Here is a 144,179-nt window from a genome sequence, read left to right as displayed (position 1 = left end):
AGTTATTCATAATTGATTACGATGTTCACGTAATCACCTCATCTCTTGCTAGCTCTCCATTCTCTTAGACATTGCTCGAAGCGTGTTTTAGTTGTTGAAAAGCAATGTAACACCTGTGTGTCTAGCATATCATGGGAAGTCTGGATTGAAGAAATCATGTTATTTCTGGGCCCAGTCCATACATTATTGCCATTCACTGCTGTAGTATAGTGTTAGCTAGTACAATTCCCATACTCGAATCATGCAGTGATGTAATTCCTGTGAATTCAATGAGGTAAAGCTCAGAATCCGCCGTTTTGAATGGTCTTGACCACATTTCTCTAGCCCATAGCCAACCAAGATACCACTGTCCCAGTTTATGTACCTTCAGGAAGAGAGTCAGGCTTTGCTTGAGCTATGATGGCATCATAATAATTATGATATAGTTGGGATCACAGAGACATGGCTCCAGGGTGACCAAGGATGGGAGCTCAATGTTCAGGGATATTCAATATTCAGGAGGGATAGACATGAAGGAAGGGGAGGTGGGGTGGCGTTGCTGGTTAAAGAAAAGATTAACGCAATAGAAAGGAAGGACATAAGCCGGGGAGATGTGGAATCGATATGGGTAGAGCTGTGTAACACTAAGGGGCAGAAGACGCTGGTGGGAGTTGTGTACAGGCCACCTAACAGTAGTAGTGAGGTCAGAGATGGTATTCAACAGGAAATTAGAAATGTGTGCAATAAAGGAGCAGCAGTTATAGTAGGTGACTTCAATCTACATGTAGATTGGGTGAACCAAATTGGTAAAGGTGCTGAGGAAGAGGATTTCTTGGAATGTATGCGGGATAGCTTTTTGAACCAACATGTCGAGGAACCAACTAGAGAGCAAACTATTCTGGACTGGGTTTTGAGCAATGAGGAAGGGTTAATTAGCAATCTTGTTGTGAGAGGCCCCTTGCGTAAGAGTGACCATAATATGGTGGAATTCTTCATTAAGATGGAGAGTGACATAGTTAATTCAGAAACAAAGGTTCTGAACTTAAAGAGGGGTAACTTTGAAGGTATGAGACATGAATTAGCTAAGATAGACTGGCACTTAAAGGATTGACGGTGGATATGCAATGGCAAGCATTTCAAGGTTGCATGGATGAACTACAACAATTGTTCATCCCAGTTTGGCAAAAGAATAAATCAAGGAAGGTAGTGCACCCATGGCTGACAAGAGAAATTAGGGATAGTATCAATTCCAAAGAAGAAGCATACAAATTAGCCAGAGAAAGTGGCTCACCTGAGGACTGGGAGAAATTCAGAGTTCAGCAGAGGAGGACAAAGGGCTTAATTAGGAAGGGGGAAAAAGATTATAAGAGAAAACCGGCAGGGAACATAAAAACTGACTGTAAAAGCTTTTATAGATATGTAAAAAGGAAAACACTGGTAAAGACAAATGTAGGTCCCCTACAGACAGAAACAGGTGAATTGATTATGGGGAGCAAGGACATGGCAGACCAATTGAATAATTACTTTGGTTCTGTCTTCACTAAGGAGGACATAAATAATCTTCCAGAAACAGTAGGGGACAGAGGGTCCAGTGAGATGGAGGAACTGAGCGAAATACATGTTAGTAGGGAAGTGGTGTTAGGTAAATTGAAGGGATTGAAGGCAGATAAATCCCCAGGGCCAGATGGTCTGCATCCTAGAGTGCTTAGGGAAGTAGCCCAAGAAATAGTGGATGCGTTAGTGATAATTTTTCAAAACTCGTTAGATTCTGGACTAGTTCCTGAGGATTGGAGGGTGGCTAATGTAACCCCACTTTTTAAAAAAGGAGGGAGAGAGAAAACGGGGAATTATAGACCAGTTAGCCTAACGTCGGTGGTGGGGAAACTGCTGGAGTCAGTTATCAAAGATGTGATAACAGCACATTTGGAAAGCGGTGAAATCATCGGACAAAGTCAGCATGGATTTGTGAAAGGAAATGTCACAACTCTGACGAATCTCATAGAATTTTTTGAGGATGTAACTAGTAGAGTGGATAGGGGAGAACCAGTGGACATGGTATATTTGGATTTTCAAAAGGCTATTGACAAGGTCCCACACAGATTAGTGTGCAAACTTAAAGCACACGGTATTGGGGGTAAGGTATTTATGTGGATGGAGAATTGGTTAGCAGACAGGAAGCAAAGAGTGGGAATAAACGGGACCTTTTCAGAATGGCAGGCGGTGACTAGTGGGGTACCGCAAGGCTCAGTGCTGGGACCCCAGTTGTTTACAATATATATTAATGACTTGGATGAGGGAATTAAATGCAGCATCTCCAAGTTTGCGGATGACGCGAAGCTGGGTGGCAGTGTTAGCTGTGAGGAGGATGCTAAGAGAATGCAGAGTGACTTGGATAGGTTGGGTGAGTGGGCAAATTCATGGCAGATGCAATTTAATGTGGATAAATGTGAAGTTATCCACTTTGGTGGTAAGAACAGGAAAACAGATTATTATCTGAATGGTGGCCGATTAGGAAAAGGGGAGGTGCAACGAGACCTGGGTGTCATTATACACCAGTCATTGAAAGTGGGCATGCAGGTACAGCAGGCGGTGAAAAAGACGAATGGTATGCTGGCATTTATAGCGAGAGGATTCGAGTACAGGAGCAGGGAGGTACTACTGCAGTTGTACAAGGCCTTGGTGAGACCACAGCTGGAGTATTGTGTGCAGTTTTGGTCCCCTAATCTGAGGAAAGACATCCTTGCCATAGAGGGAGTACCAGGAAGGTTCACCAGATTGATTCCTGGGATGGCAGGACTTTCATATGAAGAAAGACTGGATGAACTGGGCTTGTACTCGTTGGAATTTAGAAGATTGAGGGGGGATCTGATTGAAATGTATAAAATCCTAAAGGGATTAGACAGGTTAGATGCAGGAAGATTGTTCCCGATGTTGGGGAAGTCCAGAACGAGGGGTCACAGTTTGAGGATAAAGGGGAAGCCTTTTAGGACCAAGATTAAGAAAAATTTCTTCACACAGAGAGTGGTGAATCTGTGGAATTCTCTGCCACAGGAAACAGTTGAGGCCAGTGGCTATATTTAAGAGGGACTTAGATATGGCCCTTGTGGCTACGGGGATCAGGGGGTATGGACGGAAGGCTGGGGTGGGGTTCTGAGTTGGATGATCAGCCATGATCATAATAAATGGCGGTGCAGGCTCAAAGGGCCGAATGGCCTACTCCTGCACCTATTTTCTATGTTTCTATGTTTCTATAACTTCCCCATTGATTGCAGTGTTTAAGGTTGGGCTTAAATAATAGGTTTGGTTTTCTTCTGCTATTTCCCTTATGGATTAAGGGCAATGAAAAGAAATGCAGACAGTATAGTGCAGAGTATCTGAAATATGGGTTTATACCAGCACAAAGCAACCAACAGCAGCCAATGTGTTTGTTTTGTGAAAAGGTTTTTTTCCCAAATGACACAATGAAACCATCCAGGCTCCTTGAATATTTGAAGAAAATGAACATTTGAAGAAATTTTGCTCAGTGACAACTCTGTTCAAAGGGATGAAATGTGGGAGACGCATTGAGCACCATACATAGTACAACAGAATTTGCTCTGCAGCTGAAGGAGTCAACTTTGCCAGGCAATGAATTTTGGCTTTTTGGTTATGTTCACTTCATAAAAGATGAAAGCATGGTTCAAGAGGTGTTAATTGTAAGGGGCCTAGAAAGAGATACAAAGGGAAGTCAATATTTCGAGTTGTGGAGCAATTTTTCACAGAGAAGGACATTCCACTCGCCAACACTCTTGCTTGTTCAATCAACAGGTGAGGCACCATCAATAGCAGGGTGCCACCGTGATGTTATTATTTCATTGAAAAAGTCTCTACCTAACATATTTACAATCCACTGCGTAATTCAAAGACAATATCATTAAACATTAAATACTGTTATCACGATGTTAAATAAAATGAGGTTCCATTCTGTCAATTCTCAGCTATTGCGAGAGCTTTGTATTGAGAATGATCAACAGCATGAATGTTTGCTGTTGCACACAAAAGTCAGATGGCTCTCCAGAGGAAATTGCCTGAGATACTTTTATGCGCTTTTTGATTAAATTCTTTAGGACTCGAATGCTTCATTCAGTAATCAACTCAGGAATATTAGGTATGATATCGTTTATTTGTCAGAATTATTTGCAAAGCTTAATGAAGTCAATATTCAATTGCAAGGAAATGGTGTGAATTTTATCAAAGTCAAATCAGTTGTCTCCACATTTCTGTCCAGGTTTTCCCCATTCAAGTGTAACATGGGTCATTGAGACCTTTTCCAATTTATGAGCCTCTCTAAGTTGAAAGAGAAAGAAAGAACAACATATAATAATCTTCAAATATACTGTGCTTTCTGACAAGTATAAAGACATATGAGAAAGATTTCAGGATCTTCTCTCAATCCAATTTCCAAAGTGGGTAATAGATCCATTCCTGGACATGTGTAATGAGGATGTAATTTATAGCAGTCAGGATGGAGGAAGAACTGACCTCTCAACAAAATGACTTTAAGCAGAAGCCGAAGTTCAAAAAAAATCATATCAAGACTTGATTACAGAAAGAAATCTCTGAATGTTATCCTGCACTGTGGAAAAGGGTCAAAATGTTTTTATTGCCTTTGCAACATCATATTTACTGTAGTGTGGTTTCAGTGCAGTTGCCCAACTTCTTTCAAAGCAATGAAACAGATTGCAAATTACTGAGACTCCTGAATGACATTCAGCCTGATGTTGAGAAGCTGATATCACTGCACCAAGACCACCCATCTCACTGAAAGCCGAAAAAGCAATGAAATAGTGAATAATTGGACAACTAACGTACACTCTCAAATTGTTGATGAAAATTGGTTTTACTGTAACTACATAAAGTAATAATTTTATTTATAGCTTTAAGTAGATTTGAATCATCTTTGCAAATATTTGTCACTGCTTTGTATTTGTAGTTCCTATTATCTTTCACTGTGTGTTGTAAATTAAAATTCTTTATAGTTTTTATGTAATGGCCAGAAAGGGAGAGAGGAGGCACTGACGATGTAGTCTGGGAGCCAAGTAGGTGATAAGCTAAAAATCAAGGAACCACTGATGTAGACAGCTCAGGTATGCTGATTGGTAGGAAGTTTGGGAGGGCCGTTTGGAAAGGGCAGGACAGGGACTGGAAATAGGATCAGACTTGTAGTTTGGTAAAGATCATGGGGTGATTATCTATTGCTAGAAATCATTAGGGAATAAATCAGGAGCTGGGTGAAGTTTTAGTCTGAAGGATTATTATTCAGATATGGATTTGGGAGATGGGTCAAATGTTTGGGAAGTGTGGTGATGTTGTGAAGGCGGTGATCTGCTTGTTAGTGAGGATCACTATAGTGAAAGGGTTGGGAGCCCCAAGGTGATTAGAGTAAAGGAATCTATAAACTTTCTGTTGCTGCCCTGACAGATTTAGACTTGCTTTGGCATGTACTCCGAAAGGAATGCTGAAGCATTCTTTGCTGGCACTGTGAACCTCTGCCACAGTCTAAGAGTGTCCAGGAGTAATACATGGACAGCTAGAAAAACCCAGAAAAGATATCCAAGCTTGAGAGGCAAGCTAGTGGTTTTTGATCGTATGAATTCAAATTCCTATACTCCTTGGAGCATCAAATATGTGGAAGAATTTTGTTGTAATGGGAGCATTATTAAAAGTAAGTTAACACTCAGTAGGATAGTGGAGGGTTTTACTTCCATTCTTTTTACTTCTGGTGCTTTGTATATAGTGTTCCTGCCATGCTGTACGGGTTGTGAAGCCTCTGTATATACATATCAGATTTGACATTCGAGATAAAGTTGTTTCTTTGGGCGTGAACTTGTCGAGTGTGCCTTTTTAAAAGTAGAAGTTACCACATATTTTTGGTGATGCGGTAAACTGGTTTTGTGGATGTGGCGGCACGTTTCGAGCGGGAGCAGCAGCGCCGATAAGGGGCCTCACGTTCGGATGGCTATGTTTGGGACTATCGTTGAATTTGTGGAGTTACCGGAGGACTGGCCGGAGTATGAAGAAAGGTTGGGACACTTTTTCTGTGCTAATGGAATTACTGAGGAGGCTAAGAAGCACTCTATTCTCCTGAGTGTGTGTAGGGCAAAGACTTACAAGCTAATAAGGAATTTAGCCACATCGCGGAAAGCGGGAGACATTCCATATGACGAACTGGTCAAGCTCGTGGGGAACCACTACAATCCAAAACCTTCTGTGATAGTCCAATGGTGTAAGTTTCACAGCTGTTTCAGGAAGCCGGGTAAGTTTGTGGCCAATTTCGTGGCCGAGCTTCGGCAGCTGTTGGAGCATTGCGATTTCAGAGCGGTGTTGGATGACATGCTCCGTGATAGATTGGTATGCGGCATTAATAATGACGGCATACAACGCCGCCTGTTAGAGTAGACCCCACCGTTGATTTTCAGGAAAGCCTTAGAGATTGCCCAAGGCATGGAGATGGCTGCTAATAATGTCAAGGATATCCAGAAAGGACACAGGGGGCGTCGCAGTTAGAGGCAGTGCACAAGTCAGGAGGAAGACTGGTAAACAGGCAAAGCAGGTGGAATGTTTCCGGTGTGGAGGGACGCACTATGCAAATGATTGCAAATTCAAACACACTGTCTGACATGCGTGTAGCAAAAAGGGACATTTAGCAGAAGTTCAAAGGGTAAGATTAAGCCTGGGCGGGGGAAAGCTCAACAGGCCCAGGCAGCCACACACCATCTAGAAGATGCAGATGAAGAGGCAGCGTGTGCCTACAACATGTCTGGAGTGGAAACAGATGAGGAACCACCTGAACCATATTATGCCACAGTCACTGTCAGGGGAAAGGACATTAAGTTTGAGATTGATTCAGGGGCTACTGCATCAGTCATTAGTGAGGAGACCTACAGGAGGACATGGGGGTCCAACCTGCCTCCCATCAGACCATCAAAGCTCAAACTTAGGACCTATACGGGGCAGCCCATTCCCCATTTAGGGGTGTTATTTGTGGACATTACAGCCGGGGGTCAGAAGGCTGAAGCCAGGCTAGTGATAGCTAAGGGCAGCGGGCCCAGTCTTTTGGGTCACGACTGGCTTTGCAAAATCCGGCTGAACTGGCATGAAATTAAGTATGTGCACATGACAGAGGACATTCTGCAGCAGTAGATTAGATTAGATTAGATTATGAGGACATACAGTCCTCTTTTATTGTCATTTAGTAATGCATGCATTAAGAAATGATACAATGTTCTTCCAGTATGATATCACAGAAACACAAGACAAACCGACTGAAAAAACTGACAAAAACCACATAACTATAACATATAGTTACAACAGTGCAAAGCAATACCATAATTTGATAAAGAACAGACCATGGACACGGTAAAAAAAAAGTCTCAAAGTCTCTCGAAAGTCCCATCATCTCACACAGACGGTTGAAGGGAGAAAATCTCCCTGCCATGAACCTCCAGTGCCGCAAACTTGCCGATGCAGCACCCTGGAAGCATCAAACCACAGATGACTCTTGAGTCCGTCTGAAAACTTCGAGCCTCCAACCAGCCCTCTGACACCGAGCACCGAGCACCATCTTTGACGAGCGCTTCGACCCTGGCCCTGGCAACAAGCAATAGGCAAAGCCGAGGATTTGGGGCCTTCCCCTCCGGAGATTCTCAATCACACAGTAGCAGCTGCAGTGAAGCAGGCATTTCAGAAGTTTCTCCAGATGTTCCTCCGTGCTTCTCACATCTGTCTCCATCAAATCAGGATTGTGCACGGTACCTACTTAACAAATACAATATCATTTTGGAGTGGCTGCGCGCGCTGCATCACGCCACCATCTTCTCCTCCCCTCCTTTCATGGTAGTGACGTTTTCAGGGACGAGCTAGGATCACTGAAGGGTGTGACAGTGAAACTCCATGTCGACCCTGAGGTTACACCACATTTATTTTAAACCCAGGTCGGTGCCCTATGCCATGAAAGGCAAATTCGAGGAGGAGCTGGAACGCTTACAGAGGCTGGGCATTATTGAGCCTATCCAGTTTTCAAGGTGGGCAACTCCCATTGTTCCAGTTTTGAAGGCAGACAAAACGGTGAGGATATGTGGGGATTATAAGCTTACGGTGAATCAGGTCTCTAGGCTGGAGGAGTACCCATTGCCACGGGTGATGACCTGTTTGCGACCCTGTCAGGGGGTAAGCTGTTCACAAAGCTGGACATGAGCCACACCTACCAACAGCTGCTGCTCGACGACGATTCAAAGGAGTACGTCACAATTAATACGCACAAGGGATTATTCAAGTACAATCTCCTGGTGTTTGGAGTGGCGTCCAGCCCTGCATTTTCCAAAGGACAATGGACACTTTGCTGCGGGGTATTCTGCACTTAGCAGTGTATCTTGATGATATTTTGATCACAGGAGCTACGGAGCTGGAGCATCTGGCTAACTTAGAACGGGTGCTGAAGAGGCTCTGAGACGCAGGGCTGCGGTTGATACGCGGAAAATGTGTGTTCCTGGCATTGACTGTGACTTACCTGGGGCACAAGGTCACAGCTGAGGGGCTTTGCCCTGTGGAGGACAAAGTGAGAGCTATTAAGGAGGCCCCAAGCCCCAAGACCGTCAGAGAAATCAGATCATTTTTGGCCATGGTGAATTATTATGGCAAGTTTCTTCCTGACCTCTCAAGGGTTTTGACCCCAATGTATAAGCTGCTTCACAATGACACTAAGTGGCAGTGGAGTGAAGAGCAGGAGAAAGCTTTCAAGGAAGTGAAAGAACTCCTCCACTCAGCGAAGCTGCTTGTTCACTATGACCCAGACAAGGAGATCACTCTTGCATGTGATGCCTCGCCCTGTGGAGTTGCGGCAGTTCACTCACATGTAATGGAAGGCCGTTCAGAGAAGCCTATTGGTTTTGCTTCACGTACCCTCACAGCTGCTGAGAAGGGTTATTCACAGCTAGGCAAAGAAGGTCTGGCCATTGTTTTTGCGATCAAACGCTTTCATCAGTATCTTTATGGACGCATATTTACAATTTATACAGACCATAAATCACTGATGAACCTGTTCAGTGAGACTAGATGCATCCCACCATTAGCCTCAGCCAGGATACTGCTTTGGGTTCTTACATTATCAGCCTACCAGTACACCATAGTGTACGGAGAGGATGGGGAAAATGCAAACGCCAATACAGGATCAGGATCTGGAGAACAAGGTAAAATCATGCACGCATTGCCAGACTAATCAGAATATGCCACCACCAGCTCCTTTGCACCCATGGGAGTGGCCAGACCACCCCTGGTCTAAGCTACATTTGGACTTTGCTGGCCTTTTTATGGCGCAGATGTTTCTTGTAATGGTAGATGCACATTCTAAATGGATTGAAGCTCACATCATGAGCAACATCACAGCCCCCTCAACCATAGACAAACTCAGGCAAGTGTTTGCAGTTCACGGGATGCCTGACACTCTGGTCACTGATAATGGCCCGACGTTCACCAGTGAGCTCTTCAGTGAGTTCATGCAGCAGAATGGCATTCATCACATTCCGATGGCCCCTTTCCACCCAGCCCCAAATTGTTTGGCTGAGCGGCTGTTCAGACAGTGAAAGAGGGCCTGAAGTGGGTGACAGGGGATTCTCTTAGCATTCGGCTTTCACATTTCCTGTTTAAATACCGCCTCACGCCACAGACTACGACTGTCCGCACTCCAGCAGAGATGCTGATGGGACGTAGGCCCAAGTCAAGATTGGACCTGCTGCGCCCGGACATGAAGACGAAAGTGGAGGGAAAGCAGGAAAAGCAGAAGGAGGGACATGATCAACATGCGCGAGAGAGACAGTTAAAACCGGATTACAATGTCTATGTGAGAAACAATCAGCAATGGCTGCCTGGGGTTATTCTTAAGCAGAGTGGTCCTGTCTCCTATGTTGTTAAACTGACTGATGGGCGTGTTTTCCTCAGACATCAGGACCATGTGCGCCTGGGTCATGGTACCGGCTCAGAGGCAGACGGTTCCATGGAGTTTCCATTTGTGAGACAGACTATGGTGGAAGCATGTCCACCAGTGACTTTGCCAGAGGGCGAGACGCTGGCAGAGGAGTTGGGGTCCCGTAAGGAGGATGGACATTCTCACGCAGACACACAGACCCCTCTCCTGCACCCAACACCAGATCCACCCAAAACACCATCACCAGCGGTGCCCACTGGGTCACTGGGTTAGTGCGCAGATCACAGCGCACTCGTAAACCTCCTGACAGACTGAATCTTTGACGGGACAGATTTTTTTGTTGTTGTTAGATTGAATGTTGAATCTGTCTGTCATGTTTTCCAGATATTTTGTATTGATAAACCATTGCTTAGATACTAGTATAAGTTTTCAGGGGTACACAAGTTAATAACACCACTGTTTTTATTTCCTAGTTTTTTACATTTGGGGAATGTTGGATTTTGAAGGAGTGCTGTAATGTGAGCATTATGAAAAGTAAGTTAATACTAAGTAGGATAATGGGGGGTTTTGCTTCCATTCTTTTTACTTCCAGTTCTTTGTATATAGTGTTCCTGCCATGCCGTACGGGTTGTGAAGCCTCTGTATATACATATCAGTTTTGCCGTTTGAGATAAAGTTGTTTCTTTGGGCATGAAGTTGTTGATTGTGCCTTTTTCAAAGTAGAAGTTACCACAAATTCAAATGCAGAGATTGCCTATTGAAATTGAACTGTGTTGTGTCTAAACTTGTGGTCCTTTTGGATTCAGTGTCTAAAGAATGTTATCATAAAGCATCAAAAATAAGAGTCAAACAAGTTCATTTTACTCTTTGAGCCTGTTAATGTTTATTGTTTTCATAGCTGAACATCTAAATTTAGTATCCTGTCTCTGTTTACTCCACCTACATCCCTTCAGCTTTCTCCTTAACCTTAAGAGTTACACTTTTTGGAGATAAAAAATGATTTAACCTCAACCACCTTTTATGACAGTGACTCTACAGGTTTGCCACTCTTCAGTGAAGAAACTTATCATCTCACTACTCGGTGGTATTCAGTAATCTCTGACAGTCTACTTTCTAACCATTTGAAACACCAGTGGTTCAGCATCTGACTCACTAGGCATTGCTTGCTGTACTCCCTTCTGACTCGCCGGAAATCTGGTTTTCGCACTCTCTTCCACTCACTGGAGCTCCTGTTCTTGTACTTCCTTCCACTAAGTCTGCTGCAATGCAGGTACTCCTTTCTGATTCCCTGGATCCCTGATCTTATACTGCATCTCCACTCTCTTTTTCCCAGTTACTGCACTCCCTTAAACTTATCTGGCTTACAATCTGGAGATTGATTATAATACTGTGACATTTAAAAACTGAGAACTGAGAGCATGCTGGGTTACTAATACGACTAGCATTTGATAGTTTGGAAAATATGTTAATCTGGAACCAACAATGTCTGGATTGTCAGAGTTTTATTCTACTCTATTTCTTTTGGCTGTGATGCTGGGTTCCCGTCTTTTCCACCAGGAACATCAACCTGCATCTGATCTATACAGTTTTGAAAAGTTTTAATATTCTAAACTCTGGTGAACATAAGCCCAATTGTCTCAATCCTTTTTCATGTGTCAGGAATTGGTCAGGTGAATATGAACTAGAGCACAATTGGGCTCGGTTATCTCACCAGTCTTGTTCACACTGTACACAGACGACTGCAGAAACTCACACCCAGGCATGCAGTACATCAAGTACTCAGTTGACACAATCAACATTGACACTGCCAACTCTGACAGCATCAATGCAGAAATCAATAAATTTGCTGGATGGTGCACAAACAACTATCTGGACCTGAACTCCAGTTAAACTAAGGACCTTATAAAACGACAGTACACTGTCCCAATCCAAGAAATAAGTGGCCAGTCGATAGAGCACGTTGGAGAATACAAGTACCTTGGCACAGTTATAGATAACAAAATCACCTTTAAGACCATTGGTGATTTGATACTCTCCAAGTGCCAACAACAGCTATTTTTCCTTGGGAAGATGTGAAAACTTCAGGTCTAGCCATCGATTCTCCAGACATTTTATAAATGCTTTATTGAATCAATAATTAACCTTCAATATCACAGCATGGTTTAGAGCAATGAGCACTATCAACCTCAGCACACTCAACAGAATTGTCAGAATAAGTAGTAAAACTATTGGCCAAGAACAAGAATCACTCAGCAGCATCCATAAGAGACGGAGAAGAAAGAAGACTCAACAAACAGTAGATGACATTACACATATACTTCACACATACGACACTCTCATGCCATCTGGACACCGCTACAGGTCCCTGCCCATCAGCATCAGGAGAGCCTTTTCCAGTTTTATGCCTTCATCCAGTTGCCTCCTCAACACCCAACTTTGAATATATAGTATGCATAGCACCTTTGACAGTAAAAGAAGTCAATTTTATTACGTGTATTTGTATTTTAAATCGCATGAATTAGTTCTTAGTATTTATTATCTATTGTGAGTATTTTATATTGTTTTTAACTATATGTAGTGTGGTATTGTGTATTTTAAGTTCTGTCGCGTTGTCCTTACCACTGTAATAACAAAGTTCCTCATGGAAAGTAAAGTGAATTGAATCTAGAGCTGGAGCATATTTCCTCAGATAAGGAGACCAAAACTGCACACCACGTCATCACAACATCCTTTGGTGATGAAGGCCAACAATTGCCTTCCTGACTAATTGCTGCACCTGAATGCCAATGTTCATTGATTGGTGCATTGAGACAATTTTTCTTAATCTATTGCCATTCAGATAAAAAATGGCTTTCATATTTTTTGCTATCAAATTGTATAATCACACATTTATCCACATTATACGACATCTGTGATGCATTTGCCCTCCTTCAATCTGTCCAAACCACTTTGGAACCTTTATGCATTTTCCTTAGAGATATTTATTCAATTCCTTTATCTAAATCACTAATACATATACAATGCCAATAGCTAGGATCTAAGCCAGCAGTATCCTTGTAATCACTGCCAGCCGCTTGGAAAAAGAAACATTTATTCCTACTTTACTCCCTGTGCTCTGTCCAGCAACCAGTTCTATACTGCAGGTGCTGAAAATTTGGAATGAAAAATAAATTAACAGAAGATGCGGAAAATATTCAGCACGTCAGGCAGCATTTGTAGAAAGAAAAGCCGTTAACATTTTAGGCTCCTTCATCAGAACTGGGAAATACTGAAAGAACTAGTTTTCAGTTGGAGAGGTAATGGGAGAGGGTATGTAGAAGAAATAGATGATTTTGATGTGGAGTGACAAAAGAACCTAATGTGGTAGTTAAACGGTAGTTCATGTTTCTTCATCTGTGTAGAAGATCTGTGGGATATGCCCAGCAGACCATATGCTACAATACTGTAAGTTAGAGAAAAACTGAGCCAAGGTAATGAACAACTAAAGTGGCAAGTTCTGATATGAACAGAACGAAAAAGGTGAGCTCCTTAATGTTTGAGTATTTGTCACTGAAGGCTGTAATAAGCCCAGATGGAAGATGGTTTTCGTCAGTTTTCTTTGTAATAGAAGCAGAAGATCAGAGAAAGAGGAACTGAAATGATAGAATTAAATCTTTATAGGAGGCAGGGTGGAAGGAAGCATAGTTAAGGTAACTATGAGATGCTTATGGCTAATCTATCCCCAAAGATGGAGATGGAGAGATCCTGAAGTTTCAGAAATGAACCATCTGTGAAAACTTGCTGTGTAAGTTCAAAGATTCAAAGTATGTATGCATTTTCCAACCCTGAGATTCGTCTTCCCACAGAGAGCCATGAAACAAAGAAAATCATGAAACCAATTCAAAGAAAAACATCAAACCTCCAATGCACAAAAAAAGAATAAATCACGCAAGCAACAAAAAAACAAGTGAAAACACAGACCACACGGTTATTAAGAGTCCAAGCATATCCAGTCCAGCTCAGTACAGCCTAACACAATGCTGGGTCTTTGTAATCTGCAGACTGCAGAGGACAGTCCACCCCCATCAAAATCGCACAATAATAGCAACAAAAAAGGAGTGACCAGAAACCAGAAGATACATCATAACATGAACTACAGAGCCCAAATATCAACAGTGACCACGTTTCAGAAGAAAAGTTACTTAATTGACTGCAAAAGCAGCATCTCAAAAGTGAAAACGTATTTGAAATTGGACTTGTTACATATTGGAGTCAAACGGATTTGGGACTTTTTTTTACAAGTAAGATAATTTCCAAAAGCAAATATGGATAACTAATACACTTCTAAGCAGAGACAGGCTGATAGATTTCCATTTCCTATTAGTTTGGTCCTGAGATGGGAGTGTTGTGCTCTCTATGTATTAGGTGAACCATGTACCTATTTCCAATTATTTTTATTTTTATTTGATCTGGATAGTAGTTTATAATATCACAAAATACGTCATATTTTCTTTCTTTTTCAAAATAACAGGCAATAGGCAAGGGAGAGTGATTAGGGTTGGGGTGTACCTGAATATGTCATCTGATTAGAAGTTGTCAGGTAAATGTTTGCTGAGATAAGATTGGTTATTCCAGGCCTTGAATTAAACAAAGCAGAATACTTACTCTTCCAGTTTTCTTGTTTTCTATTTAATTCCATCATGATTGTTTTGTAAACAGCAAAACAGATTTTTGATCTTTTTTGAAATCACAAATCACATTTCACTATTTAATTGTTAAAGATACCTTAACCATAAAAAGTAAAACAATCCAGTGGGACAATCATGTAACTGTGGAATAATCCAATCAGAAAATAGTCCAACATTGGAGTAATCCAATGGGAGAGTTAACTAAGTGTAGTGTAATCTATTTGAAGAAGAGTTTAATTATGGGATAATGCATCTGTTTAGTTATTCTAGCTGTAGATTGATCTAATGGGAGAGGAATTTAAATGTGGTTAATCCAACTGGGAAAGAATCAAAATCTTCAATGATCCCATTGGAAATTGCAAAGTTATTAGGGTGAGGAATAAGCTAACTGTGAAATAATTCATCTGCAGGATCATCTAAATGGAGTATTCCACAATGGAGGACACTGCCAGTGGAATAACTTGGATGCATTTAAACCATCTGAACAGTAATCCCTCAATGAAGACATCTAATTAGCAGATACAGTATTATAACTGGAATAATAATCCCAGGCAATAATCCAGTAATAGACTGGTGAGAGTGCACAGAAATTTGAAGAAAAAACAGCTAAGCTCTATAACAGTAACTATGAAACAAATAGTTTATGCTAATAAAAGATCTATTTAATTAAAGATCTTGAGGGAAGGGCAGCAAACAGAGTGGTTGACTTACAAACAGGAGAAAATCTGTAGATGCTGGACATCCAAGCAACACACACAAAATGCTGGAGTAACTCGGGGGAGTGGGACTAAATGGGAGAATGGATCAGCTCATGATAAAATGGTGGAGCAGACTCGATGGGCCGAATGGCCGCCTTCTGCTCCTTTGTCTTATGGTCTTATGGACAGGCAGCATCTATGGAAAAAAGTACATGATAAGGAGTCTTGGTCCAAAACGTCGACTGTACTTTTTTCCATAGATGCTGTCTGGCTTGCTGAGCTCCTCCAGCATTTTGGTGTGTGTTGAGAGTGGTTGACTCTTAATTTTTTAGCTCAACATAAAATAGGGATGGGTAATAAATATATCATTTCCATTTATGTCCGTATCCTTAGAATGAATAAGAGTTTTACTGCATGAATTGTTCAGGAAGGAAAATTGACTTAATGACACTTCAGTTATATATGCAAGTTCTTTATTCCTTTATCACTGTGCTATGAAATTCATGCAGACAATGAGCAGTGAATTCATTTATTTACCTTCACTTGTTGATAACCCTTATAAATACTTCAGAAATGAATGCCAAGTGCTATTCTTATATTATGAGATTTTTAAATTGCATTTTTATTTATTGTGGCAGAGGCTTCATTTTGAATGATACTGCACTGTTCAGGGTTTAATTATTAATAAATTGTAAAGGTCTCATTTTAAAAATATACAGCTGGCATGCTCTTATAGTATTAGAACTTGATCTGATAATCCTTTATATCTGTGTTTAATGTATCCATTTATACATGAAGCTAGTAGTCATTTTAATTTTGAAAGAATCCTACAAAAACTCTATTGATAAGTTAGTGAAATTGAGAAGGATAAATATAATAGTGGGATGTAATAAAATATCAACAATATATTATGGAACTGCATATCTCTAAATTGAATGGCTCCATTAAATGTGCCTAAATGGATTATTGAGCAATGGGCCAACATTTTTTCCAAGGGCTAAATCCTGCAAAATATGAAGACGCATTATGCAAGAAGCATGTAGGCTACTGTCCAGATCTTACTTTAGATAGTAAGTTCAGCTCTGGGTCTTGCATCATGGATGGTGAGGACAGAGGTCCATTGGACAGATAGAGTCATTATGGATTTGAAGCGTTCCTGATCAATTGCCAGAGAACATGAGGGACATCCAGGCATAAAATTGAAAATGGGGTTTTAGGGCAAATACCTAAAAGAGAGATTGTTGGTTGAGGGCAGCTCAAAAACAAAATGAATAAAAAGCAACTCAAAAAAAATTTTTAAAAATCCTTCTCTTTCTCGTTCTGCTGTCTCACATAGTCTAGTGTAGATTGTGTTGTTTCATGCAGCACCACGGTCCTGGAGGAACGTTGCTTCATTTTTACTATGCGCTGTACCAGCAGCTTATGGTCGAAATGACAATAAACTTGACTTGACTTGACTTGAACTACCTGGGACATTGATGATGGAGCTCCTTAGTCCTCAGCCAATGCCTTCTATACAACACTATTAGGGGCAATTTTAAAATATCCGAGGACCAGTTAATTGGGAATAGGTACATGGTTCACCTAATACATAGAGAGCACAACGCTCCCATCCCAGGACCAAACTAATGGGAAATGGAAATCTATCAGCCTGTCTCTGCATAAAAGATTGAATGACCAGAAGTCAAGTCCAAGTGCCTATGACAGACCAATGGGTTAAAAGTTCAATAAAGTTCAAAAGTAAATTAATTATTAAGTTCACATATGTCACCACATACAATCTAAGATTCATTTTCTTGTGGGCATAATCAATAAGTTTATAGAATAATAACGATAACAAAATCAAGAAAAGACCACACAATTTGGGTGTTAAACCACTGTTCAGAAGACAACAAACTTGGCAAATATAAAAAGAAAGAAATAATAATAAAACATAAATAAGCAATAAATATCGAGCACATGAGATGAAGAGTCTTAGAAAGTGAGTCCCTAGATGGCGGGAACATTTCAATGATGGTGCAAGTAAAGTTGAGTGAACCCGGTGATGTGAGTCCTGAGGCTTCTGCACCTTCTTCCTGATGGCAGCAGTGAGAACAGAGCATATCCTGGGCGATGGGGGTCTCTGATGATATATGCTGCTTTCCTGTGATAGTACTTCATGTAGATGTCCTCAGTGGAGTGGAGGGCTTTACTCATGAAGGACAGGCCCTAGATTTTGTCAGATCTTTCATTTCCAAACCAATCTGCAATGTACCCAGTCGACATATTCACCACTACACATATATAGCAGTTTGTCAAAGTTTTAAATGTTAAGTCGAATCATCACAAACTCCTAAGGAAGTAGAGGTGCTGCCATGCTTTCTTTGCAAGTGCATGTATACACTGGGCCCAGGACAGGTCCTCTGAAACAATAACAGCAAGGAATTTAACGTTGCTGGTCCTCTCCACTTCTGATCCTTTGATGAGGACTGGCTCATGGAACTCTGATTTCCTCCTAAAGTCAATAATCAGCTTCCTGATCTTGCTGACATTGAGTAAAAGACTATTGTTATGGCACCACTCAGCCAGATTTTCAATCTCCCTCCTATATGTTGACTCATCACCACCTTTGATTCAGCTTCAACGGTAGTGTTGTCAACAAACTTGAATATGACATTGGACCTGTGTGTAACCCAGTAGAGTGAGTAGAGCACGGAGCTAAGCATACAACCTTGTGGTGCACATCTGCTGATGGGGTTCATGGTGGAGATATTGTTGCCAATCCAAACCGACTAGGGTCTGTAAGTGAGGAAATCCAATTGCATGAGGAGGCATTGAGGTCAAGGTCTTGAAGCTTTCTGATTAGTTTTGAGGGGATGATGGTATTGAATGATGAGCTGTTGTCAAAAAGAGCATCCTGATGTATACATCTTTGCTGTCTAGATGTTCCAGGGTTGAGTGAAGAGCCAGTGAGATGACATCTGCTGAGGACTTTTTGCTCTGGTAGGCAAATTGGAGCAAATGCAAGTCATTTCTCAGGCAGAAGTTGATATGTTCCATCACCAACCTTTCAAAGCACTTCATCACTGTGGACGTAAGTGCTACTGGATGATATTCACTGAGGCAGGTCACCACATTCTTCTTAGGCACCGGTATAATTGAAGCCTGCTCGAAGCAGGTGGGTACCTCAGATTGCTGAAACACAAGATTAAAGATCTCAGTGAACACTCCAGCCAGTTGATCAGCACCGGTCTTTAGTACTTGGTCAGGTACCCTGTTGGGGCCAGATGCTTTTCGTGGGTTCACACTCCTGAAGGATGCTGGCACTTCAGCCTCAATGACTGAAATCACAAGATCATTGGGGGTTACACTGGGATTTTAAACATTTGTTGTTTGAAATAAGTTGGAAAATGGGTAGCTCAAGTGGTCGATGAATGGGTTGAGTTATTCTCTAATATTGACAATTTACTTACAAACATTTCATCACCAGACGAGGAGACATCATTATTGTAAGGTCAAAGTGCAAATTCCAGGTCAAAGTGCAAGGGAACAGCCTACAGTCATGGCAGGTCAATGGTGAGAGCAGGGTCTGATGGCATAAGTAGCAAGAAGAGTCACTTTTTTCAAATTGTCAAAAACGCAAAGGAAGTCTTAAGTGCTGCAAAATAAACAAACTCGATTTCAATATATATATAGTTGCTAGACAGAGACAGTACGTTGATTTGTAGTGGTAGTATTGTTATGGCTGATACATTTATAAAACAAAAGAGACAATAATTGCAATTTTTCAAACAAATACACTGCCAATATGAATTTATATCATTGAAGAAGGTCATTTGATTATTTTAATGTCTAAGGTATACTTATAAAAGATTTTCACTTCAATGATATGTTCCAACAAGTACATGCTAAAGAGAGTTTATATAAATGAAATGGACCTTTAAATTATTTTTAGCTTTTTAAGCAGAGTGAAACAATATTTTCTAGATCAATGGTGCACAACATTTTGCAGAGAGGACCAGCTTTACAAACCAAACCATTTCCAAAGGACAGGCACAAGAAAAAAACATTTTATTTTAATTGTACACAATCAAATACTAATACATTTAGTCATGTTTAAAGATAAGAATGCTGTTGTTCTCTCTGTCCCATTCACTTTCTGATTGCCACGCTCTGACCTGTTCAATTGCTCCTCTTATCATCTCTCCACTACCTACTCACTGTTCCAATCACAACCTCTTTGCTGCACTAATCTCTTATGATATTTTCCACCCTTCCAACAATCTCAGAGCCTCCCCTTAAATGAAAAAAGGAAGTCTGATATTACTCAGCAGATCAGGTGGAATTTGTGCAGAGAAAAGCAAAGCTAATGTTTTAGTTTGGTGACCTTACATTAGACCTTATTACATGCTAACCCGATGGTTGCTAAATGTATTACTCTCCCCTGATGTAACTACAGTGTTGACCAGCCATTACTGATGATGAGCTGCAGTGCAAAAGTTTCGTAATTTTGACTAAAGTTTGGAGATGATCCATGGGAAGTGTGTTTTGCGCAGAGGTTAGTTGTTTAAGCAATGGATGATTGACTGGGAAATAGGAGAATTTGAATGCCTGGGTGAAAGTTTTACTGCCAATGTTGCAGGGTATTTCATGTAGTGGTCTTTCTGTAGAAGCAGTGCTTGGAACACTATAGGAGATAAGGGATCCTTAGGAATGTGGGCCATCCAATCAGGAGAGTGAAACGGGGAGAAGGTTCTAGAGAAGGCTGGGGGAGCGGTTTTGTGACTGACACAGGTGGTGGGTCTTTGTCTTTGTTGGGCAGGAGATGAAGAGAGGAGATGCTGGAGAAAACCAGTTTCAGGATGCGATCCAGTGAGGAAACGCAGTTCGATGGAGCTCAGGTGCGGAGGTCTGCGAGGATCAGTGAATCTGACTTTTGGAAGATTTGAGCTCTAACCTGTGAACATTTGACTGTTTAATTATAACTGGTCCTTTTGTTTCTTTCCTTTCTTTTCTTTATTAACATTTTGGTTAAGTTAACCTTCACAAATTTACTTCTTTATGATTGTATACAGGAAGCAATCTGTTATTTCATGTTGTCTGGCTATTGCAGGGCAGTAAATCACACAGCATTCACACAGACCAGGTCTGGGTGGGTGAGACATCCCAGCCCCACTGATTTGGTGGGACCAAAGTCATATACACCCTGGACGTACAAAGCCAGAGAAAGGTGGGTTCTCACTGTGAAATCCAATGGCTGTTACCAAGGGGCTAATGAGCTGCATCTCCAGAGATATCCCACAAAAGGGAGTTTTATAACTACTAGCAGCTATAGAGTCAGAGACTCGTTCTCTGAAGTGTTGCACTCTTTGCACATGGATCTGCACGTCGGCATGTGAGGGAACTTCAAGCATCATCTGATTCTATTGGCTATCTATTGGCACATAGGTTGTCGTTATACATCATCTGATCCTATTGGCTATTTATTGGCACATTATGCATCATCTGTTTCTATTGGCTATTTATTGGCACACAGGTTGATATTATGCATCATCTGATTGCACTGGCTTTATATTCATGCATACTGTACATTCATGTAAGGATTATTGCTGGGAAACAGCCAATGGTCTGCACAAAGGAATTTTATTCTCTTGCCTCTGCTTTTTGCCTCTCAGACTTTGGTGTTCCTTGCTTCTCATTCTCTTGAACTCATTTGCTGCCCATAGCAAATGGTGAGGAATTTTCCGCACCTCCTAGGTGAGATAGTGTTAGAAGACTTGAACTTGCGAATATTTTGTTTACCAGAGCAGTTATGCAGGATGTACTGCCTCAGCAAACTCACAGGGAGTAGATTGTTCGTTGTTGAATATATATGTGCTTCCTGTCCTAAGGTTGCATACCCTACTTTGAGCAGCCAGTCCCTACATTTAATAGACTTCTGCCAGTGGAGTCCCTGCCAATGCACTCATTGAATGAGTACCTATAGTACATGTTGGAGAAACCACTCCCTTATTCTCCAATAGTTTTAGCATCCTCCATGGACTTCACATGTTTAAGTACCTGCAATTTGTTCTGAAATCACAGTAAGATCTCCTAATTGCAACAAGCAGCTCTTTAAATAACAAGGAAAGCAACTACATGGTATGGATGAAGGGTCTGGAACCAGGAATCAAAAATCAAAGGAAGGAATATTTAGAATTGAGGTGAGATAAAACTATTTCACTCAAAGTATAATGAATCTTCAGGATTTTCTAAACACAAAAGATTCTGAAGATACTGGAAATCCAGAGTAACACACACAAGATGTTGGAGGAACTCAGCAGGTCAGGCAGCATCTATGGAGAGGAATAAACAGTCGATCTTTCGGGCCGAGACCCTTCGTCAGGACTGGAAAGTAGGTGGGAAGAAGCCAGTGTAAAAGGGGGGAAGTGGAAGGAATACAAATTGGCAGGTTTGTATGGTGAGGCCAGATGAGGAGAGAGGTAAGTAGGAGAGGGAGGGGTGTAAAGTGAAACATTATGAGATGAGAGGTGGAGAAGGTAAAGGGCTGAAGAAGAGGGAATCTAATAAAGGAAAGTGGACCATGGGAGAAAAAGAAGAAATAAGAGTACCAGAGGGAAGTGATAGGCAGGTAAGGAGAAGACAAGGGGTAAGAGGGGAGCCAGAATGAAGAATGGAAAAAGAGAGGAAGGGGAGGGGGAGAAATTGCCAGAGGTTAGAGAAATCTGTGTACATACTGTCAGGTAGGAGGCTAAACAGAGCAGTTGCTTCTTCAACCTGAGAGTGGCCATGTTGTGGCAGTAGGGGAGGCCATGGACTGACATGTTAGAATGTGAATGGGAAGTGGAATTAAAATGGTTAGCCATTTTCTACTTCATTGGAGGTCAGTCCATGACTGTGTTTGAAATAGAGATGGACAGGTTAATAGGAATCATTTCCAAGTTTGTTCTGAGTCTGTATCACCATGACTGTCAACTGAACCTTCATCGATCATCTAAGAACACACCATACAGTCCATGCCATCTTCTGGCAGTTACCTTTGGGCAGGAGGTGCAGATGCCTGAAATCCCACACACCACCAAGATCAAGAACAGCTACTTCCCTTCAACTATCCATTTCTTGAACCAAGCAATACAACACTAATCACTGGAGTTTAACTTTGAACCAAAATTGACTGTTTTCATCATCATTGTGTTCATTTTTGTAAAAATTGTGTCTAATTCAGATGTTTCTTGTGAATGCAGCTTCTGCAATGGCATGTGTCTATGGTGCTGCTACAAGTAAGTTTTCTGATTGCATCTGTGCATGCATGGACTTGTGCATGTGACAATAAACTGAACTTTGATGTTGAATGCCAGATTTTGCTAGGAAGACTACAAATAGATTTTGTGTGGATGGTACATGTCTGATGTCAGGAACAAAACAGACATATGAGGATGATTCAGGCGTGCAGCTGCCCCATCAGTTTTGCAGTCAGTGTGATTTCACCTGGAAATAATGTACTGCAAATTGCTCTGGGAAAAATTAGATATGGAGCCTAAAATTATGTATAATAATATCATTGTGGTCTTACCAAATCCTTTAATCATCAGAGTCACTGAGTCATTGAGCATTACGGCACAGATATATGCCCTTTGGCCAACTAGTCCATGCCAACAATGATGCCCACTCAACTAATACCAATTTCCTGTATAAATTATAGTATATTACTATTACTTCTGTATTCAAAATCTCTTGCAATAAATACCGACATGGTACTTCCTACCAGCCTGATGCACCTGCATGTGGAGAAACCATCTGAGGCTGAAGAAAATGGTCCTGACACAGTCTGGAGATATAGGCACAGAGCCCATTTCAAGCTGTTCAGAGTCAGAGCCCCAGGCAAAATCATCTGCTCCAAGCCATTTGAGAGAGAAAACTGCTCAAGAAGTTTGGTATTTACATAATGTGAAAGGAATATTAGATGACCCCATGCTGGTAACACTCACAATGTACCAATTACAGTTTCTGATTGTTTTTTATTATTCGTTTGCAGCCTGTTCCAGGGGGTCTGGAATAAAAACAACTATTAATTATTGCACCATTTGCAACTGGCCTCCAACTGTAAGCTTTAATGAAGTATTAAAATACATAACAGAAAATTCAATTGGTGAGTATAATCTCATTACTGAAAAATCATCCAATTTATTATGGGTTATATCCTTATTTTGAATAGTTTCTGTGGCAATGGAAAGAAATGGTAGTTAAAGAAATAACAGGATATAAAGTGGGCATATGCATTGACATACAACCATATGCAGCATAATCTATGCATTTACTTATCAGAACATGTCAGAAAATTGTAGGTTAGTACCTACAGTTTGCTCAAATACACTGTTGACAGATGAACTTTTGATGATGTATTCTGGTTTGTATCCATATCAATTTGCCTCAGTGGAATTACTTAATTTGTCTTCCAGGTATTTTGATGCATTAATCAAATAAAAAAGGCATACCTAACTGTTGTGGATGGTTAATTGTACTTTCAGAAAACATTTTTATTATTTTAAACGTAAATTTAGATATAAATATATACGTAATATTCATACCTAATTAAGAAAAATTATGTTGCAAAAAACATTGAATTTTGTTTACAATTCTGATAAGTATTTCTCTGCTTAAAAAGACTTACATCTCAAATTCACTTCTGTGCAGTTATGAATGTGTATTAACTGCATTAACTTGTTGAATGCAATGTTATCATTGATAGAAGGAACTGAATTACAAACTATACCGAGTCTACCTGAAGAGTGTGTGATTTATTTGTACTGGCCAATTGTAATCGGCTCAGGGAGGACTATTAACCTTTAGATTAATACTATAAATTGCACTGTGAAAACTGCCACTCTCATGCACAACATACAGATTGTTGCAGTTCAGAAAAGTTTCTGTCCACCACTTTCTCAAAGGAACATAAGGATAGGGAATAAATTGCAAGCTATTTTTTTTTTGTCAGCAGTGCCTATGTGCCATGAAAACAAAACACTCTATGAGTGTCTGAAATGGTTTGAAATGCTGTTGGAATTACATTTTTGATTTTGCTGCAACACCAGTTGATATGCTAACCATGCAAAATCTTACAAGGCAAACTCCTTTTCATAATTTGAGAACATTGAGAGCCTGACCAAAATGATAAATAGACAGAAAACGTGAATATGAAGCCTGGTATCTTATGCTGTGTACTTGGGATGCTCCTGCAACCAAGTTCTTCATTACACCTGTGCATATGACAATAAATTCGACTTTAGTTTTGGTCAAGTTATAGTTCTTCAAGGGTTGCCATAGATCATAGAGGTCCAGAAAGCTGCTTGCTGGAATCCCTATTAAAACTTTCAAAGGTGAAATTTCTTCATATGAAAATGTTTGATTTCAGTGAGGATAAGCTATCTTTCCTTAATTAGTAGTTCTACTGAAATATTAAAGAAAAACTTTCAAAGATTCTTTTGCTCAGAATACTCAAAGTGGGTCTTTAGTAGGTTGAAAGCCTCACTTGCCCTTCTCAGTGTTTCATGTAATGTTGGTATTAAGGTTTGGAATTGGGTCTGATCTGGACAAGAGTAGTTCAAATCAATACAGCAAACTTGCACAGCAGAGTGAAGCTCCAAGAATATACAGTTCAAGAACTTTGAATGATAGAAAAATATAACAGCAGGCTTCACACTTTGTGGATTGGAGTCTACACTACTGGGTGGAAGTTCAGAAATGGACTATAGATAATCACCAAGCAACTTGTAAGTGAAGGAGATCTAGGTGAACAAGATTCAGTATATCAGCTGTGTATTTCATAGATTTGGGCATCAGACAAGCAATTCCTTTGTTCAGTTACAAAATGCTTTGTAGTCAGTGGTCAGTCCAGAAGAGGCACAAGAAGCCAAACAGGACATACATCTGACCTCACTGACTGCAGCGCACACAATGAAAGGCCCAATGTGCTGCTGTCTGCAAGATCATTAGCTAGACACCAGGGAAATCCAACACATTGTAAGGGGAAACGGTGTAAGTATATAAAAGGACAAAGGAACTGAAGGATATGCAGTTTCACAATGATAGAGATTCAGTGTTAGTGTACACATTTGGACATGCCTTTTCTCTTCTGTAGTTTGATGCAATGGAAAAAGCATCTGAGAATGGAGTAACACCAGAGATAAATGATTGAAGATAGTTGCCAAACGAGGAAGTAGAGCTGAGGTGAGAAGGATTTTATTATTGCCGAGGTCTGGAAAATACTGCTGGAGAGAGTTTCCTTCATCTTATGACCATCCACCAGGGACATAGTTCCTTCTTTTGGCAGGCACAGTCAGCAAGACAATTAGTTTCACAGTACTAGGGTTCCAACTAAGAAAATGGTGGCAGCAGATCCAGTAATGACTCTTGAAAGAAAAGTACATTTTTGCTTGAAACAAAAAAGAAATTTGAAAGGAAGCACATACAAAATTCTGGAGAAACTGAGCAGGTCAGGCAGCATCTGTGGAGGGGAAATCAGGCTGAGATCCTTCATCAGAACTGGAAAGGATAGAGGAGGAAGCCAGAATAAAAGTTGGAGGGAGGGGAAGGAGTAGAAGCTTGCAGGTGATATGTGAAACCAGGCGAGGGGAAAGTCGGTGAGTAGTGGAGAGGCGGGAAGGCTGAAGTCAGAAGCTGGGAGATGATAGCTGAAAGAGGAAAAGGATTGAAGAAGGAATCTGATAGGAGAGGACAATGGACTATTGGAGAAAGGGAAAGAGGAGTGCGAAGCAGTAACTGAGAAGAAGAGTAGTGGTAAGAGGGCAGCCAAAATGGAGAAAGGAAAAAAGAGAAGGAGAGAGGAGAAGTTAACAAAAGTTCCAGAAATTGATGTTCATGCTGCCAGATTGGAGGCTACCCAGATGAAAATAAGGTGTTCTTCCTTCAAGCTGAGAGAGGCCTCATTGTCATGATAGAGGAGACCATGGACTGGCATGTCAGACTTGGAATGGCAAGTCGAGTTGAAATAGGTGGTCACCAGGAAATCCCACCTGTGTGACAGATGAAGTGGTTCCCCACTCCAAGTCGGGTCTCGCCAATGTACAGGAAATCACACACAGTGAGCACTAGATCCAGTTGGTGACTTGGACAATCTTGCAGGCAAAGTGTTGCATCACCTGGAAGGATTGTTTGTAGTCCTGAATGGTGGTAAGTGGGCAGGTGTAGGGACAAGTATAGCACTCGTCCTGCTTGTAGGGATAAGTGCCAGGTGGGAGATCAATGGGGAGGAACGACTGGACAAGAGGGTCATGCAGAGAGTGATCACTGTGGAAAGGGGAAAGTGGGAGAAGAGAAAGATGTGCTTAGTGATGGGACTCCATTGAAGATGGCAGAAGTTATGGAGAATGATATGCTGGATATGGAGACTCTGGAGTAGTATATAAGCAAAACATTCCTGTTATAGTTATGGGAAGATGGGGTGAGAGTGAATGTCTGGGAAATGGAGGCTCTGGAAATAGAGGGATGGTGACTAGAGCAAGTTGAACAGCATTTCCAAAGGGTCAGCACATGCAAAATAGTATCAATCTGTGCTGTACAATTCAATAATTATGGTGAATATGATTTGTTTTAAAGACCAGTGCTTAAGCTAACATTTGTTCTTTAAATAAATAAATAAATTGCATCTGTGAATTTTTGAATAAAGCTTCTAATTGCAATGCACCTGCACCTTTAATCAAGTATTCATTTATCTGAAAAGACAGGACAAAAATTTGGCATTAAGGCAGTTTTAATAAGGTTTTTGAGTTTTTTTATACTCAATTAAAGAACTGAGGACAAACAAAAGGATTACTCTGTAAAACAGAAAGGGACCATTTGTGGACCACTCCATCTGTTTCATTCATGAGTTTGTGCTTACCAAAACATCAGTCATCTCCTTTGGGATACTTTGAAGGTCTTAACAAATAGCAGATAACAATGCGCAAGGGCATTTATTTTTTAAAGGAAAAATAGTTGGAGAATGAGTAAGCTAGAAAGGGTTACAATATTTTACAGAATAGGTTTACATCAGAGCAAATGTGACACAACAGATATTATATTTTATTATATAATTATTATATTGTGTAGCTATATAAAAACCATAAAACCATTAGATATAGGCCATTTGTTGACTTGGCCTTCACAGCTGTCTCTGGCAATGAATTCCACAGATTCACCACCCTCTGACATAAGAAATTTTTCCTCTTCTCTGTTCCAAATGGATATCCTTCAATTATGAGACTCTGCCTCATGGTCCTAGACTCCCCCCCTAAAGGAAACATCCTCTCCACATCGACTCTATATAGACCTTTCAATATTCAATAGGTTTCAGTGAGATCCCCCCTCATTCTTTTAAACTCCAGTGAGTACAGGCCCAGAGTCATCAAACACTACTCATATGTTACCCTTTCTTTCCTGGGATGACTTTAGTGAAGCTCCTCTGGACCCTCCCCCAATGCCAGCACATCATTCTTCAGATAAGGGACCCAAACCTGTTCACAACAATCTAAGCAGAGTCTGGCCAATGCCTTATAAAGCCTCAGCATTCCATTCATGTTTTTGTTTTCTAGTCATCTTGAAATTAATGCTGACGTTGTATTTGTCTTCCTTACCACCAACTCAACCTGCTAGTTAACATTTAGGTAATCCTGCACAAGGACTCCTAAGTCCCTCTGTGCCTCTGACTTTTGAATTTTCTTCCATTTACAAAATAGACTACATCTTTATTCCTTCTACCAAAGTGAATGATCTTGTAATTCTTTACATTACATTCTACCTGCCGCTTCCTTACCCATTCCCCCAATCTGTCTAAGTCCATCTGCAGACACCCTGCTTCCTCAACACTACCTGCCTTTCCACCTACAGTATCTTTGTATCATCCACAAACTTGGCCACAAAGCCATCAATTCCTTCACCCAAATCATTGATATATGACATAAAAAGAAGCAGTCCCAACTCCGATCCCTGCAGTACACCATTAGCTATGGACAGTCAACCAGGAACTGCCCCTTTAATTCCCACTCTTAACCTTCTGCTAGTCAGCCAATCTTCTGTCCATTCTAGTACCTGTCCTAATACCATGGGCTATTATTCTGTTAAGTAGCTTCATGTGCACATTGCGATACTTGTTGGATTCTACTATTTACTGGGTCAGCACACTTCAAGTCAGGCTATTTAACTGATCATCAATTTATTGCAAGACTAAAAAGGGTGTAAATTAAACTTATAATCCTGTAATTGATGATATGTCAATATAAAACTGCAGTAGTTATTTTGGGCCCTGAACAGAATGGAATAATATTTTGCACATGAGGTTACTAAACAAGATGAAAGTTCTTTTGTAAGATAAATTAATTAATGCCCTTGCCTACCTTTTTCCTCTGGATCACCACTTTTTTTTAATATTCCAAGGTAAAAAAACAACAAACTCTCAAACAAAAGTATTCTCCAGTGGCTTGACTCACTCACAATGAGACCTAAACAATTGATCCGCTTTCTATAACTTAGCTGATGTGTGCCAAACAATCTATCACTTGCATACAAAGTGACCTGAGGAAGCTATCACGGCAATCAGCCCTCAGTTTGTGCACTGGACCTGTCTGTTCCAAGTCTGATTATGAAATTGCTCTAAAATTATTCTTCTAGTTATCACAGACCACAGAGGCCCTACATAAGAATAATTCATTGTACATAAGGAACTTGGGACCCCCGGAGAGTCTTAATGGTGGTAAGCAGATCCAAATGAAATTGTAAATTGGAAAGAAGGATATGGGGTAGCACATATACTCACCTTTATATAGGAAGAAGAAAGAAAACACTTGCATATATGTGTAAACTTCATGCCTTCAGAAGATACAAAAGCAATTCATGAACCTTCTAAAGTGCATTTACTCTGTGAGTCATGGAGCCATTCAGCAAAGGAATATGCCCTTCGACTCATGTACACCAAATCTACTTGCCTGCTTTAGGACTATCCATCTATGTCTCACCAATTTAAGTTGTGCAGGAGCACCTGAAGTTAAGTTACATACAGTAAAGTGACAACTGCCCAACTCATTTATCATAGTGTAACACTCCGCCTCCGTCAGCTGCGTAAGTCCAGGGAAGACAGCCTCTGGCCCTGCCAAACCTGGGAGATTGAAGTGCAAGCCCCCCAAATCCCCCTGTTTGTGTGCATGTTGCGCGATTTGCTACCCTGTAACAAATTAGTACCATAAAGTAACCGAAAGTACACCGCATTCAACTAAAAGATTTAGCTTTATAATGCTTAATTTGACTAAAGGGTTAGTAAAGAAAAAGCAAAAAAAGAAAAGGGCCCATTTTAATGAAACAGTCTAATGTGCACAAGTTGGAGCTCACGGTTTCCCCATCGCTGATCCTCTTTCAATCTCCCCGGGCTTCATCAAACCATTGCCCCAACTCCTCCGACCTCTTCTCTCCAGCGTCTTCTTTCTTCTCCGCCCTCAGAAGCCCCCTTCAATAGTGGTAAGGGTAAATGTTGACCAGGACATCAGAAGATCTCAACGTTGATGGATGGCTGACATGATCTCAGTCCTACAGATGGAGAAACTTAGGTTCTTGAGAACCAATTCAATTAAAAAATTTTCGGCTATCTGGGATCCATTTCTTGTCTACCTGGACGAGGCCGGGGACAGATGAGCAATTTCCCCCCAGCTGATTTCTCAAAGCCCTCATTTGAGACTTAATGTTTAGTATTTTTGAGCACTTTGTACAATAGGCATCCCTCTAATATTATGTCCCTTTTATTTTGCTTATTTCATTTTTACATGTCTGAGCTGGTATGTTCTTGTTGATTTCATTTTTTTTTTAATTTTGAAAATAAAGTATTAAAAAAAAGATCTCAACATTTTACAACCAAGAGGGCAGCTGAGTTTTGCTCTTTGGTTCGAGTTGCTTGATTAGATGACAAACCTTCAGGCTCAGTGCAGCCATTGGGTTGGGGCTGGCAGCAAATACTGTGCTGAAAGCAAAATGCAACATATAGAAGGAACTGACGTGTTTCATCAAGGAGCAAAGAGAAACCTGGCAATAGCAGCTGAGTTTGAAGGTGAACTAACAGATTCTTTGATGCTTATGTGTGCATGCGTGTGGGTACATACATCTTCAAGGGTGCACAAGCATGAGTGTAAGCATCTGAGTGTGTGTGTGTGTGTGAGTGTGCATGAATGTATGCATCTGAGTGTGTGTGTGAGTGTGTGTACATGAATGTAAGCATCTGAGTGTGTGTGTGTGTGAGTGTGTGTGCATAAGTGTAAGCATCTGCGTGGGTGTGTGTGTGTGAGTGTGTGTACATGAGTGTAAGCATTTGAGTGGGTGTGTGTGAGTGTGTGTGTACATGAATGGGTGTGTGTGTATGAGTGTGTGTATGAGTGTAAGCATCTGAGTGTGTGTGTGAGTGTGTGTGTGTGTGTGAGTGTGTGTACATGAGTGTAAGCATCTGAGTGGGTGTGTGTGAGTGTGTGTGTACATGAATGGGTGTGTGTGTGTGAGTGTGTGCATGAGTGTAAGCATCTGAGTGGGCCAGTGTGTATGTGTGTATGTGTGTGTGTGTGTGCATGAGTGTAAGCATCTGAGTGTGTGTGTGTGTGTGTGAGTGTGTGTACATGAGTGTAAGCATTTGAGTGTGTGTGTGTGTGTGTACATGAATGGGTGTGTGTGTATGAGTGTGTGCATGAGTGTAAGCATCTGAGTGTGTATGTGAGTGTGTGTGTGTGAGTGTGTGTACATGAGTGTAAGCATCTGAGTGGGTGTGTGTGAGTGTGTGTGTACATGAATGGGTGTGTGTGTATGAGTGTGTGCATGAGTGTAAGCATCTGAGTGGGCCAGTGTGTATGTGAGTGTGTGTGTGTGTGTGAGTGTGTGTGTGTGTGAGTGCGTGTGTGCATGAGTGTAAGCATCTGAGTGTGTGTGTGAGTGTGTGTACATGAGTGTAAGCATTTGAGTGGGTGTGTGTGAGTGTGTGTGTACATGAATGGGTGTGTGTGTATGAGTGTGTGCATGAGTGTAAGCATCTGAGTGTGTGTGTGAGTGTGTGTGTGTGTGTGAGTGTGTGTACATGAGTGTAAGCATCTGAGTGGGTGTGTGTGAGTGTGTGTGTACATGAATGGGTGTGTGTGTGAGTGTGTGCATGAGTGTAAGCATCTGAGTGGGCCAGTGTGTATGTGTGTATGTGTGTGTGTGTGTGTGCATGAGTGTAAGCATCTGAGTGTGTGTGTGTGTGTGTGAGTGTGTGTACATGAGTGTAAGCATTTGAGTGTGTGTGTGTGTGTACATGAATGGGTGTGTGTGTATGAGTGTGTGCATGAGTGTAAGCATCTGAGTGTGTATGTGAGTGTGTGTGTGTGAGTGTGTGTACATGAGTGTAAGCATCTGAGTGGGTGTGTGTGAGTGTGTGTGTACATGAATGGGTGTGTGTGTATGAGTGTGTGCATGAGTGTAAGCATCTGAGTGGGCCAGTGTGTATGTGAGTGTGTGTGTGTGTGTGAGTGTGTGTGTGTGTGAGTGCGTGTGTGCATGAGTGTAAGCATCTGAGTGTGTGTGTGAGTGTGTGTACATGAGTGTAAGCATTTGAGTGGGTGTGTGTGAATGTGTGTGTACATGAATGGGTGTGTGTGTGTATGAGTGTGTGCATGAGTGTAAGCATCTGAGTGTGTGTGTGAGTGTGTCTGTGTGTGAGTGTGTGTACATGAGTGTAAGCATCTGAGTGTGTGTGTGAGAGAGAGTGTGTGTGCATGAGTGTAAGCATCTGAGTGTGTGTGTGAGTGTGTGTGTACATGAATGGGTGTGTGTGTGCATGAGTGTAAGCATCTGAGTGGGTGTGTGTGAGTGTGTGTGTACATGAATGGGTGTGTGTGTATGAGTGTGTGCATGAGTGTAAGCTTCTGAGTGGGCCAGTGTGTATGTGAGTGTGTGTGTGTGTGAGTGTGTGTGTGAGTGTGTGTGTGCATGAGTGTAAGCATCTGAGTGTGTGTTTGAGTGTGTGTACATGAGTGTAAGCATTTGAGTGGGTGTGTGTGAATGTGTGTGTACATGAATGGGTGTGTGTGTGTATGAGTGTGTGCATGAGTGTAAGCATCTGAGTGTGTGTGTGAGTGTGTCTGTGTGTGTGTGAGTGTGTGTACATGAGTGTAAGCATCTGAGTGTGTGTGTGTGAGAGAGTGTGTGTGCATGAGTGTAAGCATCTGAGTGTGTGTGTGAGTGTGTGTGTACATGAATGGGTGTGTGTGTGCATGAGTGTAAGCATCTGAGTGTGTGTGTGTATGAGTGTGCGTATGAGTGTAAGCATCTAAGTGTATGTGTGTGAGTGTGTGTGTGCATAAGTGTAAGCATCTGTGTGTCTGTGTGTGTGTGTGTGTGTGTGTGTGTGTGTGTGTGTGTGTGTGTGCATGAGTGTAAGCATCTGAATTGGCCAGTGTGTGTGAGTGTGTGTGTGTGCATGAGTGTAAGCATCTGTGTATCTGTGTGTGTGAGTGTGTGTGTGTGCATGAGTGTAAGCATCTGTGTATCTGTGTGTGTGAGTGTGTGTGTGTGCATGAGTGTAAGCATCTGAGTGTGTGTGTGTGTGAGAGAGAGTGTGTGTACATGAGTGTATGCATCTGAGTGAGTGTGTGTGTATGTGAGTGTGTGAGTGTGTGCATGAGTGTAAGCATCTGAGTGGGCCAGTGTGTGTGTGTGTGTGCGTGTGCGTGTGTGCATGAGTGTAAGCATCTGAGTGTGTGTGTGTGTCTGTACATGAGTGTAAGCATTTGAGTGGCTGTGTGTGTGTACATGAATGGGTGTGTGTGTATGAGTGTGTGCATGAGTGTAAGCATCTGAGTGTGTGAGTGTGTGTGTGTGAGTGTGTGTACATGAGTGTAAGCATCTGAGTGGGCCAGTGTGTATGTGAGTGTGTGTCTGTGTGTGTGTGTGTGTGTGTGTACAAGAATGGGTGTGTGTGTATATGACTGTAAGCATCTGAGTGAGTGTGTGCATGAGTGTAAGCATCTGAGTGTGTGTGTGTGAGTGTGTGTGTACATGAATGGGTGTGTGTGCATGAGTGTAAGCATCTGAGTGTGTGTGTGTGTAAGTGTGTGTACATGAGTGTAAGCATCTGAGTGAGTGTATGTGTGAGTGTGTGTGTGCATAAGTGTAAGCATCTGTGTGTCTGTGTGTGTGTGAGTGTGTGAGTGTGTGCATGAGTGTAAGCATCTGAGTGGGCCAGTGTGTATGTGAGTGTGTGTGTGTGTGTGCGTGCATGAGTATAAGCATCTGAGTGTGTGTGTGAGAGAGAGTGTGTGTACATGAGCGTAAGCATCTGAGTGAGTGTGTGCATGAGTGTAAGCATCTGAGTGTGTGTGTGAGTGTGTGCATGAGTGTAAGCATCTGAGTGGGCCAGTGTGTATGTGAGTGTGTGTGTGTGTGTGCGTGCATGAGTATAAGCATCTGAGTGTGTGTGTGAGAGAGAGTGTGTGTACATGAGCGTAAGCATCTGAGTGAGTGTGTGCATGAGTGTAAGCATCTGAGTGTGTGTGTGAGTGTGTGCATGAGTGTAAGCATCTGAGTGGGCCAGTGTGTATGTGAGTGTGTGTGTGTGTGTGAGTGCGTGTGTGCATGAGTGTAAGCATCTGAGTGTGTGTGTGTGAGTGTGTGTACATGAGTGTAAGCATCTGAGTGAGTGTGTGTGTGAATGTGTGCATGAGTGTAAGCATCTGTGTGTGTGTGTGTGTGTGTGTGAATGTGTGTGTGTGCGTGTGCATGAATGTAAGCATCTGTGTGTGTGTGAGAGAGAGAGTGTGTGTACATGAGTGTATGCATCTGAGTGAGTGTGTGAGTGTGTGTGAGTGTGTGAGTGTGTGTACATGAGTGTATGCATCTGAGTGGGCCAGTGTGTGTGTGAGTGTGTGTGTGCATGCATGAGTGTAAGCATCTGAGTGTGTGTGTGTGAGAGAGAGGGTGTGTGTACATAAGTGTATGCATCTGAGTGAGTATGTGTGTGTGTACATGAGTGTATGCATCTGAGTGGGCCAGTGTGTGTGTGAGTGTGTGTACATGAGTGTAGCATCTGAGTGGGTCAGTGTGTGTGTGAGTGTGTGTGCATGAGTGTAAGCATTTGTGTATCTGTGTGTGTGTGTGTCTGAGAGAGAGTGTGTGTACATGAGTGTATGCATCTGAGTGAGCCAGTGTGTGTGTGAGTGTGTGTGTGCATGCATGAGTGTAAGCATCTGAGTGTGTGTGTGAGAGAGAGAGTGTGTGTACATAAGTGTATGCATCTGAGTGAGTATGTGTGTGTGTACATGGGTGTATGCATCTGAGTGTGTGTGTGCATGAGTGTAAGCATCTGAGTGTGTGTGTGTGTGTGTGTGTGTGTGTGTGTGTACATGAGTGTAAGCATCTGAGAGTGGGTGAGTGTGTGTGAGCATGTGTGCATGAGTGTAAACATCTGGATGAGCGTGTGTGTGTGTGTGTGAATGTGTACATGCGTGTAAGCATCTGAGCGGGCGAGTGTGTGTGTGAGCATGTGTGCATGAGTATAAGCATCTGACTGAGCATGTGTGTGTGTGTGAGTGTGGTGTGTGTATGTGTGTGAGTGTGTCGTGTGTGTATGTGCATGGTGTGTGTGTGTAAGTGTGGTGTATGTGTTTGCGCATGTGTGTGTGTCACATGCCGTGTGTGTGTGTTTTGTGTGTGCTAGTGTTTCGTGTGTGTATGTATGTGTGTATGTATGCACGTGTGTGAATGTGTCATGTGGATGTAGTGTGTGAGTGTGTCATGTGTGTGTGCATGTAAGTGTGTATGTATGTGTGTGTGAGTGTATCGTGTGTGTGTGTGTGTAAGTGTGGTGTACGTGTTTGTGCGTGTGTGTGTATGTGTGTGTGTGCATGTGTGTGTATGCATGTGTGTGTGTTGTCTGTGAGTGTGTAGGTATGTGTCATTTGTATGTGTGTGTGTGTGTGCACGCGCCTTTTGTGTGCACGTATTTTGCAGCACACGAAGAATGCCTTGATTCAAGATTATCTCTATTTTATCACAGTCGTCCACGTGCACTTCAGCAAAATGTCTGTATGTATATAAGATGACAATCAAGAAAGTTGAAATGTCTTTTTCTTTGACTGAGGAAGAATCACATTGTGTGCTTGTTGAAGTCATGTCAATCATTGTGCAGCGTGCTATCACAGTGGACTGCACAGTCACTGAGGAAAGACAACACAGAGGAAATTTAGCCCTCTCAGAAGGAAGCTGAACATTCATTCCATACTTAAAGGTTTCAATATTGCATTCATCAGACTGGAGAATTTGTTTCCGCATATTTTAACGTGGCAATAGAAAAGAGTCAGGCAAAGTCTACGTATGATTTTTGGGATAAGCACTGTCCTAAAGGGTTCACTTTAAACCATTCCACAACTCTCCAAGAATAGTTGCTGATCAACTCCATCTTCTTGGATGTTCCAGCCTTAAAGTCACATTATGTTGGTCACTACGTCCTGAAATGATGCCCAGTGGAATGTGCAAAATAGTACAAAAGTCGGGAGGAGAGAGAGCAGCGCGCCTGTGCGTGCACAGCCCTCCGGTTAAAAATGATATTGTATCTGTTAAATAGGGGCCGTGGACAATTCCAATTTGATGGAGAATGGACGTGAAAGCACAGAGGAACATCTGGAGAAATTTCTGAAACACTCATCCACTGCTGTCGTTACTGCGTGGTCAGGAATCTTTCGGAGGGTGGGCCTCAAAATCCCCGGCTTTGCCTGCTGTTGATGACCGAGGTTGAGGTTGAATCGTTCGGACAGAGATGGCGCTCAGTACTCGGTGTCGGAGAGCTGATCAGAGCTCGAAGTTTTTGGATGACTCAGGGTCAGACTGTGGTCGGCATGGCAGGGAGAGTTTTCCTTCCTTCTCCCATTTGCGTGAGATGTGGGACATTTGAGAGACTTTGAACTTTTGCTGTGCTCATGGACTTCTTCATCAAGTTATGGTATTGTTGCACTGTTGTAACAATATGTTATAATTATGTGGTTTTGTCAATGTTTTTCAGTCTTGGTCTGTCCTGGGTTTTGTGATATCACACCGGAGGAAATATTGTATAATTTCTTAATGCATGCATTACTAAATGACAATAAAAGAGGACTACCTGTCTTCATAATTTAAAAAAAAGATCTTGGATCGTGCATAGTGTGTGTCAATGAACACTATTCCACAGTGATGTTATAGTGAACCAACACAGCTCCGTTGAGCAACAGCATTTTAGTACATGTTTTGCTATGGCACTGGCAGCGTAAGTTAGTATTATCAGAATGGGATGAATTGAAGCTGATATCTTATCTTCGGCTTGATTACCTTCTATAGACCGTTTTTGCCTCATACATCTGATGTGTATGTTACTAGACGAGTAATGAGCAGATGAGGGGAAATCCTAGGTCATCCCTTACATTCAAATGGGCCTCTTAACTCTGGCAGGGTTCTGTAGAAAAGTGGAAATGACATTGTTGAACTCAGAATCTTTATTTAGCCAATGAGCCAATGAACCATCAATTTCTAAGGTGACTGCTGTCAGCCACTTCTCATCTTTTCCCTTTTGTTTCAGAGAAGCCAAGAGAGAAAAAGGCATTTCCTCCCAATTCTTTAAAATTGTTATGGTCCATTATTACCCACAAGCCACTCCACTTGGAATTAATTTTCTCCCGTCCAGTCTCTCCTGATCACGGCCTTCAGCCGGCTCAATGAAAGTTCAAGCCAATTTTATGGATCAAACAACGGGAAGCTGCAGCATAGGTTCAAGGACAGAACATGGACAGAGATGGAAAATAGCTCCAGTGTTGCTCATTGACGAAGTACCTGAGATAATACCACAGGAATCAGGAATGTACAGTAAAATATTATACATTCTCACCAAATATGTGACAGGGTTAATTCATATTTTCCAAGGAGGCAAAGGATTTGGTGAAGTGAGAAACATATAAAAAAAATCTCTGGTGCTGCTGTGGAAACGAGGTAGCAATTACATTTTGTTGACTTTTTAATCACACAGCAACAGGAGGAGAAATCACTTAACACTGTTGCCTGATGTCCTTTGATCTTCCAGCAGTCATCCAAAAGCTACAGCAATGGTATTATAGATGAGCATCAGGTTGACACTGGAAATTACCCTTTAATTTGTCACACAGGTCGTGCGTTAATTGCTTATTAAAAGCAAATCTCCAGAACCAGTGGATGCTGGATCAATAAAACTAATGGAAATGCTTGTAACTGTATTTAAGCCTAACTCTCCATGCTGAGGCTGCCTCTGACACTTCAGCCATTTTGAAATAAGAACAGAAGCTTCGACTAATAGATGCAGAAAATTCTGCATGAGCATTTACTTCAGAGAATGGAAACAAAATTAAGTTAGAAATGAAAGTCCTTGCTCTTAATTCTTTCTCAAATCACTTTGGTGCATGGCACTTGTGCTTCATTTACACAGAGTACTGCTTAATATTTGAAAATAATTGAAACAGTTATGTCACATATGAAGGAAAGGTACTCTGAAATGATGATTTGCATTTATATTGTGCCTTTAATACAGCAAATGTCAAATGCCACATCCTCAAAGAAATAAAGAAATGGCTGCCAAGTCTTTATGGGAGTTAAGAGATCAGCACAAAGCCTCTGTTGAGGAGAAGATGAAGGCAATTTTATTCTGAGTCTCTGAACTGATGTACTGACCTGCTACAAATTGTGGCAGCAATAGGGTGTTGGTAAGGCGAGCAGTACATCTCTTTGGTGATCATAAAGATCCTGCTCATCCAGGGAAAGCTGTTAAAAACAAAGGCAGTGAAGATCAACATCATGTTTCAGCTATGTAAAACGTTGGTTGGGTTACTCCTGGACTACTCTGCTTGCCTCATGTGAAGGATGTGGATGAAAGATTTGGAAAGGGTACAGAAGAGGTTTACCGGGATGCTGCCTCGATTAGAGGTTACAATCTGTGAGGCGACGTTGTAAACACTTGGGTTGCTTTCACTGGAGAATCGGGAGCTGAGGGGAGACCTGAACAAATTTATGAGTGGCATAGCTAGGGTAGAGAGATTTATTTCCCTACTGTAGAAATGTCAGATACTGGAGGATATACAGTTAATGTTGGGGGAGGAGGAGCTTAAAGTAGATGTACGTGGCAACTTTTTACACAGAGCTGTAGGTGACTGGAACAGCCTACCACAGGTGGTGCTGGAAGCAGTTACAATAGTGGTATTTACGTCTTTTAGATAGAAATATGAATATACAAGTAGAGCAAGAATATGGATCATGCACAGGCTGAAGATTTAGTTTAATTTGGCACCATGGTTGACACATTTTGGTAGCACTGACATCTGTGATGAAGTGCTTTGAGAGATTGGTCATGGCTAAAATTAACTCCAGCCTGTGCAAGGACCGAAATCCATAGCAGTTTGTCTACCATCTTAACAGGTCTACAGTGGACACAATCTCACTTGCTCTCCACTCTGCTTTAGAGCACCTGGACAACAGTAATACATACATCGGGCTGCTGTTCACTGATTACAGCCTGGCATTCAACACAGTCACCCCCTCACTACTAATTAAAAAGCTACAAGTGCTGGGCCTCTATACCTCCTCTGCAATTTGACCCTTGACTTCCTCATCAGTAGATCACAGTCAAAGCAGATCAGTTATAACATCTCCTCACTGACAATCAACACAGGTGCACCTCTGCGATCCATGTTTGGCCATTGCTCTACTCACTCATTACAATGTGGCTAGGAATAGATCAAACACCATCTATACATTTGTAGATGACACACTACAGCTATTGGTGAGATCTCAGAAGATGTCAAAGAGGCATATAGGAATGAGATAAATCAGATGCTTGTGTCATGTCACAACAACAACCTTGCAATCAAGGTCAACAAGACGATGAAATTGATTGTGAACTTCAGAAGGGGAAGTTGGGTTATCACACACCAGTCCTCATTGAGGGGGGTCAGCGGGGGAAAGGGTGAGCAGCTTCAAGTTCTTGAGCCTCAATTTCTCAAATGAACTCTCCTGGACCCAACACATTGACACAACTATGAAGAAGGAACATTAATGGTTTAACTTCATCAGCAGAGTGAGAAGGTTTGGTATGTCACCAAACATACCAACAAATTTCTACAGAGCTACAGTGGAGAGCATTCTGACTGGTTGCGTCACTGTCTGGTATGGGAGTTCTAATCCACAGGATTGAGAGAGGCTGCAGTAGGTTGTATGCTCAGCCAGCTCCAACCCTCCCCACTTTCAAGGACATCTTCAAAAGGTGCATCTCAAGGGGGTAGTATCCATCCTTAAGGACCTTCACGATCCAGCACGTCCTCTTCTTATTATTACCATCATGGAAGAGGTACAGAAGTTTGAAGACCAACGCTCAACATTTCACCAAAAGCATTTTCCCCTCTGCTATCTTATTTTTGAATGGTCTATGAAAACTAACAATTGGACTTCTGCACAATTTATTTAATTATCTATTTCTCTGTTTATTTACTTATAACAACTTACAGTAATTTTTTATGATTTACACTGCACTGCCGCCACAAAGCAACAAATTTCATTATGTATATCAGCGATAATAAGCTTGATTCCGATTCTGACAGCCATCATAGGTCAAGGGGCCTATTTATGTACTGCCCTGCCCTCTGTTCTACTGAATGTTCAATGGATAACCATCCTTCATCACATTAAATGTAAACCTGATCTTGTATGTTTCTTTATAGTCATGAGCTCCGTCCAGCTGGATCTTACACCTTTACTTAGCCTGAGAAATCACTTTGATAGGTGCATTATATGTTGCTGATACGTTTGTGGCCTTCAACTGTGCCTTGCTAATATTAAATACTTTGTTTTCTTTCCTTGTCACCCTTCACGATGTCTTTGATGTTCAACATGATTAAAGTGGCCACTGAACATTCTGCTTGGTGACATGAAACTGAAAGGGGCATTGCTTTTGAGAGAAAAATGTGTTTTGAATTACTTTAATTTACTTTATTAATTAATTACTTTACTCTATTGTCACCAAACAATTGATACTAGAGCGTACAATCATCACAACGATATTTGATTCTGAGCTTCGCGCTCCCTGGAGTACAAATCAATAGTAAATATTAAAGATTTAAATTATGAATCATAAATAGAAAAATAGAAAAGGGGAAGTAAGGTAGTGCAAAAAAAAAATGAGAGGCAGGTCCGGAAGGCAAAGTAATTGTGTATAATTGTGTACAAAACTGAGATAATCCAAACTAATATCAACTGAATGCATTAACTTTGTTTACAGATGCTCCCAGGCCTGCTGAATATTTCAAGCATCTTCTCTGTTCATTTCATATTTTGGCACCTGCTATTTAGTGCTTTTTAAATCAATAACAGGGATGTGCTTAAACATAATTAATATAGAATGCGGGCACATTGGTCTTTCTCCAGCTGGCAAACCCCAAGTCCATTTAATTCAGTTTTTTCCACCTAGATTGCCATATAATTCAACAAAAATCATAGCAGCCAATCATGATTAATTATCTTACAACAGACCCAGACAAGAGGTGAAGAAAATTGTACTGATGAATACATTTGGCAAAAATTGGCCCAGGATCATCTGCTCTTCCCAGAATTGCATTGCAAACTATTAATTTGTTCATGGTTGCATGTAAGATAAAATGCCTCAAACATACATTTTTATGAAGGTTTTGTCCTTTTAATTTCCGGAATATGCAAGGGCAACTTTTAATTACCCTGGCTGCTCCTAATTAACTGGATTTGATTAGGTTACACTGTCTCAGACTTGTCACAAATTAATTTTCTCACTATAAACATGCACTAAGATAGTGTTTGGAATGTGTATTCATTGGCAAGACTATCTGTAATAAAGGTATTCATAGTTTTCCCACAAAGGTCAGTTTCAGAAATCATGGTTCACACACAATTTACTCTGCTGCTTGCTACTGTGTTCCCGCCAGTCACAAGTCCAACGTTTCCCAGGAGACCAACAGAGGTTAGTTGAGTAGATACACAAAATATGCATTGCTAAAGGTGGTCATCCTGGTGAAAACATGAGCTTCCTCGCAATAAACACCAATAAGAAGAGAGGGGTGGGGCTTGGAAACAAGCCGCTATTTGTTTCTTAGAGAAGCGTATTGGAGTGCAGGAATAGGAATGCAGCGAAAAGATGGCTAGAAACAATAGCCAGAAATATCTAGCTTGATCTGAACATCCATAAGAAGAAAGAATTTCATTTCTTTGGTCTTTTCACAGGACGACTTAGGAACTCTATAACCAATGAAATACTTTAATGTGTAACGATCCCTTTAAAAAGAAAAATATCTAGCAACCCATCAACAGTGAGGGTTCCTAAATAAAAAGTAAATATTTTCAAGTACGTATTTAATTCCCTTTTGAAAGTCACTATTGAGTCTGATTCCACTATGTTTTCAGGTAGCACAGAAGTAATGATATATAAGACTGTATCTTTGTAATAAGGAGGACAACTTGTATAACTTGTGTTTGTTTCAAATTGTAAAATACTTTATTTGTTTTTACTTCCCTGGACATAGCTAATGTGATGTTTATGGCAATGCACCAGGTGCACTTAATTTAAGCTGATACTTCATAGCAAAAGACTTTGTATTCTTCTAGGAAAACATTAAAAAGGAATTGATTCTTGGTGGCAGCAAGTTTAAAACAGCTGTCACTTAATTTTTGTGTGAGAAAGATGGCTTTGAGAAATTAACCTGACTTTAGAGAAAGCAGATGAGATTTGTCATGTGGTCAGTAGCACAGACAGTTTGCTTAACCCCTCATTAAGTCAACAAATCTGAATCTGAGAGCAATGTGTAAACCCAACAAAATGTCTAGGTGACAACAAGCTAGGGCCAAGGACAAGAAAGTGTTGAAACATGGGAGGAAACAAAGGAAAATTGTCTCTTGTAAAATACATAATGAGTGTGAAATGAACAATCATTCTTCACATAAGTAGAGTATCCACAGTAGAGTATTAGGAATGTTTAGTGCAGAAATATCTTTAGACATTTATTGGTGGAATTGACAACTTGACAAGTAAGACAAATCTGGCTTGATGAAAGAGTTAATCAGGTGTAACAGGTCCCTTGGTTGCAGCAACAAGATATTCTACCTCCAGTTATACCCACTGCTTAAAGTTGTCCAGCCATTGCAGTATCTAAGGAAGATGAATCATTATGTCAATAATTAGATCCTTGAAACATAACTAAACTTGCTGCCACAAAGTTAACAAATTTCATGACATATGCCAGTGATATTAAACCTGATTCAGATTCTGAACTTTTAGATGAGAGCACAACGAATTCCCAAAGGCAGGAAATGTGGCTTTCTCTTTTCTTTCAGATATTTGGCATGAGTTCAGAAAAACAGTGACCAGATTTAACCTCTCTTAGTACACCTTCAAGAATATTCCACTGTAAACATATGCCATTTGGGATTAATAGTGTACCAAACATTTTGCAAAGGAAAATGGATGTTTACAGAAGGACTTTAGGCATGAAAGTCATTGTAGATTATTTGATGGTGTGTAGTTTGTGGAGAAATGCTATAAGAAGAAATTCAATATCACAGTAAATATCTGGATGCATTTTTCAGTGGTGGAGAGTATAGAGTTCTATTAAAGTAAGATAAGATGAAACTTTAGAGGTAAGCAGTTGCCATCATTGGGCATTGTGATTCAGGCCAAGAACACTGTGTAGTTCCAGACAAAAAATATAAGAGCTTTAGACGTGCCACAGCTGACAGGTGGAGCAAGGATCCAGTGTTTGAACTTTTTCAGTGCCTGTAGTTTTTCCCTTTTCCATCTGATATGCTGAACTCACCCAGAAATTTAATGAGGAAAGAGACTGATTTTGGGGAGAGTCCCAAGAAGTGGTGCTGCAAAATCTCAAGCAGTGACGAATGCAATATCTTGGATATTATAATCTTAAAGAAGAGTAATGTATTTCAGACTGGATGGAGCAACAAGGAAAAACAGTTGCCTTTACATCAAGAATATTAACAGAAGCAGAAACAAAGACCCAAATTGAGAAAGAACTCTAGGCAATTGCTTGTAAGTCTGAAATTTGGTAAACCGATTATCATCCTTTGTAAAGCTGTTTGTATTGAACTCTAAGTACTACACCAGGAGACTTCAGAAAACGCGGTTGAGATTAAAACAAAATTATTTACACAGAATAGGGGGAAATGGTTTTCATCATTGTATTAAGTGATGAATGATGGCTAAAACTTAATATTTTGATTTTACAAGTGAGTTGGAAGAAATTAATCACCTTCAAGCTGAAGATACACCTTGGGAATGGCTTACACATGATGTTGTAGTAGGTCAAGTTCAGAAGTGATTTCAGATTGTTCTTTAGTAAGAATGGTTTGTGCCAAGTCTGAACTCTGTATCTTTCCATCCTTACTTTGATTTTTGAGATGAACCATGTAATGAAATCTCATATTCAAATGATAACCAGCTGTGCTAAAAACATTCTTGTATAAGGAACAGTGTTGCATGTTGAATTGCCAGCAACCCATTTTACATTCATTTGTATATAAACTTGTATCATAATTGTGTAGAGGTCAAGATCGTCTCTGCTGGCTTTGGATGACACTTGAGCTTACAGTAAGTAATACAGTATATGACTGGATTGTAATTGAGCTTTGGGCATCATTTAGAGTTGATCTTGGTGTATGACTTATTGTACACAATTATTGCAATAACTTTATTGTATGAGAACGGCTAACTTCAGCTACCACTGAATGTTTTGAAGGAAGTTGAAATGATGCTCACTTGGCTTTGATTATATAAGGGTGTAAAAAGTTACGATGGTTAGACAGGAATGTGGACTTAAGGTTACAATTAGATCAGCTATGATCTTATTAAATGTAACAAGGTTGAAAGACCAACATAATTGGAATGTCCATATGCCAGAAGCTCATCATACTGAAGGGATCAGCATCAATTGATTTATGCTGATGAACTATCTGCAGAAGTTTGAGATTAAGGGTTGTGCTGAAACGTGGAGCCTGGTGGTTCAATCAAATGTCCATAAACTCCAAAGCAAGATATAATAAGAAAAGGAACAGCTGCAGATCTTTTGAACATAATGCCAGACATCGACCACAGGTAGGACAGGCAGAAATAGCTGTCAGTATGTTGGAAGGTCCCTGTTTCTGAAAGCATTAGTTTTATGTGATTTTATGTGTTCTGGTTAAACAGTAAAATGTAGCTATATTTTTGGCGAAAAATATAAACAGGTAGTTATCATCACTGAATAACTGCCTTGATGGTGGCCAGTGCAGTCACATAATTATTTCTGTATTTAGGTTCAAGTTCATGTTCAAAATCTTGTTTTATGAACTTATTGGATGAGCCCCTGGGGGAAGTAAATCGGCAAGTCAGGGTGTGTGTAGTTACATCATTTTACTTTAAATAAAGGTTCATTTCTCTTTCTAACAAACCTCAAGTGCAGAGTATTCAAAGACTTTCAAGAACTTCTATGATGTTGGAACAGCACTTTAACAAAGAGGCATTTGAAGTAGTGGAATGTTATGAATTCATCCTATACAATTCCAATGTGAGAGATACACTGAGTGATTTATTGTATCACTGAAAGATGCATCAAGACACTGCAAATTTTGAAGAGCTTTGAACAATATGCTGCAAGATATTATTGTGTGGAATGACGAACAGATCTATTGTAAATTGTTGGATATAAACAGCCATAGACTTGATCCAAGATTGCAACCTTGGTTGGAAAAGTGGTGAAAAATGCGGCAGAATTATTTCCAGCACTGGGTGCAAATGTGACATTCAAAGCACAGAAACAGAGTCTGTATCACTTGGCTGTAAGTGGCATGCAAGTTCTAATCACAGTTCCAAAAGCAGCCATATTCCACATGTTTACCAGAAGATTAACAATTGGCTTAACCTCTCAGTGGTTGGGAAGATGTTGGAGTCGATTGTTAAGGACGTGGTTTCAGGGTACTTGGAGGCATAAAGAAAATAGACCAAAGTCAACATGGTTTCCTTAAGGGAAAATCTTGCCCGACAACTGTGTTAGAAATCTTTGAGGAAATAACAAGCAGGATAGACAAAGGAGAATCAGTTGATGTTGGATACTTGGATTTTCGAAGATGTTTGATAAGGTGCTGCACATTAGGCTGCTTAACAAGATAAGAATTTATTGTATTATAGGAAAGGTACCAACATGGATAGAGGATTGGGTGATTAGCAGGGGTCAAAGAGTTGGAATAAAGGGAGCCTTTTCTGAATGGCAAGAGTCAATGTTGAGACCGCTTCTTTTTATGTCAATGATTTGGATGATGGAATTGATGGCATTGTGGCCAAGTTTGCAGACAATACAAGGATAGGTGAGGGCATAGGTAGTGTTGGGGAAGCAGAAATGCTGAAGAAGGTCTTGGACAGATTCGGAGAATGGCCAAAGAAGTGACAAATGAAATATAGTGTGGGGAAGTGTATGGTCATATATTATGGTAGACTATTTTCTATACAGGGAGACAATTCAAAACTCTGGTGTGAAAAGAGACTTGGGAGTCCTCATGTAAGATTCCCTAAAGATTAATTTACGGGTTGAATCTGTGGTGAGAAAGGCAAAGACAACGTTAGCATTCATTACAAGGGGACTAGAATATAAAGAGAAGGATGTAATGCTGAGGCTTTATAAGACACTAGTGAGGTCTCACTTGGAGTATTGTGTGCAGTTTTGGACCCCTTACTTAGGAAAGGATGTGCTAACATTGGAGAGGGTTCAGAGGAGGTTCATGAGAATGATTCGAGAATGAAAGGCTAATCGTATGAGGAGTGTGTGATGGCTCGGGGCCTTTACTCATTAGAATTTAGTAGAATGGTGGGGAGGGATCTCATTGAAAACTATCCAGTGTTGAACGGCCTGGATACAGTGAATGTGGAGAAGATGTTTCCTATGGTGCATGAGTTTAAGACCAGCGAGCAGAGCCTCAGAATAGAGGGATGTCACTTTAGAACACATATGAGGTGGAATTTATTTAACCAGAGAGTCGCGAATCTGTGGCATTCATTGCCACAAGCAGCTGTAGAGGCCATGTCACTAGGTGCATTCAAGGAGGAGTTTGATGGGTTCTTGATAGACAGGGTGTGAAAGGTTATGGGGAAAAGGCAGAAGAGTGGGGTCAAGAGGGAAATGGATCAGTCATGAAGAAATGGCAGAGCAGACCCGATGGACTGAATGGCCTCATTCTGCTTCAAAGTCTTATAATCTTATTACAGCATACAGCTGCAGCATGCAGATCCAGTCATCGAGTGAAATATGCAACACGTGCCAAGGAGATTCTTTAGCAATCTAATTGAGAATCAGTACTGAAACTAAAGCAAACCAGGCAGAAAAATTGATTTTTACAGAATTTGTACCATGATAGACAATGGTTGATGCAGAGAGCAGAGAACAAAGCAGAACTCAGATTTTTTTTTGTTCTCTGGGAATGACTCAGTAATATCTTGGTTCTTACTGGATTTAACAATAATGCTTACACTACTGCACCAGGGTATGACAATTGAATATGGGCCAATTGTTTTTTTTTAGATGGACTGTGCAATGGCTCATTCTTTTACAGTTTATTTATGTATTCAGAGATATAGCAACAGGCTCTTCAGGTCCAAAGAGCCTGTGCCTCCCAAATACACCCAAGGAACCAATTAACCTACTAAAGGCCAATTTATACTGCCCTGTCAAATATACGCTGTAGGTACGGTGTAGCCGCGTACCCTACACCATAGCCTGATGCGCACCTCCCCAAAAATGTACTATGCGTCGCCGCGACGCAGACCGCAACAACTGTGACTGGTCCGCTTGGTAGCATCGCATTTCCTCCTACGCAGCAATAGCTTCCCTTTGGGTGACTGAAGGGCAGGGAAGGAACACTGGCTGCAATGCTTTCCATAAAGCTTTACAGACCTCCGAAATTATGGAGGACCCTGTGCTTGACGCCAGTTTGTAGCTAGCTGCTACAGACCTGTTGACTTCCATCTGAAGCTAAAACTCGAATGGTGATTGCCAGTCTTTGAGTATACTGTGCGTACACTGATGCGAAATAAATGGTTGGCAACGATGAACCAAATAGTCAAATCTACCTGCCGACATCCGAAAATATTTGAAATGCGTTTCCTCGTCCATGTCTCTCAGTGGCCGGACAAGCACAGAAAATTCACCCTCCTTCAGTTTCAGTCGCCATTGTTTGAAGTTTGAGTTTCTTCGTGTTGAGTTTCAACTTGAAGAAACTCAACACAGTGACATAGAAGCCCCACCGCCAACTCATGTTTTGGCGGTGAATTGCAGAGTGTTGCAGACTCACCAACGCACAAGTATAAATGCTCACAATGGTGTAGGCCACTTGCATAGGCTACTACGCAGAAGTATAAATTAGCCTTTAGCCGCATGTCTTTGGGATGTGGGAGGAAACCGGAGCACCTGGAGGAAACCCACGTGGTCACAGGGAGAACGTACAAACTCCACACAGACAGTAGCAGGAATTGAATCCATGTCGTTGGCACTGTAAAGCGTTATTGTAACTGCTACACTAAGATGCCGCCCCAAGAGAGCAGTGGTCAGTGAGAGCTGACTTAAGATGTCATGTATTCCTCAGATAACTATGAGGCCAGAGACTTCAGATCTCAGTATCTGAGGAAGATAGCTTACAGACGTAAATTGCAATTATGTACATAAGAACTTGACACTATATTTCAAAGGGATAACGAAGGGTCGTGCATCTGGATGTAGGTTTATGAAGCATGCTATGTGAACATTTAACATGAGGTCATCATATGTATGACATAGCACACATATTTGTCACCATGGTTACGATAATGCGCACACACTTGTTTTGAGTTTTTGGTCTTCCAGAGATGATTACCGTTAGAAATTAACAGCAATATAAGACTAGTTTGCAGATCAGTTCAAATATAACACCACCAGGCATTTAACTTTGCTGAATAATGTGTAATTATTTGTTTAATTGTGCAGAAGGCCTAAAGTTTGCATAATACACAATGGTACACCACCTTTACAGTGTCGTCTTAGACTATGCTCTTCAGCATGAAAAATTATTGGCCACCAACCTCCCCAAAATGCTTTAATTTTTCATTAATCGTTGCAAACGAAGGAAAATGTGAATCTACTTGAAAAGTAGATAATTTGCAAATTATCCTTACATATTTTATATTGATTCAGACTGTCATTTATCTGCAAAACCCCCTTTCCCAGCTCAAGGGCTCTGATCAATTGTCCTCGAAAATCACACTTAAGCATTGTGAATTACAGTTGATCAGCTGTCCAATTGTTATTCAAAACCACTTTGAGCCCAGTTAAGCCCTGTCGCTAGGATTTATTGCAGTGAACCGGAGATGTAAAGCAAATTCATAAATGAGAAACTCTGCAGATGCTGGAAATCCAGGCAACACATACAAAATGCTGGAGGAACTCAGCAGGCCAGGCAGCATCTATGGAAAAAAGTAGTCAACATTTCGGGCTGATGAAGGTTCCGGGCTTGAAATGTCGACTGTACTCTTTTTCATGTAAAGCAGATTGAACGTTTGGAAATGTCTCTTGATACTGTGATGAAGTTTTTAACTACCATGAAAACAACCTCACTACATTTTATTTGGTTTTTGAAGAACTTATTTTAACTTAACTGTTTAATAGACATATATATACACTAATGCAATCCAGTTTTTTCTCTATATTAATTTGTCATGTATTGCATTGTACTGCTGCCTCTAAGTTAACAAATTTCACAACAAATGCTGGTGATATTAAACCTGATTCTGGTTTTGAAATTGAAACCTCTTTTGCTTTGGGCAGGGATGGTAGGTAGGTTTCCTAGCATCAGAGCTGGGTACTCTACTTGAGGTTTGCATTGCCCAACTGGATTCTTCAGGAGTGCAACAAAGGAGCTGAGTTTTCCATGGAAAGGTGACAAGCCTTGTGGAAGTTGTTCAAGGCTTTACTTAGTAATCACTAATGTGTACACAGTTACGTAGGTAAAAACCAGCGGAATCCAGCATACATGTCAGAATTGAAGCAACCAGTCTGGGCTCGGACAGATCTTGGTGAAAAGTGCCAGTAGGCCCATAACGAACTTATGCCCACGGATACAAACAAAAATCACAAATTATACCAACACATTCCAGCAAATGAAACTATGAGAATAATTCACAGCTGACTCCGTGCAGAAACTGAAGCTGTTGATACCTCCCATCGTCAACTCTGGGCAATCTGCTCAAGGTTCAGTCCTGTGCTCCATTAGACAGGCTGCATGCCTTGCAAACCCATTCATTTCCATATATAACCATATAACAATTACAGCACGGAAACAGGCCACCTCGGCCCTTCTAGTCCGTGCCGAACTCTTATTTCAATGGAGATATTATAACTACAGGGAGAAAGGTAATCTAACATTCACATCATAAGTAATGTTGGTCAGTGAAGAATATCTTTAAGGATTACTTACAATAATAATAAGGCATCCATTACTCTTGCTAGACCATAGATCTGTGCCTGGAAAGCCTTCACTCTCCAGGGTATTGGCCTGGGCAAGGTTGTATGGAAGACCGGCAGTTGCCCATGCTGCAAGTTTCTCCTCTCCACACCACCGATGTTGTCAAGGGAAGGGCACGAGGGCCAATACAGCCTGGCACGGTGTCGTTGCAGAGCGATGTGTGGTTAAGTGCCTTGCTCAAGGTCACAACACGCTGCCTCGGCCAAGGCTCGAACTCACGACCTTCAAGTCGCTAGTCCAATGCCTTAACCACTTGGCCACGTGCAACACACAATATTGCCTCAGTATTTGGATGCAGAGAGCTCTAGATGAAGACCATTGGAAGGAGAGCAAATGCAAAGATACCTGCTTGTTCAGTGAGCTGTTTCATGAAAAATCACCTTTGATCATATAAACTGTACATTCTTCCCATATCTTAGAAAACAATAAGGGAGATTTTGAAATACATCAGATGGCTGCAAATGTTTAATTTTTTGTTTTAGTAATATTCTTACTATTGAAGTGATTTTTATATTTTTGTCAACTTGATTTATAGCACCTTGTCAGCTTAGAGATGTAGCTCCAACAAGTGGGACTGCACTCTCCTGAGCAGCCATCTGCAGGCCTGCGCTGCTGAGATGCCAGCTCGATGCCATTTCGCTATCATGGTGGCTTCATTCTGTGACAGGTCACAGAATCACTGGCGTTTAAGGAATCAAACCAAAGGGTTGCACAGACTATCCATCGATGACACTACTCACAAATCCGGTACAGAACCCAAAAAAACAAGTGGGCAACATGCATACAGCAAGTACAATGCTCTGCTTATCACGCAGCACAGCATGCCAGCGTTGTTGAAGAACTTTGGAGCATAGTTGTGAACATTCATGATGGTCCACTGTCTGATCACCAACTAGGGTGCACAGAACTTCCCTCCAGCTAAAGGAGTACACTCGAGGAGCAAGAAGAGGTAGAGAAAGGGAAGAAGGAATTGGAGAGGAAACAATTTAGAGAATGCCTTTTTGGCTGAGAAACCTGGACGACTGTGACACCAATAAACCAAGCCCAATCTTTATTCATAACTTCCGCTTTGTAGTTTGCAATTACATAGTTGCTTGGTCACAATGCAAGCTAACACCAAATAATAATTTTAAGACAGATTTATATATGAATGCAGGTCATTATACATATAAATATTAATGAATTACCATTGTATGTCCTGCATGGAAGCACCAGGTACTGTTTCAGTGGCTACCACAGTGGCAGTCACAGGTAATGAGATCCTGCCAATTCATAACAGGGAAGGCTGCAGATGGCACCGGAGGGCCATCCCCTGCAGGTCTGGGTCTAGAGGGCCTGAAACATCTTCATAACTAGTGGGAACAGTCTAAATTAAATTGGTGAAAAGTGGCATTAAGAACAATGGCCGACTAACAGAACACAGAATGTTAAACAATACAGCAGAGTAACAGGTTCTTCGGTCCATAATATTGTTATGTTTCATTTGTAAAATTTGGAAATATGTAATACATTACATTCAGATGTTTTGTTCTCAGAACAAGCATTGTATTGATTATCAGATCCCCTTGATTTCAATTTTTCCTTTACATAAACTATTTGAGTGAACAGTCAGTGGTGGGATGTCCATAAACTGTAGTCTTTACTCATAGAATACACCAAAGAAACAGGGATAAGGCCACATTGCAGGAGCTCGAGATTTGACAGAGACACTTTCTATTTCCTACACAATAATAAACACTGTACTATGCATGGTTGTGTAGAGAATATTCCTTCCCTAAACCTCAGCATGGAAAGCATCCAGTACACGTGAGGCATTCTGTCAATGCCTTCTCCGAAGTGAAGCTGACTAACCAAGTGTGCATCCTTCCTGTTTACAATAATATCCCTTAGTGGGTCAAGGCTGACAGAAATTTTCTTACTGGTACATCACAGAGCATACTAGGCTCAGCCAGAGATTGTCCATTGCACAGTGAGATGGAGCACCAATTTCTGACATTCTCACTTTCATTAATAGGTGAGCGTGATAATACTTTTGATCTGATATGCTGGCTCTAGACCCATATTAGAATTGTACAGTGCAGAAATGGATCTTCCTGGACTACCTTATCCATGCTGACCATGATATCTGCCTACGCTCATCGTTATCTTTGCCTGTATTAGGCCTGTATACCCCTCTGCCAATTCCATCCTCAATAGGTTTCAATAGGTATATTTAATGTCAAAGAGATGTTTCCAATAAGCATCCTGAAATTCTTTTTCTTCACAAACATGCATGAAAACAGAGAAGTGCCCCGAAAAATGAATAGCAGTTAAACGCTAGAACCCCAGAGCCCCTCCTAGCTCCCTCCTTCCACACACAAGCAGCAGAAAAGCAACAAACCCCCCACCCCCACCAGCAAAAAGCATCTGCACCTTCCATCAAGCACTCAAGCATGCAGCAAAGCGTCAATAAAGACATAGACTTACAGTACCCCAAAGACTACTCGTTCACCCGGTAATTCGACATACCACAGATTCTCTCTGGTGTCTCCATTTCTCAGCGAGAAGGGAGACATAACAAACAACTCGTTGACTTACGACGTTAGAAGTCTGTTGCGTCGCTTTTTCCGAGCTCTGCACCCCGAGAGTCGGCCCCAGAAAGGCACGGCTCTCCGGACACACAACCTCCGGCAGCTACCCTGCTGCTCCTGCCGTTCTGTGTTCTCCCGCGATGCTTCAGTCAAGGGCACCGGCCTAGAATCAGCCTGTCTGCAGAGCCATGAAAATCCGGAACCCTGAAGGCACGTTAATCTTTCAGGCCGCACCCTTGGGATATCAAAAAGCGGTCGGGCGTAAAGCCCTGTAAGCAGATCCCATTCCCGCAAAGAACCAAAGTCAGAGTGTAGATCCTAGTCAGGGTCTTCAAAAGAAACTTGAACAGGGATACAAAGAGATATCAAAGATAGAAACAGAGCTGCTTCTGAAGATGCAAGCAAAGAAGTCGCTGTTTAATGCCTCATTTTCATTCCTATCCAAATACCATTTAAAGTTGTAATTGTGCATGCCTCTGTCACCTTCTGTGACAGTTCATTCGAGATAACCACCACCTCTGTGTGAAGGAAGTATCCGTCAAATGTTCATTTAATTTCTTGCCTCACACCTTAAACATGTTTCCACTAGCTTGAGACTCCCTTGTTCTGAGAAAAGTCTTTGGCTCTGTAACCCCTTGTAATTTTGTAAACCTCTATTAGGTCACCCCCTCAATTTCCTACATTCCTGTGAGAATAAGCCCAGTTTATCCAATCTCTCCTTATAACTACTCCCCTCCATTTTAAGCAACATCCTGGTGAATCTCATTTCTATTCCACCCCACCGCCTGCCCTGTTACCACCATATTGCTGCTGTTGTGTGTTGACCAGAAATGTACACAGTACTCCAATCATGATCCAGTCAATATTTTGTATAACTTCAAAACAAATTGCAGACCCTCATATTCAAAGCCTCCGCTTCTGGAAGCTAGCATAACAAATGCCTTCTTCACTACCCTCTTAAGCTGTATCGCCTCTTTCAGAGAGTTATGCAGTAGCATGTACCAGGCCCTCTGCACTCAACGTTTCTATAGTTTCTACCTTTGTTTCTATATGCCCTATTTGTATTTGACTTCCCAAAGTGCACTCCATCACATTTATCTGGATTAAATTCCAGTTGGCACTGTTCTGCCCAACTTTCCAGCTGATCTCAGGCTAGGTCCACACTGGACCGGGTAATTTTGAAAACGCCGGTTTCGCGTAAAAACGATAGGCGTCCACACCAGGTGTCTTTGAAAATACCTCCGTCCACATTAAAACGGGTATTTGGGTGAATCTCCTCTTACTGAGCATGCACAGGAAACACTTACAGAAAACAAGTGAAGGGGAAACAGAATACTACTTTCATTTCCACAGCGGCGTTGTGCTATTTCCATTGGTCAAAAACTAGAGTACCTATAACAACAGCAAAAGAAAGTTTTCAACAATGTCTTCGAAGATACAAAGAAAAGCTCCGCTGGAAAAAGCAGACCGGACTTCTTCGTTTGGACAGACGATGAAGTCGAGCTGCTTCTGCGAGTTACAAACGACTACAAAGTCAGCAAAATTGGAGGTTGCATTCAAGAAAACAATGAAATGCTGTGCAGCCGTCACCATCTGTTCTGGCATGCCATGACAATGTTTTTACAGAGCTCGGTTACCCCGGACACACTACACCGCCCAACCGGCGTTTTCAGATTTACACACTCTGGAGAGCGTTTTAGAAAAGCTCCATTTTTGGGGGTGGAAAATGCCGTTTCAGTGTGGACGGAGGCTCAAAATGAAGGGGAAAAGCTTCAGTTACAGACGTATCTGGTCTAGTGTGGACGTAGCCTCAGTCCTGCTGTGTCCTGAAAATCTTCTTTGTTATCTGTTAGTCCATCAATCTTAGTGTTATCATCAAACTTACTGATCGGATGACTCGCATTCACATCCATTCTTATGCATACTTTCAGTGGCCACTTTATTATGTCAAACTGTACACCTTGTTGTTAATGCAAATATCAAATCAGCCAATCATGTAGCAGCAACCGATTGCGTACAATCATGCAGACATGGTCAAGAAGTTCAGCTGTTGTTCAGATCAAACATCAGAATGGGAAATAAATGTGATCTATGTGTGTTCGACTGTGTTGTCTGTGGAATGAATGCTGGTGCAAGACCTGGTGGTTTAAGTACTTCAGAAATTGCCGATCTCCTGGGGTTTTCATGCATTAACAGTCTGTAGAGTTTATAGAGAATGGTGCGATAAACAGTAAGCATTTAGTGAGCAGCAGTTCTGTGAGTGAAAGGTTAATGTGAGAGGCCAAAGGAAAATGGCCAGACTGGTTCCAGCTGACGGGAAGGTGACAGTAACTCCAATAGCCATGCAATACAACAGTGGTGTGCAGAAGAGCACCTCTGAATATACAACATGTCAAAGCTTGAAATGAACGGTCTATAGCAGCAGAAGACCATGATCACGCATTCAGCAGCCTCTTCATTGGGTACAGGAGATACAAGAGTGTATATTACAATAAACAAAGATCTGGGCCGTTTCAGTTCCATGGAGGCAAGTACAACTCAACGTGATTTTATTCTTTATTCACCTTGGTGAAAATGGACAACCATATCAGCTCATCATCTAAGAGATGAGAGAGGATGAAAGCTTCAAATTGTAGAGACGAAATGGAAGCATTTGTAGACCTCTAGCATGACAGGCTGTGAGGGTGTTACTGCTGTGACCCTGAGGGAAGAGAGCAATTCATATCTTTAAAACTACAGCTGTCTTTCTGGGGCAGAGAACCACGATTTTTTTTATTCTGTTGGTGGACTACTGCAGCATTATTTTGAGCATTGATGCTTGCAATTTAATGACAGTCTGATCTTGCATGACACACATTAAACCTTGTATAAGGGAAATCTCAGTTTTCACCGCAGTATTTATCAGAGTGTCCATCTGAATAAACTACAGCACAACTGGTGCACTAACCTACTTTTTGAGGAGTTAGCACTCCACAGAACATTTGTGGCTGGTTACATCCAGAAATCATATGATTTATTTCGGCTATCAAGCCTGCCATGCTGCCTGGGTTGTAAGTACCAGCGAACAACAAAGATTTTGCTTCCTGAAAGCTCTTCGGTGTATCTTACGGACTGTGGGCTACCAATCATGAATATCACCATGAACCCTCCCTATCTCACACCATATTTTTAAAATCACCTATACTTGTCATTTCAATTCATAATTCAAGTCAATTAAAATGTTGTTCACAATGTAAGCCAAAAGGCCTTCTGTCTTGTCCAGGCATGTCTGGGCATGCTCTAGGCAGGGTGGATGCTGTTTGGCAGGACAGGTTTTAGAAAGACTATAAAAACACCATGTACACATCATTCTATGCACTGCGTTTAAATGTATATCAGTTTGCAATCATATTGATGCATGTGCTCTACATGTATAGAATATTGTGTGTACTCATTATAATAAAGAAATTGTATTTTCAGGAGTATTTGTGATAGTAAAATATCTCGCCATTGTTGCAACAGCTACAAAACTTTCTGGTATATTTGTGGTGAGTATACACTTAAATCTCAAAGACAGAGCTTGACTCTTCTTATTACGAAAGCCTATGAGCTCTACTTCGGGTGTAAAATCGGAATGGAAAATGATACTGATACTGATAAAGATTTTGAACCCTTTATGTTGAGTGAGCCTCATCTGATAACTCAATCCCAGGACTGGGGTTGTCAAAGGCAAAAGCAGAATTACTGGGTTCAAAACTGCAAGGATCGAATTTGTTGTTACCAGGCACAAAAATTTCCGTGAAGGATTTCGATATTTGAGTTAGTTATTTCCCAGAATAACTGATGCCAAGATTAAAGAAGGCATTCTTTTTTGTTCCACAAATCAAACAGGTCATCAATGACAGGCAATTGGAAGAACTTCCAGTGGGATCGGAGAAAATCACACAGAAGGCATTCAAAGACATTGTTGAAATTTTTCGTAGCAACTACAGAGCACCAAACTATGTGCAGCTGGTTGTCAACATTTTTCAATCATACAAAACCATTAAGTGCAAAATGTCACTAAATGTTCATTTCATGCATTCCCATTTAGACTTCTTCCCTGCAAATCTTTTTGATGTCAGTGTCAAGCAAGGCAAAAGGTTTCACCAAGACATGGAGAAGTGGTATCAGGGCAACTGGAATCCTTAATGCTGTCTGTTATTGTTGGACACTTAAGCGAAAATCCTCAGACACTGAGTACAAATGAAAATCATCAATGAAACATGTTTAGCTTAGTTGAACTATTGCAAAACATCAGCATCTTTATGCAATTACATGTATTGTATTCGATTAAAGTTAATTTCTTGTTTCTCCAAATTCCTACATGACACAAATAGTCTGAAATTGTATTTGTGTTCAGCTTCAAGCAGTCTATCATAACCATAAAAACATTCTGAGGAAGCTAAACTTTTGAAAAAATATGTTGTCTGGTGTAATTCGGGTTGTTTAACCTACAAAGCTGTTTTCAAGATAATGTTAAACTGATCCTGCTTCGTGGGGCAGAAAATGCACCTACGTCATTATTCCCCCACTGTAGATTATACTACAAAACTCCATTTTTCGTATATATTAATAATGTTAATTATTCTCTCTGCTGTAGATAGTCACATGAGAAGAACATTGTGTGGAGATGCTGTATATAAAAGGCTGTTGTATTATAATGTTCAGAGATCAGCAACTTCATCATACTTTATTGCACGCTCCATCCCTCTTTACTAAGGTTATTGTACACAAGCATCCAATCCCATTTTATCCATGATAGAAGTGTTAAACTTGCTTTCTCAGTGGGAGGGAAATTGTCTTTGAATTAAAGTTAGCAATTGAAATGCGGGAGGTCCACAGGAGGTAGATGGGAGTGTGGGTGTACAGCACAGATAGGTCTTCCTATTTCTTCCACACCCCCAGTAATCATTAAACACACAAAGGAGATGTACATATATGCATATTTGCATAATATAAATGCCTAATATACCCCCCCTAAAGCAGCCAAATTTCAATTGCTGCATGCGTATGTTTCAGTTTAAAGGCTTGGAGGGACGTATTTGCAATAATACAGTGCAAAGCAGTTGAACTCCTGAACTCCCTTGGAAAGTTAGTGTCAAAAGCCTGTGGGTGCAAACCCCATGGCAGTGTCCTGAACACATAATCTGAGCTGACTTTTTACTGCAGTGCTGAAGGAGCATGTCAATGAGATGTTAGATCAAGATCCTGTCTGTTCTGAAGCTATGCTTAAAAGTTTCCATAACATTTCTCTGTGGAAGAATGAGGATGTTTCTCCATGTACTGACCAGTTGTTATCCTTGACTAGTTTAACACAGTTTTTGTAATGATAATAACTTTGCTGTGTAAGACATGTTCCTGTGTATTGCTGACAGCCACTGTGACTCCTGTAGGAAATCGAAGCAATTACTTCACCCTGAACAAGAAAACTCTGTTCACACTCACCAAACTCCCTTTATCCCTGAACATGGGCACCTAGATGTCTCCCCTCTGCACAAAGGTCATGAAAAGAACTATATAAATGTAACTTTTAATTTGTTTTAGTCATAGCTATGTAATGGAAAACTGTTTCTAGCTACCTTTCCTGCATTTGTTTGCTGCATCTTATGCAGTGAATAAAATGCTGAAAGCGGCTTCTTGGAAGCACAGACACGGAACAGTGCCGCTTTGTTTACTTCAATATTTGATTCACGTGTGTCCACTGCTGCTCGTGGTGGGGCAGCAGGCGTTAAGCAGGCATATGTTTATTTGTGAATGCAAGTTGTTGATGAGAGAGGCAGTGTTCAAGTTGTATTTGGCCTGCTTCATTTGGTAGTTTGCCCAGAAAGACCAGCAGGAATTGATAGTTGATGGGAGGAGGAAACGTAAGGTATCAGGTCGTCAACACATTTGGCAAAGGATTGTGACTGAGTGACTTAATCACAGTGAAAATCTGCTGTAATACATTCTGCTCTAATAACATTCACCTTGTAATGAAAGTTTTCTAAATGAGAAAAGCAATTACAGTCACAGGGCTCCTGATAATCCAAATTATTTTGATAATAATATTCTAGAACAGTAAAAAACATTCAGTTATACAGTTATAAAGGTGCTTACCTTCAGACTTTTCCATTATACAATGAATGAGGCATTACTCAGAACCAAAGAATATAACCAATCAAAATATCTGTGTAGCATTTGTGATTTTTATTACTTTATTACTTTATTGTCGCCAAACAATTGATACTAGATCATCACAGTGATATTTGATTTTGTGCTTCGTGCTCCCTGGAGTACCAATCAATAGAAAATATAATAAAAAATTAAATTATAAATCATAAATAGAAAATAGAAAAGGGAAAGTAAGGTAGTGCAAAAAAAAAACAAGGGGCAGGTCCGGATATTTGGAGAGTAAAACAAGATACGATGAATGATTCTACATTTTATGAAATGCTATTGACCTGAAATTTCATCCTTTTTCTATCCCTTTAGATGATGCCAGTTCTGCCGAGTTTTTATAGCATGATCTATTTTTTTTATTTCAAATTTCCAGCCTCAGCAATATTTTGTTTACAGATAAGAATTCTATTTACAATAAAAACCCTACAGCACAAAAATAAGCCACAGACTATTGGATTAGGAGGGTGTTACAAAACACAAAAGAACTACAGAATGGGAGACATCAGGAAAGCAGAAAACGCCAGTAAAACTTTGCAAACTGGGCATCATTTGTGGAACGAGAGCTCAGCTTTATGAGCTTAGCTTTATGAGCTTTCATTGGAGCCAATTAGAGAGGGAAAGCATTGAAATAGAGAGTCTGGAATCCAAAAGGGACATGAAGTGTTGAGTGGGGTTTGCCAGGCAAGAAAGGAACAAAAGCAATTTGTGTGATAGGTTGGAAAACAGGTGTGATTAACTGACTGATGGGAAGATAGTAGAAGGCAAAAAGACATAGATTATAGATTTCAGTTTCAATTTTCTTTCACTCAAGCTTTGATTCAATCTCTGGCACTGATAATAATGCTGATTGTAGGAAAGAGCATAGAATAGAATTGTTGAATGATACAGCACAGACAGTGGCTATTGTGCCTTTGACAGCTCTTTTCAATAGCTATCCATTTACTCTACTCCCCTGCTTTTTCCCCATAGTCCAGCACATTCTTTCCCTTCAAGTACACATGCAATTGTCTTTAAAAATAGCTTTGCATCTGTTTTCTTCATCCTTTTAAACTACTTATTAAAAATCATAACATCTAGGTAGATAAAATAATTTTCATTTTCCCTCCAGTTCTCTTGCCAATTATTATACATCTCTGTCCACTGAATAAAACCTCCTCCAGACTCTTTGTAAGACCTTGTCATTCTCCCTTAAATATGGAGGACAGGACTGAATACAACATTCCACTTGGGACCTTCCCTGTCATTTCTAAAGGTTTGGCCTTAATATGCACCTGTTTACAAAATCAAAGATCTTGTGTGTCTTTTAATCAGTGCTCTCATCTTGAGGGGCTAAAATTCAAAAACTTGCATATAAGTGAACCAAGTATCATTCTTCCTGTATACTCTTTACAATTGTACCACGTTTTCCTTTATTATTGGCTGTCCTCACATGCTACTGAAAACAAGTCATATTACACATTTTAACTTCAAATTTTATCCATCTTGTATACGATTTAACACTTCTATTTGAAACATTTCTATATACAGTATTTTTATGGTTAGGTCATTTGCAAACTTTGAAATCATACTCTTATACATCCAGTTCCAGGACATGATATATATGCCAATCTTAGGGGACACAACTGTATACTTCCCTTTAGTCCTTAGCTTTGTCCTTCTTATCAAATTTATATTTCTTTACTGCTAATGTCCATTTAATCCTATGAACTTCAATTTTACTAAGTACATTATGCAATATTTCAAATGTCTTTTAAACCTCTATATTCTCTACATTACAACAGCACTATATTAACCCTATTGTAATCTTATCTAAAACTCAATTAGTCGAACCTACAAGCCTAGAAACTGTGAGCTGTGCAATATGCTGAAAGTCTCAGGGACTGTACTGACAACAGCTATACCATTTGTCACCCAGGTCCTGGAGGCTGGGTTAGAGAGAGAGAGGGAATGCAGTCAAATACGCAGTCAGGGCCAGAGTAGGAGAGTGATGAGTAGTTAGTTAAGGGCCCAGTCCCAGGATTGACAACAGCATGTCCACCTAGAGTAACGTAGAGTAGTGTATGGCAGAACCCAAGAGTCATAGAAAAGTACTGCACAGAAACAGGCCTTTTGGCCCATCTCCATGCCATGTGGCACATCAGGTGGCAACCTTGCCATTTCTTCAGCATTTGTCTTTTTTTTTACAAGGCTGAGTTGCTGACTTGACGCTCAACCCAGCATGGATGGAAAGCGTGCACGGAACCAGCGGGATTCGAACCCGGGATCACTCACCTTGAAGTCTGGTGTGGATGCCACTACACAACCGGCCGGACACATCTATTCCATGCCGAACCATTTAAATTGCCTAGTCCCGTTGACCTGCACTGGGACCATAGCCCTCCATACCTCCACCATCCATGTACCTATCCAACCTTCTCCTAAATGTCGAAATTGAGCTTGCATGCACCACTTGTGCTGGCAGCTCATTCCACATTGTTACCGCCCTCTGAAAAAAGAAGATGCCCCTTAAAACTCTCACCTTTCAACCTTAACCAATGACCTCTGGCTGTTGTCCCACCCAACTTCAGTAGAGAAAGCCTGCTTGCATGTCGTTGACCTTACAAAGGCCTTTGACCTTGTGAGCAGAGATGGCCTGTTCAAAATCCTTGCCAGGATTGGTTATCCCCCAAGGCTCCTCAGGATAGTTCAGACATTCCACACAGACATGAAGGGTGTCGTTCAGTTCGACGGCTCTTCTTCGGAGGCCTTCAACATCCACAGCAGTGTGAAGCAGGGCTGTGTGCTTGCCCCACCCTGTTTGGCATCTTCTTCGCATTCATGCTGAAGCACGCCTTTGGAACATCAACTGATGGTGTCTACTTGCACATCAGATCAGATGGGAGGCTGTTCAGTCTGTCCCGGCTGAGGGCAAAAATCAAGGTTCGTGAGCTATTCATCAGGGACATGTTGTTTGCAGACGATGTGGCACTGGCAACACACTCTGAAGAGCAACTGCAACACCTCATGGACGGCTTCTCAAGAGCCTGCCAGGATTTCAGTTTGACCATCAGCCTGAAGAAAACCAACGTGTTGGGCCAAGGCGTTGAGCACCCCCCTGCCATTATCATCAACAACTACGAGCTGGAGATAGTTCATGAGCTTACATACCTTGGCTCCACCATCACGGACAGCCTCTCCCTAGACCCCGAGATCAACAGACGGATCGGATGAGCAGCCTCAACATTTGCCAGGCTGACAAAGAGAGTCTGGGAGAACAGAAAGCTGACGACGCACACTAAAGTTGCAGTTTACAGGGCCTGCGTCCTCAGCACGCTGCTTTACAGCAGTGAATCCTGGAGCCTCTACTACAAACAAGAGCGGCATCTTAACACCTTCCATCTTCGCAGCCTGAGACACATCTTGGACATCACGTGGACTGACCGAGTCACCAACAATGAGGTCCTGGCTCGCGCCCATATACCCAGCCTCTTCACCCTGCTCCAACAATGCTGTCTCCGCTGGCTGGGCCACGTACACCGCATGTCCGACGGGAGAATCCCGAAAGACCTGCTGTACGGGGAACTGGCCTCCGGCAAGAGAGCACAAGGGCGGCCCCATCTTCGTTTCAAAGACGTTTGCAAGAGAGACATGAAGTCACTGAAAATGAACGTCGAGAGGTGGGAGGACATCGCAAACGATCACTCTCATTGGAAACTGGAACTACGCAGAGGCCTAAAAAGAGGAGAAGAGAAGCTGAGGCTTGCTGCTGAAGAAAAGCGCACTTGTCGGAAAAACAACACCAAGATAACACTGGAGGACAGCGCCTTCAAGTGCAGTCGCTGCAGCCGAGACTGTCACTCCTGTGTGGGACTGTACAGCCACAACAGACGCTGCTCTAACACAGACTGAAGCAAGACCTTCCAGGCGCAGATCCATGGTCTCGCGAGACTAACCAATAGCCCTCCTAATTTTATATTCTTCTATCAAATCTCCTCTCAATCTTCCAAATTCCAAGGAATAAAGTGTTAGAGGATATTGTAATCAAATTTGAAGAGAAATTAGTATACATTGAAAATTAAGAGAATGTAGGGTAATGGAGCAAGAGATTTTTGCAGCAAAATCAAGTGCCTCTCCCTTTCAAGGCTTTGATGGAGTGACTTGTCTCCTCTGACTGTACAACCCTATCTCGCACCATTGAGCATATCTACATGAAGTGCTGTGACAGGAAAGCAGCATCCATCATCAGGGAACCCCACCACCCAGGACATGCTCTCTTCTTCCTGCTGCCATCAGGAAGAAGGTGCAGGAGCTTCAGGACCCACATCACCAGGTTCAAGGACAGTTAGTACCCACAGCTATCTGGCTCTTGAACCAAAGGGAGTAACTTTACTGAACTCCACTTGCCCTATCTTGGAAAAGTTTCCACCACTTGTCAACTCACTTTTAAGGACTCTTCATCTCATGTTCCTGATATTTATTTATTTGTTTGTTTGTTTATTTATTTATTTTTGTACTTGTCCAGTTTGTTGTCTTCAATGAAGGACCGCTCAACTTGGGTGTTCAACTGGTTGAACATCCAAGTTGGGTGGTCTTTCATTGATTCTGTTATGCTATAGATTTATTGAGTATGCCTGCGAGAAAATGTATCTCAGGGTTGTATATGGTGATTAATATGTACTTTGATAATAAATTTACTTTGAACTTTGAGCATGCACACTTACCTCTTTTATTAACAGAAAAGTCTCAACAAGCGTGGGACATAAAGTAGGTTCCCATAGCATAGAGGTTAGAGCACCACACTGGGCATTGGAAGGTTGCAGTGTAATCTGATGTACATACGATGATGAAATTGTTTCAGACACACACGCATGACACACTATGCAAAGTGAAGATTCTCAGAAAGTCAGACAGCATGTGCATGACGCAGAGAAAAAAGGGAAGAGCTGTGATAGGTGGATACCATGATTGTCCAGGTGCCACACATGCTGCTGGTGGTGCCTAGAAGAAAGGTGATGAATTTTCTTATTCTAAACTGAGATATAACTAGTAAAATTAATTTTGACCAGCATCTTGCCTAAACAAGAGGGGAAGCAAAAACAATGATAGTGATCAAATTAAATGAGGTTGTTAAATACCAAATCATGCAGAGGAGAGGACAGCCTTTTCAAGGGAAGCATTCCTGGAAGGGAAATAACAGCGAACTCTTTCCAGATATGTTGACTGCATCATTCCTAATTGTGCTCCGTGGCCTATACTACAAAAATACATATACTCTATTTACATATACATATAATAATATATGCAATTTCCCAGATTTACTCTATTAACTTCAGTGTATCTAACTTTAGATTCACAGTGCTAGAAACAAACAAATACCAGCTGCATATTTATAGAAATGTATAAGGATAATATTTGCCAAGGATCACCAGTGCCCCTATTCTTCTTTGATCACTGCCAATCTTCTTTGTAGTTCATTATTTTTATTCCATGTAATACTAAAAATATGAGGTTACATTTCTGCCAAACTTTGCCCTTTATTGTTTCTTTTTCACTTTTTATATTTAACAGGATTCTATAGTTAATATAATTCTAACATCTATCCAGTTTCTTTTATTTTAATCTCTGTATCCTTATTATTAGATGAGGTTAAATTCTGCATTTTCTGCCTTTCCTTTGTTGCTTCTAATCTGCGCCAAACCTTTTCCTCTCTGAAGCCCCTCATTGCTCATTCACTTTCAAGCTAACAATCTTTGATTACTGTACATCAGGGCCAGATCTCTTGCCAGATCCATTGATGTTAGCCAGCCCCAAGATGAGCATTTCCAGACACTTGTGCTGAGCAACAGAATACTTTAGGATGTCTCAAAGTGTTCCCTAGAAAATTAATTTAAATTATAACACTTTTGTTATGAAGGAAATGTACCAGCTATAATCCCACAAAAAGAATCATGCCAACAACCAGCGGAGTTACTTCAATGGTGTTAGCTGAGGATTAAATATTGAACAAGAAATTCAAAATTAAAAGTTCAAAGTAAATTTATTATCAAAGTACATATGTATTAACATATACTACCTTGAGATTCATTTTCTTGTGGATATTTATAGGGAAAATATACAATAGAATTTACAAGAATCAATATATGAACAGGCAAAGACTGACACACAACCAATATGCAAATGAAGGCAAACTGTACAAATTAAAAATAATACTGAGAACGTAAGTTGCAAAGTGTCCTTGAGAGTGAGTATGTAGATCATAGAATCATTTCAGATTAATGGTGATTGAAGTTATCCATGCTGGTTCAAGAACCTGATTGTTGTACGGTACTAGCTGTTCCCAAACCTGGTGGTGTGGAACCTACTGCTTCTGTGCCTCTGGCCCAATGGTAGTAATGAGAAGGGGGCATGGCCTAGATGGTGGGGGTCTTTGATGATGGATGCTGCTTTTTCTTGTGGCAGTGCTCCACGTAAACGCACTCAGTGGTGAGGAGGGCATTCCCTGTGATGGACGGGGCCGTATCCACCACTTTCATTTTCGGACATTGGTGTTCCCATACCAGTCCACAATGCAACCACTTAGAATACTATTTCAAAGTATTCTAGTGACATGCCAGAGCTACACAAATTTCTAAGAAAGTGGAGGCACAGTCTTGTATTCTTTGTGATGACTCTCATGTGCTGCTCCAGGACAGATCCTCTTATATGTTAAGGTAAAGGAATTTAAAGCAGCCCATCTCTGGTCCCCTAATGAAGACTGACTCATGGACCTCTGGCATCTTCCTCCTGAAGTCAATTGATTGAGAAGTTGTTATTGTGGCACCATTCAGCTAGATTTTCAATTTCCCTCCTATACGCCAATTTGTCACCACCTTTGATTCAGCCAACCAATTTAGGGAGAACTGGAGATTTTATTGGTGTCTTTTACAATTAACTTAGAGAACAATTTGCTCTTTGTTTAACACTTCACCCAATAGATGGTATATGTGGCACTTTCTCATAACCAGACTGAGTTGTCAGCATAGTTTATGTAGTTAAGCTTTACTATTGAAACCCAAAACCACATGATTCAGAGCTCAAGGAGCTACTACATTCTTGTAGCAGATGTAGGAGGCTATGTTATGGAGACCTTAAAGAGTATACATCTTCCATTCCTTAACTCCATGCCAATGGCTTGGTGCTTCCTAACTTCAACCTGAAAACAAAAAAAACTCTGAACTGGCTTGACTTTTTCATTTCATTTGTTAGATATCTGTATAGTGTCTCTGACTGATGTGGTCAATTTGCTGACTAACTAAATATAATAGGTCATATCTGTCCAGAATGGTTTCATATAATATCCTCACTGCTATATATTGTTAGAACATTGATCCCATTAGTCTAGAGAAAATTGTAGCTCAGATGCCAGACGTGAAAGGATGCTGGACTAATTTGCTCGACCATTCCACCTCCAATACATTTTTCTTTCCAAATTGGAGAGGCTGATAGAACTGAAAAGGTAAGCACTGTGACTCAAGTAATTGCAGTGGTTTCATTGAGCATACATCATTTTCATAGAGAGAGTCATGAAGTCATAAAGCAAGAATACGGGCCTTTCAGCCTACTAAATTCCTGCCCATCTCCAAGCATTTATCCATATTAATCTCATCCAAACTCATTTTATTCTCCAGATTCCAGCACTCACCCACTCACACACACTAGAAGTAATTTACAGTGGTTAAATAACCTCCCAACTTGTATGTCTTTGGGTTATGGGAACGGTGCTACACCAAGATCTATACAGCATCTGATATATACACCATTCCAAAAAATAGAACAGGTTTAATTATGAAAAGATTGTTAAACAACTGTAAGCAAATGCATAATTTATATACATAAATTATGTGCTCCAGTAACCCTGCACATACTTCAAAGTGGCTTTTCATGTGAGTTAAATGTTGCCACCAAGGGACCTCAGTTTCAAATAAGAGTGCCCCTCATTTTTGGCCTACTGCATTTTGAACTTCACAAAAAAAAAAGAAGCTGGCTTTTTTAGACTCCTGAAATTATTCTTGTTTTATATTATAAAATAATTTTTCACTATCTAACCTTAAAGTGTAAATGCAACTAACTCAGATGGCTATCTTGGTCAGTATGGATGAGCTGGATATGCCGCATGACTATAAAACTATCAAACCGAAGCAACACTGAGCTACATAACAAAAATGTTAGAGCAGATAAGCTTGGTCGAAAAGATAAGACTTTATTACTCATATGGTAGGAAGTAGAAAGGCAGGGAGATTTTCTGGGGGAATTCCAAGGATCATCAATTTCATAAATTGAAGATTATCTCTGAAGGCAATGGAATTAAAGGTGGATAAGTGCAGAAAGATAGAATTGGAGGAATGCAGATATCTTGAGAGTTATAGGGCTAAGGAAGTTATATATGCGGAGGGGAAGCATGGCAATGAAGGAATCTAAAAACAAGGATAAGGGATTTTGATTTTGATGCTCTTCTTAACCAGTTGGAGAAGTATGAGGACTTGATTCATGTTGGAATATGAGCAGGAGAGTTTAGGATGAGTATAGGTCTATGGTACGATAGAGATAGGAGGCAAGTCAGGACTTGTAAGAATATATGAGTTTAGAGGCAATAAATGATCTGAGCCAGGGATGGAGTTAGATCATAAACAAGATGATAATTGATGCTTCTAGTGAAGAAATAGATATGTATCTATTCAAAGTTCATCTTGAAATCAGATGTGTTACATTAAATCATGCTCCAATTGCACTGCTGTTGAACTGTAATTATATTAATAATATATTCACCCATCTAAAACACCTTAAATGACTGCTGTAAAGACAGCAAAGACATAACCACCACAGATGGGTTAACATCGGGACTCAGATTTTCTACAGAAGCCATTAACAGATAAAGTCTTCTTTGAATATGTTCTTGAATGAGCGGAGTTATGATATCGCCAGAGGGGGCTTCTTTGAGCTCATCTGCAAGGCAGCTAATTTCATCCCTTAAAATCTCTTTTTTTCTTTTCAAGGTGGCTGAGGTTCTGTAGGGGTCCATGATCTACAGCTGCAGTCAAACTGCGGTTCTTTATGGTGAGGGTTCACACTTCCGGAACTCACTGACTGGCTGTTTTCGATATCACCAGGATATGGCCTGGAAGACGTGTGCCTTGGGGGTAAGGCCTTGTGGCTGGCCGACTTCCATACTGCTGTCGCCGACTGGGGCACTGCAGAAGAAACAGAACATTGCGAAGAACAGATTGGCTGTCGGGGACCTCTGTACTCGGGTGATTGCTCTCTCTCTCTCTCTCTCTCTCTCTTTTTTTTCTCGATAGTGGGGGAGTGTTTGCTGCTGATTCTCAAATCAGAGAAACTGGGAATAAAAGCAACATGACAGACGGTAACATTGTAATCAGTGAATTGTTTTGTTTTGTTGGTCTCCCTCTCACTGTGGAAAAGAGGCAACACCTCTCTGTCCTTTGTTAGGGAAAGAGAGCCTGTGGCATGCTGAAATGTCGAGTAAACAGTTAGTTTTTGTTGGACTGCAGATCATGCTCTCCCTTTGGAGGCTTTGTTATTGCTTGCTTGGTGGGTGGAGGGGGGTGATGCTTCCTGTTGAAGTGGGAGGGTTGATGCTTTGCTGCTGCCTATGCATAGGAGGGGGAGAAGGAGCTTTGGGGTTCTAACGTTTGACTCTCATTCATTCATTGGGGTTATCTGTTTTTGTGGATGAGTAAGAATTTCAGGTTGCATACCGTATACATTCTCTGATATTAAGTGGAACCACAGAACCATTGATTTAGTTCCAAGATTATGTGTGAAGTGGTTCATTTTGGTAGGTCAAATATGATGGCAGAATATAGTATTAATGGTAAGAGTCTTGGCAGTGTGGAGGATCAGAGGGAACTTGGGGTCTGAGTCCATGGGACGCTCAAAGCAGCTGCACAGGTTGACTTTGTGGTTAAGAAGGCGTACGGTGCATTGGCCTTCATCAATGGTGGAATTGAATTTAGGAGCCGAGAGGTAATGTTACAGCTATATAGGACCCTGGTCAGACCACACTTGGAGTACTGTGTTCAGTTCTGGTCGCCTCACTATAGGAAGGATGTGGAAACCATAGAGAGGGTGCAGAGGAGATTCACAGGGATGTTGCCTGGATTGGGGAGCATGCCTTATGAGAATAGGTTGAGTGAACTCGGCCTTTTCTCCTTGGATCGACAGAGGATGAGAGGTGACCTGACAGAAGTGTATAAGATGATGAGAGGCATTGATCGTGTGGATAGTCAGAGGCTTTTTCCCAGGGCTGAAATGGTTGCCACAAGAGGACACAGGTTTAAGGTGCTGGAGAGTAGGTACAGAGGAGATGTCAGGGGTAAGTTTTTTACGCAGAGAGTGGTGAGTGCGTGGAATGGGCTGCCGGCGACGGTGGTGGAGGCGGATACGATAGGGTCTTTTAAGAGACTTTTAGGTAGGTACATGGAGCTTAGTAAAATAGAGGGCTATAGGTAAGCCTAGTAATTTCTAAGGTAAGGACATGTTCGCCACAACTCTGTGGGCCGAAAGGCCTGTATTGTGCTGTAGGTTTTCTATGTTTCTATGTTTCTATGTAGATTTGCTAATGTAGTCCTGAAATAGAATTAGATATGTAGCAATCCTTAAAATGTGACTAGATGGCAAAGTTGCGGCTATATTGGACCCTGGTCAGACCCCACTTGGAGTACTGTGCTCAGTTCTGCTCGCCTCACTACAGGAAGGATGTGGAAACCATAGAAAGGGTGCAGAGGAGATTCACAGGGATGTTGCCTGGATTGGAGAGCATGTCTTATGAGAATAGGTTGAGTGAACTTGGTCTTTTCTCCTTGGAGCAACAGAGGATGAGAAGTGACCTGATAGAGGCGTATAAGATGATGAGAGGCATTGATCGTGTGGATTGTCAGAGGCTTTTTCCCAGGGCTGAAATGGCTAGCATGAGAGGGCATAGTTTTAAGGTGTTTGGAAGTAGGTACAGAGGAGATGTCAGGGGTAAGATGTTTATACAGAGAGTGGTGAGTGCGTGGAATGGGCTGCCGGCGGCGGTGGTGGAGGCGGAAACGATAGGATCTTTTAAGAGACTCCTGGATGGCTACATGAACCTTAGAAAAATAGAGGGCTATGGTAAGCCTAGGTAGTTCTAAGGTAAGGACATGTTTGGCACAGCTTTGTGGGCCGAATGGCTGGTACTGTGTCGTAGATTTTCTACCTTTCTATGTTTCTAACGTTCCTTAGTATCCAAGCATGATGAAATGAAGAATCAACATGTCATCACTAGTGAGCTTTATCACTCTGATATCTTAGCACCAGCAGTGAGGACATTGGAAATTTAATGAAACCAGAAAATTGAAGTCATACATTTGAGCAAAGGCGTTTAAAGTAAAAGATTATCGCATCCCATCTTCCTGCGGTGATTGTGTTCTAATTATGAGTTAAGCACTTTACTGTTTTGCAAGTTAAATTCAGAACAAAAGGATGAGAAAGAGCCAATTTGCCAGCAGCACTGTCAGTTTGGTGCTGCAGAATAAATCTTTGCAAGTTTGCTGTGTACAGGGTCATAGGTTCAAATTCTTTGAAAAATTGCTCTTATATTGACTGTGCAAACTGCAGAAAGCAGTTTGATTGCTGCTGGGTATGATCTATTACCATGGATTCCTTGCTTCAGTAATTGACAAAATGATGCAGAATGCAATGGGAATTTGCATTCTAGTTTATGTATTCTGAGGGCCAAAATATTGACTGTTGCAGGCAGTGATTATTTAGAAGCAGGATGAGATTTCATTTTGCACACATGCATGTGGTTTGTGCTTTGGCATTATTGAAGACTGCCTTCGTTTTATGCATCTGCATTCTGGAGGTGATAGGGTAAAAAATGGCATTGTCTTGCATGCAATTTCAAGCATAAAGCATCCAGGCACATGTGGATTTAATAATGGAGCAGTCTGTTAGGCCTACTGTTAAATATGTTGCCCCATCTTATAGGCGTTCAGCAGCCATTCCAAACAGCACCACTTTTTTTTCAACAGAATTTGTGGCTGCCAATCCAGTTAAAGTTAAAATGCTTTGAAGCTGAGGAGCAATAGCACTCTCCTAAATCTGTGATCACCTTGATTTGTCGCCCTTCTCTTTTCAGTCTTACCTCCTCCCGCAACTTACCTGAGCACAGCTGCCAGCAAGGCTGCTAGGTCAAAATCAATTCTTCACAGCATGAAGCAGAACAGCCTTTTTGTGAATATAAGTCAATCATTTCCGGACAATTCTTAAGCCTTTGTCTATACATGTATTGTTCAGGCAGAACTGACTCCAGGCTTCCAGACAAGCTTTGGTTAATTTCTATGCTGTAAACTCATGCCGGGGAACTGACCCTTGGGGGACAGGTGCAGCAGTTTACCTGTTTTGTGCTGTATGGTCAAGGTTTCTGACTACACACAAAGACCAATCTTCATTATGTATTCACATATATCTGTGGCTCTTGTTTTCTTTTCTCCCTGGTGAAGAGACGTTAACACCAACATTAGAAACACAATACAACTTCAGCTAAGTCAATCAATTCAGGCCTAGGAACTTCCATGACTGACCCCTCAGCTTTGAAGTTATGCATTCGGAGGGACACTTATCAAATACCACTCAGTCCACTCAAGTGCACACGCCATGCTGCATCCAGCTAATATGACTTTTTAATTGTAATCAGGATATATGTTGCAAATAGTTAAATTGCTCATTTTGGAATAAATGCAATTGCTTTACTTTCTATATAATGGCTCTTGACTTCAAGAGATCTCACAGTGTTTACCTGGTAGTTAAATACCTTTGAACATAGCATGATATCAGAAGTGTGGCAATAAATTTTCATGAGTAAAATCCCACACACAAGAATAACATACCAGATGGAATCTTGGTAATGTTGATTGAAGGGTCAATATTGTCCAGGATATGGAAATTCACCTGGATTTCCCTTCAGTTTTTTATTGTATTTGTGAGGGTAGTGGAATATTGTCTGAACCAAAAGTATCTCTGACACTGCAGCTTCCAGTGATAATGCTTTGATGGAGTAGTTTTAGCTCTATGGATACACTGAGCTCCAGCCTCAAGACTGAAATGATTAGCACACACCTGAAAAGCAGATTCTGAGAGGATTTGATCATAATTCCATAAAAAATAAATTTTATTTTTGCTCTCTTCACCAATAGCCTAGTTTTATAATGTGAAGTTAATTTTCTTTATCTTAGGATGACTGTTCAAATATGCTTTTTCATCCTAATCCCATGTTTCCTTACTAAAGTTTTGATATTAATGAATCAATTGAATTATTGGTTGCTACTAATTTGGTTGTTTGTCAGTGAATCTGATTTTTCCACAACACAAGATCAATGCAATGCTTGAAATTCTTTCTAGGTTTGCTAATTCAGGACTAAGCAACCCACAGTCATAAATAATTGTTCCTGCTTGGTTTGTTCCCTTCTCTGTTGAATACCCTGTTTCAAAATGTAAACAAATAAGGTCGCTTCAATGAGTCAGAAAGTGCCATTAAATTCACACAGCGTTTCAGTCCTCATCTGAAAAATTAGTTCAGCTGGTAGGATGAATAGCTTGTAGCTGACTGAAACTGACAGGTAGAAGGTTTGAAGCTTGAATTCACTTTGGCACCAGATTATCAAGAAATGAGGGGCAGCATCGTGACTATATTTCTTTTGGTTACTTATCTTTGGATGTTTGGAACATTTCTTTCAGTTAATTAAGAAGGATTTTACTCAGATTCAAACATGCTTTTTTAAAAATATAATTTGGTGTATAGAAAGCTAATTGTGGAAGTATCAAATGCTCAAGTATATTTTCTGATGTCTGTTGGCAGCAATGTACAAATAAACAAAGCAGAGGAAGGGAAGAAAATTTTAAAAAAAACGTATTCTGTATGTTTGAAAAAGTTTTAAAGAAAGATGTGCATTGTTATGTATTTAATATTTCAGTAATATTTGAGTATTGTAAATATCTTGTTTGATTAAGCATTCTTTGTTGTTTACATAATGCATTGCAGATAAAATGTAAAAGTGCATAAATGGCATACGTTATACATGCACATCTCGCTAAAAGTAAAACTAAAAACATAGACAAGTTATCCTGGCTCCATGTTTTTCTTGCAATTGGTTTTTATGTTGTAGAGTTACAAAACATAACAATAGCAATGAAGAAGTTTTAAATAAATCAGAGGCGACCACTTACTTGTTATCCAAAGATCATGCTTAATTCCTTTGCCCTGCTTCTTTACTTTTGAAAAGTTGAGCCTGTATTCAAAAAGTTTAATGGCTGACTAATCAATACCTTAACTATGACAGTAAATTATGGATTTGAGCTAGCCACAACATATATATACAAAGCATGTCACAGCAGGTAAGGTGTCACTGTAAATGTAAAAAGGAATGTGTCTGATTATGGCAACACACATAAAAGTTGCTCGTGAATGCAGCAGGCCAGACAGCATCTCTAGGAAGTGGTACAGTTGACGTTTCGGGCTGAAACGTCGACTGTACCTCTTCCTAGAGATGCTGCCTGGCCTGCTGCATTCATCAGCAACTTTTATGTGTGTTGCTTGAAATTCTAGCATCTGCAGATTTCCTTGTGTTTGTGTGTCTGCTTATGGATCACGTTGTTCTTCTGCAAGAAATCATTCTTTTCATAAGATTCAGAATGAAAGCCAATCTATCATTCACTTTTTCAGCATCAACATTTTGCTTTGTTAGCAGGCCCATTTGCTCGTAAATAGTTGCTAAATAACACTGGACAACAAAGATTTTGCTTCCTGAATACTTTTGGTTAAATCTTCTGGATTTTGGTCTGCTGATCAGGAAAGTCACCATGAAAATTTCATATCATGTACTATTTTTAAAAATTGCCTATATTTGTTAGTTCAATTCACAATAACTGATGCCAAGATGAAGGAAGGCATTTTTTTTTTGGTCCACACATCAAGCAGGTCATCAGTCACAGGCAATTCGAAGAACTTCTAGTGGGACTGGAGAAAATCACATGGAAGGCATTCCAGGATGTTGAAAATTTTCTTGGTATCTACAGAGAACCAAACTACGTGCAGCTGGTTGACAACGTGCTTCAAGCATAAAAAAAAACCATGAAGTGCAACATGTCACAAAAGATTCATCTTCTGCAGTCTCATTTAAACTTCTTCCCTGCAAATTTGTCATTCTGTCACTCAACTGTCATTCAATCGTATGCATGCATACCACCAAACGAAACTATGTTCCTGTGGATCAAGGTGCACCACACAGTACATATAACTCACACACATAACACATAAAGTAATAGTACCACAAATAAATTTAAAATCATCAGGCGTATATATGATACAAGCTAAAAAGTAAACAGTATAACACTACTGGCACTTCCTACATGATGAGACCTGGGTAACGGCAGCAAGTTCAGTTTCCTCATTTATCATCACAGACTGAGTAAGCAACCCCTTAATGGACAGCAAATTCCATTTCCATCCTCCCTACCCTACCCATCCCTGTAAGTCCAACAACTGTTTCCTGTCTAAATTGTCATCCTAAACATTGCCCATTATGCTGCCCAGTCTTCCCTTTATTAGAAGTGGACTAAGGGTAGTCCTGGCCAGGTAGAATGCATTCTGTCCATCAGGTGAGTCTCTCGCTTTTGGAGTCCACTGGACTACAAAAGACCATGGAACTCTCCTTAAATCATGCTAACAGTTGTAGACATTTTAAAATAACTTCAGTATATTTTCAAACTCTCATTGCTGCAGTTGGAAGTTCCCACCTACTTCAAAAGGGCAAAGACACCAGTGCCCAAGAAGAGCAAGGTGAGCCACCTCAATGACTATCACCCAGTAGCACTCACATCTACGATGATGAGATACTTTGCAAGGTTGGTTATGGCTAGAATTAATTCCTTTCTCAACAAGGACCTGAACCCATTGCACTTTGCCTATCACCACAAAAAGTCTACAGCAGATGCGATCTCATTGGCTCTTCATGCAGCCATGGATTAGCTGGACAATACAAATACTTATGTCAGGATGCTGTTTATTGACTACAGTTCAGTATTTAATACTATCCTTCCTACAGTTCTGATGGAAAAGCTCCAGCACCTGGGCCTCGGTATCTTCCTCTGCAACGGGATCTCTGACTTCTTAACTGGAAGACCACAATCTGTGTGGGTCGGAAATAACATCTCCTCCTTGTTGACAATCACACTGGCACACCTTAGAGATGTGTGCTTAGCCCACTGCTCTACTCTCTCTATACACATGGAGTGAGATATACCAGCAAGTGCTGTCATAGCAACAACCTTGCCCTTAACATCATTAAGACCAAAGAACTGATTGTGAGCTTCAGAAAGGGTAAGATGAGGGAACACACATCAGTCTCATAGAGGGATCAGAAGTGGAAAGAGTGAGCAACTTCGTTCCTAAGCATCAATATCTCAGAGGACCTATCCTGGACCCAACATATCGATGCAGCTACACAGAAGGCATAACAGTGACTCTATTTTATAAGGAGTCTGAGGAAATTTTGTATGTCACCAAAAACACTAGCAAATTTCTACAGATGTACCATGGAGAGCATTCCGACTGGCTGTATCACTGTTTGGTATGGCGGAGGGGGCTACTGCTCAGGATCGATATAAGCTGCAGAGAGTTGTAAACTTAATCAGTTCCATCAAGGGGAACAGGCTCTGTAGTATGTAGGACATCTTCAAGGAGCGATGCCTCAAAAAAGATCCCCATCACCCAGGTCAAACTTTGTTCTCATTGCTACCATCAAGAAGGAGGTACAGAAGCCAGAACAGTTAAGGAACAGCTTCTTCCTCTCTGCCATCTGATCTCTGAATGAACATTGAACACATAAACACGACCGAACTACTTTTTTATTTCTATTTTTGCACTACTTATTTAATTTAACTATTTAATACGTATATACTTTTTGCAATGCAGTTTTTTCCATTGCATTGTATGGCTGCTGCAGAGACAACAAATTCAATGATATATGCTGGTGATATTAAATCTGATTCTGATTCTGATTTAACTAAATAAAAATCAGAAATTATTATAAAATGAAAAAAAAACAAATAATAATAAATTAAAATAAAATGAAGTGAACAGGTCAGCTACTAACAAAGGAAATCTATTTCCATGGGGTCAGTTCTTCATTTACTTGATAGATGTTGTTATCAATACATCTCATTAGTGTGAAACTGTAGCGGGAAGGTGAAGTATATCTGGCTGCACTCCTCAGCACATCAGTGTTCCACTGCTGGGCTCAGTAATGATTCCAGCAACAGAGGGTGAGGTGGATGCAGCAACAGATGGTAGCCAACCAGGAAATCCCCAGGCAAGCTGAGCCGTGGAGTTTCATTATTGGATGTCAGACTGCTCAATGGAGCCCCCACTCGTTTTCAATGTCTGTAAGTATCTCTGTTAAATATCAAATTAACAGACACCAAAAAAAGATTATGTAGAAGTTTTAAATTGATTTAGCTAAAAAAAAGTCACTGATATTTTAAACCATTGAAAACATTAAACTCAAGGCAAAAAGAATTTAAAAAGTAGAAGTTACTCTGTTCTTATTGATGTTCTATCAGAAGGAAAAAGAACATTATGTTTATTTTGCAAATCTCCTTCAAGTTACACTGCAAATCACACTCCAACTGACATTGGCAATGAATGCTTTTCTATTCTATTCTATTCTAGTTCTATTACTTTCTGCTATATTCTTTACCCATTCCTATCTCTGGTGCCTCCTAGTGATTCCTTGTGAAGGAATGGCTATTTCAAAAGGTAGTAATGACCCAAGGAGAATGCCAGGGAAGAAGCAGGAATAGGCACAAAGTTTGGCTTTGTAAATTTTGTTCTCATTATGGAAATGTATGGAGGACTACTAACCAGGAAATCCTCAGAAGCACACAATATGTCTTAGTCGTTTCCGTTGTCTTGATAACAATGGGTCATCATCGGGTGAAGCTTGAGACCAAGACTTCTGAGTTTGATCAGCTGTTGTAACTGTAGTCCACTGATGAGGCTTAATATCTTGTGTAAAATATCACAGGAGATGCCCCCTGCAATTCATATCGACAGAGACTAAAAGGAGCTGATATACTGCCGGACCAATAAAAAGAAATTTATCTCAAGAGACAACTGAATGTATTTATCTCTCAAATCATTATTTATTTCTGAATAATGCTGGTGAAGAGCACTCCCTTGGGAGGCTCAGTAATTCAAGAAGATAGGTTGAGAGCAATATTAATAGGGATTCTCATAATTAGGGTTACAGACAGATATTTCTATGGTCCCAGATATGAGTCCAGGATGGCATGTTGCCTTCCTGATTACAGATGTATGGTGTCACAGAGAATGCACAGGCAACTGTGGAGGCCTGGCAATTGTGTGTATTTAAGGCAGAGCTTGATAGCTTCTTGACAGGACATGGCATCAAAGGTTACAGGGAGAAGGCCAGAGAGTGGGGCTGAGGAGGGGGGAGAAAAGGATCAGTCATGATTGAATGGCAGAGCAGACTCGATGGGCCAAATGGCCAAACTTTGCTCCCATGTCTTTAAGACATTTGGAGGACGAGGGTATATAGCTGGAGGTTAAGGTTCTCAGCATTACCAACAAAGTAAATGGAGAAAGCTATGTGGGCCTGCAATTGGATTTTCAGGTATTCCCCCAGTCTCATACTTGGTCCTTTACATTTCATGTTAGTTATTAAATTTATAGGGGAAAGAGAAGACTGACGTCAATGGAGTGAATGTTTAAACTTCACTCAGCCAGCATTTGAGGTCAGCCTCTAACCTGTGACCAGGAAGCGGTGATGCAGCAGCACTACCTGCTGCTACAGCAGAGGTAATCAGAAAGAATGGTAGCCAGGAATAGTTCAACCTGCAAACTCCTTACCAACGCTAGAACAGATACTGTTTATTTCAATTGCAGACCGCAATAATAGGTACTTGATTCCTGCCTGACTCCTGACTTATTGCACGTCCTAACGGAAGAAGAATGTTGTCACACACTGCGGATGTGATGCTAGCACAGGGAGCATGATGTAAATTGTGGGTGGGCTTCTACAGACATTTTCCATAGGGGGTTCCTGCCCCTTGCTAGTGACACCTACTCTCAGAATATATTTGCAGAGCTTCGGCAATCTATATTAAATAAATGCCAATTCAAGAAGTAATAATTACTGATCAATGGATCACCTTTCAGAAGCAATAAATTTAGCCAACTTGACCCTCACTTTGCTTCCATAAAATGGAAAATATGTGCACTTGTGCAGCACCTGTACTGTTCTTAAGGTGTCACAATGCATTTCACAGCCAATGAATGCAACAAGAAGTGTATGTTATACAAACACAAGACATCCTGCAGATGCTGGATATCCAAAGCAACACAAAATGCTGGAGGAACTCAGCAGGTCAGGCTTCATCTATGGAAAAGAGTAAACAGTTGACGTTTCGGGCCCAAAACTCTTTTCCATAGATGCTGCCTGACCTGCTGAGTTCCTCCTGCATTTTGTGTGTGTCGCAGAAATATATATTTGCTATTTTGGCTCAAACCCAATGGCAATAAATTTGTTTCATAGAAATTGCCACTGATTTTGTATTTAGTAAAGCAAGCAATGTGGAAAGTAAGTCATAAAAATGAAAACAACAAATCCTGTGAAGGGCCTCAGCCCGAAACGTCGACTGTACTCTTTTCCATAGATGCTGTCTGGCCTGCTGAACTTCTCCAGCATTTTGTGTGTGTTGCTCGGACTTTTCAGCATCTGCAGATATTCTCTTGTTTGTAATTCCTGTGAACTAGCACATTCCCTTCAGCTAGGTTTCTGACTGGTTAAAAAAAAACCTGAATCCTCCTCCTAACAGTTGACCAAATATCTGGCTGTTCAACAGTTAAAAGACAGAAAAAAAGGAGCTACTCACAGATAAAGGACTCAGCTGCTGATGATCAGACAGAATCAAATGAAACTAGTCCTTGAAAAGAGGGTAATCAGCCAGACTAATGAATCCCAAACCTCACAGAATCTAAACCTCCATGATTATTGTTCAAGGAAAGAATTATACTGTAACTAGCAACTCATCACGTTCAAAGATTACAGCAAGCCCAGACAAGCCCATACTCATCACTGATGATAGAGAAAGTGATGAAGACATCTCTGTGCGGTGCCACTTGAATATCCTAAGCACTTCCTTAATTAAAGATTACCATGATGAATTATCAATGGAATGGAAATTATTCTGAAGGATGCTGGGCTGAATTTGACTGCTAGCGTTCAGCCTCTCCTGTCTGAGTAACCCCTGAAATTACATGGCCATGCCATAAACCTGGGCAGAGTGATAGATGTCGAGGTATCTGTCACCGACCCTGGCTGTGCTAGGGTTCTCCAAAATTACACGATTGAACCCTTCTGTCCAGTACAATGCCAGACAGTTCTGGAATAGAACTGGAGCCCAACCAACTGAATGTGGATTTTCCACTTAGGGATTAGGAGCAGAAAACTTGTTTGATTTTTATTGAATTGATTTTTAATGTTTTATTGAGTTTTTAATTAGTTTAAATTTATTTGACATTTATGCCAATTTTAATAGCTTTAAATGTTTTTTTAAATCAAATTATTAAAAAAAAATTGCGTAGACCCAACAACTTAAAAGAAATCTCCAGTCACACCAAGCTGCCAGGAAGCACTGGCGCAAAGCTTATGGCAAAACCAGTCAAGGGTTGATCATCAGCAAGGCTTCATTGTAGTTCTCAGCACGTAGGAAAGTGTCCTGACATGCAATTTACCTCACTGCCTCATGTCTAAGTGTCTTATGCAGGAGCCTTTCATAGAGTCAGACAGTAATGCAGCAGGGAAACTGGGCCTTCAGTCCCCTTTGTCCATTCTGAGAAAGGTGCCCATCTAAACTAATGCCATTTGCCCTCATTCGGTGCAAAATTCCCTAAATCTGATTCATATCTCTCATCACTATTGGGAGAAATACCAAAATGGAATGGTTTTCAATAGAACAATGTCCACACGAGGAAATCTGCAGCTGCTGGAAGTCCAGGGCAGCACACACACAATGCTGGAGGAACTCAGCAGGTCAGGCAGCATCAATGGAAACGAATAAATAATCGCGGTTTCAGGCCAAGACCCTTCATCAGGACACATTCCATAGATGTTGCCTGCCCTGCTGAGTTCCTCCAGCATTTTCTGAATATCCACTCATGGGTAGCTCATGCCTGTACAAAAATTAGACTGATGTAAATGTGGATGTGATTATTCTTTCCCTTGTTGCTATGTGTCCAAAATATTTCACACCATTAGCCCCCTACAGCATTTTTGTGTAATCAGTGCATTTCCCCCATTTTATTGCACCAATTTGAATTGGAAAAGTACAAAAATATTAAATTGTTCACCAGAAGCTTTGCAAAGTGGTGCCATCTGTGTGATACCTTAGTAGCACAGGTCTGGATTATTCAGTATCCCAATTAACCAGTTTATTAGCATTTCCTTCAAGTGAGTTGTTAAACTGAGGTCCTATTAACTAATGTTTTACAGCACAGTGTCTAACAAGTATATTTAGAGTCTAAATCAGAATCAGAACTAGGTTTAATATTACCTGCATACATCATGAAATTTGTCAATCTAGCAGCAGCAGTACAATGCAATACATGATAAATTTAGAAAAATAAATAAATTATGTACAGTAAATATATATATATGTATATTAAATAGTTAAATATAATGTAAAAAGAGAAATAATAAAAAAGTAAAATAGTGTTCATGGGTTCAATATCCATTTAGAAGTTGAGTGACAGAGGGGAAGAAGCTGTTCCTGAATCACTGAGTGTGTGCCTTCAGACTCCTGTACCTCCTTTCTGATGGTAACAATGAGAAGAGGGCATGTCCTGGGCGAGGGTGGTGCTTAATAGTGGACACTGCCTTTCTGAGGCTCCTTGAAGCTGTCTTGGATGCTATGAAGGTTAGTACCTACGATGAAGCTGACCAATTTTACAACTTTCATATTAGGATATGCTCAAATTGTGAAGGATGTGAAATAAGTCCTTGTGCTTCCTCAATTACTTTTGTTCATGCATGATATTTTTGAGAATAAATTGCAGTTTTTTCAGGATTAGTATTAAATTTTCTTTCCACTGATCTCTCCAAAGCAAAACTGGGAAGAAGAAGAGGTGTGGAGGGATTCTGTGGATAACAGATGGTTTGTCCTATGACAACCTGTTTTGCGCTGCTAATGAAATTTTACCTCTTATTAATTTAATAGAAGTGTTACATTAGTTTGTTAGACTGTGGCCAGGAGGGTTTTCCTCACATGCAGTGGCCAACACTTGCAATGTCTTCTGTGCAACATGATGAATTCTCAGGATTATTGAAGAAAGAATTAAGTTTGGCAAAGTGAACATAATTCCAACTAATGTGTTGGATGTACCGTATGAAGAAAATTAAGCTCTCAAGAATACATCAAGTGAGCAACAAGTGAAAGAAACAAGCTATATATACGTGTAATGGATACAACTGAATGTAAAATTATAATTGCCTCAAAAGCTTCTAAAAGTGAGATATCAAGAGTCCGGCGGTTTCATGTTCCTGCCAGGGTGAAAGAAAAAAACAAGCAAGTTTAGGGAAGTCTGACTGACAAGAGGTATTGCAGCTCTGGTCAAGAAAAAGAAGGAAGCATTCATTGGGTTTAGGAGATCTTTGGTCTTTGTCTGAAGTGAGAGAGGAAATTGTGGAGGCCCTTCCAGATATATTTGATTCATTGTTAACCACTGGTGAAGTTCCTGAAGACTGGAAAGTGGCTAATGTTCTGTTGTTCAAAAAGTGTCGTAAACTGAAGCTAGGGTACTGCAGGCCAATCAGCCTGATATCACTAGTAGGGAAGGTACTGGAAAGAATTCTAAGGGACAGGATCTACCAGCACATTCAGAGTCTGATTAGGAGGAGTTTACATATTTTTGTGTGTTGGAAGTTGTGCTTGAGAAATGTTTTAACATGTTTTGAAGAAGTAACCAAAAAGGTAGATGAGGGTAGGGCAATGGATGTTGTCTATTCGAGCTTCAGCAAGGCCTTCTACAAGATTTCACATGGAGGGCTGGTTTGGAAGACTGCGTCCTATAGAATTCAGGAAAGCTAGTTAGGTAGATTCAAAATTGGCTCAGAGGTAGGAAGCAGAAGATGGTGGTTGAAGTTTGTTTTTTGGAATGGAGACTACTGACTAATGGTATGCTGCAAGGGTAGGTGTTGGGACACCTGTTGCTTGTAATTTGTAAATCTATTTAGATGCAGGACACAAGGAGTGATCAGTAAGTTTGTGGGTGACACAAAATTAAGATGTGTTATTGATTGTAAAGAAGGTTCTCATAGATTACAGGGATCTTGATCAGTTAGAGAAATGGGTCAAGGAGTGGCCAATGGATTTCAATACAGCTGAGTGTGAGGTGATGCATTTTTGAAAGTCAAACTAGCATAGGACTTACACTTGAATGCCAGGGCACTAGGGAGTACAATGGAACAGAGGACCTCAGAGTACAAGTGCATAGTTCATTGAAAATGGTGTCACAGGTAGCGAGGGTGGAGAAAAAGACATTTAGTGTTATGGCTTTCCTCAGTCAGGGCATTGAGTGTAGGAGATGGGACAATGATATTGCGGTTGGTTAAGTTGTTGGCAAGGCCACACATGGAATACCATAAACATTTTTGGAGATTCTCTTATAGGAAAGGTGTGTTTAAACTGTAAAAAGTTCAAAAAGGATTTGCAAAGATGTTGGCAGGACAAGGGAGTCTGATTAAAAGGGAAAGGCCATCCAGGTTAGGTCTTCATTTCTTGGAATGTAGGAGAATGAGGGGTAACCTTATAGGAATGTTTACAGTTATGAGTGCATTGATAAGGTGGATAGTAATGTTCCTTTCTCCATGTAGTGGAGTCCAAAACCTGGGGAAAGGTGTGTGGTGAGAAGGGATAGATTTATGAGGGAGCTGAGGGGCAACATTTTCCACAAAGAGGGTGATGAGTAATTGGAGTGAGCTGCCAGCAGAAGTGGTTGAGGTAGGTACAATTGTGCTGTTTAAGAAGCACTTGGAGTGGCAGGGCTTAGGGGGAATATTGGCCAAATGCAGGAAATTGAGACGAGCTGTATGGGTGCCATAGTCGATATGAACTGGTTGAACAGAATGGCCTGTTTTTTTTGCTGTATTGGATCTATGATTATACAACCATACAAACCCCTGCGTTCCCAAGAAAGTGTGCACGCCCTGAAAGTGTACTGCCAAGCATTGTTGTCAAGCTGAAAGAGGTAGAAATTGGACTCAAGCATAAAAGTCCTTGGTTGATTTCACCACAAACAGAACTGATGTAGGTTCAGGGATGTTCTTCATTTCAGTATTGAGGAACAGGGGTGAGGGGAAGATTAACATTTACAGTATATATTTAACTGGTTTGCAGTACTTCTAAAGCATTTTTTAACTTTGAAACAACATCTTTAATTTTCAATAGGTTTTGAATATTTGTGCATGTCAGAGATATTTTCAAATAATGAAATTGGTTGATAACTTTGGCACTTCACTCAGCCTGGAGATGAGGCTTAACCAGCTGTCAAGGCAGTTCTGTGGGATTATTCTCCCAAAAGTACTTCAAGGGTGAGTCACATGAAGCAACCATCAGGATATCACTGATCCGGTTGGAGCCGATTTCTTTCAAGCATTTCTGCACAACCCACTCAGAGTAAGAACAGGTTTACTGGGTAGGTAGGTAACCATCAAGGGTAGCAAGGTCTCCAGGAATTACTGTTCATCACATATACTTGTTCTCAGATATATATAGTATTTTCTGTATTGTTTATAAATTTCTCTCTCTCTCTCTCTCTCTCGCTATCTGTGTATGTGTGTGTGTGTATATATATATATATATATATATATATATATTTATATATATAAATATAAATAAACCTTGGCATTTGATCTCTTTTTATAGAGGCAAAGCTGGAATTCACTGAAACATGATTGTGAATGAATCTGTTGCTTGCTGATAATGATACTATTACATGCTGCCTGCATGGTTGCTGAAAATGATGGCGAGTTCCTGTCTAATTCTAGGCCCTAGAAATTCAATTGCTTAACACAAGCATTTTAAGCACTGTAGGACTTAAATAATGAGTGTACTTATTACAGAAACACAAATGACAGCTTAATTTTGCAAACCCGAGTAATTCTGCAGATGCTGGAAATTCAAGCAACACACATAAAAGTTGCTGGTGAACGCAGCAGGCCAGGTAGCATCTCTAGGAAGAGGTACAGTCGACGTTTCAGGCCGAGACCCTTCGTCAGGACTAACTGAAGAAAGAGCTAGTAAGAGATTTAAAAGTGGGAGGGGGAGGGGGAGATCCAAAATGATAGGAGAAGACAGGAGGTGGAGGGATGGAGCCAAGAGCTGGACAGGTGATTAGCAAAAGGGAGATAAGAGGATCATGGGACAGGAGGCCCAGGGAGAAGGAAAAGAGGGAGGGGGGAAAAACCCAGAGGATGGGCAAGGGGTATAGTCAAGGGACAGCAGGAGAAAAAGGAGAGTGAGAGAAAGAATGTGTGTATATAAATAACGGATGGGGTACGAGGGGGAGGTGGGGCATTAGCGGAAGTTAGAGAAGTCAATGTTCATGCCATCAGGTTGGAGGCTACCCAGACCGAATATAAGGTGTTGTTCCTCCAACCTGAGTGTGGCTTCATCTTTACAGTAGAGGAGGCCGTGGATAGACATGTCAGAATGGGAATGGGGTGTGAAATTAAAATGTGTGGCCACTGGGGGATCCTGCTTTCTCTGGCGGACAGAGCGTTGGTGTTCAGCAAAACGATCTCCTAGTCTGCGTCGGGTCTCGCCAATATATAAAAGGCCACATCGGGTGCACCGGACGCAGTATATCACCCCAGCCGACTCACAGGTGAAGTGTTGCCTCACCTGGAAGGACTGTCTGGGGCCCTGAATGGTGGTAAGGGAGGAAGTGTAAGGGCATGTGTAGCACTTATTCTGCTTACAAGGATAAGTGCCAGGAGGGAGATCAGTGGGGAGGGATGGGGGGGGGACGAATGGACAAAGGCGTCGCGTAGGGAGCGATCCTTGAGGAAAGCAGCGGGGTGAGGGAATGATGTGCTTAGTGGTGGGATCCCGTTGGAGGTGGCGGCAGTTACGGAGAATAATATGTTGGACCCGGACCACAAACCTGCCTGTCCTGGCAGACCTATTGTCTCAGCTTGCTCCTGCCCCACCGAACTCATTTCTGCATACCTCGACACGGTTTTATCCCCCTTTGTTCAATCCCTTCCTACCTATGTTCGTGACACTTCTCACGCTCTTAAACTTTTCGATGATTTTAAGTTCCCTGGCCCCCACCGCTTCATTTTCACCATGGATGTCCAGTCCCTATATACTTCCATCCCCCATCAGGAAGGTCTCAAAGCTCTACGCTTCTTTTTGGATTCCAGACCTAATCAGTTCCCCTCTACCACCACTCTGCTCCGTCAAGTGGAATTAGTCCTTACTCTTAATAATGTCTCCTTTGGCTCCTCCCACTTCCTCCAAACTAAAGGTGTAGCTATGGGCACCCCTATGGGTCCTAGCTATGCCTACCTTTTTGTTGGCTTTGTGGAACAATCTATGTTCCGTACCTATTCTGGTATCTGTCACCCACTTTTCCTTCGCTACATTGACAACTGCATTGGTGCTGCTTCCTGCACGCATGCTGAGCTCGTTGACTTTATTAACTTTGCCTCCAACTGTCACCCTGCCCTCAAGTTTAGCTGGTCCATTTCCGACACCTCCCTCCCCTTTCTAGATCTTTCTGTCTCTATCTCTGGAGACAGCTTATCCGCTGATGTCTACTATAAGCCTACTGACTCTCACAGTATTCACACTGATTCTTAATGGACACCCTCCTGTAATGCTGCTTCATGTATATCCAATCTAAATACTGTGGACAATTCACAGGAAATTATGCCTAAGAAGATATCCTGGATCAGAACTTTGATTACACTCTTGGACGCCCATGAACTGAGATCACGGGTCTTTATGTAGTTTGTCCATGGGTATCACTGCCCATTAAACAAGGAAGACTGAGGCATTCTGTGTTAAGGTTGACAAGACTGCTCTTCAATATTGCAGGCACCTCAGACTTGTAGATTGTTAAACATTTGATATTCACCCCTCTCAAAGTGCTGACATCAGTTGTGAAATTCAGTGTAAAAATGCCTTAGGAAATGGCTCTATAGTTTTTTCATTGATTATAATCTATGGAAGGACAGCAAGAACTATACTTGTAAAATACATGCCACAATAGAGGAGAGGTGTGAAACCAAGGTGCTGTGTAACAACACCTGAAGAGTCTGAAGACAAAGCAATAACTGATACCCCAGACAAAACATTCACATCAAGTGAGCAGGTCAATGCAGTAATGCTGGTAATCTCACTGAAGCCAATGTTTCAAGCACTGAAACAATTCTGCTCATTTGTGTGCAAAAACCGGAAGCATCTTCCCTCACAAGTACCCTACTGCCAGCCCACCCTTGGCCAGAGATCTTGTGGAGTGCTAGAAAGAATAAGAAAAGAGATGTCATTGTTGTAAACTGAAAGGAGCAAACTGACCTCAGCTGGATCACTTCCTCCATTATCCAGTGGCCATTTCAAGGAGAATGACTCTGCCCTTGAAGTTCAAAAGAAAAAGAACCAAAGAAAGAGAATAAAGTCCTACATTAACACTAAACTAGTAAATTAATCTATGGTCAAGACCACCTTCAATTCAAGGGATCTCTGACCGTGATAACAGGCACTCTTTACCAGTCCAAAAGCTTGACAACCAACCCTTCAGGGAGACACAGGTGGATTATCATGGTTATCAACACAGATTCAGCCTTTCTGCAGTTACATCACTTGGCCAATTATACCAATCACGACAGATAACTGACATAAACATTCAGAGCAGTGAGTACAATATAACATTAGTCCATCCTTTAAGTAAGTTTAACAGTTTCAAAGGTACATTTAATGTCAGAGAAATGTATACAACATGCATCCTGCAATTCTTTTCCTTCACAAACATCCACGAAAACAGAGGAATGCCCCAAAGAATGAATGGTAGTTAAATGTCAGAATCGCAAAGGGCCTCCAAGCTCTCCCCTCCCATGCATAAGCAACAGCAAAGCAAAGATCTCCTTCCTCTACCAGCAATAAAATTATCGACACCCCCCACTGTGCACCCAAGCGTGCAGTAAATCACCAGCAAACAGACAGACTTGCAGTACCCCAAAGACTACTCATTCACCCAGTAATTCGACATACCACAGGCTCTCTCTCTCCTTAATAAGGGAAAAAAGAGGTGTCCCTGTTTTACAGCGAGAGGGGAGACATAACAAACAACTTGCTGATTTCTGATGTTAAAAGTACGTTGTGTCACTTTTTCCGAGTTCCACGCCGAAAGAATTCAGGTCTCCAGGCACACAGCCAGCAGCCAGCCTGCTGTTTTCAATCTTCCGTCTCCCGCTAAACACTGATTTCCTGCAGAGGCACCAACCTCAAGTCCACTTACCTCCAGAGCCAGAAAATCCAGGAACCCCAAAGGTGCTTAGTCAGCATCTGAGGATGAGTGGTCGCAGCACTCAATTGCTACAGTGAAGTTAGTATCTAGACTGGTAAATTTTGACCATTCATCCAGAGCTACAGCTCTAAGCACACCACCTGCAGAGGAATATCACAATCTCAATAATGACCTTTTCCAAATGAAACCAAATTCCCTGCAGATTTTTCCTGGTTCTTCCTTAATTAATTGTGGTTGATTTTCTTGCTTTGATCCAGTCTTCACAGATGTAAGGGGTTTCTTTTTTTATGTTACTGCTAAGGCTAATAAAAACGGCTTCTTTGTTATGTTAACTGCTGAGAAAGTGCTTCGCTCTCACAGCTTGTTTGGGTTATAATTACTGATAAGATAATTGTATGCATTTGCTAACCAATTGGGATAGATGTTATTCTTTCTTATGTGTCTGTAAGCTATTGTTTGCGCGGGCTTTGAGGGAGAAGGAGCGATGGGGACAGAGAGAGGAGACGCGATGCTGTATGCTGGGCGGCGGGACGGAACCCAAGCGGGAGTCCAAGGCCAGGGTCTTCGGCGAGGAGAGGAGACGAAGACAGACTCGTGTGGAGCGTCTGGTCGACCACCGTGGTTGGTCCCAGGCGGTGGGTCGAGGGGGTCGGAGGGGATTGAATGGTGGAAGGAATATTCTGTTAATTGAGCTCCAACTGTTGTGCATGAAATGGTTGAACTTCGATAAGTTTGGCACCTTTTCCTTTTATATTTTTATCTCTATTAATTACATAGTTCCAGTAAGATCTATAAAGTGTTATCATTCAATTGCATATGGTGTATTGTCTGTTATTTGGCGGGGTGGGGTACATCACACAGCATCCACACAAACTTGATTACCCAGTTTGGTGGGGCCGAAGGCTGCTCCCCCTAGATGAAAGCGAGCTGAGTGAGCCTGAGGCTTACAAGGGGGCTACACAGGTATTTCTTGTTCCACTTTGTGACTCATCCTGTGATCAGTCCTGTTGACTTGAATGAAAGTCACAGTGACAAACTACAAAGTTTAGAATTCAAAGTCAAATTTATTATCAGAGTACACGTATGTCACCATATGAACCCTGAGATTCTTTTTCTGCCGGTATTCTTAGTAAATCTATAGAACAGTAACACTAAACAGGAGCAATGGACAACAAACTGCAAATGCAAATATGAATAAATGGTAATAAATATCGAGCATAAAATAACTAGATAAAAAGTCCTTCAAGTGAGACCATCGGTTGTGGGAACACCAGAAGTAGATTGAGTGTAGTTATCCCCTTTTGTTCAAGAGCGTGATGGTTGAGGCTATGTGACAAAGCAGAAGTATAACCTAAGATATAACAGAAACTCAGACACTCAGTATATCAGCCATCATCCATAGAGAGAGAAACAAAGGTAACCATTCAGATTGGAGACCCTTTATCTAGAGTAGCAGAGTTTCACATTTTTTAAAGTGTAGCCTGCAGAGTTTGCTCTGAGCTCCATTCCTTCTGAAACACCTGCACAAGTGATGGAGAACCTTGATATTTTTCTTCCTGTGAGTGATGTGATCCTTGCCTAGTGCTCACATGTTCACCAGCTGGTCAATTTAATCAGCACCAAAAACTGTTGCCTGACGAAATAAATACAGAGGAATGACTCATTGTGACTGAGGTTTGACAAGGAAGCTTGAACTGTGAGCAATCGGATCACAGTATATCATCAGCTGTCCCAGAGTTTCCTCAAACAACCAGGAAAGTTGTTTTTGTAAAACAGGTTCATTTTCTTTTAATTTTTTGAAAATCTCTATCATTTTTTGAGTTTTAGTCTCACTTATCTACGGGCTAATCAGGTAAAGTAATCAAGCCAGAAATTGTGAAGTGAATAAACCTAACAGGAGTGCTCTCACCATGGGAACAGTCATTGATTAGTATTACAATATGCTTACATCTTTTGATGTGTTAAAATAAAGCAAAACTAAACTTCACTGCAGTCATTAAGGTGGTATAAAATATTAAAATCAAAAGTTAATGCAACAAATTAGCAGTGTGTTAAACACCTTAAAACATCGATAATGTTTGTCCTAGACACTAAAGGTGAGAATCTCTTAAAATTCTTAAATTCAACAAAGTTCAGAAGGAAGTTATTATCTGGGAAGCATATCCCTGAGTGCCAATGACAAAGCCAAAATTTTAACATCCATTACCTTAAAACTTTTGAGATGACTCAATATGGATGACCATACTTCAATATATTTTTTCAATCCATATAGCAGCTAGAGAATTACTTTTCTAGTTGTCACATCCACCACTGAAATGTTGTCACGAGGAAATCTGCAGATGCTGGAAATTCAAGCAACACACACAAAATGCTAATGAAATGCAGCAGGCCAGGCAGCATCTATAGGAAGAGGTACAGTCGATGTCTTGGGCGGAGACCCTTCGTCAGGACTAACTGAAAAAAGAGCTAGTAAGAGATTTGAAAGTGGGAGAGGGAGGGGGAGATCCAAAATGATAGGAGAAGACAGGAGGGGGAGGGATGGAGCTAAGAGCTGGAAAGTTGATTGGCAAGGAGATACAACGCTGGAGAAGGGAGAGGATTATGGGACGGGAGGCCTGGGGAGAAGGAAAGTGGGAGGGGAGCATCAAAGGAAGATATAGTGAGAGGGACAGAGAAAGAAAAAAGAGAGAGAAAGAAAGGGGAAAATAAACAAACAAACAAATGAATAAATAAATAAGGGATGAGGTAAGAAAGGGAGGAGGGGCATTAACGGAAGTTTGAGAAGTCAATGTTCATACCATCAGGTTAGAGACTACCCAGATAGAATATAAGGTGTTGTTCCTCCAACCTGAATGTGGTTTCATCTTGACAGTAGAGGAGGCCGTGGATAGACATATCAGAATGGGAATGGGATGTGGAATTGAAATGTGTGGCCACTGGGAGATGCTGCTTTCTCTGGCGGACAGAGCTCAGCATGCGTGCAGGCATAGCTGGGACCCATACGGGTGCCCATGGCTACACCTTTAGTTTAGAGGAATATGGGAGGAGCCACCAAACTCATTTCTGCGTACCTTGACATGTTTTATTCCCCCTTGTTCAATCTCTTCCCCCCTATGTTCGTGACACTTCTCACGCTCTGAATTTTTTCAATGATTTTAAGTTCCCTAGCCCCCACCGCTTTATGTTCAGCATGGATGTCCAGTCTCTATATACCTCCATCCCCAACCAGGAAGGTCTCAAAGCTCTCCGCTTCTTTTTGGATTCCAGACCTAACCAGTTCCCCTCTACCACCTCTCTCCTCCGTCTAGTGGAATTAGTCCTTACTCTTAATAATTTCTCCTTTGGCTCCTCCCACACCCTCCAAACTAAAGGTTAGCCATGGGCACCTGTATGGATCCCAGCTATGCCCACCTTTTTTTTTTGGCTTTGTGGAACAATCCATGTTCCAAGCCTATACCGGTATCCGTCCCCCACTTTTCTTTTGCTACATCGACGACTGTATTGGCGCTGTTCCTGCACGTATGCTGAGCTCATTGACTTCATTAACTTTGCATCCAACTTTCACCCTGCCCTCAAATTTACCTGGTCCATTTCCGACACCTCCCTTCCCGTTGTTGATCTTTCTGTCTCTATCTCTGGATACAGCTTATCTACTGATGTCTACTATTAGCCTACGGACTCTCACAGCTACCTGGACTATTCTTCTTCCCACCCTATCTCTTGCAAAAATGCCACCCCTTCTCCTCCGTCTCCGCCGCATCTGCTCTCAGGATGAGGCTTTTCATTCCAGGATGAAGGAGATGTCTTCCCTTTTTAAAGAAAGGGGCTTCCCTTCCTCCACCATCAGCTCTGCTCTCAAACACATCTCTCCCATTTCACGCACATATGCTCTCACTCCATCCTCCCGCCACCCCGCTAGGAATAGGGTTTCCCTTGTCCTCAGCTACCCCCCCCACCAGCCTCTGGGTCCAACATATAATTCTCCGTAACTTCCGCCACCTCCAACGGGATCCCACCAGCAAGTACATCTTTTCCTCCCCCATTCCTTCTGCTTTCCGCAGGGGTCGCTCCCTACGCGATTCCCTTGTCCATTCGTTACCCCCACGTCCCTTCCCACCGATCTCCCTCCCAGCACTTATCCTTGTAAGCACACCAAGTGCTACACATGCCCTTACACTTCCTCCCTCACCACCATTCAGGGCCCCAGACAGTCCTTCCAAATGAGGTGACACTTCACCTGTGAGCCGGCTGGTGTGATATACTGCATCCAGTGGCTCCCGGTGCAGCCTTCTATATATTGACGAGGGCCGACACAGGCTGGGAGACTGTTTCGCTGAACACCTACGCTCTGTCTGCCAGAGAAAGCAGGATCTCCCAGTGGCCACACATTTCAATTCCACGTCCCATTCCCATTCTGATATATCCATCCATGGCCTCCTCTGCTGTCAGAATGAAGCCACACTCGGGTTGGAGAAACAACACCTTATATTCTGTCTGGGTAGCCTCCAACGTGATAGTATGAACATTGACTTCTCTAACTTCCGTTAATGCCCCTCCTCCCCTTCTTACCCCAACCCTTATCTATCCATCTATCTATCTATTTATCTATCTATCTATTTATTTCCCCTTTCTTTCTCTCTCTTTTTTCTTTCTCTGTCCCTCTCACTATATCTTCCTCTGATGCTCCCCTCCCACTTTCCTTCTCCCCAGGCCTCCCGTCCCATAATCCTCTCCCTTCTCCAGCGTTGTATCTCCTTGCCAATCAACTTTCCAGCTCTTAGCTCCATCCCTCCCCCTCCTGTCTTCTCCTATCATTGATCTCCCCCTCCCTCTCCCACTTTCAAATCTCTTACTGTCTCTTCTTTCAGTTCATCCTGACGAAGGGTCTCGGCCCGAAATGACAACTGTACCTCTTCCTAGAGATTCTGCCTGGCCTGCTGCGTTCCACCAGCGTTTTGTGTGTGTTACTGAAATGTTGTCTTCTTTTTTAATGATTACTTTAGCATTACAGACGTTATCCTAAATGCTCTGTATGTATCACCCAACAAAGCTCTCTTATATAGATATCCAAAATTGGGTTCTGTCTTTTAACTCTGTGATTTATTATGGCTAGGCGTAACTTACAGACATACACAATGTTTCAGTAGCTCTTCTATCTTTTCTGTAGACTTTATTGATCCTGGGCCTACCCAACACAAATTACAAGAGTATACAGTATGTTTGACTGAAGTAAAAGTACTTAACCCCTAATCCAATCATTCAGGGTTAAAACAAAAAATCCCCAACACTTTGATAAGGTAATCTTTGTCACGTTTCAAATTTGTTATCATGCCAACTGCTTATTGACTCCATTGACATCCTTAATACCTGGGTTTTCATTATTACCATTGTAATGCCCTAGTTCACATCCTTATTGTTATGCTATTGCTATTTCATTTAGCAGCTCTATAAGAGCTGCTGTTCTGCTTTCAGCCTGTTTGGGTTAATATTGAAGATCAGAGAGGAAGTGGAATGTGTTCCATCCAATTAGCAGGAGGTTTTTGTGGTGAGGGACAATAAGGTTGCGCTTGGGGCTTTTGTTTGAGAGGAGATGAAGAGAGAAGGCACTGGGGAGAACCGGTCATAGCATATGATCAGTGGGAGACCCATTTGTTCGAGATGGATTGCGAGCGATGTTCGGAAGGTGGTGCGTGCTTTCACGTTGACCGAGGGCACAGCACATGAGTGCCAGAGAAGTTCAAGATGAGCTCTCCAACTTGTGCACATTTGACTGTTTAACTAGAATGGCCCTTTTCTTTTTGTTATTCCTTACTAACCCTTCAATTAAGATTCATAAGTATAATTCCTTTAATCGTACGCCATGTGCTGTCTGTTATTTCATGGCAGTAATTTGTAAAGGCCAGCAAATGACGCAGCATCCACACACACCGAGGTCTGGGGTGGAATCAAGTGCACCCTCAATCTCACAAATTTGGTAGGGCTGGAGATTGTCTTCCCTAGCCGAGGAAACCAAAGTGGTTTCACCATAAATTACCTTAATATATTTCAAACCCTCATATTTAATAGCAGTTGCATGGTGATTAATATAAGCATATCCGAAAGAAGAGGCATTAAATGCCTCTTCACCAGCCTAGATGAAGCCTTTCTATTTTCAAATAATTGTAGAAGAATGTTTTTATATCTGCTCTTGGTATGCAAACTTGCTTGATTCTGACCATAGAGTATAATACCATAATATTAATAATTACTGTTTTTGTTTATTTTTTCTTCACTCCCCCCTTACCATGCCTTCTCCCTCTTTATTTTGACTATTTTTTGATAGTATATAGACTGTCTTAGAATCCTTGATGTGATTTGATCCTAACCTACTCTAAACCCAAAAAGATTAAAACCGCTCTAAAATGTAAATATTAATCTTCATAATCTCAATGAACTTCAGTCTCACTGGACCTGTGGCAAATATCCATTTTAAAAACCCATTAAAGTCTCTCTAACCTCAGCAATATTGATTGAGTTTAGCATCACCTTCATTATTTGCCCAATTTAGCATTGTCGATGTGGTTATTGCTAAATGCAATCAAAAACATTAACCTCGAAAAGGCAGACCTTGCTAAAGCTTTCTTGTTCTCCAAAAATAAATTCTGAGCCCTTTGCATTTCACAAATCTTTCTCCTGCCTCAGAATTTGAAATCTCTTTCTCTTAGATGTTAATATGCCCTGCCTTGAGTTGGCATTAAAACATTTATAACTAGCACTATCACTTTTAATAGAATGTCTTATAAGTAAACTTGAAATCCTCAATAGCAGCTCAACATACTTTAACCTACCATGTAGATCTTTCATCACTGCCAGAATAGATTTCTCATTGAGAAGCTGAGAAATAGGCACCCTATTCTCAATCTTTATACCATACTATTCTTCATATGATCACAAGATACTATCTACCACAATGATCTCCTGCAGTATCCACTCTAATATTAGAAATATCAAATTCAATATCAAGAGCAGCTACTTCTGTGTTTTGTGGTCTTGGACACCTCCGCTATGGGGAAATATTTCCTACTATCTATCCTGTCTAAGCCTCGTATCAGGTCATATGTATTCAGCAGACCTTTCCTCAGCCTCCTCTGAGGAACAAAAATCAAATATATTATTCATCTCTCCTCAACCAAAAATTCTACATGAAGTACCATCCTGCTGAACCTCCTTTGAGATTTTGGTGCAATTACTTCTTTCCTACTGTGTAGTGAAAAGCACTGCATACAATATTTTATAGAACCTGTATTGAGACCTCCTCTCTCTTATATTCCATATCCTGGCTAATGAAGCAAGAACCTCATTTGCCTTCTTCACCACCTCATATACCTGTATCTTTGGGCTCGTACATCAAAATCCCTCTACTCCTCAATACACCTTATAATCTACAAATATTTGATACAAAAATATATTGTTTCAGGCTTAAATTTAATCTGTCATTTGAATGCATAGTTTACCAGCTTGGCCTAAACCTATCCACATTATTATCAAAAACATCCCTCACCTATTTCACTGGATAACTGATTAAAGGGGTACACAACTTTAGCTCTAGTTGCAAACTTAACATTAACTTCAACTATAGCTTTGCAATTCAAACACTCACAAATATTATTATTATCCATCTTATTCCCAACAACCACTAATCTTATCTAATTATTCATAATTTAAAAACCACCTTAAAATTCTCATCTTGAACTTTATGATTAATTTTTGAAAGCTTTACCCTCTTGCTGGCACAACAAATAAGCTAAAGCTTCAAAATCAATATTGCAGTAAGTTATCTTTCTATCAAGATTGTCACAGAGTTCATTGTTTTCACACCAGCATCATGCATTAGTGAAGGAAGCTATGCAACCCCATTAACTAAAATATACTTATACTTTATTATCGCCAAGCAATTGAAACTAGAACATACAATCATCACAGCGATATTTGATTCTGCGCTTCCTGCTCCCTGGATTACAAATCGATAGTAAATATTAAAAATTTAAATTATAAATCATAAATAGAAAATAGAAAAGGGAAAGTAAGGTAGGGCAAAAAAACTGAGAGGCAGGTCCGAATATTTGGAGGGTATTGCCCAGATCCGAGTCAGGATCTGTTCAGCAGTCTTATCACAGTTGGAAAGAAGCTGTTCCCAAACCTGGCGGTACGAGTCTTCAAGCTCCTGAGCCTTTTCCCAGAGGGAAGAGGGATGAAAAGTGTGCTGGCTGGGTGGGTGAGTGAAATAAAGTCATTCTCAGTGGTTTCTTGTCCCAGATCAAAGGCCAGATTAGTTGCATTTAAGAGCGCCTTTATACTGTTTGTACATTTTTCACATAGGATCCACGTAGAGAGTTCAGCAATAGTCTCCTTTCTCTGGGGTCCACCAGTGTGAAGGTGACAGCCCTTTCATAGAGACAGCTATATACTGTTTCTGTAAATTTTGTCTAACTGCTACTCACTAACTTGCAAGCAAAGCTGATTCCTGGGGGAGTTCCATGGTGGCGGGGTGGGGGGGGTGATTTGCATGGTTGCCTGCCTTCTCACTGTCTGTGGCGATAGTTCACCACAATCTTCTTCAGAAATGTTGCTGTAGTAATGTTTTCAGTCAAATCTCTTGACCTTTTATTTACCAGTAAGCTCTCACACGTCTTCGGGTTGCCAGCTTAAACCAGAAGATATTAAGTAACAGAGTATTTGAGTACAAGAATTTTTAAAAAATTACAATTATTGAGGGCTGGAGTGAGATAGCATTTATAAAGAGCATTGTTCTTCCTACTTAAACAAATTAAACTTGTACTGGTTCCTAGGATGATGCGTTTGCTGCAAGAGAAGGAATTGAGTACCCCTTTGAAGTTTAGAAAAATAAAAGGTAATCTCTTTGAATCTTATATCAAATTGTTCCAGGGCTTAACAAATAAGGACGTGTTTTCCCTCACTGTTGAGATTGGGATGAAGCATCAGAATATGGAAGGCCATTTTGGACCATGGTGCAAAGACATTTCTTCACGCAGAGCATGGTGAATCTTTGGAATTCTCCACAGCAGGGGGATTGTTTGCACTTTGAAAAGCAACTTATGATTATTACCATAATCAGAAAATGTGGAGATAGATGGTGCATATAATGGAAAATGACAGATCAACCACAGCATTGAAGAATGGTGGAATAGCTTCAAAAGGGCTAATTGCCACAGCTACTCCTAATTTGAATGCACTTACTTCATTCTGATTTAAAAACAGACAGTTTAATGTTCCTACAATCGTTTGGGGGGGGTAGGAAATATTATATATTTTGGGACATTACCCTACTCTGATTGTCATCAGACTACCTAAAAGATTATGTTCCTCCTCTATCCCAAATATTCTTATTTATGAATATGAAATACCAATCCTCAAAGCTAGAGTGTCCAGCTGTCAATCCTTGTATCTTTCCAATCCATTACAAAGATTCAAAATCAAAGGCAAAAGATTTGATGTGCAAAGGGTTCTTTTTTCTTGAAAACCTTTAAGTCTGAGGTTTGCATTGAATTGTGAAAGCATTGTCATTATCTATCTGGTACTTTCAGTATTTTGACAAATCAGAAATAATAAAGGATAAACATAATCAGAAATAATAAAGGATAAACATTTGCACCACCATTAGATCTAATTGGTAACATATGGAAGTTACAATATGCCAACAAACTGAAGTGTTCAGAGAAGAAAAAATAATGATGGGAAGAGGTTAAGAAGGAATTGGCAGATGAAAGTAATATTACAATATTTCAGAAGTCTGAAGAATAATGAAGGTTGCAAAGGATAATGGGTAGATGCTCTTTCAGGGTAATTCTTCAGCAAGGAAAATGCTACTGATCAGCAGAGCTGAGGGACTGCAGTTTTTGAACATTTTCAAAAACATTATACATTTGTTCATCATGAAAAAATACATTTCATCTACAAAGTCCATAGCTTTGCTCTAGAATAAAGAAGTTTACCTTATGTAAAACAAAATTCAAAGATGCAAATAGTTTGAAATTTGACTGAAGACATAATGAATTAAATGATGCTTAATTTTACCACTCAAATATTTAATCTGTTAATATGAGCTTCCATGGACTAATATCATTGATGACATGACCTGCTAAAAGTGATGCCAACAGGTTTCCCTCCTGGTCACAATTCAGAGATAGTCTTCACAACTATGAATATAGTGCAATTTAATTGCCACTTGTCAGAACAAGGAAACCAACTGCAGGGTGAACAACCATAACACAGACATAAAATCTGTAGCACAGAATCCTGATCAAGTTGTTCCAATAGTTAGAGAGATACTCTGGATAAAATCCCATGCAGCCAAGAAGAAAAGTCCCAAAGAATGTGTTGCCTAGGAGGTAATACGAAATGCCTCATGGCAGCTGGAGAGGAACTTGAATAGAGAGAGTTGTTATGTTGAAATAAATGATGTGCACAGTATATGAAAAAAAAGATTCTTGTTCTAAGTTTAAAAAAAAGGGACCAAGGAGTTTAAGTACATTAGGATTACATCCTTGCATCATGCTCAGATTAGCATTCACATGTTTACAAAAAGTCTGAATTGGAAATTACAAACTTGAACATATTAAGAATATATAAGAGGAAAAAGGCAGGAAGGCAGAGTAGCGTTACCTGTAGGGAAAACAATAATGGAATACACTTATAACAAATACAAAAATAGAATACCTATCGAAAGAGCTAAAGTATCAGTTGTAGTTAAACAAGGTCTACAGACAAGTAGAGTAAGAAATATGAAGATTAGTTCAGAAAATTAAAAAAAATTATAGTAGCATAGTACAATAAACATGGAGCATTTTAACTACCCTGATATGAACTAATCAGAGAAAGTAAGTATGGGAGAAATCCTACAATGTATGAAGAGCTCCTTTCTAATCTACTATACAAAAAACCTGAAGTGGCATTCACAATTAGATCTACTAATCAAGAATGAACTAGACCATAAAGGAGAAGTAAAGGAAGGAGACTGTCTAGGAAACAGAAAAAAAACAACACATTTATAACAGTGAATGACATACTGTAAGTATAATGAGACCAGGGTAAAAGGCGGAAGAAAGTCCAATTTTAAGTGGCTAAAGGACAGAACTTCAAAAAATAAAATGCCCAACAAATATTGACAAACAAGAACATAGAATGGGAATGGAAAATATGTGAAATCGTGCTCAGCAGAGTGCAAGAAAGACACACTCCACCAGAAGGAAACTAAACAATGAGAATGCATGGAGAAATAAAGATATCAGGGAAAACTGAACATGAAGAACATGGTAAACATCAACCAAATAGGCAGGACGGAAGTGTGACACAACAGTATGAAGAGTTTAGAAAGAAGATTTAAAGACTTAGAGGACAGAGGGGAACTTTGAAATTAAATTAGATAGGAATGTAAAAAATAGAAAAAATTAATTTGCAGGTATAGAAGTAAGCTAGTGGTTCTAGAGTGCTTTAGAATGGTTAAAGTCTCCAGGGAGTGGTGTGACAGGAGCTGACAGAATTTATCTACAATAATACCACTTTTACAGAAACCACCGCTGTGCATAATAATTGGAAAAGGAATGGGTGAATTAAAGGATAGAGAAGGCTATATAATGGGTAGAGAGGTGAAAAATTAAATCATTATTTCATGTTAGTACCTTCCAGGCAGATAGAATGGCTGGACCTTACATTCGATAGTGTGAAGGAATAAATATACTTAAAGTAGAAACATTAGAGATGCTTATCAAAAAGAGTTTGTAGATCAAAACCCTAATCCTTATGGATTGCATCGACATATTTTAAAATAATCTAGATAGTAGAGGCATTATTACATATATTTTGTAACTCAATAGAAAGAAAGATTAGGCCTGTAGACTGAAGGATTTTAGAGAGGTACAAACTATCCAGGGAATTATAAATTAACCTGCAAGAAATAGTGGAAGAAAAATATTGGGATTCCCATCAAAAGAGAGAATAAGAGGATATCTAGAAATAAAATGCATAATAATAATTGTGGATTACAAGAGGAAAATTCTTGCTTGATCAAACTTATTGAATATTTTGAGGAAAAAGTGTGGAAGGCGAATGGTAATTTAGTAGATGTAATTAATCCAGAATTTCAAATTTTGAAGAGACATTCCACAGGTTGCTATCAATATCTTAATAATTTCAAAGAACTGAGACTCAGAAGGCATTAGCAGAATGGATTGTTAGCTAACTCCCAGGCAAAATTTGAAGTTGGGAGCAAAGGTTATATTTGAGTCGAACTTGTGTTCCATAATGATTAGTGCTGAGGTCACTCCTGTTTACAACATATCATAAAACTAATCAAAGCCTTCATTCATGGCAGGTATCAAACTGAGGGACACAGTTAATACAGTACAAGATTCTGACAAATTACAAGAGTTAGAATGGAGAAATTATTGACAATGAAGTTCAATACAGGTAAGTGCTAAGGTAAGTGGCAGGGAAACCAACGTGGTCACTTATTCCTTCAAAGTTTTTGAATGAATTCTGGATTGATAAAAACACAAATAGAAGTTTGATTCATGGTTGGTATTGGTATTGGTTTATTATTTATTTATTGCAATATGGCGTGGAAAGTCCCAAATGGCCATTCGAGCTGCACCACTTGGTAAACCCCGATTACCCCTAATTACAGCACAATTTGCAATGACCAATTAAACCACTAAGCAGTAGGTCTTTGGACTGTGGGATGAAAGTGGAGCACCCGGAAAAAACCAACTCATTCACGGGAGGATGATAGACTCCTGAGAGATGAAGTCGGAACTGGGCTCTGAACTCCGACACCTCGAGCTGTAATAAGGTCATGCTTGTTATTGTCACGTGTACCAAGGTACATTGAAAAGCTTGACTTTCGTACTGTTTATACAGACTTGTGAGGCCAAGAGTCTATCTTATCATATGAAGTTTGTTCATGTTCTTATATCTTCTGCCCAATGGGAGAAGGGAGAAGAGAGAGAATGTAAGGACATGAAGATATTGGGGTTCATTTCCAGGTGGATAGATTTGAAATATTGGCAATTATTTTAATACTGCAATGAATTATAGTTTGACAACACCATCAATTCTGTGAACAGCTCTGATTGTCAAATTTTGAAAGGGATATAGGTACACTAAGCATGCAGATAAAATGAAACAGATGATTGAGGGTAAGGATATCAGAAAAAGATAACCTGACTGGATCTCTCTTCACTTGAGAAAAGAGGTTAAGAGGGCTAAAAGAGTGCTTTAAAATTCTGGCAACACACATCAAAGTTGCTGGTGAACGCAGCAGGCCAGGCAGCATCGCTAGGAAGAGGTACAGTCGACGTTTCAGGCCGAGACCCTTCGTCAGGACTAACTGAAGGAAGAGTGAGTAAGAGATTTGAAAGTTGGAGGGGGAGGGGGAGATCCAAAATGATAGGAGAAGACAGGAGGTGGAGGGATGGAGCCAAGAGCTGGACAGGTGATTGGCAAAAGGGATATGAGAGGATCATGGGACAGGAGGTCCGGGAAGAAAGACAAGGGGGGGGGGAACCCAGAGGATGGGCAAGAGGTATATTCAGAGGGACAGAGGGAGAAAAAGGAGAGTGAGCGAAAGAATGTGTGTATAAAAATAAATAACAGATGGGGTACGAGGCGGATGTGGGGCATTAGTGGAAGTTAGAGAAGTCGATGTTCATGCCATCAGGTTGGAGGCTACCCAGATGGAATATAAGATGTTGTTCCTCCAACCTGAGTGTGGCTTCATCTTAACAATAGAGGAGGCCATGGATAGACATGTCAGAATGGGAACGGGATGTGGAATTAAAATGCGTGGCCACTGGGAGATCCTGCTTTCTCTGGTGGACAGAGCGTAGGTGTTCAGCAAAGCGGTCTCGTCAATATATAAAAGGCCACATCGGGAGCACCGGACGCAGTATATCACCCCAGCCGACTCACAGGTGAAGTGTCGCCTCACCTGGAAGGACTGTTTGGGGCCCTGAATGGTGGTAAGGGAGGAAGTGTAAGGGCATGTGTAGCACTTGTTCCGCTTACACGGATAAGTGCCAGGAGGGAGATCAGTGGGGAGGGATGGGGGGGACGAATGGACAAGGGAGTCGTGTAGGGAGCGATCCCTGCGGAAAGCAGAGAGAGAGGGGGAGGGAAAGATGTGCTTAGTGGTGGGATCCCGTTGGAGATGGCAGAAGTTACGGAGAATAATATGTTGGACCCGGAGGCTGGTCGGGTGGTAAGTGAGGACCAGGGGAACCCTATTCCTAGTGGGGTGGCGGGAGGATGGAGTGAGAGCAGATGTACGTGAAATGGGAGAGATGCGTTTAAGAGCAGAATTGATAGTGGAGGAAGGGAAGCCCCTTTCTTTAAAAAAGGAGGACATCTCCCTCGTCCTAGAATGAAAAGCCTCATCCAGAGAGCAGATGCGGCGGAGACGGAGGAATTGCGAGAAGGGGATGGCGTTTTTGCAAGTGACAGGGTGAGAAGAGGAATAGTCCAGATAGCTGTGAGAGTCAGTTGGCTTATAGTAGACATCAGCGGATAAGCTGTCTCCAGAGACAGAGACAGAAAGATCTAGAAAGGGGAGGGAGGTGTCGGAAATGGACCAGGTAAACTTGAGGGCAGGGTGAAAGTTGGAGGCAAAGGTAATAAAGTCAACGAGCTCTGCATGCGTGCAGGAAGCAGCGCCAATGCAGTCGTCGATGTAACGAAGGAAAAGTGGGGGACAGATACCAGAATAGGCACAGAACATAGATTGTTCCACAAAGCCAACAAAAAGGCAGGCATAGCTGGGACCCATACGGGCGCCCATAGCTACACCTTTAGTTTGGAGGAAGTGGGAGGAGCAAAAGGAGAAATTATTAAGAGTAAGGACTAATTCCGCTAGACGAGGCAGAGTGGTGGTAGAGGGAACTGATTAGGTCTGGAATAATAAAAGAAGCGTAGAGCTTTGAGACCTAAAATTCTGAACGGTTTTGATAGAGTGAATACAGTGACTGTTTCCAATTGTGAGGAAGAACATAACCATGGGTCTTTATCATAGGGTAGTCATGGGAAAATAAATCAATGAATTAGGAAAATAAATATCTTACATCAAAAATGGTTACAATTTGGACCTTGCCGTCCATGGGAGTGTTTGAAATGATGGTATACATGCATAGGTGGCAGACAAGCATATAAGGGAGAAGGAATTTGGAATTGCAACCAAAGATATTATTGAGAAAAGATGGAAGGAAGTGCAAGTGGGGAATAATCGATAATATAGATTAGCTGGCCAAATATATTTCAGCAATACAATCGCATGTAGGTTATTAGGTGTAGGTAGTTCAAATGAACCCTTAAGGTTGTCATAGCCAGAGGAGGTAGTGGGGATAAGCTCCCACTACTGATTGAATATTCCCAATATCACGCGTCTCAAATAGGCTCTGACAACCAAGTCCAGATCCTAGCCCTCACATGCAGTTTAGCTACTAAGCCCAGCAGAGCCATTTCTACTGACAATAGCTTTCCCCTAGAAATGGTGAGCTCCTGATTTGCAGAGTTCAACTAACAATGGAACAGATTCAACTCCTAAGCCAGATAAAATTACCTCCGTATCTGTCAGTGCAGATGGAAGTTAAGGTGATATGGAAGTTTGGCAAAACATCCAGTAAATGATGTTATGGGTCATTCTGGGGTTGTAAAATTATGAATAGCATAACCATGAATGAACTAGTATGAGAACCAGTCTTCAGAAAATAAAACCTGTACACAATTTAACTTCCAAATGATAATTTGTGACTCGTGAAGAATAAAGACTTGTATTTTTTCCAGTTACAGCTTCAGTGTGGCTCAGTTTTAGTCAGTTTCAACATTACTTGCAAATCAGATAGAATTTACTCCATAAACTTCAGTACAGATGGAACTTAAAATGATATGGAAGTTTAGCAAAACATCCAGTATAAACAATACTAAATAATGTTTCTTCACTCAAGGGTGGTAAGTGCCAGAGGGAGTGAGTAAGTTATGGACGTCCATGTACGTCCACAAGTACATGGATGTAAGGAGTATGGAAAGCTATAGTCCAGGTGTAGGTTGATGTGAATAACATTTCACCACCGACTCTTCAGGATGAAAGAGCCTGTTTCTGTGCTGAAGTGCTCTATGACACTATGTCTCAAATCCCATGTTTAAACTAACCTCTGCGGTGCATAGTTGGTTTGGTAGTTGTGAATATCAGTTTGATCGATGTTGTATTTTCACCTTCAACCCCTTGTCACTTTTCTAATCTCTTCAGAACCAAGCTTAAGTCTGTCTGAAAAAAAAAGACAAGTCTAGGATCAAGGACTGAGGTAAGTAATAGATACATTCTTACACCATCTGTAATTCAGAAATCAGAAGACAACATAAAAATCGAAGACAAAATAAGTAGATACCACTGTCTTGTATCAGGGCGAGCAAAATTGTCCCTGATGACTACACCTGTAAAAGGTGCATCAAGCTGCAACTCCTGACAAACCAAGTTAGGGAACAGAGGCAGAAATAGACAGGAGTCACAGGGAGATAGTCACACCTAAATGTCAGGAGACAAGTAGCTGGGTGACTGTCAGGAGAGGGAAGGGGAATAGTCAGAATGAGCAGAGCGCAACTGTGGCTGTTCCCATCAATAATAAGTATACCGTTTTGGATACTGTTGGTGGGGATGACCTACCAGGGACAAGTTGCAGTGGTTGCATCTCTGGCACCATGAATGGACTCTCAGCTCAGAAGGGAAGGACGGAAAAGAGGAGAGCAGTAGTGATAGGGGATTCGATAGTTTGGGGGACAGATAAGGGGTTCTGTGGAAGAGATCGAGAATCCTGGATGGTCTGTTGCCTCCCTGGTGCCAGGGTCTGTGATATCTCGGATCAAGTTCTCAGTATTCTCAAGAGGGAGGGTGAGCAGCCAGATGTCGTGGTCTATGTAGGGACCAATGACATGGCTAGGAAGAAGGAGGAGGTCCTGCAAAGAGAAATTCGGGAGTTATGTGCGAAGTTGAAAGACAGGACCACCAGGGTTGCGATATCAGGATTGCTACCCATGCCACGTGCTAGTGAGGCTAGAAGTAGGAAGATAATGCAGCTAAGTACGTGGCGAAGGAGTTGGTGCAGGAGGGAGGGCTTCCTGTTTCTGGACAATTGGGCCTTGTTCCAGGGAAGGTGGGACCTGTTCCAATAGGACAGATTGCACCTGAACTGGAGGGGGTCCTTGCGGGAAGGTTTGCTAGTGGTGCTCCGGGGGTTTAACCTAGATTTGCAGGGGGAAGGGGACCAGAGTGTTAGAGCAGATAGTGAGGTGGAAGAGGATAAAGGTCATGTGAGAACTGCTAGTATTGTGTATGGAGTAAAGCTAGATCTAACATATAAAGAAGCTTTGAGGAAAGAGAAGCAGAATAAAGGATGTAAATGTAATAAGGTAGAAGGGCTAAAGTGCATGTACTTCAATGCAAGAAGCAACAGGCACAAAGGTGATGAAGTAACAGCTTGGATACATACATGGAATTATGATGTAGTGGTCATTACAGAGACTTGGCTGGCACCAGGGCAGGAATGGATTCTCAATATTCCTGGATTTCAGAGCTTTAAAAGGGATAGAGAGGACGGAAAAAGGGGAGGAGGGGTGGCATTACTGGTCAGGGATACTATTACAGCTACAGAAAGGGTGAGTAATATAGCAGGATCCTCTTTTGAGTCAGTATGGGTGGAAGTCAGGAACGAGAAGGGAACAATTACTCTATTGGGAGTATTCTATTTGCCCCCTGGTAGCAGCAGAGATACTGAGGAGCAGATTGGGAGGCAGATTCTGGAAAGGTGCAAAATTAACAGGGTTGTTATCATGGGTGACTTTAACTTCCCTAATATTGATTGGCACCTGATTAGTTCCAAGGGTTTAGATGGGGCAGAGTTTGATAAGTGTGTCCAGGATGGATTCCTGTCACAGTATGTTGACAGGCCGACTAGGGGGAATGCCATACCAGATCTAGTTTTAGGTAATGAACCAGGTCAGGTCACAGATCTCTCAGTGAGTCTGCATCTGGGGGACAGTGACCAATGCTCCCTGGCCTTTAACATTATCATGAAAAAGGATAAAATCACAGAGGATAGGAAAATTTTTAATTGGGGAAGGGCAAATTATGAGGCTATAAGGCTAGAACTTGCGGGTGTGAATTGGGATGGTGTTTTTGCAGGGAAATGTACTATGTACATGTGGTGGATGTTTAGGGATCTCTTGCAGGATGTTAGGGATAAATTTGTCCCGGTGAGGAAGATAAAGAATGGTAGGGTGAAGGAACCATGGGTGACAAGTGAGGTGGAAAATCTAGTCAGGTGGAAGAAGGCAACATACATGAGGTTTAGGAAGCAAGGATCAGATGGGTCCATTGAGGAATATAGGGTAGCAAGAAAGGAGCTTAAGAAGGGGCTGAGAAGAGCAAGAGGGAGGCATGAGAAGTCCTTGGCGAATAGGGTAAAGGAAAACCCCAAGGCATTCTTCAATTATGTGAAGAAAGGATGACAGGAGTGAAGATAGGACTGATTAGAGATAAAGGTGGGAAGATGTGCCTGGAGGCTGTGGAAGTGAGCGAGGTCCTCAATGAATACTTTTCTTTAGTATTCACCAATGAGTGGGAACTTGACAGTGAGGACAATATGAGTGAGGTTGATGTTCTGGAGCATGTTGATATTAAGGGAGAGGAGATGTTGGAGTTGTTAAAATACATTAAAAAAAGGAGGGAGAGAGAAACCGGGGAATTATAGACCGGTTAGCCTAACGTTGGTGGTGGGGAAACTGCTGGAGTCAGTTATCAAAGATGTGATAACAGCACATTTGGAAAGTGGTGAAATCATCGGACAAAGTCAGTATGGATTTGTGAAAGGAAAATCATGTCTGACGAATCTCATAGAATTTTTTGTGGATGTAATTAGTAGAGTGGATAGGGGAGAACCAGTGGATGTGGTATATTTGGACTTTCAAAAGGCTTTTGACAAGGTCCCACACAGGAGATTAGTGTGCAAACTTAAAGCACACGGTATTGGGGGTAAGGTATTGATGTAGATGGAGAATTGGTTCGCAGACAGGAAGCAAAGAGTGGGAATAAACGGGACCTTTTCAGAATGGCAAGCAGTGACTATAGGGTACCGCAAGGCTCAGTGCTGGGACCCCAGTTGTTTACAATATATATTAATGACTTGGACGAGGGAATTAAATGCAGCATCTCCAAGTTTGCGGATGACATGAAGCTGGGCGGCAGTGTTAGCTGTGAGGAGGATGCTAAGAGGATGCAGAGTGACTTGGATAGGTTGGGTGAGTGGGCAAATTCATGGCAGATGCAATTTAATGTGGATAAATGTGAAGTTATCCACTTTGGTGGCAAAAATAGGAAAACAGATTATTATCTGAATGGTGGCCAATTAGGAAAAGGGGAGGTGCAACGAGACCTGGGTGTCATTATACACCAGTCATTGAAAGTGGGCATTTAGGTACAGCAGGCGGTGAAAAAGGCGAATGGTATGCTGGCATTTATAGCGAGAGGATTGGAGTGCAGGAGCAGGGAGGTACTACTGCAGTTGTACAAGGCCTTGGTGAGACCACACCTGGAGTATTGTGTGCAGTTTTGGTCCCCTAATCTGAGGAAAGACATCTTTGCCATAGAGGGAGTACAAAGAAGGTTCACCAGATTGATTCCTGGGATGGCAGGACTTTCATATGAAGAAAGACGGGATGAACTGGGCTTGTACTCATTGGAATTTAGAAGATTGAGGGGGGATCTGATTGAAACGTATAAAATCCTAAAGGGATTGGACAGGCTAGATGCAGGAAGATTGTTCCCGATGTTGGGGAAGTCCAGAATGAGCGATCACAGTTTGAGGATAAAGGGGAAACCTTTTAGGACCGAGATTAGGAAAAACTTCTTCACACAGAGAGTGGTGAATCTGTGGAATTCTCTGCCACAGCAAACTGTTGAGGCCAGTTCATTGGCTATATTTAAGAGGGAGTTAGATATGGCCCTTGTGGCTACGGGGATCAGGGGGTATGGAGGGAAGGCTGGTGCAGGGTTCTGAGTTGGATGATCAGCCATGATCATAATAAATGGCGGTGCAGGCTCGAATGGCCGAATGGCCTACTCCTGCACCTATTTTCTATGTTTTTATTAGGATGGATATGTCCCTGGGGTCTGACAAAATACTCCCCAGGCTGCTCCACGAAGCAAGGGAAGAGATTGCTGAGCCTCTGGCTAGGATCTTTATGTCCTTGTTGTTCACAGGCATGGTACCGGAGGATTGGAGGGAGGCAAATGTTGTCCCCTTGTTCAAAAAAGGTAGTAGGGATAGTCCGGGTAATTATAGACCAGTGAGCCTTACGATTGTGGTGGGAAAGCTGTTGGAAAAGATTCTTAGAGATAGGATCTATGGGCATTTAGAGAATCATGGTCTGATCCGGGACAGTCAGCATGGCTTTGTGAAGGTCAGATCGTGTCTAACAAGCCTGATAGAGTTCTTTGAGGAGGTGACCAGGCATATAGGTGAGGGTAGTGCAGTGGACGTGATCTACATGGATTTTAGTAAGGCATTTGACAAGGTTCCACACAGTTAGCTTATTCAGAAAGTCAGAAGGCATGGGATCCAGGGAAGTTTGACCAGGTGGATTCAGAATTGGCTTGCCAGCAGAAGGCAAAGGGTCATGGTGGAGGGAGTACATTCAGATTGGAGGGTTGTGACTAGTGGTGTCCCACAAGGATCTGTTCTGAGACCTCTACTTTTCATGATTTTTATTAATGACCTGGATGTGGGGTTAGAGGGGTGGGTTGGCCAGTTTGCAGACGACGCAAAGGTTGGTGGTGTTGTGGATAGTGTAGAGGATTGTCAAAGATTGCAGAGAGACATTGATAGGATGCAGAAGTGGGCTGAGAAGTGGCAGATGAAGTTCAACCCGGAGAAGTGCGAGGTTGTACACTTTGGAAGGACAAACTCCAAGGTAGAGTACAAAGTAAATGGCAGGACACTTGGTAGTGTGGAGGAGCAGAGGGATCTGGAGGTACATGTCCACAGATCCCTGAAAGTTGCCTCACAGGTAAATAGGGTAGTTAAGAAAGCTTATGGAGTGTTAGCTTTCATAAGTCGAGGGACAGAGTTTAACAGTCACGGGGTAATGATGCAGCTCTATAAAACTCTGGTTAGGCCACACTTGGAGTACTGTGTCCAGTTCTGGTCGCCTCACTATAGGAAGGATGTGGAAGCATTAAAAAGGGTACAGAGGAGATTTACCAGGATGCTGCTTGGTTTAGAGAGTATGGATTATGATCAGAGATTAAGGGAGCTAGGGCTTTACTCTCTGGAGAGAAGGAGGATGAGAGGAGACATGATAGAAGTGTACAAGATATTAAGAGTAATAATAGAGTGGATAGCCAGTGCCTCTTTCCCAGGGCACCACTGCTCAATACAAGGGGATATGGCTTTAAGGTAAGGGGTGGGAAGTTCAAGGGGGATATTAGAGGAAGGTTTTTTACTCAGAGTGGTTAGTGAGTGGAATGCACTGCCTGAGTCAGTGGTGGAGGCAGATACACTAGTGAAATTTATGAGACTTCTAGACAGGTTTATGGAGGATTTTAATGTGGGGTTTTATGGGAGGCAGAATTTAAGGGTCGGCGCAACATTGTGGGCTGAAGAGCCTGTACTGTGCTGTACTATTCTATGTTCTATGTTCTATCAACTCAGTCCTGCCACTGACCAAATGCTGTGTAATAGCTATTCCAATTTTAGCAGGCACTTTTCCTTTAGTTGTGATGGGAAGTACTGTGCTCGAGACTGGTGTGTGCAAAATTATGTAGCTATGCCTGTTGTCAACAAGTTTGCTACTGTTGGTGTAGAAAACAAACTGCTGGTGGAACTCAATGGGTCAGGTTGCATCTGTGGAAGAGTCAGTCGATGCTTCAGTACACCTTGCCTCAGGACTGAGAGTATAGTCAGGGTATGGAAATAAGAGGGAGAATCGAGACTAGATGAGGGATAGATGATTATGGCAGATGGAGCCGAATGAAGGAGGGGATTATTTGTTTGTCAGTTTTCATTTATGTATTGATATTCACAAGTTCCATTATATTTCCTTATTTTCCTGTAAATGTGGTAAGAAAATTAATTTCAAGGTAGTATTTGGTTACAAATATGTACTTTGGATAAGAAACTTAATCTGACTTTGATTTTGACTGAAGTGCCTGTGTGTGTCAGCTGTTCCTCTGAGGTCTGCAGTTGAGCCAGCTGTTTGAGGCTGTGATGGAACAAATGAATGACAGAATTGAATCTCAGTTGACCGAGATGGCTGGTGGGTAAGAGGTAGGTTGTTGTACATTGAGCAGAGTCTAAGACCAGTATAGTCAATGATGAGAGGTTGCACGCAAGGAGGCATTCATTGAACTTGGCCACATATGTGAGAACAGCAAATTTCCTGCAGAATTATATCTAAATCCTCAATGCTTATCTGGCAGTGGCTACTTGCACAGCTGTCTCCTTCAGCTGCCTGTTATAGCATATATATTAGCTTGCAAGCCTTCAGTTTCCAGCAGATGCAGGACACCTCTTTCTTAAGGTTCTTGTGTGAAGTCAAATAATGAGGGGTTTGGTCTCTTTAATGTTGTCCTGTGAGATCTGTCATTCCAATCATCTCCACAATGAGGTCCACCTTCTGCTGCAGACACAATGCACTGCCCTTTTCGAGGTACAATTGGAATTAAATCAGTGACAATCAACTCAAAAATTTGACCCTGTCATAAATACAATCAAGCATGTGATGCAGATACAGTATTGTTTGTAGGGCTGTTTGCCGAGCCTAGAGGTTAAGTTGCAAACGTTTCATCACCAGTTGAGGTGAAATCAGATATCGTAATCACAGTGTGTTCTTCCTAGTGGGTGCTGAAATCACAACAATTGATGGACAGCACAAGTTTATTTCAGAACCGTCATTGACTCCAATGAATATGGGTTGATCATCTTCTCACGTGTCGGTGTATAATACTACTCACCGGATAGGTACTGAACATGCAGTAATGGAAAATGGCAAGTGCTAATCATTCTAAGAGGGTGTATTTTTGCATGGAATACAACAGGATACCATGCCCCAAAAAGATGAAAAGTTACTGGCACTTACAGTTGAAAAAAATTATTTAAAAACTAGAGCAACACACATAAAAGTTGCTGGTGAACGCAGCAGGCCAGGCAGCATCTCTAGGAAGAGGTGCAGTCGACGTTTCAGGCCGAGACCCTTCGTCAGGACTTTTGTCAGCAAACTTTGTAAAAAAAACATGCTTTGATAATACCATCTCTGTTAAATTCTGTAATAACCTGATAAACCTACAGCCTCTGGCAATTTACACAGAATTATGATTAACTGCTTCAAATAGATTATTTTACCTGTGAATTATATTTGTATTGGGATTCAGTCAGACTTTCATTTAGTTTTTCTCGTTATGATGCATGATTGAAGTTAAGTTAGTGTACTTCGGTTGTCTGACTCATTACTAAGCCCTGAAAAGTTATTTATATTTAATGTATTACACATGAACTTGCTACAAAGGCTAACCCAGTTAATCGAGACATTGTTAGAAGGGACATTCATTTCTTTATATTTCAGTCATCGATTGGTCTCAATGAATCTAAATACAATCTAATTGGTTTTGCTTAATGGAAAAACTGACAAATGAGATAATGTACCTTCCACTGTAGTCACCCAATAAACATACTTCAACTCAATTATATTTTCATACATGAACTATATCTGCTCTTCTTGCTTTAGCTTATCAAATATAGATTATTTAACAAGCTTAAATTGCAATAAAAAATGTTGGCCAAGATCAGAAGCACAGCTCTTGATAACAAGGCCCAGGATTACATTGGGGATTAATTTTGAGTCTTTGTTATCTTAGTCTGTTTCACAGAACTCAATGGATATTTCAACATGTCCCAGTTTCACAACACTATATACTTAAGCATTTGTTTCTGAACTTATTCTCTGTTTGAGCTCTATTTAGCTAATCAGGTGCTTGAACAGTTGACACTACCATCTCTTATGTTTAAGTCAGGGTGGAGATGGTTGCTTTAGAAGACACAAGAGAGTCTACAGATGCTGGAAATCTTCAGTAACACATACAAAATGTAGAAGGAACTCAGCAGAATTTGAAGATAACGTGTATGTTGCAGGTAAAGTTGATGAAGTTTATGAGAGCATGGATGCCGGAAGCAGCACCAATGCAGTTGTCAATATAGCAGACAAAGAGCTGGGGAGATTATTGTTTGGAACATGGACTGTTCCCTGCAACTGATAGAAAGGCAAGCAAAGCTGGGGCCTACACAAGTGCTTTTAGTGCTAAGACAGGGAAATGACTGGAAATAATCGATCTTGTGGTAAAAGGGCAAATCCAGTCGTGTGAATGAGCGAGCAACTGAAACGTATATTTCCAAGTCAGAGTTAGGAGTGACTTGGTCACAATGTCCATGTTGAAATGCCCAAGTTATTGATATCGTTTTACCATAGTTCTGCTTGGCAATGGCTTTTCTTTAACGTTCTGTGCATTCCCATTACCCATTCTCCCACAAAACATCGTGTAAATCACCCAAAAAACCCCAAGGGAAAATTAAACTCTGCAAGTTTTGTGTTGAATTTGGTCTGTCGTGAGAGCTTAGGATGGTACAGCAAGCTACTTTGTGCCTAATGAAAAGGTATCATTGTCTTCGGACTGAATTCATAAGGGATGAGCATTTTTCCATACCCTTAGGGCTTTAAAAAATTCCATGACTAAACCTGACCTTTTTGTAGATGGAACATCCTGGAGAGATGTTCAGTCCCTCACTTGACATTTGTAGTTTTCACCATATTCTTCCAACCACAGTATAAAAAAAATGCCTGGTTTGGTTAATTTATGATCTGTGACAACTTCCAGGATGTTTCTGTGGGGAACATCACACCTTGTGTGATTGGTCATTGCTGAGTAGAAATGAGGTACATTGGTAGCCTACACTTCAGTCCAAAGGAAGCCTTTGTATTAGTTATGGCTTGTGCTCTGAGGAGACCTCAAGTGAATTGCAGGAGCAAAGGACATTGCCTGCAGAGAGGACATCTTGCTATCACTTTCAACCACTTTCAACCCCCTCCTCCAACTCTTCTTTCTGCCCTTATTCAGCTCTTTTCCACCTGTTGATTTGCATTGGACCAAGACTGTACTCCCTCTATGGAACAAAGAGCACACCAGAACTATTGTGAACATCTCTCTGGAAAGATATCATGATAACTTCCAATAGTGCATTCTCAACTTGAGGATTCTGAGGAGGTGCTCCAATGGAATTTCGATAGTCCCTATTGTTTGATGTTAATTACAATGACCTGGAGTCCAGCCAGGAGTGAGGAAGCAAGGGCAAGAGAGACAAATGTTGTCCATAAAAAGGCTTCTCATGATTATCATGGCAAATGACAGGTGATTGGGTCGCATGCTACCTCAGATTGAAAGTGTCACGTCCAAGTGTCTCAGAGCCAGGGTTGTACCATTCTCACTTTAATGGAATGATAGCCCTTGCAGATCACAAAAAGCTGTGGCATCGTGCATGTAGAGCAGCTCAGATGTGCTCTCTATAACTCATTGTCTCACCTGGACTTAATGCACAACTTCAACCTGCAGTATTTGGTTCTGTGGCTTCCCATCAACATAAAAATCAGCTAATAACCTTGTTAAATAATGGAGCTATAGTCAGCTTTTGTGATCCACTTTCTTGTTAATTATATTTCCATTTTCCAATATCTCACAGAAACCACGCATTCAGATTTTTTCATGGATTAATGTTAATTATGCTTCTTGTGTGTGCTCAGTCATCAGGGACTTCTCACAGATATAAGTATGTGCACCTGGAGTGCCATAACATTGCAAGGACACTCCATGATAAATAACACACTTGAAGTCAGTGAGGTATTGCTTAAACAAACTTGTGCCACATTATTGAATTTCTAGGCTAGAATTCCTCTATCTTCTAGTGTACATCAATTTTGCTGAATGAAATCTTTCAATGAGGACTTCCAGTAACTTTGCTTTAGAGACACTTTCCATAAATTACATTTCATTTCCAGTTCCAATTCAGATTTCTTCCCACCATTGACCTGAGCTCATATACATCATTTAGATCTTTAAACATCATATACTGACTTTCTTGCTTTTATCTTTCTTCAGAATAATTTTAACTGCATCTTACCGCAGATCCTCATCTTTACTCTAAGTAACTTTTTCTTGTCAAATATGATTTCCAAGCACTAATATGAATATACTCCTTGGGAATTTCCAGCAGATGATCATTTACATTCAGAGCCCAGTTTAAATAGAAAAGACTAGAAATAAGGAAGTTAGTATTTTCTCTCCACAGATATTGCCTGAGTTACTGAGCTCTTACAGAATATTTATTTTAGGTCTTGCCCAACCACCATTTTGAGTACAATGGTAGCATAGTGGTTAGCACGATACTATTACAGCGTGGAGTGTTCTGGAGTTTGGGGTTCAAATCTGCTGCCATTAAGCAGCGAGTCTCCATATATCCTCCCTGTCCCCGTGAAATGCATGGGTTTTTCCCAGGTGCTCTGGTTTCTTCCTGCAGTACAAAGGTATACCAGGCAGGTTATTTGGTCATTGTAGATTTTCCCGTGATTAGGTTAGGGTTAATCGGGGTTGAGGGGTTTTTCGGGTGGCGTGTCGCAGAAGGCCAGGTGGGTCTACTCTACGCTTTACCACCAAATAAGTAAATTAATAAAATGATTTGTTGTCGTGTGTAAGCAGCTACCTACCTTGGAGTCAGTGTGGTGAATGAGTGAGGAAAGCATACTTCCAAAACAGCACGTGGTGAGATTTGATCACAGTGTCTATGTTGAAATGCCCAGATAACAGATACTGTTTTACCATTGTTTCATACTGTATGTACTGGGTGGGCACAGCAGTACATTCAGCCAGAGACTCATTCCTCCAAGATGCAGCACAAAGCGTCATAGGATGTCACTCCTGCCTGTGGCCATCAAACTTTACAACTCCTCCCTTGGAGGGTCAGACACCCTGTGCCGATAGGCTGGTCCTGGATTTATTTCATAATTTACTGGCATAATTTACATATTCCTATTTAACTATTTATGGTTCTATGACTATTTTATTATTTATGGTGCAACTGTAACGAAAACCATTTCCCCCCTGGGATAAATAAAGTATGACTATGACTATGACCATGTAGCCAGGTGGAACAGAGAATTGTGCCTGCTGCTTCTGGCAGGAGAGTAGATAGTGTGGGACCTTCCTCCCCAGGTGGCCTTCGAAGTGTGCTGCCACACATGCTTGGGCCAGTGTCTCATCCATAGTGGAAGGTAAATGCCACTACTGTTGATCCTTCTGGTTGATTTATTTTAGTGACCATGTGTACCTGTGTGAGATGAGTTACTGATGAAGCTCCTTTTGTACATTGCAGAATGGTGTAGGTCTCTGTGTGAGTTATTGCTTTAGCCTTTTATTTAACTCATTTTGCTTAACTTCAGTTTGTGGAATTTGTATGGCTAGTCTTAAATCTCCATGTGAACCTAAGTGCTTTATTACACTGGTGTAGTAACTTTACCTAACACACTTTATTCGGTCTGATGGTAACTCAGGAGCTGTATTTTATTTGAAATCTGACTTGTCTCTCTATTATTACATTTTGTTTTGTTTATCCTGTTGATTTGTTTGCTACATGTATGGAAAATGGTTAACCTTGATGTGTTGGCAGAATTGCAAGCTCTTAGATCAGGGGCACAAGTAAGTGTAGAGGTATGTTATAGTTGAAAGGAACAAATGAGGCTTTGTTGGTGCAGTTGCAGGAACAGAAAGAGCAATAGGAAGCAGAGCTTTCCCCCTCTGGTGATAGGCCTATTGGTACCAGGATGAGTTGGGCTCCCAGGCCAGGGAATATGATATATACTTGCCAAAAGAGAGAGGGTAGGATTTTCTCAAGGGGTTCTAGTGCTGTGCTTTATGAGTGGCTAGATGACCTGATTTCAGTATTAAAGCTTCACCAATTATCTAGTGCTTCAAGGTAGCCTATAATTTATAAATACTTAGGAGTGGAGGCAATGCAAGAGATTAAATATCACCTACGATCTGAACGGTCAGACACAGAATACATTTTGGAAATCCTTGGAGAGATATATGGTCAGCCCCAATCACTTACTAGGCTACAAATGCAGTTCTCTGTTAGAACGCAGCAGGAAGGCGAATCTGTGTCTTGTTGTCCACAAAGGAAGAAGTGAATAATTGCAAAGTGAAAGTAGTGTGGTGCAGTGATTTTCCTCTGCACGACCAATTTGCAGAGAATGTTCGCGATATCAGCCTCAGCAGAGAGCTTAAAAAGATTATTGGACAAAACATAACTACTTTCCTTGCTCTTTGTGAAGGAGCTCTTGAGTGTTGGAAGAAGGTAGAGGCTGATGTGGAGTGAACTAGGTGGGGGACTAGCTCCTGTGAGATGGAAGCCACTGTAGTGGAGGTTAATGTGGTTTCTTCAGCCACTAAAGCAGTAATTCTGCACCTGTTGCACCAGAGGGTGAAAGGGCAGCACATACTGAATCAGAGCAGCAGAGAACTTGCTCTCCCTGTGGTGAAGGGCCAAGCTACAGGTGGGGTACAATCAGGCCCAGGGGTAGCACTAAGTGCTAGGTAGAACTCGTTTGAATGTCTTGTGGGAGAAAGTCCAATTTTAGAGACCTCTTTGGGGGGAGTAAAATGCCAGTGCCTTTTGGACACAAGGTCTAATGTTTCTACTGTTACTGAAAGTTGTTTGAGGGAGTTTTGAGTGGAACTATTTGTTTAGATATCTCCTACCTTGATTATTTTGAGGCTTATATTGAGGTAGTGGCATTGGGCCAGAGTATGCCTGGGAGAGGTACCAGTATATTGGTTGTAAAGGACTCTGCTGACTATGCAGCACGACAGCGTAAGTGAGCTGTGCTAGGTTTAATTGGGATGAATGTCATTAAGAAGTGTTGCAAGCTTTTGAATCCCAGTGACGCACCAGCTTTACAAGCATCTTCCAAAATAGACCAGAACTGGAAGATCGCTTTTGCTGCATGCCAAAATGAGCAGGTTGCCTCAGCAAACGTTAAGATTTTTTGCCACTACCATTACCCCTTTTCTGTTCCGACTGAATCAATTTGCTTCTTCCCAGTCTCTGCATCTGACCAATAATCCCTTCGTAAGCCTACTGTGTTAGTGGAACCATTAGGACTCAAAGAGAACACCTTGCCTGGGGGTCTGATGGTTTCCAATGTGTGTTTCTAGGTGTAGCTGTTTTGGTGATTAATGTGGGTTCCTCTGTTCGGCTGGCACCTCAAACATGTCATGTGTCACTTTCTGTAGCTGAAATAGTCACTGGAGAGGGGTTTGATGTCTGCTTTGAGCTTGTAGGTCCTCAGGAGGAACAAATGACCTTCAGGGAATGGCTGGTAACAGCAGGGGATCAGATACTGCCTCCAGCCATAGTACAGCATCAATTCCCTGGGCTCACACTTCAAGTGAAGTGGGTTAGGCAGTTGCTGTGCAAATTTGCTCATGTTTTTGAAGACCGAAGATGATCTGGGATGCATGAACATCATTCAACATGAATTCACTGTAGCAGATGATGCTGCTATTGGCCAGTGGTATAAGCCAGTATGAAGAGGTTAAAGACCATATTAAGAAACTTCTAGAGCAGGGTGTGATCAGAGTAGCAACACCTACACTTCCCCATTTGTGAGTTAGGAAGAAGGGTGGGTCAATGTGGATGTGTGTTGATAAAGGAGGTTGAATGCCGTAACCAGGAAGGATGTCTAACCTCTCTCCTGTATTGAAGAATTGCTAGACTCCTTAAGATGGTGCGAGATAGATTTCAACCCTTGACTTAGCCAGTGGTTATAAACAAGTGGAAATGGTGAAGGATAGACCTAAAACTGCATTCTCTATTCCATTTGGCCTGTATGAATTCAATGGAATGGCCTTCGGTCTGACTAGTGGTCCAGGGATGTTACAAAGGTGAATGGAGTGTATCGTGGATGACCAGCAGTTCCAGTCACTGTTGCTTTATCTCGATAATGTGGTTGTTTTCTCCTCTACCTTCGAAGAGCGCTTTCTGCATTTTGAGCTGGTTTTGTCATGCTTTGAGCAATACAGCCTTGAAGTTAAGCTCAGTAAATGCATGTTCTTCAAGGGTGAAGTACCGTACCTGGGTCATGTCATCTTTTCGAAGGGCATATCAGCTCTGGAAAGATTCAAGCTGTGGCTGAGTGGAGAAGGCCCGAGGCTGTTTCAGAGCTGCAGGCCTTCCTGGGCTTTACCAGCTTTTACAGGAGGTTCGTCAGGAACTTTGCACTTATTGCTGCCTCTCTCCATGCTCTTTTGGCTTTGGGCTCTGCAAAGAAGAATAGACGTCACCTGCCAGCTCACTTGTTTTGTCAGCAGTGGAATCTAGAATGTGAGACTTCTTTCCAGCATTTGAAAGAGAAGATTGTCACATCTCCAGTGTTGGCTTATGCAGATTTCTCAACTCGATTCATTCTTGAAATTGAAGCAAGACACCAGGGTTTTGGGGCAGTACTTTCCCAGGATGTGGATGGGTGGAGGAGGCCAGACACCTACACCAGCCTGGGAGGTTGGGCATCGGAAAGAAACATGGAAAATTGTAGTGCCATGTAACTTGAGCTGCTAGTGTTTAAATTCAGGGAGTACTTGCTCGGCAATAAGTTTGTGGTCCTGACAGATACCAACCCTTTGAGCCATCTGCATACCACAAGATTGGGGTCTATAGAGCAGTGCTGGGTTGCAGAGCTTGATTGATTTGACTTCCAGATTATTTACCTTCCTAACCACCAGAATGTGGCCGCATTAGAATGATACCCTGTCAAGGCAGCACTCGGGACTTGCATCTTCTGAAGGTTTGGCCGTGGACCACCTTCCTGAGGCTCATGGTGTCCGCCTCACCTCACAGTCTGGTAGCAGTCAATGAAGAGCAAGTGCCGAGCCCAGGTTTAGACTTCGAGGTCACCAGTAGATCTCCATCTACAGCAGAGAATCCCTGGCCACTCTTCAACAAATTGATCCAGTTATCTCCATATTCCTTAAATATTGGACTAGGGGAGAGTGACCGTGCTGATGGAGGAGCCTCGAATTCTGGAACTGCTGTGGCAGTGGACTAGGGTCGTGGACTCTGAAGGGGTTTTGTATTATCAACATGAGACGCAAAGAGGGTAGCCAGAGGCAACTCATCCTTCCAGCCTCCCTGTGGGAGCAAGTGCTGACCCAAATACAGAGGTGGGGGAGGGGGTGTGGAATCGACACCAGGGGGTGGAGAGAATATTAAAGTTGTGAGTGGGTGACGTTATTGGCCAGGCATGTATCATGATGTTGTGGAGATCTGCAAGTCCTGTGAGAGGTGCCTTGTGTCTAAGGCCACGCAAACCAAAGCAGTAACATCTATGGGCAACTTGTTCGCATCCAGGCCATTGGAGGTGGTGGCAATGGACTTCAGTGCCTGAGCCATTGTCAGATGGGTGGGAGAATGTGCTGCTTTTGATAGATGTATTCTCAGTTTGCCATCGCCATGCCAGCACGTGATCAGCAGGCTGCCACTGCAGCCAACTGCTTGGTGAGGCACCAGATTCAGTCATGGGGGGTGCCAACTCAGATACACTCAGACCAGGGGAGGTGTTTTGAAGCTGAGATGGTCTTAGCTGTGAAAACTCTGACATCCAGGAGTGCAGAACAGCTCCATATCACTCCCAGGGCAATGGCCAATGGGAAAAGTTTAACCGGACACTTCACGACCTCCTTCACACCCTTTCCCCATAGAAGAAGAAATGGATGGAGTATGTGCAACACACATCAAAGTTACTGGTGAACGCAGCAGGCCAGGCAGCATCTCTAGGAAGAGGTACAGTCGACGTTTCAGGCCGAGACCCTTCATCAGGACTAACTGAAGGAAGAGTTAGTAAGAGATTTGAAAGTTGTAGGGGGAGATCCAAAATGATAGGAGAAGACAGGAGGGGGAGGGATGGAGCCAAGAGCTGGACAGGTGATTGGCAAAGGGGATATGAGAGGATCATGGGACAGGAGGTCCGGGAAGAAAGACAAGGGGCGGGGGGGGAACCCAGAGGATGAGCAAAGGGTATAGTCAGAGGGACAGAGGGAGAAAAAGGGGAGTGAGAGAAAGAATGTGTGTATAAAAATAAATAACAGATGGGGTACGAGGGGGAGGTGGGGTGAGTCGGCTGGGGTGATATACTGAGTCCGGTGCTCCCGATGTGGCCTTCTATATATTGGCGAGACCCGACGCAGACTGGGAGACCGCTTTGCTGAACACCTACGCTCTGTCCGCCAGAGAAAGCAGGATCTCCCAGTGGCCACACATTTTAATTCTACATCCCATTCCCATTCTGACATGTCTATCCATGGCCTTCTCTACTGTCAAGATGAAGCCACACTCAGGTTGGAGGAACAACACCTTATATTCTGTCTGGGTAGCCTCCAACCTGATGGCATGAACATCGACTTCTCTAACTTCTGCTAATGCCCCATCTCCCCCTCGTACCCCATCCGTTATTTATTTTTGTACACACATTCTTTCTCTCACTCTCCTTTTTCTCCCTCTGTCCCTCTGACTATACCCCTTGCCCATCCTCTGGGTCCCCCCCACCCCCCCCGCCGTCTGTCTTCCCGGACCTCCTGTCCCATTATCCTCTCATATCCCTTTTGCCAATCACCTGTCCAGCTCTCGGCTCCATCCCTCCCCCTCCTGTCTTCTCCTATCATTTTGGATCTCCCCCTCCCTCTCCAACTTTCAAAATCCTTACTCACTCTTCCTTCAGTTTGTCCTGACGAAGGGTCTCAGCCTGAAACGTCGACTGTACCTCTTCCTAGAGATGCTGCCTGGCCTGCTGCATTCACCAGCAACTTTGATGTGTGTTGCTTGAATTTCCAGCATCTGCAGAATTCCTGTTGGATGGAGTATGTGCCTGAGGTTGTCTTTGCCTATAACACTACGGGGCATCAAAGGACTGGGTATTCTCGATGTTTTCTCCTCTTCAGATGGACCACCAACACACCCCGGCATCATTTTGGGGGCTGAAGAGGCCCACTTTGGGGGAGTAGATTCAGCAGCACCAGGACCCACTGCATGTGGCTTATGGCCGGGTTGTGCAACAGCAGGAAAAGGCAGCAGAGTCCCAGTGTCAATGCTCCAGCCACCCCATGTCGATGCAGAGCTGCGCCCAGAACCGTTAGTGTATGTGCGGAATTGGCAATACACGGGCAGCCACAAGATTCCACACCTCTGGCTTACTGTTCCACAACAGTATAGTTACACAGCTGAGCCGAGATAAACCAGTGGATTCCTCAGGGACCCCTAGACATCTCCACTGCTCTGCACTTCAACCATACAGCCCTGGAATTACGGACAAAGGGAGACCAGAGAATCGCTGCTGAGTTCAAGCAATGAAGAGGAGACACTGAGAGTGTAGTGAGTCTCGGGGGACCCCGTGGGCCAGAAGAATCCATGGCAGGTAACAGCCCAGTACTAGATCAAGAGGAAAATGAGAGCTTTGGGCAGAAGGAACAGGACTCCTCAGGGTCCAAAGGGGAGAGAGGCAGTGAGAGCTCCCCAGTGCCCCCCCCCCCCAGGAGATCAGTGCTGACTGCTGCTGTCATCCATTCCAACCCATTTAACTAAATGAGGTCTGTCGTCCATCGCCAAAGTGGAGAGAGTGGGACTGCATTATGTAGTGCGTAGGGGCAATACTAACACCAACAGGGTGGGTTTCATAATAAGATTTGCCGTCAGTGACGTGAATAAGTATCAGCGGGACATTGATTAGTTTTTGGGGGGACAGTGAATGTACCCAGGTGGAACAGAATTGTGCTTGTTTTTTCCAGCTGGAGGGAAAATAGTGTGGGATCTTCCTCCCCCGATGGCCTTAAGCGTGCTGCCCACATGCTTGGGCCAGTGTCTAGTCCATAAGGGAAGCCGAGTGACAGTACTGCTGATCCTACTGGTTGATTTATTTTAGTGACCATGTGTACCTGTGTGAGGTGAGTTACTGATACAGCTCCTTTTGTATATAACAGGAATACTGCAGATGCTGGAAATTCAAGCAACACACATCAAAGTTGCTGGTGAACGCAGCAGGCCAGGCAGCATCTTTAGGAAGTGGTACAGTTGATGTTTTGGGCCGAGACCTGACGAAGGGTCTCGGCCTGAAACGTCGACTGTACCTCTTCCTAGAGATGCTGCCTGGCCTGCTGCGTTCACCAGCAACTTTGTGTGTTCCTTTTCTACATTGCAGGGTGGTGCAGGTCTTTGTGTAAGCCACTGGTTTAGCCTTTTATTTAACTCATTTTGCTTAACTTCAGTTTGTGGAATTTGTATGGCTAGTCTTAAATCTCCATGTGAACCTAAGTGCTTTATTACACTGGTGTAGTAACTTTACCTGATACATTCTATTGCACTTTACTTAGTCTGATGGTAATTCAGGAAACACACATAAAAATTGCTGGTGAACGCAGCAGGCCAGGCAGCATCTCTAGGAAGAGGTACAGTTGATGTTTCAGGCCAAGACCCTTCGTCAGGTCTCGGCCCAAAACATCGACTGTATTACTTCCTAAAGATGCTGCCTGGCCTGCTGCGTTCACCAGCAAATTTTATGTGTGTTGCTTGAAATTCCAGCATCTGCAGATTTCCTCGTGTTTGCGGTAATTCAGGAGCTGTATTTTATTTGAAATCTGTCTTGCCTATCTACAGTGTTCTTAACAAAACTTGTTGTAACTTTAAACTACTTTGTCAGACTGCCTGCCTCAGAGGTCCAAAATTTACTGGCTCAGTAGTTGAGATACTTTGCTTGGTGTGGCAGAACCTTTATTGGACAATAGCCTCTCCTAGAATCAGTTGGTGAATTGATTTCAGGAAAGGGGATGTTGTCCAATGAAATCATACCACTCCATATGCTCCATATGTACGGCAGTTTGGAAGAATAAAAACTTGTTGTGACACACAAGCTCCTGAGGGGGATTAACAGGAAGATACCAAAAATAGTTTTCTCTACCTGGTCGAGGGGAAAAGGATAGCCCCTGCACAAGTGGTTATGATCTATATGACTAGAAATGTCTTTGTACAGAGATTGTAAATCTTTAAAATACTCCACCTCAGTTAGTGGTGGATGTTGAGATATGGCGAATACTCAAAGCTAAGATTAATTTCAGAGGAGTGGTTTGAAGAGTACATGGGTCACAGGATCAACCACAATTTTACTGCCTTGTAGAACAGGCTCAAGAGGCCTGCTCACTAAGGTGGAAGCAGGACTAGCCACGTGCTTTGCTTATCCAGAAGTGTTCACCTTTAGTGATGAAGCGATCAAGGTTTTGAGAGCTTTTGATGACAGAATGTCAGTGTCTGAAAAATCTCAGCCGTTGTTATGGTAACCTCAATGCCTCAAAATGCCTTCCAGCTTTTCTGGAAGACAATTATGTTGCCAGTTCTGGACTTTTTTCTCCTTACTCCATTGTTTAATCAGGACATTGAGAGGCCCAGCGCGTCTCTATATAAACAGCTAGAGCAATTAACCTCTAAGAATTATTTGTCTATTAATTTACACAATCAATGTAATGGACAGGTTAAACATTTTACTGCCGATGTCTTTCCTGACATCCAACATTCTCACTTTGAATCAAGTTTAAAAGTCTCAGGAATTGTTTGTGGGTTTCACTTCACAAATCTGATGAATCTTTTGGAGTTCTTTAAAGCAGTAACTAAGGGGATTGATGAAAGAAGGGCAATGGATGTTGTCTATATGGACTTTAGTAATGCATTAGGCAAGGCCCTGCCTGGCTAGCTGTTCTGGAAAGTAAGTACAAGTATGGTGGTGCAGTTTGGACACTCAAATCTGTGTAGGACTTGTAAGCCATAGGAGCTCAATGCCTTTAATGCTCACTTTGATTGACAAAACATGCAGGTATATTCATGAACAACAGGAATTCTGCAGATGCTGGAAATTCAAGCAACACACATAAAAGTTCCCTTACTCACTCTTCCTTCAGTTAGTCCTGACGAAGGTTCTTGGCCTGAAACGTCGACTGCACCTCTTCCTAGAGATGCTGCCTGGCCTGCTGCGTTCACCAGCAACTTTTAGGTATATTCATGAACTACCACAGCCCCTGCTGACGCTGTGATTTCCACCTGAGGCCAACATGACAGCATCTTTCAGAACGGTGAGCCCTTACAAAACATCTGGCCCAGATGGTGTACCTGACCAAGTACTGAATACCTGTGCTAATCAACGTGTTGGAGTGTCCACTGGTATCTTTAACCTCTTGATTCAGCAGTCTGTGGTACCCGCCTGCTACACATAGGCTTTAATCATACTGGTGCCCAAAAAGAATGTAGCAACCTGTCTCAATGACTATCATCCACTGGCACTTTGAGAGATTGGTGATAAAACACACCAACTCCTGCCTAAGAAGCAACTTGGCTCCACTCCAATTTGCCTACAATCACAACAGGTCAATGGCAGATGCCATTTCATTGGCTCTTCACTCAATCCTGCAACATCCGGACAGTGAAGATTTGTATATCAGGATGCTCTTCATTGATTACAGCTTGGGTTTCAACACTATCATCCTCTTAAAAATAATCATTAAGCTCCAAGACCTGTCCGCTCTAACTCCTTGGCAAATGTCTCCTCTAGTCATTTTGGATTGGTAACATCTCCATAATCTCTATCAGCACAGGAGCACTACAAGGCTGTGTGCTTATCCGCCTGCTCTACCCGCTTTATACTTATTACTGTGAGGCTATATACAGCTCCAATACTATATTTAAGTTTGCTGATGTTTGCCAAATCTAAGGTGGTGACGAACCAGAATATAGGAGGGAGATGGAAAATCTGGCTGAATGGTGTCACAACAAAAACCTTCCATCAACATCAGTAAAACCAAAGAGCTGATTATTGACTACAAGAGGAAGAAGCTTGATGTCATGACCCAGTCTTCATCAGGGGATCAGAGGTGGAGAGGGTCAGCAACTGTAAACTCCTCAGTGTTATCATCTCAGAGTGTCAGTCCTGGGTCCAGCACACAAGGATGCCATTATAAAGGATGCATGACAGCACCTCAACTTAGAAATTTGCAAAGATTTAGCTCATCACCTAAACTTGGACAAACTTCTATAGCTGTGTGGTGACAAGTATACTGACGAGTTGCATTACGGCCTGGTATGGAAATGCCAAGGCTCTTGAACAGAAAAACTTACAAAAAGTAGTGGATCCAACCCAGTCCATCATAAGGTAAAGCCCTTACCAACACTGAATGGATTCCACACACTATAGACTTGCTTTCAAGGACTCTGCAACTCGTGTTCTTAATATTTTTTTTATAATTTCTAATTTGCCATCTTTTGTACATTGGTTGTTTGTCCAACTTTGTGTTCCGTTTTTCATTGATTTTATTGTGCTGCTTTGTATTTACCATGAATGCCTGCAAGGAAATGGATCTCAGATTAGTATATGGTGACACTTTGTACAGTAAATGGCAGGGCATTGATGGGTGTTGGTGAACAGGTGGAATGGTGAGTACAAGTCACAGTTCACCGAAAGAGGCTCTGCAAGTTGTATGCTGGTGTTCATAATTCAGGGCATTGAATTTGGAATTGGAGACATTCTGTTACAATTACAAATTGTTGCTGAATCCAGTCTGGGAGTATTGTGAACAATTTTAGTGAAGCTGTTATAAGAATAACATTTTCATGCTGGAAAGAGTGCAGAAGAGCTTCGAGGATGCTGCCTGGATTGGAGAGCCTGAGTTATAAAGAATTTGGCCACTTTGGATCTTGACTCACTGAGCACCAGAGAATGAGAGTGAACTCAATTCATAAAATCATATGCTGGAAAATGATTGCCTTGTCTGCAGAGCAGATGAGTGCACAAATGTGAGATGAGACCTGAGAGGTAACTTTACACAAGAGGTAGTGAGTACCTGGAATGATCTGCCAGAGGAAGTGTTTGGGGCAGGTGCAATAGCAACATTTAGGAGATGTTAGGGTAGGGGTTTGAAGGGTTATGGGATGAATGAGGGCAGCTGGACAAATGGGGAGGTTGCCATGACTGGCATGGATCAATTAGGCCAAAGGGTCTGTTTTCTTGCTGTGTGACTCTACGATTCTATTTCTAAGATCAACAGTATCTACCTATTCTACAGCTTATTTAAAAGTTAGGATGCTCCATATCTTATCTCAATTTTCTATGCCATTCAGTCCTTCAACATATGCTAGCTCGCAGAATATTTCCATCAATCTCAGAACAGGTTGTAGAGAAAGAAGGGGAATGTGATGAGATCTCCCATTAGCCTCTCCTGATTCTCTTACACCTGCCCTATGAATGAATACATTTTTTGGGATGTGGAAGGAAACTGGAACACTTGGAGAATCTCACACTTGCAAGGAGAGCCTGCAAACATGATAGAGGTAGCACTGGAGGTTCAAATCAAACTTGGAGCAGTGAGATAGCAGCAGTACCTGCTACGCTACTTTAATTCTGACACCCATCCACCCTCTGTCAAGTGAGTGCCATTGGTTCGTAACTGTTATAAGGGCAGATCATCCTATGTCAATGCTAGAGCTTGGCCTGATTGTAGAAGGATGTACAAAGGATAATACCAGATATTATTTTAGCAAGCTCTTTCATAAATAATGTTTGCTGATTTTATTGCGGAATAAGATAAATATTATTCAATAGTACCTTTTCAGTGTAATAGTTTCCTGTCAATCTTCCAGCTAATTTTTTTTGAAAAAGCCCCAAGTTAAATAGAAGGGTCAGTTCTCAGTATCCAAGTCTCAATGCTTTGTAACAGTGCAGCTGTTATTAATATTACCTGGAGTTTTGCTGTATTTAGTTCAAAAAGGAAAAAATGTATTAAAAATATTAAATTTGTGTGACTTTCTCTAAAGTCTGTGACACCAGCAATATCTTTTTGTAAAACCAAAAGTAAATTACTTCCTGATCTAACAGCGTGGTGATCATGGTTAATATGGCTTGTTTTCTCCTGGATTTTGTGAAGTCTCAAGATGGGTGAACTCTTTTCATCAAGAGTAAAAAGCTATTTTCATACCTGACTGGTTTCAAAGTTTACAGTAAGTTTATTAAAGTAATGTATGTTACTACATACTGCGTGTATGTTATTGTATACTACCAGGCATTTGCAGTAGGACAAAAATAGAATCAATGTAAAACTACACACAAAGACTGTTAAGCAACAAATGTGCAAAAGGCAAACTGCAAATACAATAAAAACAAATAATAATAAATACACAATACTGAAAACGTGAGTTGTGGAGTCCTTGAAAGTGACTCTATTGATTGTGTTCAGTGACCAGTTCATTTCTGAAGTGAGTGAAGTTATCTGTGCTGGTTCAATAGCCAGAGAGTTGAAGTGTAATAACTGTTTCTGAACCTGGTGGTATGGGACCTAAGGCTTCTGCACGTCCTTCCTGATGGGAGCAGCAAGAAGAGAGCATGGCCTAGTTGGTGATGTGACAAGAAGCCTCTGAGGATGGCAAGGACCCAAGTGCTGGAGTATCGACTCGACACTGTTTCAAGGTTGAGACAAGAGAAGTATTCTTGACTAGATGTGAGGCAGAAATCCAAAACATAGTTGCAGACTGAAGTGAAATTGAGCTGGTGATCGCACCTCGAACCTGAGTTCAGGTGCTCTTTAAATATTAGGGTCCTGCTGCCAAAATATTGCCTCTAATAGCAGAGTGGGTCTGAACCTTTAAAGAGGCCATGCCAGCTATCCATACGCTGGAGTATCAGAGCATCTAAACCCGGAAGATGAGTTGAGTGTGTACCACAACAGGTACGGGGTCCTTGATGGTTTACAACTCAAACAGGAGTGCAAATAACAGCTAGAAGAGTAACAATACATTGAACAATTCAACGTGTGAGGAAGTTCATACTTTTCACTGTAAGCTTACTTGGTTAGTACGTGTTGCACAGACCATTGTTCCAATTCAATTGGAAATGCTGATTTGTTTTCTGATCATTTATTATTGTCATCACATAACTTTGGTTTTGTGATACATTGAGGTAGTTCATTACTGTCTTATCCCATAATGTAAATTCAGTATCGAAGTTGCTCATCCAGATATTGATGGTTCTCATGATCATAAGGTCCTGCTTATGCATATGGCATAAATGGGGAACAACCATTCAAGTACGATTCTAGTTCTAGCAATCTGTCAATCGTATGTAAGGAATCTGTTTTACATACTGATCAGAACAAAATAAACTTACATATATCAAAGGGTATTGAAAACAATTTTTTGACTTATCTTGGGCAATGAACTAATTGGAAAATTCCACTGGACTAGTTCCCTTGCTCCATGTATACAGTACTCTTCGTAGAGAAACTGAATCGATTAAATAATGTCTTTGGGCTGGTTGACTTGTGCTTTTTGCAACCAAATATGAAACAGCAATAATTCCATGAACTTCCACTAAGTTCTGATTTCTAATCTCTCACCTGAAACTATAAAAAGGAATGAAATCATTTCTTCTTGGAAAAGGGAAAAAATGAATTATTGGAAGGCAATTGCTCTCAGCATGATAACATAAAAAAGTAAAAATGATAAAAAGGCCATCTTTCAATGAAGTAAAATGTACATTTGGCCCTGCAATCCCCTGAGAGAAAAAAATATTGAATATCAGTGCATCCCTTCATCTCTGCTATTCTGCAACAATTACAGGATTTCACAAAACACATCCAAGTTACTTATATGGCAAGCTGTATCCTCTAAATCTATTATTATTTATGACATAAAATCTCACTCAATAAGACACCTGTGTAACTTATTTTTTAAAGAGCTTATCATTGGTGGAAAGCAGATCCTCAATACTGAGGAAAACCACCACAAAGTAAATATTTTCTCAAAGGTGTTACTCCAATCATCCATCAGATTTAAGTGATAAATCCTGGAAGGGTCATATTCTGAAAGACATTGGAGTACAGATGCTGGCATCTGGAGCAATAAAATAAGTGCCAGAGGACCTCGATAGTCAAGCAGCATCTGTAGATGCCAAGGGATTGCCACATTTCAGTATTGGGACTCAAGCTGAAACACTGACTACCAGCATCACACGTCAAAGTTGCTGGTGAACGCAGCAGGCCAGGCAGCATCTCTAGGAAGAGGTACAGTCGACGATTCAGGCTGAGACCCTTCATCAGGACTAGCTGAAGGAAGAGCTAGTAAGAGATTTGAAAATGGGAGGGGGAGGGGGAGATCCAAAAGAATAGGAGAAGACAGGAGGGGGAGGGATGGAGCCAAGAGCTGGACAGGTGATTGGCAAAAGGGATATGAGAGGATCATGGGACAGGAGGCCCAGGGAGAAAGACAAGGGCCGGGGGGAACCCAGAGGATGGGCAAGGGGTAAAGGAGAATGAGAGAAAGAATGTGTGTATAAAAATAAATAACAGATGGGGTAAGAGGGGGAGGTGGGGCATTAGCGGAAGTTAGAGAAGTCAGTGTTCATGCCATCAGGTTGGAGGTTATCCGGACGGAATATAAGGTGTTGTTCCTTCAACCTGAGTGTGGCTTCATCTTTACAGTAGAGGAGGCTGTGTATAGACATGTCAGAATGGGCAGGGGATGTGGAATTAAAAAGTGTGGCCACTGGGAGATCCTGCTTTCTCTGGCGGACAGAATGTAGGTGTTCAGCAAAGCGGTCTCCCAGTCTGCGTCGTGTCTCACCAATATATAGAAGGCCACATCGGGAGCACCAGATGCAGTACATCACCCCAGCCGACTCACAGGTGAAGTGTCGCCTCACCTGGAAGGACTGTCTGGGGCCCTGAGTGGTGGTGAGGGAGGAAGTGTAAGGGCATGTGTAGCACTTGTTCCGCTTACAAGGATAAGTGCCAGGAGGGAGCTCAGTAGGGAGGGATGGGGGGGACGAATGGACAAGGGAGTTGCGTAGGGAGTGATCCCTGCGGAATGCAGAGAGAGGGGGGGAGGGAAAGTTGTGCTTAGTGGTGGGATCCCGTTGGAGGTGGCGGAAATTACGGAGAATAATATGTTGGACCCGGAGGCTGGTGGGGTGGTAGGTGAGGACCAGGGGATCCCTATTCCTGGTGGGGTGGTGGGAGGTCTGGAATCCAAAAAGAAGCGGAGAGCTTTGAGACCTTCCTGATGGGGGATGGAAGTATATAGGGACTGGACATACATGGTGAAAATAAAGCGGTGGGGGCCAGGGAACTTAAAATCATCGAAAAGTTTGAGAGCGTGAGAAGTGTCACGAACATAGGTAGGAAGGGATTGAACAAGGGGGGGATAAAACCGTGTCAAGGTATGCAGAAACGAGTTCGGTGGGGCAGGAGCAAGCTGAGACAATAGGTCTGCCAGGACAGGCAGGTTTGTGGATCTTGGGTAGGAGGTAGAAACGGGAAGTGCGGGGTGTGGGAACTATAAGGTTGGTAGCAGTGGATGGGAGATCCCCTGAGCGGATAAAGTCAGTGATGGTGTGGGAGACAATGGCCTGGTGCTCCTTAGTGGGGTCACGATCGAGGAGTAAATAAGAGGAGGTATCCGCGAGTTGTCGCTGTGCCTCGGCAAAGTAGAGGTCAGTACGCCAGACTACAACAGCACCCCTCTTATCGGCGGGTTTTATAGTAAGGTTAGGATTAGTGCAGAGGGAGTGGAGAGCAGAGCGTTCGGAAGGAGTGAGGTTGGAATGGGGACAAGGTGCGGTGAAGTCAAGACAGTTGATGTCCCGTCGGCAGTTAGCAATAAAGAGATCCAGAACAGGCAGAATCCTTCTCTTCTTCATGGAACCATCTTCAACCCTCCTCTTCTTCATGGAACCAGTCTTCAACTCTCCTCTTCACGGAACCGTCTTCAACACTCCTCTTCGTGAACACCCCGCTCTGGTCTTCTGCCTGCTCTGGATCTCTTTATTGCTAACTGCAGACGGGACATCAACTGTCTCGACTTCGCCGCATCTTGTTCCCATTCCAACCTCACTCCTTCCGAATGCTCTGCTCTCCACTCCCTCCGCACAATCCTAACCTTACTATTAAACCCGCTGATAAGGCGGGTGTTGTTGTAGTCCCTATATACTTTCATCCCCCATCAGGAAGGTCTCAAAACTCTCCGCTTCTTTTTGGATTCCAGACCTAACCAGTTCCCTTCTACCACCACTCTGCTCCGTCTAGCGGAATTAGTCCTTACTCTTAATAATTTCTCCTTTGACTCCTCCCACTTCCTCCAAACTAAAGGTGTAGCTATGGGCACCCGTATGGGTTCTAGCTACGCCTGCCTTTTTGTTGGCTTTGTGGAACAATCTATGTTCCGTACCTATTCTGGTATCTGTCCCCCACTTTTCCTTCGCTACATCTACGACTGCATTGGCGCTGCTTCCTGCACGCATGCTGAGCTCGTTGACTTTATTAACTTTGCCTCCAACTTTCACCTTGCCCTCAAGTTTACCTGGTCCATTTCCGACACCTCCCTCCCCTTTCTAGATCTTTCTGTCTCTATCTCTGGAGACAGCTTATCCACTGATGTCTACTATAAGCCTACTGACTCTCACAGCTATCTGGACTATTCCTCTTCTCACCCTGTCTCTTGCAAAAATGCCATCCCCTTCTCACAATTCCTCCGTCTCCGCTGCATCTGCTCTCAGGATGAGGCTTTTCATTCCAGGATGAGGGAGATGTCCTCCTTTTTTAAAGAAAGGGGCTTCCCTTCCTCCATCATCAACTCTGCTCTCAAACGCATCTCCCCCATTTCATGCACATCTCCTCTCACTCCATCCTCCCGCCACCCCACTAGGAATAGGGTTCCCCTGGTCCTCACCTACCACCCCACCAGCCTCGGGGTCCAACATATTATTCTCCGTAACTTCCGCCACCTCCAACGGGATCCCACCACTAAGCACATCTTTCCTCCCCCCCCCACTCTGCTTTCCACAGGGATCGCTCCCTACGCGACTCCCTTGTCTTTTCGTCCCCCCCCATCCCTCTCCACTGATCTCCTTGTAAGCGGAACAAGTGCTACACATGCCCTTACACTTCCTCCCTTATCACCATTCAGGGCCCCAGACAGTCCTTCCAGGTGAGGCAACACTTCACCTGTGAGTTGGCTGGGGTGAAATACTGCGTCCGGTGCTCCCGATGTGACCTTCTATATATCAGTGAGAACCGATGCAGACTGGGAGATCGTTTTGCTGAACACCTACACTCTGTCTGCCAGAGAAAGCAGGATCTCCCAGTGGCCACACATTTTAATTCCACATCCCATTCCCATTCTGACATGTCTATCCACGGCCTCCTCTACTGTAAAGATGAAGCCACACTCAGGTTGGAGGAACAACACCTTATATTCCGTCTGGGTAGCCTCCAACCTGATGGCATGAACATTGACTTCTCTAACTTCCGCTAATGCCCCACCTCCCCCTCTTACCGCATCTGTTATTTATTTTTATACACACGTTCTTTCTCTTACTCTCCTTTTTCTCCCTCTGTCCCTCTGACTATACCCCTTGCCCATCCTCTGGGTTCCCCCCCCTTGTCTTTCTCCCTGGGCCTCCTGTCCCGTGATCCTCTCATATCCCCTTTGCCAATCACTTGTCCAGCTCTTGGATCCATCCCTTCCCCTCCTGTCTTCTCCTATCATTTTGCATCTCCCCTCCCCCTCCCACTTTCAAATCTCTTACCAACCCTTCCTTCAGTTAGTCCTGACAAAGGGTCTCAGCCTGACACGTCGACTGCACCTCTTCCTAGAGATGCTGCCTGGTCTGCTGCGCTCGCTAGCAACTTTGATGTGTGTTGCTTGAATTTCCACCATCTGCAGAATTCCTGCGGTTTACATTGACTACCACTTTGCTTCCGCAGGCGTTTCTTCATCTGCTGACTTCCAACCGCATCCCCTACCCCAGAAACTTTTAGCACTAACCTCTTGCCTTAATTGAGCATCATCGCTGCTGAATTTGTGTCCTCTACTGAAATGCTTACATACCATGTGAAATAACCCCTTGTAAATTGGCATCAAAGGCACACAATATTTTGAATTGGATTGTATTTTGATCAGCGCAAACACGAGGAATTCTCCATCTTTTATTTATTTATATACACATCCGCTAATGCACCACCTCCCCCCGTACTTCATCTGTTGTTTATTTATATACACACATTCTTTCTCTCTCTCTCCTTTTCCTCCCTCTGTCCTTCTGACTATACCCCTTGCCCATCCTCTGGGTTTTTTTCCCCCTCCCCCTTTTCCTTCTCCCTGGGCCTCCTGTCCCATGATCCTCTCATATCCCTTTTGCCAATCACCTGTCCAGCTCTTGGCTCCATCCCTCCCCCTCCTGTCTTCTCCTATCATTCTGGATCTCCCCCTCCCCCTCCCCCTCCCACTTTCAAATCTCTTACTAGCTCTTCCTTCAGTTAGTCCTGACGAAGGGTCTCGGCCCGAAACGTCGACTGTACCTCTTCCTAGAGATGCTGCCTGGCCTGCTGCGTTCACCAGCAACTTTGATGTATTTTGATCAGTACTTTTTCTATGAAAATAAGTGTATATTTCCTCAAGTCTAATGGAAGGTAGAGTGTCTTAATTCCCCACAGTTTCTCCAAATAAAACTTGGCTAATGATCTGTTTTGGGTTAGAGTAAATAATGTAAGAATTGCACTAAAATATTCTTGATATTTAACCAAATAAGGAATAGAAATTTTAATGAGCCATAACCCCACCAGTTTAACATCCAACTTTCGGATGGGTGATTGACCATCATGTAAGAACTTTCATGTTACTTAATCTAATGAACTTTACTATATCTCTGTCCATCTTTAAACCCTTCTGCTATGTTTAATGCATGAATTAAGATGGTTCAACTCCTCTTTTGAATCCCATCAAATCTGTTTCGTGCTTGTCCTTTACCTGGATGGTTTTAAAACACTAGTCAATTTACAATAAAATATATTATTCTGCCGCAGATAGGTCCTCAGTTGCATCTGTCATACTCCAATTCAAACTGTGGCATTGGAGTCTGAGGAAACAGGGATAGCAACAGTTTCCCTGCATGAGTCACATGATAAGTCAACACTCTTTAAAAAGTTATCATATGTACAGCCAGTCTCTTGATTATATTTTCTTGTGAGAAGGCATTATGATGACAAGGTCTTCCATATCTATAGTGTGCAGTAATGTCTGTATTTTAGTCATGTAGGCTCAACACAGGACTTCTGCAGAAATGACAAGCAGAGCAGCATTAATTTCTCATTTCCTCAAGGGAACGTAAAATTAAACATGTTTGCTGGTAATTAACTTTTAATTAGAAATCACGAACATTCATGTGCTCTTAATCCCTTGGTCCAGCTGCAGTTCCTCCTTTATATGTGCATCATTAGGAAAAAACAAATAATATTTTGTGACACAAAATGTCACTGCACCAGCAAATATAAATGTCTTCTTCAGAAACAGCAAATAATTTCTATGGCATAGTGGTTGTATCAGTTGACTACAATACTTTATTGGCAAACTTAGCATAATTGGTCGTTCAAATAAATGATTTATTCCAGTCAAACCTTGTAAATTAAAGACAACATAACTTAGAATGAAATTATTTACCTTGGGGCAAGGTAGCATAAAATAAACTGCAGAGAAATATGTCCTACAAACTGTTTTGATGAAAGATTATTTATTATATTTAAAAAATATATATATATATATTTTGCAAAACAAAGAACAAAAAAACAATCATGTAATTCTCAATCAATTATGAATGAGAATTGCACTTTGACAGCCAGAATGATAGAAATGAACAAATTCAGAGCCAAGAGTTTAATTGTCCAAGTGCTCCCTATTGTTGTTTCAGCAGGTTGCAGGTCCATGATCCACTCCACTGTCAATAAGGAATGCTCTTTTCTTCATGTTTTTAATTAAATACTTGCTGCCTGGCATTCTCCATGGAAAGCAAACATTGTCAATAACTACTTAAAATTTATAGCATTCCTTAAAAAGCAAAGTAATTCCTAGCCTATTTAATGTTTAATTCCACTACCAATGTAGATAACCTTTTTAGTTATGAGTTTTAAAATTTCATTAACATTTTCCTGTGCAAATTATTTTTGCATACATGGATGAAATTATTATTAAATTTCTGATCCATATGTATTCCACTTCTAGTTTAATATAAATGATCTAATTCTGTCTTCCATAAGACTAAGGCTGATATACCGCAGATTAAGGGGTGAATCTCGTTACTGCCTTACCCTGCCCCCCCCCCCCCATACCTTGAAAGCTAGTTGTAATTATGGGAGGTCAACCATCTTCCCATCACACTAAAGCTGATTTATAATGCCTGTATTAAAAAAAAATATTTACCCCCTCCCCCCCAACCTTGGAAGTTTTCATACTTTATTATTTTACAACATTTAATTTGGCTTTTTTGACACTGATCAACAGAAAAGATATTCATGTCAAAGTGAAAACAAATTTCTACAAATTAGTCTAAATTTAATACAATTATTAAACACAAAATAATTGATTGCATGATTACTCACCCCCTTCAAATCAGTATTGAGTACATGCTCCTTTGGCAGCAATTACAGCCTTGAGTCTGTGTGGATAGGTACCCATCAGCTTTGCACATCTGGACTCCGCAATTTTTCTCAATTCTTCTTTACAAGACTACTCAAGCTCTATCAGATTGCATGGGGATCGTGAGTAGATAGCCCTTTTCAAGTCCAGCCACAAATTCTCAATTAGATTGAGGTCTGGACTCTGAGGTGGCCACTACAGAGATTAACTTTGTTTCTAAGCCATTCCTGTGTAGCTTTGGCTTTATGCTTGGGGTCGTTGTCTTGCTGGAAAATAAAGCTTCTCCCAAGTCACAGTTCTCTTGCAGGCTGCATCAGGTTTTCCTCCAGGATTTCCTTGTATTTTTCTGCATTCATTTTACCCTCTACCTTCACAAGCCTTTCAGGGTCTGCTGCAGTGAAGTATCTTCACAGCATGATGCATGATAGTAGGGGTGGTGTGTTTTTGATGTCCATAGTGTTTAGTCTGTGGGCCAAAAAGCTCAATTTTGGTTTCATCAGACTAAAACCTTCTGATGATCAGATCATCACCTTCTTCCAGTTGACTTCAGAGTCTTCCACAAACCTTTTGGCAAACTCTAGCTGAGATTTCATGTGAGTTTTATCAACAGTGGCTTTCTCTTTTCCACCCTCCCATAAAGCTGTGACTGATGAAGCACCTGGGTAATAATTGTATACACAGTCTCTCCCATCTCAGCCACTGAAACTTGTAACTCCTCCAGAGTTGTCATAGGTCTCATGGTGGCCTCCCTCACTAGTCCCCTTCTTGCGTGGTCACTCAGTTTTTTAGAACGGCCTGCTCTCGGCTGATTTACAGCTGTGTCATATCTTTCCATTTCCTGATGATTGACTTAACTGTACTCCAAGGAATATTCAGTAGTGTGGAGATTTTCTGTGCTCCATCTACTGACTTGTTTTTCTCAATAACCTTTCAGTGGAGATGCTTGGTGTTCTTTTGGCTTTGTGGTGTTATTGCCAGGATACTGACTCACCAGCAGTTGAAACTTCCAGATACAGGTGTATTTTTACTGCAGTCAGTTGAAACACCTTGACTACACACGTGTCCAAAAACATATCTGCATTTAACTAATTTTGTGACTTCTAAAGCCAATTGGCTGTACCAGTGGAGATTTGGTGTGTCATATTAAAGGGGGTAAATAATAATGCAATCATTTATTTTGTGTTTTATACTTGTAATTAATTTTGATCACTTTGTAGAGATCTGTTTTCAGTTTGACAAATCTTTTTCCGCTGATCAGTGTTTTTTAAAAAAAATAGCCAAATTAAATCCACTGTGGTTCAATGTTGTAAAATAATAAAACATGAAATCTTCCAATTTGGTGAATACTTTTTATCGACACTGTAGATTAAGGGGAAAACCTCTTCACTGTCTAATGTTGCAATTCATACCTTAAAATCTTGTAAAATTTATTGGAGATCATTCATCTTAGCAGTAAAGTATCATGGACAGGTTCCCCATAGCTGTCTTAATCCCAATCATCTTTAGCTACTTTGTTCTATCATAAATTTAAGTTCAGGTTTATAGTCATTCAACTGTATATCAACAAATGAAACCATGTTCCTCCTGCCCATGGTGCACAACACAGTGATTATAAGTCACATACAAACTTTGAGCTTTGACCAGTGGCCAATCCAGACATTGGAAATTTAGAGAGGAGGGGACTTCGATCAGGTCCGCTGCCGAGGATTAAAGTCAGGAGCAGTTTGTGACAGCTAATGGAGTTCTGACCAGTGACCAATCAGTATTTGGGATCAATCAGAAAGAGCAAATTAAAGGAAAACAGGGGCAAGCACAGTAACCATCGTCACAGTGGACATCACCAGAGTGGCCATCTTAAGGCATTAGCTTTTGGAGGCTTCATGCAGAGAAAGCAAAGGAAAGAAAAGTTCAAGTTGTTTTTTTCTTCTCTGTATATCTGCTCAGCTAGGACAGGAGGGATAACAAGCAAGCTAGTGAAATGGTCCTCTTGCAGGATGTGGGAAGGCAAGGAGACCTCCAGTGTCCTGGATGACTACAACTGCGAGAAGTGCATCCAGATGTAGCTTCCAACAATCCACGTTAGGACTTGGAGCTGGAACTGGATGAATAGGACATAGAGAGGTAGTTACACCAAAGATGCAGGACACAGGAAAATGGGTGCCAGAAAGGGGAAAGGGGTTAAGTGGCCAGTGCAGTGTACCTATATGGCCATCCCCCTCAATAACAGCTATATCACTATAGATACTGTCAGTAGGGGTGGGGTGACCTAACAGAGGAAAGTCTCAGTGATTGGGTCTCTGGCACTGAGTCTGCCTCTGTGACCCAGACGGGAAGGGGATAGAAGAGGCACACTGTGGTGATAGGGGATTGGACAGGAGGTTCTGTGGGCAAGAACAAGATTCCCGTATGGTATGTTGCCTCCCAGGTGCCAAGACCTGGGATATCTTGGATCAAGTATTCAGCATTCTTAAGTGACAATAGACAATAGGTGCAGGATTAGGCCATTTGGCCCTTTAAGCCAGCACCGCCATTCACTGTGATTATGGCTGATCATCCACAATCAATACCCTGTTCCTGTTTTCTCCCCATATCCCTTGACTCCACTATCTTTAAGAGCTCTATCTAACTCTTTCTTGAAAGTATTCAGAGAATTGGCCTCCACAGCCTTCTGGGGCAGAGCATTCCATAGATCCACAACTCTCTGGGTGAAAAAGTTTTTCCTCAACTCTGTTCTAAATGGCCTACCCCTTATTCTTAAACTGTGGCCTCTGGTTCTGGACTCCCCCGACATCGGGAACGTGTTTCCTGTCTCTAACGTGTCCAATCCCTTAATAATCTTGTGTTTCAATTGGATCCCCTCTCATCCTTCTAAATTTCTGTGTATACAAGCCCAGTCGCTTCAATCTTTCAACATATGACAGTCCTGCCATCCCGGGAATTAACCTCGTGAACCTACCCTGCACTCCCTCAATAGCAAGAATGTCCTTCCTCAAATTTGGAGACCAAAACTGCACACAGTACTCCAGGCGTGGTCTCCCAAGTGGGAGGGTGAACAGACAAAGTCCAATGACATGGGTAGGATGAGTGATGCGGATTTGCATAGGGAGTTCAAGGAGTTGGGTACTAAGCAGGTCCTCCAGGGTTGTGATCTCAGGATTGCTACCCATGCCAACTGCTAGTGAGGTCAGAACAAGGAAGATTATACAGATTAATATGTTGCTAAGGAATTGGTGTAGGAGGGAGGACATAAGATTTTTGGCTCATTGGATTCTCGTACAAGGAAGTTGGAACCTGTACAAAAGGGACGGTTTGCACCTGAACTGGAGCGGGACTAGTAATCCACCTTGAAGGTTTGCTAATGCTGTAAGATGGGGTTTAAATTAGAGTTACAAGGAGATGGGAACCAGTGCCAGAACAGTTGGTGGATAGTTTGTGGAGGCAGATGTCGGTAAAACTTCAGACAAAGTTAGTACCGTAAATTCTGGTGTATAAGCCAACCCGGAGTATAAGCCGACCCCTATTTTCAAGGTTAAAAAGTGACTTTTTCATGTTACCTTTGTGTAAGCCGACCCCTTTTGCAGAGGTTTTGGATCAAGGAGGGAAGTTTTGGATTAGGTTCCCAATGGTAAAGAATCCTCTGAAATGTAACCCCTGTGAAACCATTCAGCGCCCATCGTAATCGCGTTAAAATGTAACACGGGGTGGCGGGATCAGTATGTGTACTCAGTATTGAGTTTGCGACCACCATGTACAAAAGATTAAAATGAATGCGATATGATGCTGGCTTCAAGCTGAAGATTGTTGATTTTGCTAAAGGAACAAATAATTCTGCAGCTGCTAAGGAGTTTAGTGTGAACGAGAAACAAGCGAGAGAGTGGAGAAAGGCAGAGGACCTGCTGAGGGAAATGCCAAAGACGAAATGTGCAAACCGCAGGAAAACATGCCAGTGGCCAGAACTGGAAGAAAAAGTTATAGAGTGGGTGAATCACCAGTGACTGTCTGGATACATTGTTACCAGAGAAATGATTCAAGTTCAAGCATTGAAATGGGCTGAAAAACACCGTGAGGTCAGCGAAAATTTCAAAGCTACGCGAAGTTGGTGCACCCAATTTATGAATAGATGTGATCTTGTGTTGAGACAAAAAACAAAGATTGCTCAGAAGTTGCTGAGTGACCTTGCAAATAAGCTTACGGCTTTCCAATTGTTTGTAATCAAGCATCGAAAGGCACATTCTTACCCGCTGTCACTGATTGGTAACATGGACGAGAGACCAATGTTCTTTGATTTTACTGGCAACCACACTGTCAATCAGAACGGGGAGAAAGCAGTCCTTGTCAAAACAACTGGACACGAGAAGCAAAATTTTACTGTTGTGTTAACGTGTATGGCTGATACTACCACCAATGGTGATTTTTAAGAGGAAAACATTCCCAAAGAAAGAAGAATTCCCGAGGGGTGTTGTTGTTTACGTTCAAGAACACAGCTGGATGGACAAAGCAGGTTGCTTGAAGTGGATTAGAGAGATGCGGCGTCGATGTCCCGAAGGTTTCAAGAAGGAAAAGTCGCTACCTGTCTGGGACATGTTCAAAGCGCACTTGTCAGGTGAGACAAAAGCAGCATTGAAAGCTGAAAATACGGACATTGCAATCATCCCCAGTGGTTTGACGTCTGTGCTCCAGCCACTAGATGTATTCATGCGTCGACAATGGAACGAATGGACGACGTCTGGAAATCAGTCATTCACTCCAATGGGAAATATGAGGGCCATATCTCTCGCTACAGTTTGCGAGTGGGTAGTGCAATCGTGGGAGGAAATGAAGGCCGAGTGCATTGTGAAGGCCTTCAAGATCTGCAGCATCAGCAATGCTTTGGATGGCACTGAAGATCATTTGCTTTGGGAAGAAGACGACGGAGATTTGGCAGCCAGTAAAGCTGCAAATTACAATATGAAAACAGAAATTGACAATCGTTACGATGATATGGTGACTGCCGAAGAATGGGATGTGATTTTCCGAGAGTCAGAAAATGAAGAGCCTGAGAGTTTCAAGTTCTGAACGTTTGACGACAACAGTGTGTACAAGTAAATTGAGGATCAGAACGTGTTTTGTAGATCTTTTCTTTTGTGTAGATTTCATAAGTGTTTGTATTTTCTTTTGTATTTGACTCAAAATCAGCCAATAAATATGACGTGTCTTCCGTGTATTTGTTTTTCCAAAGTTGGCACCCTCCGTATAAGCCGACCCCCAAAATTTAGGGCCAAATTCTTGGGTTATACACCAGAATTTACGGTAATCAAAGTTTGATCATGGTGCGACTAGTCTTCTGATCTGCCTATATGATAAAATAGGCCGTAGTCTACGTGGTTTCCTTAAGGGAAAATCTTGCCTTCAAATCTGTTGCAATCCTTTAAAGAAGTAACAACAGGATAGAGGAAAGAGAATCGGTTGATGTTACGTACTTGGATTTTCAGAAGGCCTTTGACAATTTGCCGTACATGAGGCTGCTTAACAAGCTACAAGCCAATGGTACTACAGGAAAGATTGCCATATGGATAAAACAGTGGCTGATTGGCAAGAGGCAAAGAATGGAAATGAAGGGAGCTTTTCTGACTGACTGCCGGTGACTGTGGTGTTCCACAGCGGTCAGTGTTGTGATTGATTCTTTTTATGTCATATAAATGATTTGGATAGAATTGATGGCTTTGTTGCAATATTGCAAACAATATAAAGATAGATGGAGGGACAGGTAGTTTTGCAAAAGTAGAGAGGCTCGAGAAGGACTTAGACTAATTCAAAGAATGGACAAAGAAATGGCAGATGGAATACAGTGTCCGCAAGTGTATGGTCACGCCTTAATTTGAAGGTTGGGTCTGTGGCAAGGGAGGCATATGCAATGTGGCCATTCATTTCAAGAGGACTGCAATATAAAAAGCAGGGATGTAGTTTTGAAACCTTATAAATCAGCGGTCCCCAACCACCGGGCCGCGGACTGGTACCGGGCCGCAAAGCATGAGCTACTGGGTCACGAGGAAGCGATATGATTTGGCAATATGAGTCAGCTGCACATTTCCTCATTCCCTGTCGCGCACTGTTGAGCTTGAACGCACGTGAGGTCATTACCCGCGCGTCACCCATGTCAGCGGGGGAAGGAGATCAACTCCTCCAGCTTGCAAATGACGGCAGGCTGAAAAGTATGTTTGACATAACATCTCTGCCGGCATTCTGGATCAAAGCTGAATATCCTGAGATAGCCACAAAAGCACTGAAAACGTTGCTTCCATTTCCAACATTTTTCTGCAAAGCGGAATTTTCTGCAATGAATGCAACGAAAACTAAATTGCGGAATAGACTGGACATAAGGAACTCCCTTCGAGTATCGCTGTCTCCCATCACCCCTCGGTGGGGCTGTCTTGTTGCAGGAAAACAAGCCCAGGGCTCCCACTGATTCAGCGATATTGGTGTGTTGCAATGATTTTATATGTTCATAAGGGGAAAATATATGCTGTGTGTTTAATTTCCAAACGTTACTTAAAATGTTATGATGCAATTGACTTATATAACCATATAACAATTGCAGCACGGAAACAGGCCATCACTGCCCTTCTAGTCTGTGCCGAACGCTACTCTCACCTAGTCCCACCGACCTGCACTCAGCCCATAACCCTCCATTCCTTTCCTGTCCATATACCTGTCCAATTTTTCTTTAAATGATAATACCGAACCTGCCTCTACCACTTCTACTGGAAGTTTGGTCAACATTTACTTCAAGCTCCCCTGATAATTGACTTATCACTATATTCATGCGAGGAAAATATGTGCTGTGTGTGTTTAATATTAAATTCCTTAGATAAACCCTTTTAGAAATGAAATTGAGTGTATTAGCCACTTATCACCAATATTCTGGTCGTGATTAACACCCCCAGCCCCGAACAGACTCGCCAAAAATGATTTTCCAGAAAAAAAAAATCGGTAGGTACACGCATGAGCACTGGTGCCCGGGCAGGGCTTCATGGTCATTGTAGTCTTTCTCAGGGTAAACACAACATATTTGACTGCTACTCTTGTCTATTGGCAACCCTACCCCCACTCCCCCGGGTCGGCCAGTCCGCAAGGATATTGTCAATTTTAAACTGGTCCGCAGTGCAAAAAAGGTTGGGCACCCCTGTTATAAAGCACTGGTGAGGCTTCACTTGGAGTATCGTGAGCAGGTTTGGGTCCCTTATCTTGGAAAGGAAATGCTGAAACTGGACAAGGTTCAAAGAAGGTTCCTGAAAATGATTCCAGTATTGATGGAAGAGTGTTTGACGGTTTGGGCCAGTATTCATTAGAATTCAGAAAAATAAGGGGTGATCTCATTAAAACCTAATGAATGGTGAAAGTCCTTGAAATAATGGATGTGGAGAGGATGTTTCCTATGGTGGGAGTCTAAGAGCAGAGGACATAGACTCAGAAAAGAGCGGCGTCCATTCAGAACAGATGAGGAATTTTTAGCCAAAGAGTAGTGAATCTTTGGAATTCTTTGCCACAGGCACCTATGAAGGCAAAGTCTGTATGTATATCTAAGGCAGAGATTGATAGATTCTTGATTGGTCAGGGCACGAAGGGATTCGGGGAGAAAGCAGGAGACTGAGGCTGAGAGGAAAATTGGATCATTCATGATGAAACTACAGAGCAGACTTGATGGGTCAAATGGCCTAATTCTGTTCCTATATCTTATGGTCTTATTGTCTTATAAAATAATACTACCACAAATAATATAAAAATATATTCCAGTAGATTGACAATTAGCATAAGGTGCATTTACCACACAAGTCAAAAGGTAAACAGTATAATGCTCCTCTACCGCCAGGATATGGCCACACCCAGGTTGGAGAAGTAACACCTTGTATTCTGTTTGGGTAGCCTCCAATCTGATGGCAGGAACATCGATTTCTCCAAGTTCTGGTAATTGGCCCCCTCTTCTCCTTCACCTTACCCCATTCTTGTTTCCCTCTTCCCTGCCCATCACCTCCCACTGGTGCTTCTCCTCCTTCCCTTTCTTCCATGGTCTTCTGCCCTCTCCTATCATAGAATATAGAAAACTACAGCACATTATACTTAATACTTCATTCTACTTTATTGTCGCCAAACAATTGGTACTAGAATGTACAATCATCACAGCGATATTTGATTCTGCGCTTCACACTCCCTGGATTACAAATATTAAATATTAAAAATAGTTAAAATTAGTAAATACTAAAAATTTAAATTATAAATCATAAATAGAAAATAGAAAAATGGGAAGTCAAGTAGCGCAAAAAAAACTGAGAGGCAGGTCTGGATATTTGGAAGGTACGGCCCAGATCCGGGTCATGATCCGTTCAGCAGTCTTATCTCAGTTGGAAAGAAGCTGTTCCCAAATCTGGCCATACGAGTCTTCAAGCTCCTGAGCCTTTTCCTGGAGGGAATAGGGACGAAAAGTCCGTTGGCTGGGTGGGTCGTATCCTTGCTTATCCTGGCAGCACTGCTTCGACACCGTGCGGTATAAAGTGAGTCCACAGATGGAAAATTGGTTTGTGTGATGTGCTGCACTGTGTTCACGATCTTCTGCAGCTTCCTCCAGTCTTGGACAGGACAACTTCCATGCCAGGTTGTGATGCACCCTAGAAGAATGCTTTCTACGGTGCATCTATAAAAATTAGTGAGGGTTTTAGGGGACAGACCAAATTTCTTTAGTTTTCTCAGGAGGTAAAGGCGCTGGTGGGCCTTTTTGGCAGTGAACTCTGCTTGGTTGGACCAAGTCAGGTCATTTGTGACATTGACCCCAAGGAACTTAAAGCTTTTTTGGGTCGTGCACTCCTCTACTTCTTCTGAAGTCAACAACCAATTCCTTCGTCTTGCTGACATTGAGGGATAGGTTATTGTCTTCGTACCATGCCACCAGGTTCTTAATTTCCTCTGTGTACTCAACCTCATCATTACCTGAGAAACGGCCTATAATTGTTGTGTCATCAGCAAACTTATATATTGAGTTTGATGGAAACTTGGCTACATAATCATGGGTGTACAGTGAGTATAGCAGGGGGCTGAGTACCCAGCCTTGTGGGGCACCAGTGCTCAGAGGATTGTAGAGGAGAGCTTGTCCCCTATTTTTACAGCCTGGGTCCTGTCTGTGAGGAAGCTGAAGATCCAGCTGCAGATCTGAGTGCTCAGGCCCAGGTTCTGGAGCTTAGGAATCAGTTTATTTCGAATGATGATATTAAAGGCCAAAGTGTTGTGCTGACCATGTAAC

This window comes from Mobula hypostoma, chromosome 7, assembly GCF_963921235.1.
Source record: "Mobula hypostoma chromosome 7, sMobHyp1.1, whole genome shotgun sequence".
Taxonomy (NCBI): Eukaryota; Metazoa; Chordata; class Chondrichthyes; order Myliobatiformes; family Myliobatidae; genus Mobula; species Mobula hypostoma.
This window is presented reverse-complemented; position numbering follows the sequence as displayed.